Source organism: Schistocerca nitens, chromosome 11 (genome assembly GCF_023898315.1).
Source record: "Schistocerca nitens isolate TAMUIC-IGC-003100 chromosome 11, iqSchNite1.1, whole genome shotgun sequence".
NCBI classification, from domain to species: domain Eukaryota; kingdom Metazoa; phylum Arthropoda; class Insecta; order Orthoptera; family Acrididae; genus Schistocerca; species Schistocerca nitens.
The window spans coordinates 46,254,627-46,398,805 of NC_064624.1; the positions used below are offsets into that span (position 1 = coordinate 46,254,627).

The following is a 144,179-nucleotide window of genomic DNA, read 5'->3' on the forward strand; positions in this document are numbered from 1 at the left end:
TGTAAAAAACTACCATGAATTCCATTTAGTTTACCGCAGGGACGGACGTTACGGTGCAAGAGATCAAACTGCAAACTTAAATTTTAAGTGGGCCACGGTCTTCAATGAAGGACTAGTCACGTTTTAGGGTTCCAGTGGTGTTTAGGAAGCCTGTCTATATCAATTTGTTTATTCTGGAGCTCTGAAATTTTCACATGTACTGATTCCACTTGCTGATCCGTTTTATATAGATACAGAGTATGTCATCTACTGGGTAAAATGCTGTGATCCTACGAAATTATTAGGTACAATACTAAGAAGATCAACAGGTCTGCATATGCAGCTGATAATCCTTATGGAGTAATACCCCAGAAGAAGAAATTTATCAGGATGATGGAAGATGGAGAGAATGGTTCAAGACTATGTAATTTGTGTGGCTCGGAGGCAAAATGTATGCATACCAAATAAAAGCAGGGTCCACCTAAAGATGGGCTAACGGCGTGCATCATACAGCCTTGAGCTCTTATGATTTGAGACCACAAGGACCACGTTCATGGTGGTGATGCTTCTCTGCATATGGTCCACTAAGCAGTCTCAATTACGAGATCATGTGCTACATACTACAGGTGAAAGTCAGCATGTCCCGAAACGATGACAAATTCTTCAGCTATTCAGATAGTATCAGGACCCATCCATGCTCACACTATTCACTCACGTGTGAATTTGTGTGTACATTTGTTTGTGTGTGTGAAGTGTGTTTGTGTGTGTGTGTGTGTGTGTGAGAGAGAGAGAGAGAGAGAGAGAGAGAGAGAGAGAGAGAGAAACAGATAAATGAAGTGTTTGTCTTACTTGTGTTTATCCGTGTAAGTGTGTTAACTCATTGCACGCTATGTATGCAAGCAAATGGTACAAAAAATTTATTATGTTCGTTTATGTATATTATATATACACTGAAGCAACAAAGAAACTTGTATTCTAATACAGAGATATCTAGACAGGCATAATGTGGCGCTGCAGTCTGCAACACATATAATTATAAGACAAGTGTCTGACGCAGTTATTACATTGGTTACTGCTGCTACAATGGCAGGTTATCACGAATTAAGTGAATTTGAATGTGGTGTTATAGTCAGCGAACGAGCAATGTGACACCACGCCTCTGAGATAGTGATGATGTGGGGATTTTTCCATACGACCATAATCATCAAATCTCTGACATCACTGCAGCTGTAAATAGATCCTGCAAGAATAGAACCGATGGCTGAAAAGAATCGTTCAAGGTGACAGAAGTGCAAATCTTCCACAAATTGTTGCAGATTTCAATGCTGGGCCATCAACAAGCTTCAGTGTGTGAACAGTTCGATGAAACATCATCGATATGGGGAATTTGAGCTGAAGGCCCAATCTTGGCCCGTCAACACTCACATTGGACTGTTGATGACTGTAAACATGTTGCCTGGTCGGACGAGTCTCGTTTCAAATTGTATCGAGTGGATGCACATGTACGGGTATGGAGAAAACTTCATGAATCCATGGACCCTACATGTCAGCAGTGGACTGTTTAAGTTGGTAGAAGCTTTGTAATGGTGTGGGGCAGAAGGAGTGTTATGGGGCCCCTCATACGTTTTGATACGATGTTGAGAGGGGACACGTATGTAAGCATCCTGTCATCCAACGGACTTGGGCAATTCCAGCAGGACAATGCGATACGCCAAATGTCCAGAACTGCTATAAAATGACTCCAGGAACACTCCTCTGAGTTCAAACACTTATGCAGGCCACCAAACTCCCCAGATGTTAACATCATTGAGCATATCTGATATGCCTTGCAACGTGCTGTTAAGAAGAGATCTTCACCCACTCGTACCCTTACAAATTTATGGACAGCCCTGCAGGACTAATGGCGTCAGTTTCCTCCAGTACTGCTGCAGACATTAGTTGAGTCCACGACTTGTCGTGTTGTGGCACTGCTGCGTGCTCACGCGGGCCCTACACACTATTAGGCAGGTGTACCATTTTCTTTGGCTCTTCAGTGTAGGCTATATATGTGGTTCTTTCTTCACCTGCTGCTGCTAGTGCACCGATATTATTTGCACATACAAAAAGCTAATCAGAAAAGAAAAAAAATAGTTTCTAATTAGTACTTGGAATTAAATGCAAATATGGTAGATGATCGAATAGAAGAAAACAAATTATTTACTAGTTTAAACATATGTATGGAATTAAATTTGAAATATTATATGTGATTAAATTGTATGGAAGATGTACACATTAAAAATGTACATCGATCATTTTGTTTACAAAAAAAGATCGTTAACTAAAAAACCATTAGCTGTTGTATTGTTATATCATTGTTATTTAGAAGAAAGGAACCTTATCTTTACAGATGGTTAGCCAGATGTAAATGTTGAAAAAGAAGAATTTTCTTAAATCAATGCTGTAAGATGTGGCTAGCTATTTGCAGTGTGCTGCATTGAACACGTCTTTCCACCACGAATAGACACCTATCATATCAGCAAAAAGTGGGTTCAATAGCAAAGTTCAAAGTAAAAGAAATAAGAATTGATGATATTATATACAGTCATAGCAGCTTCATGACACATTACCACACAGTTACAGCAACTATATATATTTCATCGTAACATTAAGATGCTGACTGCTGCTGGCCACATGCTCTGACGTGACACCTCCCTGGCTGCTCTCCTGTGTGCACCACGAGCTGTGGCGCCAGCACTGCCGTGGAGGCACAGGCTGGGTGGGGAGCTGGCTGCGGCCCCCCTCTGCAGGTCTTCTCTTGAGGACATTGCTGGAGACTTTCGAGTAAGCACTCACTCTTGGGATGGTTATCAGCAATTGAATGATGAGGATTGGGATGCAGTGGGCCAGAAAGAGCAATTTATTTTATATTTTCTTTATTTACATACATACATTTTATACTCATTGTGTTGAGCAATGTTTTCTAAGAAGTTGCCTTATATGAGTCTTAAATTCAGCCTCTATAGTATTCAGTAGTATTCAGTCCAACAAGGCCTCAACATATTTATGAGTGGATATATCATCCTTTAATTCTGTTTCAGTGGACTTCATACTAATTGGTTCTCCTGGCACACGGAGAATACATGCCTTTATAAACTGCTACTCTTACATTCAGGTGCCAGAATGGGAGTCTACCTGTAGCAGTCGCTAACACACAGTATAAATCATCCAAATCCCCCAAACGAGAATGTTTTATTTAAATGCCCAGATCCCATGAAGTTAATCAAGCATAGCTTCCCTGTAGATATCCACTGCTGAAACCCTCTTCCCTTAAATTTTAATGTGAGTTGGTGAATGAAATGGAACACACTCTGTCGTCATTTACATTTTTTTATACTCCCTCACGCTACACAGTCCTCTCATGCCATAAACACATCGAAAGTTTTCTACATCTGTACCCATGATGGGCCTACATCCACGTGCTTAGATAGACTCAAATTATATGTGTTGGTGAAAAGCAGAGCACTTCTACAACGTAACTGAGACTTGGCGAGTTGAGGAACGGCAGAAATCTGTACAAGATAGTAGAAGGGCTGCAGAGTTTGATAAATCTGAAAGGTTGTCTGTGGCTTGCTGTTGCATTTCAACTGTTCCGTGTCTTCCTAAAGAAATAAATAGGTATAGTCGAATATATCTGATTTTTTGCCGATCCCTGGTGACAGCACTTTGTGATGCTCTTTTCACTACTGTATACGGACCTGAAACGATCCTTATTGGGCGACAGCAATTTGGGGGAGGGCAATGAAGGGGGAGGGAAGGGTCAGCGGACGGGAGGGTGGCATAAGCAGTTGTGTCTGCTGTAATATCACACCGGAAGAAAAGAGCTGACAGATACTGAGGCAGCGATTTCGCTCGCAACCCGCAGTGATCCTGTGCTACGAACCCTCACTGCAGTCTGTTAACGAATGAACGAGCGTACAGAATAGGTTTCTATATATGTGAGTAGTACGAAAATTTCTTAATAACAGAACCCCTTACATTGTAATCGCCAACGAGTGTTCATGAGAGACAAAGGTATCGCCGAGAGTGCCGCAGAACATAACCTGACAGGGAGGATGAGCTGATGGTGGTGTGGTGTACGGGGAGGTGTAAGTGTTGAGTGACTGTAGGAGGGTATAAGATGACTTAAACAAAATTTCTAGTTGGTAAGATGATTGGTAGTTAGATTTAAATGTAGAAATATTCGAATACAGCATTAGCGGTGTGCTGCTTGACAGATTCATATCGATGAAATATCAAGGTTTAACGTTGCAAAGCGATATGAAATGGAATGAGCATGTAACCATGCAGCATAGAAGGTGAATGATCGACTTCGATTGGGAGAGTTTTAGGAGAGTGCTGTTCATCTCTAGAAGACAGAATGTAGGACACTAGTACAACCCGTTCTTGGGCCCTGTTTGTGTGTTTTTGATCCGCACCAGGTCCTATGAAAGGAAGACTTCGAAGCAATTGAGAGGTGTGTAGCCAGATTTGTTACCTGTAGGTTCGAATAACATGCGAGTGTTATGGAGGTCGTTTGTGAACCTAATTAGGAACTCCTGTAGGGAAGACGATGTTCTTTTCGAGGAACACTGTTGAGGAAATTTAGATAACCGACCACACTCGAAACTCACTGCAAAACGATTTCACTGGCGTCAACGTCCTTTTGGCATAAGAAGCTCTAAGACAGAGAAATTAGAGTGTCTGTGGAGGCATATAGACAGTCGTTTTTTCCTCACAGTACTTACGAGGAAAGGAAATGAATAGTGCAGGTGAAAGGCAACTTCCAGCATGCACCATACTGTGACGTATGGCGTACGTATGGAGATGTAGATGTACATCTACAACTACACCAATACTCAGCGTGCCACCTGGCGGTGTGTGGCGGAGGGTGCTTCTAGAACCACTAAGTGTCAGCCACTTTACTGGATTTGTTGCATCTTCTGGGTGCCCTGCGAACAAACTCTCTTTGACTCGTCTTCCCTACAAGACTGGCCCTAATTGTAATCCCTTGGCAGTTAGTTGAATTGGCACCCTTTGGATTTGTTTGACTCCTCGAGTAGCAGGAATTTAATGGATTCCTTCTAGTTCTCATGTGAATGCCATAACACTTTTCATTATTTAGAATAAACTGTCACTTTTCGCACCAAAATCGACACATTCTCTAAATCATTTTGCAATTGGTTTTGATCTTCTGATGACTTTACTAGATGCTAAACGACAGCATCATCCGTAAACAATGGCCACTCAGATTGCCTCCTAAATCGTTTATATAGATTAGAAACAGCAGAACGCCTACAACAGTTCGTTGGGGACGGCCAGATATCAGTTTTGTTTTACTGGACGACTATTTTGAATTACTACTGCGCACACAGGAATATGGCTGCGATGCGAAGGAGAGACGTCACGTTTCCTGTGTTTAGCCGTCCTGTGGCAGACTTCCGCCTCTCTCGTCGTTATATCGAGGCTGCGCTCCCTGCGACGCGCACTGCCTCTGCCTGCTGCCCGGTGTCGACAGCAGACAATGCATCCGGCAGGAGTGGTTGCCGCGCTGGCGGCTCTGCTCGCAGGGAATGGGACCTCGGTGCTGGAGTGCGTCTGCACCCACCGTACCGCCTCTGTACGCTCGGGAAACAGTTACGCTGAATTCGAGATATGGAGGAACTACTGTGACTATCCCGGTAAGTGCTTTTTTCGTGCAGTACGGAGCCGCAAGACTTATGCGCAGTGCTGTTTTCAAACACTCACAACCGGCTTGGCTTTCACAAGCTGTTATCAAAGATTATTGTTTTCTCCCTGACAGTGAAGCACTATGTTTATCAGGGGTAAACTGCATTGCATTCTCAATATTTTCGCTCAATTTATTTTGTAACACCCTTTTGCGAGTGAGAAGATATCATAAAGTACAATTTGGAAAGATTGTAAATTAATCATCTATATTTCTTAATTGAGCCAAAAACGTTTTCCATATGTGTCAGAATAGATGGAAGTAAGATGTTGCCAGATACGATGAGCAGATTCTGCTCTACCAAAGTACTTTCGAGCAGAAGTTCTGACGCACCTCGCCATAATTGCGCCCTTTACGTATTTTCCACAGTTACTTATTCTACATAATTATGGAGACTCACATTATAATAATAAACAGTTCAGAATGAATATAGCGATGTCAAACGGCTGTTAACTATTTAACGTACAGCGATACATCGATAATAAAGAGAATGAAATACAAACCAAATACAAAATTTCCATCGTTGCGCAAGCACAGTGAAATTCACTACCTTTACTGCATTGTACAACCCACCTTTGCGAATAATTTAATTTTCTGAATTATTTAAAATATTTTTATAAATCTAAAATTACCTTACAATGAGTTTTACGACGTTCGTGGGATTGAATCGCCTGTAGATATATAAAGAAAGTCCATCTGCCTTGCCCGCAGCTCGTGGTTGTGCGATAGCGTTCTCGCTTCCCACGCCCGGGTTCCCGGGTTCGATTCACGGCGGGGTCAGGGATTTTCTCTGCCTCGTGATGGCTGGGTGTTGTGTGATGTCCTTAGGTTAGTTAGGTTTAAGTAGTTCTAAGTTCTAGGGGACTGATGACCATAGATGTTAAGTCCCATAGTGCTCAGAGCCATTTTTGAACCATTCCATCTGCCTTTCCTTTTTTGTGTTGGATCTATGACTCTGTCGTTATAATCTGTAGACCTGTGAATCGTTTCCTTCTCAGTAGAAATCACGGCAAGAGCAGACAACCTATCTTCATCTACGGTACTTCTACGAGACTGTTTGATCCACGACAGTGTGTGGAAACACCTCTCTGCTTCACACGGTCTCAAGGGATAGCAGCCGCTAATTTCGGCATATTCATGGAGTCGCCAAGATTGTTGTAGGCTATTTTTGATGAAAAATTTTACAAGGGCTACTGCGCTTTTCTTTTCTTAAAAATTATTTCGAGAATAAATGATTTGCAGTTCTGTTTTTAATTCAAAAACTGCGCAACAGTAAAAAGAATTTTTACTGGACACTTATTTGTCAGTGAAAAGTAGAACTGCTGGTGAAGTAAATTAGAGGCCAACAAGTGGTTTGCTCTGTGGTATTACGAACAATGTTTCTAATTTGCAAAATTTCGTTTACTTATCATAGTTCAGGACATATGACGTCACAAACAGTGGGATGCACGACAGACTGCCTCATCATACATGACGTTTGTATTCATTGCTTCTTCCCTACTACCCCTGTTCGCAACACATTCTGCACAGAGACCGACGTACGCTGCTGAATGTACCTACAAACTCATATCATTGTATGACACATGGATCAGGAGATATGGCGTCATGAACACTGAGATGCGTGAGGAAATGCCGCATCATGTATGAATTTTTAATACGTTTATTCTATATTATTAAGACACATACAGAGTTGAGCCCACTTACAGAAATCCCTGACACATGGCAGAGCTTTTGACAGTTTTCAGCTGCAAAGTGCAAACGGCTGTAGGCGAAAACATTAGCCGTCTACAGAGCTGTGAAGTGCCTACAGAGACGCTTGCAAAATCGGAGTCTAGACATGAGAATGAGCTGTGATTACACATCTGGAAATTATGCATATTTCTTTGTACGACTGTTTCGTAATTTCAAAAGTGTTTCCACGAATACATGCAAATGAAATTTTTTCTATTTACAGAGAAACATAATTCATTTTTGTTTTCATTTCTCATAGAAAATTGCCAAATGAATATCTGTACATTGCTGGGTTTGTCAGCTAATTATTTTAGAAAGTATCTGTGACCGAATGGAAAATTTTGAGTGTTGGAGTTTTAACCTTAGACCAAACGTTTGATTCACCATTTTCGTCTGCTTGCTGATACCTTCAATGTGTTTAACATTCCACAATGGCCTCTTTGCTCTTATGAATTATGAGAACTTTACACGATTTTAAGTTCCGTCTTATGGCTGATCCATGACGGATTCTTCATTTCACAATTGCATCTGCAGCAGCCACTTTTCGAGGTTGCTACCTCTGCAAATAGTTATGAAAAACAGTTTCAATTGTTTCGACTGGTAGCTTGGGACAGCATTAAGTTCAGTTGGTGTTCATAGCAAATCCACATAATATATGGCGTTAAGATGTTTTCTTACAGTGGTTTAGATTTCTCTATGATTTTCACGCATGACGCAGGCGCCATCATAAATTTGATATTTTATGTTTTCTTTCGGTGTTTGGACAACATCGGCGGGCACATTTTAAACTGAAACAGCTAAGGAGGAAACACTGTTACGTGATTGATTTAAAAATGTCCAAAATCTTTCAACCGGCTGTTCAGTAGATAACAGGCAATGAAATACTACAAACAATTGAAATTTTGAAGATACATGAGAAGTTTAATGTGCTATCACAGACACAAAGTCTGTCTTAGCTATTTCTGAATTGCGTTCCTCATGATACACATGTAACGTACAGCCCAGTAAATTCTTTTGTACAGCACTGGATGTACCTAAAAGACAGCAGCACTGTTCATGTGCTCTTTCACAAAATGGTACAAATGGCTCTGAGCACTATGGGACTTAACATCTGAGGCCATCAGTCCCCTAGAACTTAGAACTACTTAAACCTAACTAACCTAAGAACATCACACACATCCATGCCCGAGGCAGGATTCGAACCTGCGACCGTAGCGGTCGCACGGTTTCAGACTGAAGCGCCTAGAACCGCTTGGCCATACCGGCCGGCGCTCTTTCGCAACTGCAGCTAAAGCGGAAGTGAAATTTACCCGCTCTCTGAGTATTCTAGGATTGTTAGATTCTACAGTTTCATCATGTACACGCAACGCAAGTTCAGACTCACTGCAGAACTTAATACAGCCAGTTGTCTTGGAAAGAACATAGTGGTTTCACCTTACGTTGCCGTTCTGTCTTTCTGTATTTTACATGAAAGCTGAGATAAAGTGTTGCCTAATTTCTGTTTTTTCGAAGGGCTGAAAAATATAAATAAGCATTCTTATGTCCAATAGATTCCTCTCGTTTCTTAACCTTCTCTGTTAGATGACTTACAAGGAACAGACCAATCTTTAGCAAGGCTCATTGGAAAGTGAGAATTTCGACATGACAAATATTAACTTGTAATGACTCACCGTCTCCACAGAAGAGGAGAGTCCGGGAGGTACAGAGACAAACCTTCTATGGGATGCATTCACTTCACGAAATGGATATCGTCGACCTTTAGGAAATGTTCAGAGCAAGCCATTAACCTGCACCATGAAAACCGAATAAAAAAATGGCGCGCCTTAGTGATCATAAAGATTTACACCATCAAGATCAAAGGTGAACTCGTTGGGAGTTCCAAACCTCGCAAGACGTTCTGCTAGGTACCCCATCTTAAAGCCTGCATATACAATGACATTGGTGTAACGGGCTTGATGAGAACTAATGGAATGTTATAGCGTGCAGCTGACTGCAAAACAGCCTGTCGTGGTACTTATCGTGAAACTGGCTGTGCTTTAAGGCGTTGCTGCAGACAGTGCGGTAATATGTTTTATACGCACGGAAAGCACAAACATCTGGAGGTTGAATTCATCTGGTCGACCCAGGTGGTATAAACTGCAACGTCGCACACTTTCGAGGAGTATGATTTTTATACGCAGACTACGGATCAAACAAAAGCAACTTATTTTGACGAGGTATTAGCCAAAAATCAGTGTTCACACCAGAGTTGTACTTCTCTTAGCCCGTTCTCCCACTGTTGCTTGCTGTGACGTAAGTATTCCCTGTTGCCCTTGCCAGGATCACACACACAAGAAATAATCAATCATAGGCGCAGAGCGCCTCTTACTTCTCGCAGCGCAATAAATAGCGTCCAGCCAATTTACCACCTGGTTTAAAAGCCGGCATAATTGTATACGAATGCGTTAAGGAATTTGTATTAGATAAATTTGATACAACTCTCTCGGAACCTCTAATTTTCTGGTTCCCTTTCAAATGCTTTTCCTCTTCAAATGCCTATTGGTTGCAGTTGAAAACAAATTCCTTACTGAACAATGAGATAAGTTTGTTTACTTCCTCTACAAATTTTTGGGCCGATTGGTTCAAATGGCTCTGAGCACTATGGGACTTACCATCTGAGGTCATCAGTCCCCTAGAACTTAGAACTACTTAAACCTAACTAACCTAAGGACATCACACACATCCATGCCCGAGGCAGGATTCGAACCTGCGACCGTAGCGCTCACGCGGTTCCAGATTGAAGCGCCTAGAACCGCTTGGCCCCACCGGCCGGCTTTGCGCCGATTCCGTAGATTTCTATGCATCGCCAAGTTGAGGCTTTGTTTGAAATCTCGTCCCCTTACGTCTTCCAATTGTGTGGCATTGTCTGAAGTTATGCCACCATCCACTGCTTCTCTTGAAATTACTACAATGTATGTTGTGCTCAATTTGACGTGCCTAACGTAGTAGGTCTCTAGCATGTACTTCCCGTAAATTGTATGGAGCACACTTGAAACGCGCAAACATCATCAGTTTTTGTGGCAAGTGCGCCCTGTCCTCCGTTGAACATCCGTAGTTTTTCTTCTGTACTACCGGTCATATTTCTGCGGACTTAGTCAAAATCTGCTCATAATTGTTCTTTTGCTGTGCTGTGAATGATTTACCAAGTACGTAAGAATATTTAGTACCTTGTCCTTGGACAACGATTGTCCTTTACTATGTTTCACCGAAGACGGGAATTGGGGCTCTCTACCCGACAAAAGTGATGGCTCGACACCTGCCTCAGTGCCACTTTCTCTTGCTGAACACGTAATAGTCATCACTGCACTCCTCACGTACATTGTTCGCACTGTCGAGCATACACGGTACCACGCACTCCACTGACTCACCTTGCATAAACGCTAATCTTTCATGCGCCACTTCCCTCGCACTTGGTGAGATTTCTTGGCTTCCTTTCTCATGAAAGCTCAAATTCGGCTACTGTTATTGAAGATATAACGCAATGTTTGCTTTGTTCATCGTTGCCATTGCTCTGCTTTGTATCAAAACCACCAGCACTGTCCACAGTCCCATCAGAAGCCACTCTTTGTACGTTTACAGCCCGACGGTCCCACCGGCTGCGAGGGACATCATCAGAATTAGCAGTATCACGGAGGCCGTGCGAGACTTTTTGAGTGTTTACTGACGAGAGTAGCTCATCGTCGAGGTGACCTCATCTTGACTCCCCTCAGCGAAGCGGATCTGACGGGTGTAGCCGCGCGGGCTAACCCTCTGTTTCTTTACAGAGATATTATGCTTTCTTCTTTTTTTTCTTAATTTTGCATTCTAACTCACTGCGGGTTTTCTCATGCATTTGCTCAGAAAGACTTAATTCGCTCTCGTCCGTTGTTGTTGGATCCTTCGTGAGGGAATGAGCAGGCAGACTACCTTTTGTGTGTCCAGAGACTCTGCCGTAAACTTCCTGGCAGATGGGAACAGATTGCCACTTTTTAGTGCACAGCCACTGCCTGCCACTCAGTGCCTTCATTGCTGCTTCATTTGGGCGAGGAGCCGTTTCTCAACCGCACTACCATATCGGTGGACAATTTCAGTACGATTATTTCTAAAATGATCTGAACATTTGATGAGTACTTCGCTATTACATTTGTTTTCTCCCTGCTCCGTAAGCGTTGAACGTTCCCACACAAGTAACAAAGGAACAAAAAATGCAACTGCTACCTCAGACGTGTACAGAACAACGAATGATAGCGCATCCGCTACTTACCTGACGAGATAAACCGCGTAAGCAGGGCGACAACTAACGGCAAAATACAGCTCAGAGGCGCATGCCAGCGATTATAGCGAGAAAGGAGTGGTATGCTGATTATGTCAATGAGAATTCCAGCTGCGGTTGTTGTGACTGTGACGCAATCTTTGGCAGGCAGACTGCGATGAGACAGGCTAAGTGGGTGGCGCTCCAGGAGATGAGGCCACAGAATGCCTTAAGTCGTCGTTCACGGCACAGCCTGGACTGGAACCCTGGAGTCACCTGGAGCGGCTCCCATCGGCTACCGCTGCAGCGAGAGCGGCGTCTGGAGCGCCCTGGCGGCTGCAGTCCAGCTGCCTCTCGGCCAGCCTGGAGTCTCCTGTCCAGCCCCACACTGGCAGCTTCGACACCAACGTAAGACTGCCTCTCCGCTAGCGTTCTGCAAAGATTTATGAGCGCGGGTCTATATGTCTCATCAACCATCTCAAATTAACCATATCGCCAGTCAAATCACTTAACGATAAGTGTATTTTTGACTTGAATAATACTCTCTGCGTCTAGCGAGGTACATTCCACGTTACTGTGGTACCACTTGTTTCGGGCAGAGCTGACTCTATCAAGCTGGGGCAGAACTGCAAAGGTGACATAGAGCCTCGAATTGTTTTGTGGACAGGATGTCGAGAGATCGCAAGTGAACTGTCTCGAACACTCAGGAATGTAACAGTTGCAATCCGTGTAACCGATCACGTGTTGTAAAGCAAGTGGCTCCCCATGAAATGGGCGAGAATGAGAACAAAGAATACAACGTGGCACCCTCCACTCTGCTCGCGGCCTCGATGCACTGATCGTCCATCGTGGTGATCTGATCAGAAAGAGGGCTCGTACGGAATGACGGCACAGTGTCCAGTGTCCAGTGTTGTACGGTCGGCGTAGCTCTGCCCGCTTCCTCCTCAAGGGGAGCCGCAGCAGTGGCCGCCGTGCTGACAGTCAGCTGACTTGCTGACCATTGGCTAGTAAAAGTGTGCAGTACACCCCACGCCGTATCGACTATCACTGACTGCTGCTCTCTTAGTGTTTCACTTTCAGTGGCTGCTTGTACTGATGTGGATAGGAGAAGTCAAAGGAAGCTCATGTGAGTAGTCAGAGTGGAGACATGGAGGTGACTGAAGAGTGTTTCACAGATCTGTTGCCGGAGTTCATGCCGTGCGGCACCCCGGAGCACCTGTCCGCCGCCGTGGCAGCTGTGGAGCGCCTGGCAGCCATCGTCAGCGGCTACAGACTGCCGCCGCCGCCTGCAGGTGATGGGGGGGGGAGGGAGAGGGAGGGGGTTGCTCCGGCGCCCTGGCGCAGCTCCGCCGCCTCACGGACCGCCAGTCCTCGGAACTCGTCGGGGAGCTCGGCTGCCGGATCGCCGTCGACTGCATCGACTCCTGCTCTGTACCGAGGTACGTACCCCACTCGACGCCAAATCTACTAACTGTACAACTAATCCTCTTCTTCTGTCATTAAATTTGATCTCAATGCTGTCACATACTTTTCCTATTTCCCGAGACTAACCATCTGCCAATAAGCATACATTAGTTAGACCCAAGGAGGCAGTGCACTAATACCTTCTACCGCCGCCTCTTCTGTTGACACTTTCCACCGCGTAGTCCAAGAATGTGACTCGTGGCATACGTCTCTCTCCAGTTGCTATCTCCGCATATCGCTACAGGGAACAGTAAATGGTCTGATGACGATAGTCAAAGATGGAATGCGGTAACCATCAATAAAACATTTTGCGATTGAGACTCATTGCCTTACTAAAATTCAATTTGAATCCCTATTTCTTAACCATATTATCAAAAATCAGTAAGAGTACAGTGTCATTTGAGATGACAACAGCTGTAGTTTGATGTAGTTGTTAGTTGTAAATAAGTTCAAAAGTGAACAATAAACACCGCCAGTGGCTAAATTAATTACTTTATCGAAAGAAGCAGTTAGAGAGTCAACACCCTGCACCACCAGATAATAGCAGTGCTCCATATCATCTGCTATATATACGCCATTAAAGTCTCTAACACGGCAGCAGTTAGCAACAGTAAAATTATGGAGGCCATAGGAGTCATACTGCCAACCAGTGGGCACGTCATAAGTTTATTCAAACTTTTATCTAGGTTTCCTGTTCATTAAGCCATGTGGCTGTACCTTAGCATTTATATGGATCAGTTAATTGCTGACCGAGCCTTATGACCTGGTTTCTCTTTCCACACAATAAGTTCACACTTCTTCCAAGGAAGACGGGTTTATATCTGTTGAAACATAGGTAAACATTTGAATAAGCTTTTGATGTACAACTAGCTGGTTGCATGATTCCCATTCTTTCCATACATCATTAAGTTACAGTAAGACAGCCAGATTAAAGCCAACTTTTTCTTGAAGGAGCATGCAATAGCATCACGATGTTACCACCTGTAGCCTCGAAAATCCCTTCAGTTCGGCACGGATCATAGTATCGAAATTTTCTCCAGATACGCAGCATCCACTCAAGGCCTCCCACTGATGATCAGATCCCGTAGAGCTACCAGTCTATGGGGAAGTCGGCTGTCACCTCGCAGCTGCTGTTCCAAACAGTACTGTACAACGTCTGCGGCTGTGAGACCGGATTGTCTAGTGGTCATCTCGAGATGCTGTAGGGTGCCTGAGTGTTCGTGAAACCAGGAGTGTACGCACGCAGCCCTGACAACACGACTCTTCTACAACGCAAGTGTCCAGAGAGTATTGTTCAGGAAGGTATAGAAGATAGGGCAACACTTTGTCACGGAGAATGTTGAAATACACGTGCTGGTTCAGCTTCACATTAATCTTAATGACTGATCCAACTGAAGGTGACAGAAACACTTGCATAATACCATGAAACCACCACTGCCCTGAACTACATTCTCTACACACTGCAGCTTAAACGCCTCATTCGCCCGTCGGTCCAATCGACATCTCAGTATTTTCAGAACAGGCGAAATCGCGACTCGTATAACGCACGTCCAACCAACCACTGTGTTTTTGGCCCACTCAAGACGCGCATCTGTGTATGTCTCTGTGAACGACGGTCGCTGACTAGAAATGTCGAGTCTGTGCAGCTGCCTTCGCAACGATTTCTCCGCAGCTGGTTCAGAAGGAGCTGCTTCGACTGGCAGTGCCAATTTTCGTCTGGTTTGAAACTCATCGCCGGTGACCTGGAGTGACACTCGTCACCAGCCCTGTCGGCTAGAATCTTTTTACGCCTCTGCCTTACATCACTACGAGTGGTTCACCATTCGTCGCAGATACTTGGACAGTCCGCGTTGGCACAATAACAGGTTGTCCAGCTTTGCTGTCGGTGTGGTCGTGGACATCTGCAAACGCAAAAATTCCTTCCTGCCACTCCTCGACATCGCCACGTCGACCCAGGTGACCGCGCTGATTCCACGCGAGCGACTGACACGTACACACCGCGATCGCCACCTCACCGTCACCACTGACTTCAGCGGTGGGGCGTCACGTGACCGCCTGGTGCCTCCCCTGCAACCACAGCAGCCACCACTCCAAAGCGACCCCTGTACTCAGTTAAGTGGAGGCATAGCATTTCGCGTGGGGAGATTATTTCATGCTTCCTAGAAGCTCTGGGTTTTGTACACTTTTAGCCAACACTTAATTCGCGTATGATAAGCATCAGGTTGGAAATCATGCTCTTGTTGGCGACTTGAAGCTCACTTTGTTCATTCTTAGTTTCACTCACAAATGGTGTACCATCATCGGTGGATTAATTTCGTTCTACAAAAGACACGTCGCTTTACGATCACCACACAAGTGTTGGTATTGCTGTTAGAGGCATACGTGTACTGGTCACTGAATATGTACAAATCACAAATCTTAGTTCCTCATTTGGACATAATGGCATTTTAATACAGTAAAGGAAAACTTTCCTGACATTCTGCAACTATTATTTACATAATCTCAATCTAGGATTCAGGTTCTTATGCTATGATCAAGTGACAACATGATCGGTTGTGATTAAATTCGTAACAGCTGCACAACATCGGGTAAATGTTTCCGTTGTGATATTATTTTCATGCTGTGTTGAGCATCGAACGATAATGCATTTTAGTTAGTTTCATTTTCTGTGAAATGCGGTTATGTCTCCGTCATATTAAGAAGTGAATTACATCTCAACATATCCGTATCTTATTAAGTTAGCTAATAAGATCGCTGAAAAGTTGACCTGTCACATTCGAAAGCGTAATTAAATTAGCAAATAAGACACTAAAGCAGTACATCAGCTGTTATATTCGGGCAGCAATATAACTGTTGATAGCCGATGTAGACGGGCTGTCTACAGCTCGGAAAGCATCTCTCGAAAAGAGGAATTTTTTATTGTTTAATATAAATCTGACTGTTAGGAAGCCATTTCTGAAAGTATTTGTCTCGAGTGTAGTCTTGTATGAAAGTGAAACATGGACGATAAGCAGTTGACACAACAACAGAATAGAAGATATTGAAATGTAGTGGTAGATCAGACCGCTGAAGAGTAGGTGTATAGATGGTTTAATTAATGCGAAGATACTGAGTCGAATTAGAGACAGTAAAATATATGGCACAACTTGACTAAAAGAAGTGATAAGTGGACAGCTCCTCAATCGTCCGTTTGGTAATGGAGAAAAAGTGTGGGGAGTAAAAGTTGAAGACGAACACCAAGTAATGAGTACAGTAAACAGGTTCAAATGAATTTAGGTTGCAGTGCGTATTTGGAAGTGAAGGGGCTCACACAAGATAGTGCAGCATGGAGAGCTGCGTCAGACCAGTCTTCCAGCTAACGACGACAAAGACAAATAGCTACGACAATTGTAATGGTAATAGAAATAACGTTATTTCACATTAATATATATCAGCAATGGGACGGACGAAAATCTGAATCTCGCTGACAGATGGAAACTGCGTGTCAGGCTGGGACTCAAACCCAGTCCTCCTCCTTTTGCGGACATCGCCTTCACCAACTGAAGTATAAAGACATGAAGAACAATACGGGAATTGATGGTCCGCCTCGATACAAAACACTTTTGTTGTTTAGTTATTCATTCCCCAAACTAGTTTCAGCGACAAATACCACCATAATCAGTGGGTTGTTTAAATCTGAAACATACAGAAAATAGCATAATTATAAAACACTGTAAAACATTATTACATGTGTACTCTTTGTTTTTTAAATATTGTTTTCTGTCAGTACTTTCATAATACTTTATTTATTATACATTACAACGTGGTTTTAAGACTCTTGGCCCCGTTTGTGGCATATTTTCCGTTTTTTTCTGTTGCTATTTTTCTCGGCATACATTGTGTCATCTGCAATGTAGCTGTTAGTAATCAAATGTAAAAACGTGAACTTGCGTATGTCAGCATTATGCAATAGGGATTGCGGTAGTGTTGTGGATACAGTTTTGGTGTGTACTAAGTTGTTACTTAGTTTCTCGCGTAGCTACTCACGTTCGATGGACGGTTTGCCGCTACTTTGATAAACAGAAAAACATACGGAGGAATCGCAAGGGAAAATGCTAAATTTTCCAACGACATGCTCCTCTTCTTTTCTGGATTTATCTCATTCGCATGGAAAGTGGTTTGAGCTCTTATTCCCACTAAACCATGACAGCGTATGATACGATCAATGGCCACCTTCTTGTCACCTGTGCTATGGAATACTCACCTCCCAACTGATCGGCTGTGTAGGCTGCTCCTTCCTTTGTTACTCTCCTTTCTTGCCTTGAGCTTCTGTGGCCAAAACGGATGCAACGTAAAAGGAGCAGGAGTTTTCCGTAGTTCATCACAGCTCTCGTAATCTCCATACTTGTACCATCTGCTCTCCACAGTTCGATGACATTAGTGTGGTTTCCTTGCGTAATTCCAAAGCAATCCCAGTAATGCTATTATTTCACATCTTGTAGCCTTTTTTTGCATCCCTTTATATGTAATACTGTACAGTTTCTTTCTTAGATTGTGTACATAATTTTGTGTATTTTACTATTTTGTCAATCATTTCCAGGCTAAGTACTGTCCATTTCACTTGACACCTCTTCTAGCGGTTCTGGCGCTGCAGTCCGGAACCGCGGGACTGCTACGGTCGCAGGTTCGAATCCTGCCTCGGGCATGGGTGTGTGTGATGTCCTTAGGTTAGTTAGCTTTAAGTAGTTCTAAGTTCTAGGGGACTTATGACCTAAGATGTTGGGTCCCATAGTGCTCAGAGCCATCTGAACCATTTGAACTTGACACCTCTCTGGCAACACTTTCACCTTAGGAAATATTTTTAAAATGTTCTTTCATTAAGTTTTTCTGGCCTCATTAGCACATAGTTTATTCCATTTTCATGTCCCTCCCTCCCAGTAAAAATATAAATAGCGGAGAGTGACTATTCGCGGTCACCGTCTGAATTGTGTTCTTGTTCAGAATCCGAACCTCGGTCACTTCGTGCGATAAGTTCTTCCTCTTCATCCTCAGTGTCGTCACCGTTTCCGTTGCCTGGTTCGGTGTCGAACCCTGGATCCTCGCTGAGTGGCCACGCAGGCTCCTCGTTGTCGGTCAGCTTTTGCGTGGCCTGTAGAGGGTGACAGCGGCCCGCTTGCGGACAAAGGGTGACGAGATCTTGTATTCTAAGATGGCACATACGTTGTCTATTTTGCGTTACTACAGCTCACTTGGACGAATGACAACACAACTTACCACTGAGTTAGCTGAAGCAATAATGAAAATATACATAGATACCGCTCGCAATTTTAAAACAACAATGTAAATTTTGTATTTATTATGCAGAGAACTATAGAAGGCAGTGTAATTTGAAGTTGCCGCACTTTATACATAGACGCACCCACTCGCTAGTTACAGTTTTGTAAAGATTGGCAACATCTTTAATTGTTTGTAAATGTAAAATTGTTCACCTAGAAAAAAAAGCAGATAATAGTTATCCTACGATTACCACACCAGTGAGTCAGAATTGGAATCAGTTAATTCACAGAAACACGTCGGTGTAGGCAATACAGAAACCTATACTGGCAGTCGCTTCAAGGTCATCATCATCATCATCAGTTATCTGCTATATTAGCAGGTCCTTTGCCTCTCCATTTTCTGCGATCCATTGCTTCCTTCTTAAGGCTGCTGTATGTTGTACCGTCCATCATGTCATCCAGTATCAGGAAGAGATTCCTCGCTTCCTTTTCCCTTCTACATAACCTTCTAAAACTGTTTTTATCAGTCCGTCATTCTTTCTTAATATATGCCCAATCCAATTTCTTTTTCTTCTCTTTATTACATCTAGTAACTGTCTTTTCTCTCCCACTCTTCTCAGTACCTCTTCATTTTTTACTCTGTCTATCCAACTTATTATTTCCATCTTCCGCCACGTCCAGATCTCAAAAGCCTCCAGCCTTTCTCTGTCTTTTTTCCTCATAGTCCATGTTTCAGCGCCATATAGAAGGACACTCCATACAAGAACTCTTTCTGAGTTCTCTGTCCAGACCGATGCAGAAGATTCTCCTTTTCTTATAAAACGCCTCTTTTGCCATTGCTATCCTTGTTTTAATGTCTGTGGTGCACTTCCAGTCGGTGTCTATCCTGCTTCCAAGATACTTAAAATTTTGCACCTGTTCTAGTGTTTCTCCATTCAGCATAATTTTTATTTCCTTATTTCCTCCTAGTGCCAATACTTTTGTTTTATTTGTGTTAATTTTCATTCCATATTTTTTTCCGTTAGTTACAATGGTGTTCACCAAATCCTGTAATTCTTTTTCCCCTGTGGCTAGAAGGACCATGTCATCAGCAAATCTCAAACACCCTACTCTTCTTCCTCCAATTTCTACTCCTTTGTCATCTAATGAGTATTGGTCAATCATATTTTCCAAGTAGAGGTTGAAAATAGTAGGTGATAAACAGCATCCTTGCCTTACTCCTTTTCCTAGTCTGATCCAGTTTGTACTTTCTCCTCTCACTTTAACTGAAACTTTTTGATTAAGATATAATGAATTTATAAGTCTTCTGGTTTTCCAGTCCACTCTCTTTTCCCTCATTATTGTTGCCAGCTTGTCGCAAATCACAGTCAAATGCCTTTTCTAGATCGATGAAGCACATATATAGGTCTCTTCCTTTTTCAATAAACCTTTCTCCCAAAATTCGTAGGAGCCCTATTGCATCTCTGGTGCCCGTATTCCGTCTAAAGCCAAACTGCTCCTCGCCAAGATTCTCCTCCATTACTTTTTAAGTCTTTTATTAATTATTCTTAACATCACTTTGGCTGCATGTGAAATGAGGCTGATTGTCCTGTGCTCGCTGCATTTCTTGGTTCCTTGTTTTTTCGGTAATGGCATCATTACTCTTGTCAGAAAGTCCTCAGGCCATTCACCACTGTCATATATTTTATTACATAACCTCAATATTTCTCTTATTCCATCGTGGTTCAAGCATTTTAGTATTTCTCCCAGTATTGTATCTGTACCTACCGCTTTGCCATTTTTCATTGCAGCTATGGCAGACTTTACTTCTTCCATTATGATGGTCGGTCCTTCCTCGTCATCACTTAAACTGTTGTGTGATTCAAGTTCCAGAGTTTATGGTTTGCTATTTGTGTCATGTAACTCTTTTATATATTCTTCCCATCTCTGGAGGACATCGTCACAATCTTTGTACACTACCTCTTCGTCTTTACTCAAAATTTCCATAGTAGCACTTCCTGCTCTCTTTTGTTCCCATGTCATAGTCTTTACTCTGTTGTATAGTAAGTCGTATCTTCCCTTCCTGTCCAGTTCTTCAATTTCATCACATTCCTCTTTTAGCCATTTTTTCCTAGCCTGCTCTCTTTCTCTTCGCAGTTCATTATTTAACCTTCGGTACATCTTTCTTGCACCTTCAGTGTTCTTGTTTTTCAATTCTCTCCTCCATCTTGGAAATCATTTCTTGTGTGACCCATGGTTTTTTTTTTTTTGACCTTTTCCCTTTTACATATCCTATATTTTGCTGTCCTGCTTTAATGATTCCTTCTTTCAGCATATTCTAGTACTCGTTGGCATTATCAGGTGCTTCTTTGTCTCGTAATGTGTTTAGGAAGTCTCGAGACAGCATTTCTGTAATTTGTTCTTTGTTGGATCTTATCTTCTCTAAATCCCACTTCTTCACCATGATCGCCTTCTTCAGTTTTTTCATTCTTATTTCTATTTCTGCCATAAGTAAGTTGTGGTCACTATTAATATCTGCACCTTGTAATGTGTGCACCTTCTTGATTCCATTCCTGTATCTCTCTTCTACCAGTATAAAATCGATTTGGTTTCTATATTTATCCCTTGGTGATTTCCAAGTGTAGAGCCTCCTCTTGTGGTTCTTGAACCATGTGTTTGCCGCTATCAGCTGCCTTTCCCTGCAGAAGTCAATTAACCATTCACCTCTGTCATTTCTCTTTCCAAGACGATGACTGCCTACTATGTTTCCCTCTTTCCCTTCTCCCACAATGGCGTTCCAGTCTCCCATTACTATTTTGCAGCTTTTTTTTATTTTCGTCCATTATTCTCTCTATTACATTGTACGTTTCCTCTACAATTTGGTCATCATGTTCTGAAGCTGGCATATACACCTGGACAATCAGTTAATCTTTTTGTGCTCCTTTCAGCCTTACACCAATAACCCGATCATTTGCATAGTCTACATATTCCACACATTTATCCAATTCCTTTGTCATATCATTCCTACTCCATTAATTCCTTTTACTTCTCCTCCTGAGTAGTAGAATACATATTCATGTGACTGCAACTCTCCATGTCCATTCCATCTTACATCAGCAACTCCTACGAGGTCCATATGATTCTTTTCCATCTCTCTTTTAAGGTTTGCTAGTTTTCCTGCTTGTAGCAGAGTTCTGACATCCCAGGTACCAATTCTCGTTTTGATTTTTTGCCTCCTTTCAAGTTGTCCCCCCACGGAGATCCGAATGGGGGACTATTTTATCTCCGGACACTGATTTAACATGAGAGGAAGCCATTTTTTGTGCATAAAATGGAGACTACATTATGCAGGGAAGATAATCTGCGGTGGTATTCCATTGCCTTCCGCAGTTGCTTGAAGGTAGATGCCAAATATTCCGTGAATGCCTACCTGTAAATAAATATTATATGAAATCATTCTGCCTTCAGCAAAACACAATTTCTTCTTCTTCACGCGTACAAGTTTCGGCGAAGCTTTACCATCATGAGAGGTTCCCTTCATTTTTCTGTCGAACAAAGAGTATATTGTTATACCAATGCGATATTTTACTCTTTACTCTGCAGAAGAATAAAGGAAACCCACTGATGATATTGAAATATCAAAGAAATATATATCGGTAAAAAAAAAAAAGAAGAAACCGCGTTTGTTCAAGGTTGAATCTTTTCAAATTCCTGTTACTAAATCAAAGACGAGATAAAAAAACTGAGATTTAATGCAGACAAATCACCTCAAGATGAATACCCACTCCCAGCGTATCAAGAAGCTGTATTAAACGAAGAATCTGAGAGTACAGTACGTACGCCTGGCTGTCACTCTCGTAGGGACAGAAAACACAAGTGTTCAAGTGTGTGTGAAATCTTATGAGACTTAACTCCTAAGGTCATCAGTCCCTAAGCTTACACACTACTTAAACTAAATGATCCTAAGGACAAACACACACACCCATGCCGGAGGGAGGACTCGAACCTCCGCCGGGACCAGCCGCACTAATTACAGCGCACACAGAGGCGAACTGGGCAGTAAGACTGCCCAGCATGTGCTGCTGCAGGAAATACCTTCTGCCACACGCTTCCAAGGGGTTTGCAGAGTATCAAAGTGGAAGAAAATTTTGATGTTGCCAACTTGTTATTTTTACAGATTTACAAGACAATATTTACTCTTCTAAAGGAAAAAAATTGACATAACGAAGTACAGTGCCAGTACATGATGTATGAAAACACAGTGTCCCACATGGTATATGATCTCAACCACAAATGGTTCAAATGGCACTGAGCACTACGGGACTTAACATCTATGGTCATTAGTTCCCTAGAACTTAGAACTACTTAAACCTAACCAACCTAAGGACATCACACAACACCCAGTCATCACGAGGCAGAGAAAATCCCTGATCCCGCCGGGAATCGAACCCGGGCGCGGGAAGCGAGGACGCCACCGCACGACCACGAGCTGCGGACGATATCAGCCACATGTACCCTTTTTTATTGCGTAATTACTGCTTCGATTTCCTTACCATTTGGGTTCGTCAGCTTTACCTTCATCTGCGCACATTAAAAATGGTGTTACAAGCATTCTGAGTAGATGGGGCACAGGAGTTTGAGTTTCTCTTTGACGTACTTGAATTTATTATTTAAACTTTTCCATATCCTATTAATCATAACAGTGTCTTCACACTACCACATTCAGTGAAATGGTAATCGAAGATTTCCGCTGCTCACCTGGCACTGCCCTCATTATATACCAGCTTATTTTGATGTTGTTCTGAGGTTTGTACGTACTACTCGCATAACTGATGCTCTCAGCTCGTTTAATGATATTTCTCTAGATATTACAGTGTTTTCTGTAATTATCTTTAGCGAATTGCTCTTGATACTGCTATATTCCTTGATAATATTTCTGCTTTTAATGTGTGTTATTCTGATGCGTTGTGTTTTACACGCTGGCTGTTTGTCACTTGTAAAAATGGTCTTTTTACCTTAGTGGACATGTTTTTCCTGGAAAATATGAAACGGACACGTGTGAAGTATTACACCTTATATCCAATCTCTGTCCCCTGTTCACCTCTGGCCACTGATGACGCCTTAGGCGCTGACTGAATGACTTCGCCGCAGCTGGGTGGAGGCTCCAAACCACGGCCGGCCGCGGCTGCCAGACGCCACGCGTGCAGCGCGTGTTGCGTGGGCCGCAGCACAGGGCGGCACGGGCCCGGCCTAAGGCTAGGCGCAAATTGAAACGAGTATAGCACGTGTGACGTGACACGATTTTGCCGCGCGGCGCGCGCGTTCGACACGTGTCGCGTGGTCCTGCGCATATTGAGACGCGTATGTGACGAGTGTGCCCTAGTCGGTGTGACACGCGCGTGCCAGTCTCCGAATACCGGCCTACTGCTTGTCAGACTGACGATGTGTGTTTCGCGAGTAAGAGAGATGTTATTGTTAGACTTGAGTTCCGAATCAGATTCGGATACTAACGCTGAAGAGGAAGTGTTGCTTTATTCATTAATAAATAAAAAATTCAAATCCACAAATAAATATATTTTGTACGAAAGAAAAACATGTGGACAATTTCAAACTACGACCAAGATGAGTGACACTGATTTCACGAATTACTTCAGAATGACCAGAAAGCAGTTTTCTGAAGTACATGGAATAGTAAAGCACGCTATTGATTCAAATGGGTGTAATGCACAGGAGCCGATTGCTACTGAACAAAAACTGGCAGTATTTTTGAGGTAAGTGATGAACGCTGACATTAATTTTTTATCTAAGGAATTATAAAATGTTGCACCCTTGTGTCTAGGCATTTTATTTTCAGCTCCCTTACACAGAATCGATGGGTGTTATATAAGTTTGATTCCTACGTGTGTGTGTGTGTGTGTGTGTGTGTGTGTGTGTGTGTGTGTGTGTGTGTGTGTGAGCGGGGAGGAGGGAGGGCATCGTAGCGCCGAAACTAACGGATTGATTTTAATGGTGTTTTTTGTTTGAAATCTGGTTTGATCGGGAGTTACCTTTGCTATGCTTACGCTCAGCCGTCTTTTAACCGGCCACATAAACTAAAAATGTTTGCTATCAGTAGGCTCTCTAGTTATACTATGCCTAAAGCATATGATCTACATCAAGGTACATAGTACCAGAACTCAAACAGTCTAAATAAAAGTCGTCGAGAGCATACGTTTATCTTTCACGGTTGAAATACAATGGCCGTTTTTGTATTAGGAAGGTGCCTCGCACAATATTATATAACACAAAAATGTCGAGTGTGACTGTTGTAAAAGGTAAACATACGCTTTTGTATACTATTTAGTAGTCTTTTTGAGGTCTACAAATCAGTACTGAATCAAGTTCTGTTGCTCTTATGGTTTAGTCGGCGTACTGCAAAAGAGCGCATTGATGGGAGAATTTTTTCGGACTTGCACTTTCCTCGCAACTGCTTACTCACTGTGATATCTAAAGTAACAAACTATGTACTAGAACTTAGCCACAGAATATATCTACGGATCAGAATAAGAAAAATGTAAACCTAATAAGTGGTTCTTAAATATTGAAGCATTAAAAATCCTTTTGTTTTTCTTTGCAATTCTGCCAAAGCAGATTCGTCGAGGGCACCAGGAAATAACTTAATTTTGTCAACGACTTGCAACGCCCTGTACACTTTTCACGCAACTTAGTGCAATACAAGCTAGGTCTTAAGCGAATTTCACCTTGACAAAAAAACCGTTCTGCTAGCTGGAGTGGGTTTTTAAAAATTTTTTACCAAATTTCTCTTGTTAGTGTTTTATTGCAATAATACATGTTCATAAACAAAGAATGTTAATTTATAATTAATGAAAATCTGGATCGGTGCAGCGAAAACTACTCAGAAAAGAAAACGAAAAATACACAAAATGCTGATACAAAAAAGAATTAAAATCTTAAGCAAACATAATTGTGATGGTCCCTTCAGCTTTCTTGAAAACGGTGAACAAAATCCGGGATATTAGACAAACCGGATTCAGTTGTGTCGACCTTCAAATCTTCCATCTGCTGCTGTTCTGAATAGTGAGACGCTGTCTGTTGGTCTGAATCAGTCGATATATATGGCGATGAAGAGTGAGAAAAAGGTGCTGTACTGTATGGCGCTGAATTATTTAAAGAAGATGACATCGAAGGTGTCTGGCTCCTTACGTTCAGTATTTCTTCTTCTGCAAGTGACACAGCCTGGAAAAGTTGACCTCTGATTCTGTGTTGGTAACTTTGAGGCATGTTTTTAGTCAGCTGATACATAGAGATAAAAAAATTGTAAAGAGGGTCATCTTTGATGCAATGTGACTCCAACGCTCTTCTTTCTTCTGCTCTTTGTCTTGCTCTGTCCTCACGCTGTTGCATTGATTGTTTTAGCAGAATTACAACGTCTTCCTGTTTTCTTTTCCTTGATTGATTTCTTTGAATAACTGGAGTTGAAGTAGCGGTGTGATGTGCTATGCACTCCGTTCCTATGCTCCTACTAGATACTTCGTTGCTGTCGTAGTTGTTAATATCTTGACTTTGCTCATTCGCCTCATTGTCGAGTGAGTTGTTATCTTCTAATTCCTCGGTTTCCAGTGTATCACTTCTTGCTGATGTTTTAGTTGTAGCTTGTGAGCTGTGATCACTGTCATCACCTAGATTACTATCACGTGGACCAGCTGTCATAAATGGTTCAAGAAATGACATCTGGTTTTGATATCTCCACGGCTTGATATTCTCAGCAGCAGCTCCGCTTTTCATATATTTCACCTGTCGTCGTCGTGCATCTCGATAGCTGCCTCTCAGCTTCAGCCACGAATTTTTTGTCTCTTCCCCTGCAATAATTAACAACGTATAACTAATAAGGCATTAATGTTGTCCCATATAGATAGACAAACCGAAGATAAGCAATATTAACTTATAGTGTTTGGATAAAGACATATTTGCAATCTACTTTTATCGTTCCACTCTAACAATATACTTTCGTTTTGTTTCAGATATTTAGCCTCCGGTGACAGCTACAAAAGTATTGCGTATAACTATCTCTTGGGAGATCGAACTGTATCTAATATTGTAAAAGAAGTAGCTACCGCTGTATGGAAAGAAATGCACCCAAAGTATTTAGCAGAACCTACAACAGAGACATGGAAATCAGTCGCTTCACGGTTTGAACATAGATGGCAATTCCCACACTGCGTTGGTGCAGTCGATGGAAAACATGTTCTTATTAAAAAACCGGGCAAAAGCGGATCATTGTACTTTAATTATAAACATACATGCTCCATCGTTTTGATGGCGACGGTTGACGCAGATTACAAATTTATCACCGTTGATGTTGGCGCAATAGGACGATTCAGCGATGGACATGTATTTGCTAGCAGTGTGTTGGCCAAGAAAATGAGAAAAAACACGTTATTACTTCCCATTCCTGAACTAATACCTACAATTTCTGATCCAATGCCGTATGTGTTTGTGGGAGATGAAGCTTTCCCATTGTCGGAAAACATTATGAGACCATATCCTAAGAGACAGGTTACCGACAATTACGAACATCAGGTCTTCAATGCCAGACTTTCTCGAGCACGACAAACTGTGGAATGTGCTTTCGGTATACTATCATCACGTTTCCGTGTGTTCAGGAAACCATTTGAAACCAAAGTCTACATCTACATCTACATTCATACTCCGCAAGCCACCCAATGGTGTGTGGCGGAGGGCACTTTACGTCGACACAGTGAAAGATGTTGTGAAAGCAGCCTGCGTTCTGCACAACTATTTACGATCTTCAGTAGTAGTTGCAGATGACTTAAATGACATCGAACCGTTGCCAGCAACTCAGTTACTTCGTGTGCAAGGGAACAGGAGGAGGACTTCATCAACTGCCTTCAAAGTGAGGAAAAATTTCACTGAATATTTCAACACTTGCGGAGCAGTTCCATGGCAACATCAGTCAGTTCTGCTTGGTAATTATTGACAATATAGCAACTTCCAATTATTGTACCATTATTGTGCTCCACAGGTTATGTGCTCAAGCGAAGTACACTGTGATATGTATTAACTAAAAAATTGTGAAATAAATATTACAGTACTTACCGTCTTTCAAATTCAGATCCTTTGCTATATCACTCCAAATCCGGTTCTTGAGTTTGACCTTCATGTAGTCTGCGTGTTTTGTGTCATACAACTCTCTGTGTTCCCTCACTGCCTCTATTAATTTTTCTTCTGCCATGGTGAGAAGTAAACTATTCATCCACTGCACAACGTCCACTGCACAACGCCCGCTGCACAGCAGAATAGCCTGTGTACTGTCAGTAGCCGTGAATAATAAACGCGACAAGAATGCAGAAGCTAGCCAGGTGTGCCTTGTGGAAGAGTTCACGTCGTTCGAAAAACATTGTCATGATTGTTGCCTGTCGTTGTCTGAAATACTTTTCAATAAATTAAATATATCAAATCGCCGCACATTTTCAAAGATACTCATACTTTCGGAATAATACCGACAACTAATTCATTTGTGTATCCTGTTACATAATTAGCTTATTAATGCTGATACTGTGTACGCTATCACTGAGATGGTTTTCTCGTCATCACGAGCCAACTAAAACATTGTCATTTGTGAAGGTTTCTCGACTGTTTCTAGCTTGCAGCGGAAATGTGATGTTCACATGCAAGTAGTACAGTGTGTCGTTATTACATTATTACATCCATATCGAAGTAATGACTGTGGGCCTTCTATACTTCAGTTATTGGACGCTTTTTACCAGGAGCACAAAGGGGTCACACCTGTGGAGATTATCCCTTTCCGAATTTTTGTAACAGATCGTACGGATATGTCAGCATACTACGAAGCGAGAGGATAACGTTGATTTACTTTCCTGCCTTGCGTCTATATCACATGATTTTATAATATTCCTTGCTTCCTTATTCATTAACCTATGTCCGTTCTTGTGATCTGAAAACATCCTGGAGGCGTATGATACAATTCTAGCGGCCAATGGCTCACCAGTTACTGAACTATGCATTTTTCTTGAGAGAAGAAAATCAAAACAGAACAAAACTATACAGATATACATAACAGGAAAATATAATGCACTAACGACGAAAGCTGGAGCGTTTAAATGGCGAAAAACGAAACACTACCCAATGGCATTAAAATTCAGTACAGAGTATAAGGCAATATTTATCGTATGGGCAGTGTTTTCACTGCTCATATGCGCCGTGCCGAAGTGAGCATATGGTCGGGCTACTTTCTCGCTCCCCGCCTCAAATTTCCCACGGTGCTAGCGAGTCACGTGCGACGTGCGGCGCGAGAAACTGTGCCTCAACCACAACGCCGCGCGACCTGGCGCAGGCGCGCGTCACGTCCCAGTCGCGTCGCGTCGCAATTTGCGCGGTCTCATTTGAAACTGTGATGTTACAAAAACGCGCGCTGCGCTGCGTCGCGCCACACGCGCTATACTCGTCTCAATTTGCGCCTAGCCTGTCTGCCGCTCGGCTCCGCTCGGTCCTCCTCGGAGGCGCCCGGGAGAGCGCGGCGCTTCATTCGAGTCTTCCGGCCGGCACAAGTCTCTGGAGTTCGGCAGAGTCGTGCCGTCAGCGCTGTTTACCCTTCGCTGTTTGTCCGCAGTATGGTGGAGGTTCACTGGTCCGGTGGTTGTTTGCACGAAGGGGGCAGTCAAGCGATCTACCGTCGGAATTCTTTAAAATGAATGGCAGTGACAGAAGAGAGCGAAGAGGTTCCTCAATTGGCATACATTACAGGTAGTGCATATCTGCTATGAAACGACATTATGTACATGGATACTCGGCAGATTACACTCAAGTGCCTGGCGGAGGTTTCTCCGAACCACCTTCAAAACAATTCTCTGTTATTCCAATCCCGAACAGTGCGCTGAAAAACCGAGTACCTATACCTTTCCGTGGTAACTCCGATTTTCTGTATTTTATTATGATGATCGTTTCTCCTGAGTATGTCTGCCTAGCCGCGCGGAGTGGCCGCGCGGTTAGAAGCGCCATGTCACTGATTACACGGCCCCTCCCGCCGGAGGTTCAAATGGCTCTGAGCACTATGCGACTAAACTTCTGAGGTCATCAGTCGCCTAGAACTTACAACTAATTAAACCTAACTAGCCTAAGGACATCACACACATTCATGCCCAAGGCAGGATTCGAACCTGCGACCGTAGCGGTCGTTTGGCTCCAGACTGTAGCGCCTAGAACCGCACGGCCACTCCAGCCGGCCGCCGGAGATTCGAGACCTCCCTCAGGCATGGGGCTGCGTTTGTTGTTCTCAAGATAGTTCAGTTCAAGATAGTTTAACTAGTGTGTAAGTCTGGGGACCGAAGACCTCTGCAGTTTGGTCCCTTAAGAACTCACACACATTTGAACATTTGAACACGTCTGAGTCAACGAATTACTTTCATACGCGAAGGAGAAAGCTGGTGACTGAAATTTCATGAGATGATTCTGGACAAAGAACTCCGTTCTGATGTCCACTCGAAATTCTGTATCATGCCAGTGACACTCATTCCCCTATTTCACGGTAATACAGGACGTGCAGCCCGTCTTTGAACTTTCTAAATGTACTCCATTAACCCTATATTGTAAGGATCCCACACTGCACAGCAGTACTACAAAAGAGGGCAGACAAGCGTAGTGCATGCAGTCTGATTAGTAGATCTGTTACATTTTCCAAGTTTCTACCAATAAAACGCAATATTTTGGTTCTCTCCCCCACAACATTTTCTGTGTGTTCTTTCCAATTTAAGTTGTTCGTAATTATAACTCCTAGGCTTTTAGTTGAACTTGGGAGTTTTAGATTTGATTGATTTATCGTGCAGCGGAAGTTTAACGGATCTCTTCTCCCCATTATGTGAATGACGTCACACTTTCCGTTATTTAGGTTCATTTCCAGTTTTCGCAATATACAGATATATTTTCTAAATCGTTTTCCATTTTTTTGATCATTTGATGAGTTTACTAACTGAGTTTATGGCAGCATCATTTGCAAACAACCTAATGCAGCTGCTCCGATTGTCTTCTAAATCATTTATATAGATAAGCAACAGCAGTAGGACTATAACACTAAATTGGGGAACGCCAGTTCTCGCTTCTGTGTCACTCGATGACTTTCCGTCAATTACTACGAACTGTGACCTCTATGACAGCAAGTTAAGAATCCAGTGATATTGAAACGTCCCCTTTTAACAATTTTACACGACTGTGCTTAACCTGACACACAATATTTTTGTAGCGCAACGCAATCTGACTTTCAACACACAATATTTTGTTAGCGCAACGCAGTCTGACTTTCAAAATTCTCTACAAGAGAATGGCCCTGACTAACATTAACCTATACGTCTCACAAATCACTTACCTCACCAAAAATCGTCGCTGCTCAAGCTACTGCAATACAGCGAGCGCCACTACTGCCAGCTAAATAAAAGATTCAAACTATGGAAGGCACTAACTACTGATAGGGATAGTTAGCAAATGAAAGATATTAATAGAGAATAAACAATGTATTTACCTTGATATCATGACAAATTACAAAACTCCACCATCTCTCTCCCCACATCCACCACTGCTGGCGGCTCACCTCCAACTGCCCAGTGCTACGCGCTGTTCACAGCCAGCTGCCTAACACTACAATGGTTGAGTATTACAACAATGCAAAGCAGCCACAGACTGCACACGGCACAGCCGGTGATTTTCATACTGAGGTGGCGTTATCAATAAAAAAACCTAAACAGCCTACTTACATAGCCCCCATGCTCCCCACAAAAAATTTTACAAATTTTGTTGGGCACTGGCCAATACATATTTGTTAAAATTTTTTTTCACAATTACAATAACAAAGAAATCAAATGCACACACTTATTGATACAATGTTGGTCAAAAGCTAAAATTTTCTCACAGTCCATAAAGACAGTCCTGATCATTCATCACATTGCAGTGTTTTTCTCAAAGTCTGAGCAGTAAAAGAAAATGCACACGGAAGTAGTGGATTTCCATGCAGTCTTGAAGAAGTATCGTTGTCCTTCCAACGGAAAGACACTGCTGACTCTCGACATGCTGACAGGTAATGGGCCACAAGAGAGCAAACTCACAGCGGAGTCAGTCGAAGTTTTGAAGAGTATTGGTGGGTAGGTCATCACAGAGCAGACCCACTGTAGTCCTGGTAGAGATTACGGTATTGGTGGGCCACCAAAGATGCAGACCCACTGTAGTCCTTGTAGAGATGGCCAGCAGCCATCTGTTGTGACTATGCAGGTGCACAATCACCATTGAAGAGTCTTGCGGATAATAGAGCAAGTCCATAACCACCACTTGTGCACTCACAAAGTTTTTGAATTGTCCTGAGAACCAGCAATGCTGTTAACCAGTCCCTTGCTGAATTATTAACACACGTGCAAACACTAACAGTCCCTACTTCTCACATATTGTCCATCTACTATGACCAACAAAAACGTGTGCAGTGAAATGTAACTTACAAGTTGCTTAATTTGATGACCTGGTGTCAATTACAATTTTATAACATAAGAACACAATAACAAAGATACAAAACACATCATTCAAGAACATAACAATACAAATAACAGTTGCGGTAATAGGGGCTTTACAAAAGAATAGAAATAAACATATACATCAGTGTTACAAAAATAATGACATAAGTACATACATAAAGATCAGAATAACTTTTGGAACATCAACATCACACATGAGCATTAAAACAGAACAGATAAATGTCTAAACATCTTTACAAAGTAAATAACATAGTATTTGAAAAATTATACAACATAAATCTTATTAGCTAAACACATAAAGACAGGAAAAACACAAAGAGTACACAAACACATAGTGAGATAACACGAAAGGAAAGGACAGGGTTCGTTTTCAGTGTAACTTTTGGTACTGCAGTATTTTGCGAACAAAACCTTTTTTGTTCTTGGAGATCTCCCTTCGTTCATCATTATTCCCAAAAAGTCCTATCTGTACCTCTTTTCTGTGTTCCAACCATATTTCTTTCAAAATAGTTAGTTCTTAGTGCACAATACTCATTTTTGCCAAATCTGTTTCTTATATAGTGTACCCCTCTTACGCTAACTTAAATCTACTGAGCTCAGATGCTAAACTAAGGGACGAGGCAATGCAGCATCACATAAAACAATTAATATAAACAGCAATGAAAAAAAACGCAGATTTGCGAAGCAATCAGCATTAAGAAATTAGCAAAGCAATTGTAATATTACAACTAATCTAAGGCAATGTGCAACAAATAACAAGAAATCATTAGTAAAACTGGCTTAACAGAATAATACAAAGTCAAATTCAATAACACTATGCCTGGCAAACAGCAGCAACTTATACCTAAACATGACATAGCTCAAGCAGAAAAAATATTACAGTAAAAATGGCCATGTTTAAAACTTACGTCACATCTTAACACTAGAGTGATGCATCACAAAAACTTACTCTACGAAAAAAATTAACAAGTAGTTGAAAAGAAAATTATGTATGCAGTTCCTGTTATTAGTCCCTTCTTATTGGTCTTTCCATTCCAAGAGCTCCTTTTTCGAAGAATGTGGGTCATAAAATAATTATTTAATAGATCTGTTGACAGAAAGTGTCCACATTAGCAAATGAATTTTTTTTTTTTTTTATAAAACCTATGCTGCAACACAGCTGGAAACTAGATATCAAATGAAATAAGCAACTATGAAAGGCAAAGCATAAAAATATCATTCAATAGTCATGTGACATTTCATAAGTTAGTGGAAAAATCTCTCAACTAGAGAGACAGTAGTCATAATCAGGTGTATAGACATAAAAATATTTCTCGTCATTTCATTAGGCATCCAGTGTAATCATATGTTTTCAAGTTCGACGGTGTCGTTTTTGCGATGCTTTCCACAAAAGAATGTCAGAAGCGAGGTTAATGGCCTCCCTTTTTGTTTTTCTACCTGTGCCGCTGGAAGGCTAATGGCCTTTTTTTTTTTTTTTTTTTTTTTCGGGCGGCTGTCGCCCAGGTGGGTGCCCGCGACGCATTACGTGCAGGTGGTCACTTAACTTTCGTACGGAAATATTTACGACAGCAGTTTTCGCTACAATGGCAGTCTTATATAAAAATTTCATAGGTCAAGCATTTGTGTTACAAATCTGTAGAAACAAAATCCTATAAATATAAGTGTCCAAAAAAAAATATTCGTCAGCATTGTGATACATTCACGCATTTACACACATTTCATAATTCTAAAAGTACGATTCTCGGTTTCCAACATCCTTTTCCACAAAGCAGAGTTCCTATCCACTATTCATTACTCCTTACCTTATTATACATATACATATTCGTCGACACTTCAATATTTCATCGTAACATACGTATCATAATCAGATTCCTCATATAGCATCATCTCATTGATAATAAACATACCTCAACAACATAATACACATCGTCGCCGTAAAAATAACATCATAACACCTCAGTCAACTCTCAAAATCGTCGTAGCTTTCTAATTTCAAAACCTAAAAAAAATTCTCTGCTCATGTCAAAAGTGTCATCTGCCTCAAACGTACTTTAAAAATCATGATTCCATACCAAACACATCATTCAAAGCTCACATAGTATCACAATGGTTCCAAAAAAATATGAACAGTTTACAAAGTACAAACAAAATACAATTTCATAAGTGTGAAGTTATTCAACTGTGTAATTACGTAAGCATCTGTCACTGATGTAGTAAAAAAAATGTTTGTCTCTCTCAGTTAAATGATCTGATAGCTGTGTAATACTGTGTTGGAGAAATATGGTACCGATGTGTAAAGTTGTATAAGCAAATACCATATTAGCTAGGGTTCCTTGTGGTTGCCACACACATGGTACACAAAGTAAGCGTGTACCCCCCTGAGGATTAATGTAATTATACCCTCAGGTGTTACAGATTACAGCAATGGAATGAAATGTATCACGGAAAACTTTCTTTGTAAAAAAAAATCTTTAAAATAAATGTTTTAAGTATAAAATTAATCACTCAAATACGTGTCCTGTAGCGCTAAACTGTGCGTCATGTTGTAAGATAATTCTATGAAACTGTCGTAGTTATCGTCCTCTGTAAGCAAAGTTCTGCTAAAGTCAATGTACTTACCTAATGATACACAAAAGTGAAATGCTTTGTGTATAGATATCGTAGTTATTACGCTTATTGTTGTGATGAAGAAAGTACTGTACTGTAACGTATTGTTGTGCTACGAAAAAGGCTGTCTCATTGTAGCTATACCACAAAAGTTACTACTAAAACATGTTTTACTTTCCAGAAGAAGTCAGAAAAACTGTGCAGATATAAAACAGATACACCGCAAAAGCAACAAGGTAAATTGTGTCACACATTAGTAGCGTCGTGATATAGTCGTGTAGCTGTCAAATAAACTAACCACTGTGTCACCTGGTACCTCTCAGAAAGCACCTTGAATCCATAATGTATTTGCAAGTAAACCAAAATGTTGCATTAAAAAAAAAGCAGATTATCTTTCAATAAACGGTTTGACATGTGAAATGTGGTGCAGAATGCGGTATAAGTCGGTAAAGAATACTGGAATTTTTTTTTCAAGGTTAGCGCTATGTTATTTTTCCCTGAGCCAGCTGGCGCACGCGGCTGCCTGCTGTGCGGGTCAGTGCCTGCCTCTTTGTTGGCGCGCGTCGTTAATGGGATTCGGAGACCGAACTTCTACAAATTCGCCTTGCCGAGAGGGCCCTGCCGTGTTTAAATCCCGCCAGTTCTGATGCAATTCAGGTCTGTCGTTACGAATATATCGTCTGTCGTCATGTCGGTAGGTTCCGTAGTTTCTTCCTTGTCCGTCACGTGGTGGAGAATTTCTCCCTGAATCGTAACTGTGCGCCGAACTGTTGCGTCTGAAGTTATTCTGCCTCCCTTGATAATAATTGTTTTGGTTCCCATATTGTCTGTTTCTCTGATTGTCTCTGTGATAGTCATTACTTCGGAAATGCGATCTTTCTCTGTAACTATTACTACTCTGCCAACGGTTGTCATACGGGTGGTGTCTGTTTTGGTCACGATTTGTGTTGTGAGAATAGCCTTGTCGTGTCCAGTTCTTGTTTCTGTCGTCACGGAATTGTGACGTATGTGACCTGTAGTGATTGTTTTCCTGTTTTCGCATCCGGCGACTGTCAGTGTCAATTTCTAATTCTTGTAAAAGTCCCTGAAATGCTTCAATGTCGTCTTTGCAACGTCCTGCCAAAATAATGTGTCGTATATGTTCAGGTAATTTCATTAAGCAAATGCGGATGAGTTCTGAGGGGCTGTATGGGTTTGAAAGATGCTGATTCTTATGCAACATGTCTTCAAAATATTTCATAATACTGGAAAATTCAGATTGTTCGAAACATTTCATCATTATGATGCTATGTTTTACTCGGACTTGTGTGGCTTGAGACCAATATGCTGAGAGGAAGGCATGATAAAAATCTCCTTCACTGTGACAATCATGAATGACCGATCGCATTCTTACAGCTGGTTCATTCTCTAAGTAGCCACACATAAATTCTAATCTGTGCTCTAACGACCAGTTGGGAGGAAAACAATGAGAGAATTGATGGAGCCATGCTTGTGGATGAATGTCGTTGGCAGAATTTTTAAACGTTTTGAATTTACGTGTAGTAATGAACAGCTTATAGTCAAAGTCATCATGTCGGCGAGTCGCATATCGGTCATTGTTACGTCGTTTCGGCGGTTCCATTTCAAAATTCGGTGCACCTTGCCAATTTCTTTCATAATTTCCGAAATGCGCTGTGTTATTATTTTGTGGCTGTTCCGTATTTCTATGTCTCTCTTCCTGTATTGGGGCGCGAGTGTCCTCTGAAATACGTAATTCTTGTATTACCTCTGTCAGCTGATCTTGTACTTCCCGGATTTCTCTTTGGTGTTGATTCAGATTTTGTTTCAGTTTCCTAATTTGTTCGCTCTCTTCTGTGTCATTAAAGACTACCGGTTTTGTGTCATTCAGATTTTCATCTACCTTCGTAGATAAATTAGTGAACTGATCCGAAAGTTCGGCTACTTTCTCTGATAGTGTACTTATTTCCTCAGTGTATTTTTCTGAACCAAGTTTCAGAGTATCTACTGTGTCCTTTAAATTTTCTTGAGTTTTTGCAAGTTGCGTAACCGAATCGGTAAATGCAACTGAGTCAATTTTAGCCGACAAGGTCTCATGATTTTCATGAACAATGGTTTGCAGTTCTTTTATAGCTGCTTCGTGATTCTGTAATGCATTTTCATGCCGCGAAAAAATAGGTTGAAAATGCTCACAAATTTGTGTTTTTACGTCATTACAGACTTTTTGACATTTCGATTCAATGTGATGTAACTCAGTAGTTAAATCTTCACGTGTTTGTTCAACCGTGGAGTCTAACTTTTGAAGCTGTTGCTGTGTTTGACTCTGATTTTGTTCCATTTGTTTCTGATTTTGTTCGATTGTGTCTAATTTTTCAAGCTTTTGTTGTGTTTGTCTCTGATGTTGTTCCATTTGTTGCATTAGCTGTAATAACAATGCATTAGTGTCTGGAATCTGTTCCTCTACGCTTTTCGGCAGTGCATTTGCACCGGCAACATTCACATTTTGACAAGCAGAAAATGTGTCTTGACTTATTTGAGAAAACGGTGAGGATCCAAAACCTGAATCTACAGTATTTGTGAGATCGTCTCGTGTCATTTCGGATTCCTGAGCCGCGCTATTGCCGACCGATCGATCGATAATGCTTCCCTGTTCTCTAATTGTTTCGCTGTCTACACCATTGTTTGCAACCCGCTCCATTTCCCTATGCACAATTACCAAATTACTACTTTGAACGTCTGTTAATTCATTACACAGTGGTGCTGGCAAACTACGCTCGTCGTCACTATTATTTCTCAGTTTGCTTTGGAGCCTAGTGTTACGTTTTTCACACGCCATTATTGTCACAGTATTTCACACGACAACACAGAAAAACACAATTTCAAGAGCAAAAATAAGAGAACACATTAACATAACACTGAAAATAATATCTAGTTAATTGCAGCTGCGAAATACTTGGTGCAAATCTACATGCATACCACAACTGTTTTATTGTACAACAATGAAAAACTACAACTACAATGGAAATTCTCTCTAAAATTACACGCTAGCAATAAACAAAAGCTACACTAATTACACAAACTACAAGAAAAAATCAGAAGATTCCAGTGAGGTATCCTGGCAGGGTCACCATATGAAACGTCCCCTTTTAACAATTTTACACGACTGTGCTTAACCTGACACACAATATTTTTGTAGCGCAACGCAATCTGACTTTCAACACACAATATTTTGTTAGCGCAACGCAGTCTGACTTTCAAAATTCTCTACAAGAGAATGGCCCTGACTAACATTAACCTATACGTCTCACAAATCACTTACCTCACCAAAAATCTTCGCTGCTCAAGCTACTGCAATACAGCGAGCGCCACTACTGCCAGCTAAATAAAAGATTCAAACTATGGAAGGCACTAACTACTGATAGGGATAGTTAGCAAATGAAAGATATTAATAGAGAATAAACAATGTATTTACCTTGATATCATGACAAATTACAAAACTCCACCATCTCTCTCCCCACATCCACCACTGCTGGCGGCTCACCTCCAACTGCCCAGTGCTACGCGCTGTTCACAGCCAGCTGCCTAACACTACAATGGTTGAGTATTACAACAATGCAAAGCAGCCACAGACTGCACACGGCACAGCCGGTGATTTTCATACTGAGGTGGCGTTATCAATAAAAAAACCTAAACAGCCTACTTACAATATGACTGAGACGATATTCCGTGAGAACGCAATTTCATTACCAGCCACTTGTCTGATAGTGTCAAAGGCCTTTTGGAAATCTAGAAATACCGAATCAATTTGAAATCCCTTGTTGATAGCACTCACCACATCGTGCAAGTACACAGCTAGTTGTATTTTACAAGAACGATGTTTTCTAAATCCGTGTTTACTGTGTGTCAATAGACCGTTTTCATCGAGCTAATTCACAATGTTCGAACACAATATATGTTCCAATATCCTGCTGCATATCGACGCTAATGATATGGTCCTGCAATTTAGTGGATTACTCCTGCTACCTTTCTTGAATACTGGTGTGGCTTGTGCAGCTTTCCAGTCTTTGGGTATGGATCTCTTCTCCAGTGAAGGGATGTATATGGTTGTTAAGTATGGAGTATTGCATTAGCATTCTCTGAAAGAAACGTAATTGGTATACAGTCTGGACCGGAAGACTTGCTGTTATTAGATGATGTAAGTTGCTTTACTACTCCGAAAATATCTGCCTCTAAATTAGTCATGTTGGGAACTGTTTTTGATTCGAATTCTGGAATATTTACTTCGTCGTACCACACAGAAAGATTTTAAATATTTAGTTGACAATGAAAGACGAAAAAAAGTCCAAATGTCGACAGACGGGATTCATTGTTTTGTACATTAAAAATTACTTTGTGCTAAATTTGCAGACCTGGAGCACGTCAAGAAATTGGTCGAACGTTTTATTTTTTGAAGGAAAAAGGAGTGCACGAACGAAACTTAGAACATCTGAAATCGAGCGCAGATTTCACATTTTAAGTGAACATGACTGCATATTACTCATAGTAAGGCATTGCAAGGTAACTTTTTTCTGATTTGATGGGTATGCATGTAAAAAGAAAATCGCGTTTCTGAAAGAGACACATTCTGACAAAGACAGTCCAGTTCCTAAGATAACTGGCGTTAAAAAAAATGCGAGGTTCGAAGAATACGTTGTGACCTAGAAAGAATTGCAAGTGTAGTTTTATAAAGATTTTGAGTTGTTTAAAAGTTTGTCTACATTAGCGTTCAGTTGCGTATAAATACAGGTTATGAAATATCAGTGCTCTTGTGCCAAGTTATTCTCTGCTTTTGTGTAAATTTTTCTATCAAAACATGTCAGACAAATGTGGTGGTTGCCGCAGAAATCTGAAGCAGGGAGTGTGAAGACTATCGGTTGTGGTTTCATTGGGGCGAATGTAGCGGCGAGGAAACGGGGTAGATAAAGAGACTCCTCCACGGCAACGTAGGTTATGTAGAAAGGACAGAAAAATCGCTGAACAGGAGGCAAATATTTGTGCCCTTAAGGCGAATTTGGAATTATGTACGCTAGGGGAAGAGAAAGAGATGGGGTGCTGGGAAAAGGTAGAAGCATAGGGTGAAAAAGGGTAACTGTTGAAAAAAGTTTGTAAATCGGATGTAGTGGAGGAAGGGCCTAACCCAGATGTAGTTGAATGTAGGTTGATGGAGAATATTAGCTTAAAGGAAAAAGACAGGTCGGGATCAAATCAGAATAGGAAAAGAAGAATGCTGCTTCTAGGCAGCACTCATGGGAGGGGTATAGGCCAGGAGCTTCAGAAGGAATTAGTTGCAGCGTATCAAGTCACAAGTTTTGTGAAACCAAATGCTAGCCTTAGCCAGGTGCTCATCGCTGTCGGCTTTAATAATGATGCTCGACAGGTCTTAACTCGCCTTTCTACCGGTATTCGCCGCCTCGCGATGCAATTACGTGCCTGAACTACATTGCGGGAACCTTTATCGGTCCATGCATACGCCGATGACGTCACGGTTTTAGTACGACATGCCGAGGACATACCGAGGCTTGAGGATACGTTGGATTCATTTTGTCGTCTTGCCGGTGCTCACATAAATGATAGTAAATGCACGTTCCTACCGTTGAGAGGCTTAGATCATGTCGTTATTCCTTGGACGATGGTCGTCAATCGCCGTAAAACCTTAGGGATCTTAGTGGATCGCAATCCGATCAAAATGGCGACACTAAATTGGCGTGAGGTTACGAGTCGTGTTCATGGGGCGATCCCTGAACATGAACGCCATTCTCTTAGCCTTCTTCAGAAGGTACTGGTTTTAGAGACCTACGTCATCACTGGCCGCGATGGTCTAGCGGTTCTAGGCGCTCAGTCCGGAACCGCGCGACTGCTACGGTCGCTGGTTCGAATCCTGCCTCAGGCATGGATGTCTGCGCTGTCCTTTGGTTAGTTAGGTTTAAGTAGTTCTAAGTTCTAGGGGACTGATGACCACAGATGTTAAGTCCCATAGGGCTCAGAACCATTTGAACCATTTTTTTTTGAACCTACATCATCAGAAAGTATACGTCGCGCAGGTCTTCCAACTTCCCGTGATGATGGCCCGCAGACTGAAACGGCTGTCTGGTCGATTCCTTTGGCGCCGTCACACCTTTCGTGTCCTGTATGAAGTCGTGGCCAGGACTCGTAAGCTTGGAGGATTGGGTCTTTCCGATATCAAAGTGAAGACATCCATCTTATTTGTCCACTGCAATGTTTTAACCTGTATGCGGGCTCCGCATTCAGTTACTTCTCGTTTACTTTCCCGTCTCCGGCTGGTCAGTCTGACCCCTCCTGTTGATCGTGAACGGATTAATCCTAAATTGCGGCACATTCGTGAATACTTTCTAATTATCGGTATCTTAGGTCTGATATACTTTCTATGACGCATATTACTACCAACATATTATCACCCCGTGGGGGTGCACCATGTCCCCTTTCTTCTGTTGAACTTGCTTCCCCATCAACGTCTTAGAAAACGGTCTGGTCTCATCTTAGTCTTCCTACATTGCCGATGGAGATTACTTCAACGTGGTGTAAGGTCACTCACCGTCTGATACCAACCGGTGATCGTCTTTTTCGTATTGGCCCTCGTCCAACTGTTCAGTGTGAGGACTGTCATCAGCCTGACACCTTGCTTCACAGGCTTGTTGCTTGCGGACGGGATGACTAGCTCTGACTCCGTCGTCAGTTAGCTTTCCTTACTCGAGGGCCTGAAAGCGCTTTCCCAGACGACACTGTCCTACATCCGGACGTATCCTTTTTTCCTCAGAGGAAAACGAACACAGTTCCCCTGTGATCCCTGTTTCTTCCCTGAGCTTGAGCCCCCTCCCTTCCAGCTTAGTTCTGTCACTTTCCACATGCACATAAAAAAATTGAGCAAAATGGTGGGATAATGGGTTAGTCTTCCCATTCAGAATTTAATAATTGTTTGTGCTTGAACTAATTAGTTGATTTTCTTTTTGCAGCTGATATTAAATGATGGTTTGACTATGGTTGATTTTCATCAAAATACCATGATTTTCATCAAAATACCAAGTCAATCTGATAATAATAAAAAAAATTGGTAGAGCACATTCCCGCGAAAGGTCAAGGTCCTGAGTTCGAGTCTCAGGCTGGCACACAGTTTTAATCTGCCAGGAAGTTTCATATGAGCGCACACTCTGCTGCAGAGTGACGATCTTATTCTGCATTTACCAATCATTTCTTAAGTGTAGGTGAAAGAATTGGTGAGAATAGTTGCAAAGAAAAAGCCAAACAGTACATGGAAGAGTCAGTTGTGAGAAATTTCAGTCAGATTAATTTTCACCTAGAAACCTGAAAAAAGAAAAATCATTAAATCTTTGATAAATAAATGTCTGTTGGAGCAGATGACACCTCTAACAAGATATAAACACAATGTGGGGCAGTTACAGCTGATGTTCTGAGTCACATATATAATGCATCAGTAATGCAAGCTGTTTTCCCAGCCAGGTTAAAATATCTGTACAAAAAATGGGGCAGCACAGATGTCAATAATTTCTGGCCAGTATCCATGCTTACAACATTTTCAAAAATCGTCAAGTGTGGTTAGCCATCACAACCGTGAAGGGATTCTTAGTAAATCGCAACTCGGATTTCAAAATGCTGTTCCAGTGAGACAGCAGCATACAGTTTCACTGCTCACGTAATAGGACCTTTAAGTAGTGAAACACCACCACTAGGAATTTTCTATGACTTATCAGAAGCATTTGATTGTGTTATCCATGATATTATGTTAGAGAAATTACAATTCTATGGTTCAAATGGTTCAAATGGCTCTGAGCACTATGGGACTCAACTGCTGAGGTCATTAGTCCCCTAGAACTTAGAACTAGTTAAACCTAACTAACCTAAGGACATCACAAACATCCATGCCCGAGGCAGGATTCGAACCTGCGACCGTAGCGGTCTTGCGGTTCCAGACTGCAGCGCCTTTAACCGCACGGCCACTTCGGCCGGCTTACAATTCTATGGTATAAATAACAGCATATGAGTGATTTAAGTCATAACTACAGAACAGGAAGCAAAAGTTTATTTATATGGTTTAATTGATTTACAGAAGTTTTCCATTTCATGTAACTGGGGTGAAATTACACTAGGTGTTCCACAAGGTTCAATCATGGTTCTCCTGTTCTCAATGTACATGAACGACGCCCTTTCTTATCTGAAACAATAAGCTTAACTGACACTGCTGATGATGCAGCCATTATTATTAAACCTGTAAAAGAGACACCAGTGGAAAATTATACAAATAATATCTTTGGAAAAGTTATTAATTGGTGGGCTGAATTTTGGAAAAAGTATATCCAGTATTCTACTGCAAGGAATACAGTTCCTTCAACAAATATAACACATCAGCAGAAGTCAGTAGTCAGGGTAGACAATACCAAGTTTTTGGGTGTACATATACATGAGAATCTTAATTGGAAAATTCATATTTTGGGTCTCATAAAGCGACTAGTTTCCACAACTTTTGTAATCAGAATAACTGCCAATTTTGAGTGACCTAGGGTAGCAAGCTAACATATTTTGCACATTTTCACTCTCTGCTGTAATGGGGAACAATATTTTGGGGTGACTCAACGCCTAGGCAAAAAGTATTCACGGCTCAGAAAACAAAAAACAAAAAATAGGCGAGAATAATGTGTGGGGCTCACTGTCGCACATCTTGAAGGCATCAGTTTAAAAGGTTGGGAATTATTACAACAGCATAACGGTACATTTATTCAGTAATGGAATTTGTTCGGAGCAACCCATTTAATTATGGCACGTTTGCAGTTCTCCACTCTTCCCCTTCTTCATGCTCAGACAGCGTGCCGTGGTGGTGGGGGAAATATGAAGCGAGTCTGAGTACTTTGGCACTTGTGCCCGGACATGGTCGGTGAGCCGATGTCTTGGCCGCCCTTTCTCTAAAGATTTCTCGAATTTCTACACTCTTCGTTTCTTTCGTGATTCCTACAAACACTAACAACCATACTCGTACTGGTAACTAATTTGAATACAATCTGCTAGTGAATTTTGCTTAATGGGTATGAGGCCACCGTCCAAGGCATATTTCTGTGCCTAAGATTTCATCTCCTAAATCTGGAGGCACCACCAAAGACACTTTCAGAGGACGTAAGCACTGAGACAACAGTAACTTAAAAATATGAAAAGGAACCTCTCCGAGATTTGAATTTTGATATATTCTAGAGCTTCCAGCAGATAAGGGTAACGCTACAATGCTAATCAAATAATGAAACTACTCCAGTAAAACTGGGGTTGTATTACAGTCAGGAAGGTACAGGGAGATTAAAAGAAATCCCACAACAGAAATACTTAGGGTAACGCATCAGTCAGTAAAAGCCTGTTTGATTTCTCCCACCAACAATAAATGTCTTATCAAATCAGAACTGGTCCCACCAAGATTGTTTGGTGTACCAAAAATTTACAAACCCATCATTCCATTAAAGAACAGTTGCTAGTGCAATGGACTGTCTGACAAACGTGACTGCCAAATACTTGACCATTCTTCTGCAGCCTTCTGTAACAAAAAGGCATTTATGGGAAAAAATAAAATCCTTGATGTTGAGTCCTCCCGATATTAGCCTGTGTAGACGTTCTATCACTGCTTACTATGGGTGCTTTTAATGAAACGATGTCAGATATGGAAATTACACTCTTAGACAAGTAAAAAAGCAACGCTCCATGAAGGAACTACCCAAAAAGTAAAGAAACTAGTAAATGTGCTGTACATGAACAAACAAGACAAAAGCTTCACAAATTAAGCAAGAATAATGCATTAGTCCACTTCTGGTCCTTATGTAAGCAATTATTCAGATTGGATTGATTGACAGAGTTGTTGGATGTCTCACAGAGTAACATCCTGCCATATTTTGTCCAATTGGTGCCGTAGCTCTTCAAAATCCCGACCTGGTTGGTACCTGCCTATATTGCTCCAGTTATTGTCAATTAGGAAGAGGTCTGGTCACCCTGCTGGCCAAGGTAGGATTTGGCAAGTCCAAAGACAAAAACGTTAGCCATGGATGGCTTACCATGAAGGGCAGCAAAATGGGCTGCACACGAACTGGTGCGCTGTGAGGGTGCCACAGATGACAACCAAAGAAGTCCCGTTGCGAAAACAAATGACACCCCTGAGCATCACTCCAGGCTGTCACACCACATGGCGGACGACAGTAAGATTGGTATCCCAAGGCTATCTGGGGCGTCTCCAGGCCAGGAATCTCATTGGCTGGAACAGTCTTATGTGATGAGCCCCACTTCTAACTGAGCCCCAGTGCCCAGGAAGGGCGTGTCTGGAGTCGCCTTGGAGACTGGGGGATACCAACGTGACTGTCGCCTGCCATAAGGCACAGGAACCAGGAGCGCTGGTCTGGCGTGCCATTCGCTTTCACAGCAGGACCGCTTTAGTAGTCACCCGTACAGCAGAGCGATACGCCGACGATATTCCACGTCCAGTTTTGTTGTCTTTCATTTTAGCAAAATAATTTCCCGCCCATACTCGGCGAGAGGTTCTACTGCTTGTCTTCGTGCTCGCGAAACATACCTCGACTAGAAAGGTCGGCAAATCTCTCCCCAACTGAGAACGTTTGGGGCATACTGGGCAGGGTTCTCCAACCATCTCCGGATTTTCATGATCTAACCTGCGAGTTGGACATAATTTCGAACGATATCCTTCAGGTGGACATTCAACAACTTTGCCAATAAATGGGAAGATGAATAACTGCTTCCAGAAGGACTAGATGTGGACCAAAGCGTTATTGACTTTGCTCAGTTTGTGAGGCTCTTTCTCTAGAATAAATCATTCAGTTTTTCTGAAACTGTATTCATTTGACTGTCTGCTTGTGTACATCACGTCTACCGATTTCCGTCCCTTTAAGATGATTCCTTTGTGGTGCGTCATTTTCATTTCTTTTTTTCTCGTCGTAGAACGAATTTTGGCAAAGGACAGGTATGATCGCCTTAAATATTCTTTCACAATGATATATTTTCGATAGGACCACAAACTATTTGGAAAACTGGTAGTGTGACTACGAGAAACACACTCAGCACAGTTACAGCGGAGTTCTATATGTAAAACTGGAAGGAACAGCTCACTAGTCCACCAAGAAATACCACTGTCGTTAGACTTGTTACTTCATTATACAGCCTCATGGAGAAAAAGAACACAGAATTTCTAAATTTTCCAAATTATTTTAGTTATAAGATAAAATCCTGAACAGAAAGAAATTGAAATATTTTACACTGTACAGATGCTTAGAGAATCCACATATGGTAGGCACAGAATGTCTGCAGAAACCTCACTCACACATGTCGACACATTCACAAAAACTCCAATCATTGTCCCAAACTGGAAAGAGTAGTTGTGGGCTGGGCTTAAATAATCTGTCACCACAGTAGTTGGAGGAGCACCCTGACCATTTAAACACTACTTTCAGAAGAAATGATTAATCTGAGAGAGAGTTAAATATTGCAATATCTGCTTGCAGATATGGAGCTACTCAAGAAAAGGACCAAAGATCTATTCCCATTAGTAAAAGCAGTCACCGTCCACATCATCAGACTGCAGTGTTTATGCCAATAACAAAGGAGCGTGAGGGTTTTGAACACTGTAAACAATGTACGGCCAGCACTTGCAATAGGAGGATTACATAAATTGTCTTGCACACACGGTCAAACACACATAAGTGCGAGAAGCAACTTTAACGAAAAGAAGAATGACTGAAATTAGACGAGTTGCTGGCCTTAGTGTTGAATACAGAGACCAGGCAAACCAGCAGAGGCTCGACAACAGACGCACTCGCGACCCTGCGCTCTGAAGCACCCGTGTGATGACATCACTGTCCGACTGTGGCGTGGGTGCGTACAAACAGTTCGGCTTGCTGAGTTTATAGACATTTCAAACTGCTGCCTGAGCCTTTATACCCTCTGAAGATGTCTCCAACATTTGGATACGAAAGGTTAGAGACCTTTTCCACTTTTTTTTTTTTTTTTGAGTTTTCAGTCTTCTGATTGCTTTGTTGCTGTCCGCCACGAATTCCTCTCCTATGCCAACCTCTTCATCTCAGAGTAGCACTTGCAACCTACGTCCTCAATTATTTACTCTATGTATTCTCCAATCTCTGGCTTCCTCTACAGTTTTCACCCTCTACAGCTCCCTCTAGTACCATGGAAGTCATTTCCTGATGTCTTAACAGATGTCCTATCATCGTTTCTCTTCTCCTTGTCAGTGTTTTCCACACATTCCTTTCCTCTTCGATTCTGCATAGAACCTCCTCATACCCTACCTTTAAGTCTACCTAATTTTCAACATTCGTCTGTAGAACCTCATCTCAAATGCTTCGATTCTCTTCTGTTACGGTTTTCCCACAGTCCATGTTTCACTACCATTCAATGCTCTGCTCCAAACATACATCCTCAGAAAATTCTTCAACAAATTAAGGCCTATACTTGATACCAGTAGACTTCTCTTGGCCGTCCATCCGTCATTGGTTATTTTACTGCCTAGGTAGTAGAATTCCTTAGTTTCATCTACTTCGTGACCATTAATCCTGATGTTAAGTTTCTCTCTGTTGTCATTTCTGCTACTTGTCATTAGTTTCGTCTTTCTTCGATTTACTCTCAATTTATATTCTGTACTAATTAGACTGTCCATTCCACTCAGCCCATCATGTAATTCCTCTTCACTTTTACTCAGGATAGCAATGTCATCAGCGAATTGTATCATTGATACCGTTTAATCTTGAATTTTAATACCACTCCTGAATCTTTCTTGTATTTCCACCATTGCTTCTTCGATGCACAGATTGAAAGAGGGGGCGAAAGACTACACCCCTGTCTTACACCCTTTTTAATCCGAGTGCTTCATTATTGGTCGTCCATTCTTATTATCCCCACTTCGCTCTTGTACATTTTGTGTGTTACACGTCTTTCTCTATAGCTTATCCATGTTTGTCTCAGAATTTCGAATATCTTACACCATTTTACATTGCTCAGCGCCTTTTCCAGGTCGACAAATCCTATGAATGTGCCTTCATTGTTCTTTAGTCATTCTTGCCTCTCTGGTGCATTTACCTTTCCTAAAACCAAACTGATAGTCATCTAACGCATCCTCAATTTTCTTTCCCATTCTTCTGTACATTATTCTTGTCAGCAATTTGGATGGATGAGCTGTTAAGCAGAGTTTTCGATAATTCTCGGACTCGTCTGCTCTTGCAGTCTTAGGAATTATGTGGATGATATTTTTCAGAAAGTCAGGTGGTATGTCGACAGACATATATTCTTCACACTAACGTGAATAATCGTTTTGTTGCAGTTCCCCGAATGATTTTGGAAATCCTGATGGAATCATATCCTTGCCTTCTGAATTATTTGGTCTTACGTCCCTCCAAAGCTCTTTTAAATTCTGATTCTATTACTGGATATCCTATCTCTTCTAAATCGACTTTTGTTTCTTCTTCTATCACATCCGACAAATCTTCTCCCTCATAGAGGCTTTCAATGTACTCTTTCCACCCTACTGTACCCTCATCTGCATTTAACAGTGAAATTCTCACTGTACTCATAATGTTATCACCCATATTTTGATTTCACTCAAGGTTGCTTTGACTTTCCTGTATGCTTACTCATTCCTTCCCACAATCATTTCTTTTTCGATTTCTTCACACTTTCTAGGCAGCCATTTCGTCTTAGTTTCCCTACACTTTCTGTTTATTTCATCCCTCAGTGACTTGTATTTCTGTATTCCTTAATTTCCCTGTACATTTTTGAACTTCCTTCTTTCATCATGTATAATACAATAAATACTTGAGTTATTTCTTTTATTACCCATGGTTTCTTCGCAGTTACTTTCTCTGTACCTATGTTTTCCTTTCCAACTTTCGTGATAGTCCTTTTCAGAGATGTCCATTCCTCTTCAAATGTACTGCCTACTGGGCTATCCCTTATTGCTGTATCCATAGCGTTACAGATCTTCAAGCGTACCTCGACATTCCTTAGTGCTTCTGTCACTGACATCTTTGCATGTTGATTCTTCTTGACTGATCTCTGATACTTCAAAATACTCCATCATTACTACATTGGATATGAGTATATATCTGCTTCTGTGTACGCCTTACAATCCAGTATCTGATTTCGAAATCTCTGTCTGACCATGATGTAATCTAACTGTAGACTCCCCATATCATCCAGTCTTTATCAATTATATATCCTCCTCTTGTGATTAAGAGTAATCGCTATTACTAGCTGAAATTTATTACAGAACTGAGGTAGCTTTTCTTCTGTATCACTCCTTGTCCCAAGCCCATATTCTCTGGTAACCATTTCTTCCAGGTCTTCCCCTACAATTGCATTCGTCCCCTATGACTATTAGAGTTTCATCTCCATTTACGTACTGTATTACCCTTTTCAGTATCTTTATATACTTTCTCTATCTCTTTATCTTCAGTTTCCGACGTCGGCATGCATATCTGAACTATCATTGTCGGTGTTGGTTTGCGGTCGATTGTGATAAGCACAGCTCTATCATTGAACTGTTCACTGTAACACACACTTTGCTCTACATTCCTATTCCTAATAATCCTACTCCCGTTATACAAGCATAAAAAAAAAATGTTGGATCACCCGGTTCCCAGAACTGCTGAAGAGAGACGTGGGCTGTGGACATTGTGTCATAGAGACAGTCCGTTTCACTGTTCAGAGATTTCACTAAACCCGCCCAAACATGTAAACAACCATGCATGAGCAGCACCTATCAGATAGCGGGGGTCCGAGAGCCGGTCAGTTGCAGTCATTCCACCAAGAAGGAGGTACACAGCTCATGTTGTCTATAGTTCAACATTGCCTAGACCGTCAATACCGCGGTTCGATCTCGTCCGCATTGTTACTTTGTGTCACAAATGGCTCGCAACAAGAGAAGTGTGCAGGCGTCTCGGAGGACATACAGAGAGACAGGAACTATCAATGACATGCCTCGCTCCGGCCGCCCAAGGACTACTACTGAGGGGATGACCGCTGCCTACGATTTATGGCTCGGAGGAACCCTGACAGCAACGCGTCAAATTTGAATAATGCTTTTCTTGCAGCCACTGGATGTCGTGTTACGACTCAAACTGTGTGCAATAGGCTGCATGATGTGCAACTTCACTCCTGACGTCCATGGCGATGTCCATCTTTGCAACCACTACACCATTCAGTGTGGTACAGATGGGCCCAACAACATGCCGAATGGATCACTTAGGACTGGCATCTCGTTCTCTTCACCAATGAGTGTCACATATGCCTTCACCAGACAATCGTCAGAGACGTGTTTGGAGGCAAGCCAGTCAGGCTGAACGCCTTAGACACACTGTCCAGCGAGTGGAGCAAGGTGGAGATTACCTGCTGTCTTGGGGTGGCATTATGTGGGGCCGACGTATGCCGTTGGTCGTCATGGAAGGGGCCGTAACGCCTGTACGATACGTAAATGCCATCCTCTGACAGATAGTGCAACGACATCGGCAGCATATTGGCGAGACATTCGTCTTCATGGACGACAATTTGCGCCCCCATCGTGCACATCTTGTGAATGGCTTCCTTCAGGATAACGAAATCGTTCGACTAGAGTGGCCAGCATGTTCTCGAGACATGAACCCTGTTGAAGATGTCTGGGACAGATTGAAAAGGGCTGTTTATGGACGACGTGACCCAGCAAGCTCTCTGAGGGATCTTCGCCGAATCGCCGATGAGGAGTGGGACAATTTGGAACAACAGTGCCTTCATGAACTTGTGGATAGTATGCCACGACGAATACAGGCATGCATTAATGCAAGATTACCTGCTACTGGACCAGTGGAGTGGGCTTCTATTCACCGGCAAGCACAGGTTCGAATGCATTGGTGTGTACAGCAATCTGGACCACAACCTCTGAAGGTCCGCTGTTTGGTGTTACAACATGCAGTGTGTGATCTTCGTGAGCAGTAAAAAGTGTGGAAATGATGTTTATGCTGAGCTATATTACAATTTTCTGTCTAGGTTCCGGAACTCTCGGAACCGAGGTGATGCAAAACTTTTTTTGATGTTTGTAATATTTTCTGCTACGGTTGATATTACCGTATACTCATCTAACCAGAAATCCTTGTCTTCCTTCCATTTCACTTCACTGACCCCTACTATTTCTAGATTGAGCCTTTGCATTTCCCTTTTCAGGTTTGCTAGCTTCCCTATCACATTCAATCTTCTGACATTCCACGCCCCGACATTAGAACGTTATCCTTTCATTCATTATTCAACCTTTTCTTCGTTTTCATCTCCCCCTTGGCAGTCCCTTCCCAGAGATCCGAATGGGGGCTATTCCATAACTTTTGCCGATGGATAGATGATCATGACACTTTTTCAGTTACAGGCCACATCCCCTGTGGATATACGTTATATGACTTTAATGAATTGTTTTCCATTGTCTTCTGCATCCTCATGCAGCTGATCATTGTTCCGCCTTTAGGAGCACTTTCTCACCTCAAGGGCAAGAGAGGGTGACTTATGCTGGAAGTCTTCGGCCACCAATGTTGATTATTAATGAAAATTTAAGCACTGACGGGTATCGAATCCAGGAACGAGGACTTTTGGATTGCTAATCAAAGACGCTAACTATAGAGCAGCTACACCAGTGTAGGGTACCCATCCACAATAGCAGCCCAAAATATGACCGACTTGTCTCCCAGTTGAACCCATGGACAGAGACCTGCACCGATTGCTGGTAACCTACACAGTCTTGTATGACGAGCCCCAGGCGTCATTCGAACCTGTGCTTACAGGTGAATAGAAGCCCACTCCACTGGTCCAGGTTCCGTTTCACGTGACCCCTTAGCCAATTTCTTTGCACTCGAAGGTCCTAGGTAGTTTTTTTTATTGTTGTTCATAATGGACGCCTAGGAACCAAATTCATTGAATGCAGCTGGCTATTTACTGATTTAAATTAGTATTATATTAATACCTTGAGCTTCTGATGAGCATTGATATATATCATCGGGGGCAGGTGAAAACGTGTGCCCCGACCAGGACTCGAACGTGGGATCTCCTGCTTACATGGCAGACGCTCTATCCATCTGAGCCACCGAGTGCACAGAGGATAGTGCGACTGCAGGGACTATCTCGCACACGCCTCCCACGAGACCCACATTCTCACCTTTCATGTCCACACACTACATTCATAGTGTCCCACCCCAACGAACTCATTACTTGTGGAAGACATTCTTACCAAGTCCCGTAAGAGTTCGGGGAATATGTGTGCATCTGCACAGAAGAAAAAGTTCGTGGCTGGTATTGCCAGAACTATATACTTATATGGATGTGGTGTCTGTTCTTACGGACATGTCCTGCAACTACTTCCATAATTACCGAGGTGTCTCACTGTGCCTGTCACTGTCACCTATGCAGCTCTGCGTGAACCTATGAAAGTCGTTTAAAGTCCTATTCTAAATCAGCTGAACCACATTTCTAGAAACTGCTGGGGTGAAAATGCAGACAAACAAAAGAACGCTGTAATTTCTCTTGCATATTGAGCTGCTGCATATTGTGTTAAAGCAAGGGAGAACAGCGCTCATACAATTAACACGAAAGGGGCCATGTTGGCTATTAATGGCACTGCTACAACAGCTCCCACTTAGTGGTTACATGTTCTGTCCAGTTATGTCTATGCTAATCTCACAATCAAAGATGCCAAGATGCTAATTCTCGAGACAGAGTACAGTAAGAGTTCAGTCCTAAATAGTGGAGACCACCAATTGAGTAAGGTTGCACAGTATGGTCTTTCTTGTCACGAAAGCTCAAGATTCAACCTCGTCCAAATGGCACACAGGAGACCTGGCTACGTCTTGAAAAAGTGGGTTCATAGTGGAAGCGCTGCCTGTGACTGTGGTGCCGAGGAGCAGACGGTGAGGTATGTTGTGGGGGAGCGCCCACTCCGTGTGTTTAAAGGTGGTCTGCCGTGCTTGTCCTGTCGTTGTCCTGGCTGCATGTTTGTTTCACTTAATTTTTAAGATACGCATGAATGTGCGTTGCATTACCTTTCGCGAATGGCTCTTCCGATACACAATATTCCAAAAGGTTCCAAACTGACAACACAGTGTCGATAAAATGACGTTTGCCTCCTACAGAGAACGAGTCAAGAGTGACCAAGAAGCTGTCGCTCCGCCTTTTATACCCTACGCCAGATGAGGTTGCGCAATTGGCTGGAACGTGTCCAAGCCGGTCGGGCACGTCGAAACCTGCGCGTGACCTTGGGGAGCAGACTTGCATACCAGTCATAATTTACGCCAGAATACTTGTCTGACACCTTGATTCGACACTAATGAGCTGGTGACCTCTATCAATGAGAAACGTAAAAGCTGGAGAAAGGACACGTTGAGTTTAGTATTCGCTGTTCTATTCTACAAAATACAGTCAAGTTTCAGAATATCATCTGTTACATCTGCTGGCTCCGTTTTATTTTGAAAGGTTGAACAACATGGAATGGAACATGACAACGCTGCAGAGGGATGATCTGAGGCATCACGTAGTGTCCCAGTCACTGCGTGCTGTTCGGAGCATCACAAGAGCCGTGGTCGCCAGGGAAAGATCTGAGAGCCACCGTCTACGTAATTACAAGTGGACGGACTTGAACAAAACAGGTGAGTATCTTATTTGTGAGTACGTTATTAATAAATAAAGCGTGAAGTGCTCCTTAAGGTTTTCTATAAAAAATCCCATATAAGTTAATGGACACATGATGATGGAGTTGCGACGGACTGAAAACTCTGTCCAAATTATACATAGAAATAAAAACATTAGATCTAAATAATAACAGCACTGGAGAAAATAAACAGTCATCTACTGACAACCGATCGCATCCAACAAGGGAAGATCACCAACTTGGTCTCATATAAAAAAAAGCAGACTTGCAAAATATTAGCTCCAACTATTGATCTCGCGCGAAGATTTGTGCCATAATTCTGAGAGTACGCAGTTATGACCTTGTGAACACATAGCTTTTCAACGCTCGTGTACCACTTGTTTCTGACACTCTCCAACCCACTGCGGTCGACCATTGTCAGAGCACGAACTACTGTACGGTACAATGAGGGAGAGGTTTGCGTTTATAACGTCGGTGAACCAACAAGCGAAAGTGTGGCACCTCCAGGATCAGTATACAGTGACGATCAAATTGCAATGATTAAACCTCAAAGCTCGTGAAAGTTGTAACTCGTAATCTAATGAAAGTGCGCAAGTGTTTCTTTCTGATATTATTTGTACCTTATCATAGAGAACATCTGGTAAATGTAGACAACAAAAGCTGAGTGACGGTAGAGTTTTCTTTATGAGAGGATGACGGTGACAATGATGATGATACGCTTTCACAAAAACCACTTTCGTCAAACAATTTCGTTGATACAGTGGAACAGAGACGTAAAATCAGGAATTGACTGATTAAGAAGCTTGCTTTGAAGATGTAATATTGTCAGATTTGACCTTGCCTCTGTCCATAACAGAGATCTATGTATCAGTGTGTGTGTTTTATATAAAACTGCTTGAGAATATCAGTACTAGAATATCGCTAAACATTGTTGACCATATATGTGCATGACATTGACATACTATCTACTCACATTGCTTACCTGTTTTTCATGTTAAATAACATGTGTTCCACTTGTAGAAAAAAGTTTGGAAACACATGCGGCAGACGTGACTGGTTCCACTCACCTCCTCCCACGCTTTCAACATGAAGCGAGTATGAGTGCTCTAGATGTCACCCCCTCCCCCCCACTTCCCCTGTACAGTACTCTGCACTCGTGCGTTAGGCAGTTGCAGTGGGGCAGAGCCACTGACAGGCAACCTGCACGTGCAAACGGTTAAAAGCAATGCATTCAAGTAGTCTTCATTTAATGTTATCATAATTATGCACATTTATTTTAAGACGGAGCGTGTGTTCGGTTGCTACGGTTGAGATCTTGCAAGTGTACCTTTTTCTCCTTAAAACACAAGGTCAAGTTGGTCGTGTTTACTTGGAAGGTTACAAATAATAAACATGAAGGTTGAGGACAGATTTCAGTCGATGTCAGATAAGGAGAGATCATGCTAACACAGCAGTAGAGCACACCGCCTCTAGCCTTGACAAGGGCCTGAGTTCACCGACAGAGAGACTCCACAAGTCTCTCCAGCTGTGTCGTGCTCAGCTGACGTCACTCAGCAGATCCCGTAGAGCCGCCAGATCGCAGGGACTTTGAGACCTTCACTTTCCACACGCTGGTCGCAGGCATTTCCTGTGAATCGAATCGTTTAGCGGGCATATGGGGACGTGACAGGACGCCTGAGTGGTCGTAAAGCCAGGAGCGCGTCCACGCAGATCTGTGAACATGGGTGCTGTCTCGGGAGAGTCCACAGGATACTCAGCACGAAGCCAGGGCACCGGTCTGGAATTAAAAGATCACTATGTGATGTGATGCGATCTAGACTGCGCGCACACGTAATTTGAGCATAAATCTCTGACACGTGATCGTCTAAGACCCCTGTCCGTTGTCATTCTGATAAAAGCGAGAATGGAGAAAGGTGGCGCCATTTTATTCCGAAATTTTCAGATCTTTGAGGCCATCTGGTGTCGCGTGTGGCCCGCTGACACACATACGCTCCAGAGTTACGGGGATCCAATACACGATGCCAACCCCAGCAGGACAGACACTATGAGTCGCAAGAAAGGGTAGAACCGGTGGCCTTAGATATAGTTTAAAGTGGATAACAAGCACTAGCGGATTTTGGCACTTTATTTACTTCTTTACACGTTTATTTCACGTGATAAAATTAAGGCGAGCGTGTACTCTCTTACACATAACCTGACACCTTAGTGAGTCAACATCACAACAAGCGTAGTACACGAGCAGCACGTAATAGTGATAATTATACTACTACAACTAATAACAACAACAACAACAATAACAATGCAGACAGATATGAACACACGTTTCTGTTGATTGGACATGCACCAGTGATAAAATTAAATACAGTTGGAAAACTTTGTAACAGTAGCTTGTTTTATCATTGATGACAGAAATTAATGTGAATACCGTATGTTATGCTTTATATCAGAATACACATACTACAAAAATTGTAGCTCTGCATTTCTGACATAGATGTAAAACAGCGTAAAATATCGATTCTTGGAGCAACTGTTTCAAACTGTGTATGCATTAATTTTACATGTTTCTTCGCCTTTCTGTTAACAAACCACATAATGACAAAAAATATCAAAGTTTTACGTCAATTTCGTAACATTATGGCTGCAGTACAAACAATCACGATCGCATACCAGATTTAGCCCTGCAGCGGAGTGGAAGAGAGCGGAGTCCCCTTCTCTCTCTCTCTCTCTCTGTCCCATTTGTTTTAACTCGCAACAGTCGCTAGCTATCGCAAACTCTTGCTTCCCCATAGCAGGAATGCTTAGAAAAGGATCGAGGCACAGGAAAGTACCAGCCTTAGGTTACGTCCCGGTCACACAGAAATTCGACTGTGAGCCACACCCAGGGGTAGATATAACCTGAGATGTCCGTTGAATAGCGATGAATTATGGACTGAAGATGAAGGGAATGGTGTGAAAGAATTAATACGGAAAGGAATGGCACATTGAAGATCAAGACAATCATGAAATGCATCTGAATTTCTCTTACGCTATAGAACAACGTTTATGAATGCCACACAGGCAGGAATAGACATTATGAACAGCGCATCCTAGAAGTTGGAGAAAAAAAGATAAATACAAGGCGTTAACGGAAAAGAAACGTTGCGAAACAGAAAAAAAAAACACTTCAGTTGAAGTGTGAAGAAGAAACAACAATGGCAATGGAAGACACTGGAGATCCCATATAAGAGTCATAGCTTAACACAGATTTGGAACGCAGAAGCAATAGGTAACATACCTTCGTATTTTCCGAAATCATCGGCGGAAGCGGCAACGAAGAACTACAGAAGTTGGCGTGTAGACTATGCGAGAGGGGCGGTATGTCGTTAGACTCAATCCTGTAGACAAGAGCAGGTACTTGCGAGGCCTATCGCACAATTAGCATAACACCTCATCTATCGAATTTGTTGACAGGAATAATACACTACGCGATCAAAACTATCTGGACACCTGGCTGCAAATGACACAAGTTCGCGGCGTCCTCCATTGGTAATGCTGGAATTCAGTAAGGTGTTGGCCCACCCTTAACCTTGATTACAGCTCCCATTCTCGCGGGCATCCGCTCAATCAGGTGCCGGAAGGATTCCTGGGGAATTGCAGCCCATTCTTCACCGAGTGTTGCACTAAGGAGAGGTATCGATGTCGGTCGGTGAGGTCTCGCACGAAGTCGGCGTTCCAAAACGTCCCAAAGGTGTTCTGCAGGATTCAGGTCAGGACTCTGTGCAGGCCAGTCCATTACAGGGATGTTATTGTCGCGAAACGACACCGCCACATGCCGTGCATTACGAACAGGTGTTCGATCGTGTTGAAAGATGCAATCGCCATCACTGAATTCCTCTTCAGCAGTGGGACGCAAGAAAGTGCTTGAAACATCAATATAGGCCTAAGCTGTGATAGTACCACGCAAAACAATAGGGAGTGCAAGCCCTCTCCATGAAAAACACGACCACACCATAACAAAACCGCCTTCGAATTTTACTGTTGGCACTACACACGCTGGCAGATGACGTTCACTGGGCATTCGCCATACCCACACCCTGCTATCGGATCGCCACATTGTGTACGCTGATTCGTCCCTCCACACAACGTTTTTCCACTGTTGAATCATCCAATGTTTACGCTCCTTTCACCAAGCTAGGCGTCGTTTGACATACACCGGCGTGATGTGTGGCTTCTAAGCAGCTGCTCGACCGTGAAATCCAAGCTTTCTCTCCTCCCGCCTAACTGTCACAGTACTTGCAGTGGATCCTGATGCAATCTGGAATTGCTGTGTGATGGTCTGGATAGATGTCTGCCTGTTACACATTACGACCCTCGTCAACTGTCGGCGCTCTCTGTCAGTCAACAGACGGAGTCGGCCAGTACGCTTTTGTGCTGTACGTGTCTCTTCACGTTTCCACTCCACTATCACATCAGAAACAGCAGACCTAGGGATGTTTAGCAGTACGGAAATCTCGCGTACAGGTGTATGACACAAGTGATACTCAATCACCTGACCACGTTCTAAGTGCGTGAGTTCCGCGGGGCGCCCCATTCTGCTCTCTCACGATGTCTAATGACTATTGAGGCCGCTTACACGGAGTACCTGGCAGTAGGTGGCAGCAAAATGCACCTAATATGAAAAAACGTGTTTTTGGTGATGTCCGCATACTTTTGATCACATCGTGTCTATGCAGAGGAATGTAAAAGAAAATAGGGGATATAACAGATGACGATCATTTTGGTTGTCAAAAGTGTAATAGCACAAGAGAGCAGCACGTCTGACGTTGTAATTTATGAGGTAAGCAAAACTTGAAAATAAAATGGACACATTCATAGGACCTGTAGACCTAGAAAAGCCATCTGGAAACTAAAATTGTGAAAAATGTTCAAAATACTGAGAAAAGTAAGAGTATAATTCAGCGAAAGGCGGGTAATACACAATACATGCAATAACCAAGACGGAACAATAAGAATGCAAGCCCAAGAATAAAATGCTCTCCCATTTCCTACCAACGCCTTCGGTAGTTCCATTCTTCATGGTTCTGCTGAAAACCTTATCATTTCTTCTCTTATCAATCCACTTAATTTTCAACATTCTTCTGTAGCATCACATCTCGAACACATTGATTTTCTTCTGTTCCGGTTTTCCCAATGTCCTAGATTGAGGGCATGTACAGAATGGCACTATCATGCCGTCCATACGGCAGTTACATTACAAAAAATGCTAAAAACAACGCGTCACTTACATTGTGCCTCAGTAGATGTCAAATTTACGAACGTTCTGACGTGTATATACCTCACCGTTGTATCTGTGTGTTGAGTATTCTAACTCTGAGAGTACATCACCATTAAATGAGCGTAAGGATCACAGAAATGGCATAAGGTACATTTATTGTTACCAATGTCAACATAATTAACATGAATCTCATCAAATCACTGTTCATGTGCACTGTTTACATGGCAACTGAGGCACTTGGTGGGGGAACATATTCACAAGTCGTTTTTCATTAGCTCTCATCAGTGATCGTACATCCAACAGTAACTCCTTAATATCAGAGTATCTTTATACCACGTTTACATTCGTTAACAGAATTTACCATCCTGTATTACGATACAGTCAAATGACATAAAGGAATAAGGTGAGAAATTTGTTTATTATCATAGAGCGTAGTAGCACATATGGTATCTACCTCCAAGACTTACAGTAGCTTGGATACTCATAAAAACATAGCATTAATAATCATATACATTTCATTTTACATGCAAATTCATTGTACCAAATTAACAACACAAAAATCGCAATTATCATAGACGAATTGATCCACACGACAAATAAAAAAAAAAGAAGTACAATAAACTGAGATAAAAATGTGTGATGGGATACTTTCCACAAATTACAGAACATTATGTGTACCACTACCTAATTGTAAAATGCACTAACAGTATGTAAGGTACCATACCAGTACAAATGTAGTCAGAGATTTCCATGGTCTCTAGAACGTTTAGGGGGAGAAGGGCTTTTTCAGTTGCACTAGCAAAACACCTCATACAATTTTTTCCTGAATTACTAAAATATATTACTTATCTTAAAATAAAGACATCCCAAATATAAAAACGTGTATGAGTGGACATGATTCTTCCTCGTTTTCATACAAATCATACAACTCATAGGAAAGGTCATAAGGACTACTCACATTATGAAACCAGTATAGACACGATTCCGTGCAAATCGTTACTTCCTATGTTTGTCAGTAAGTCAATGCCAAATAGGCAAACTACACATCCTCATTTAACTTACCTTTTATTATTAGGACACAAAAATGATTGGAAATTACCTCAAGATCTCTAATTGCTTAAGTCTGTCTCATTGCTGAGCAAGTCGTGTGGGTGATTTTTTAAGTAATTTCATGTTACCATTTCTTCAGGTTAGTTGATACTTGTACCCCTAGGCAATGTATCAAGAATCCTTATCATCGAATCTACGTTAGGTGATGGTACTCTCCTCGCTCTGCCCGATGTGCTCTTTAAACTTGTGATTGGAATATGAGCTTTGTAACATCTGGTCGAGGTGTCCATGTTGTAAATCTTACGATTACTGACAATGTATATTCATCTAGTTTCAAAAGGTAAATGCTACTTGTATACACTCTGTGAAGGCAGAAAGTGAAAGCTGTGCTTCCACAGAGACTTGGGCCACTGGCTTGTTCACCAGTACGTCGTCTCCCGTCTTGTGCAGAACTGCAGGCCCAGGCGGCGGTTTTCCGGGAGCGCCTCTCCAGCTACTGGCGAGACGTGGCGCAGCTGGTCTCACTCGGCGCGACGCACTTCTCACAGCTGTTGGTTCCCCTCGCGTTCGAACACGTGGTAAGTGGTGATTTTTCCTCCTCTTACAAACTTTGTTATATGTACCATAGGTGATAAAATGACACACACGGCCTGGTCAGTTCAAGAAGTCTGTTTCCAGGTTTATCTGGTTCCCACTGGAGCTATATTTGGTTCTCCAGTTCTATTACTAACCCTCTGCCAGAATTCTGAACGACCTCTACTTCTGTGGGGCTAGGACACAGGGAAGTTAAGCTCAGATTGGTTAAGGATAAGAAAATCGTCTGTATCTTCCTTTTCTGGTATTTGCTCGCTACTTCTTTAACAGATTTAGGAAACTTTGCATCAGATCCTGGTTTACAATCCCAAGCCTGTTAGCTACATATTTAGTGGGGACTGGTCTAGTGTCTATTGTCTCCGTTTTTATGTGACCATATGCATCTTTGCTTCTGTGGAACATGTACTCCTAATGGAAGGAGGAAGGTAGGAGTCGGAGATTACATAGCCAGGAAATTGCAGCGTCTAATAAGGTAGCAGATAAATTAATTTTTACGCACTGATATGGGTGTTGTCATTGGAAAATGTCGTAAGGATACTTTGGCAAGGGTCAACAGCAGGTGACACGAAAATCATAGCATAAGCAGACGATGTGATTTTACAGGAAGACCATGAGCAGAAATTGAAGATCATTAGTTTATGAGTCTACAAACGCTGGAACATAACTATATCTTTCTCATGCTCACTGATACAAGTCATAATTCAAATTTATTTCAGAGAAGTCAAGGCTCTTTCATCCTGGTTCAGTACTAATCTGTAAGTATTCTAGGGTAGGTTATAATTTACGCTATAGTAACAATTGACATTCATAAGAACTGCGTAAGTTGACATCTGGCCTTATAAAATTACTTCTCCTATTTAGCCTGTATACATATCTGATAATGTATACACTTCGATACACAACTGCTCCAAGTCCTCCCACCTAAACTTTCACGTGTCCATTCCCCGCGACTCCGTGACCAGATGTTAAGTAGCTGATGCTTGTGACTCGACAATGCTCCAGCCATCACAGCCACAAAGGAAGACGGACAATAACCACAACCTGAAGATGAGGTCCATCAGTTGGCGCATTTTGCGTCAGTGGGTGTCGGTCTGTTGTCAAAACAACTCGAAGTTTTTACTTTCCATGTACCCAACAATTTTGCTATTCCGTAATTGATTCATGTTTGTTGCAATTCACACATTCTTTTATGAATAAGGTAATGTTTTCAGTTTATAATATGTGAAAAACATTTATTACTAATAGAGACAGAAGCTTTCAGTGTATACCTACTTATGACAGCAACAGCAATGGCAGCACAAAAACAAAACACACACACACACACACACACACACACACACACACACACACACACATGCACACACTACAAATATATAAAATATTTTCCTTACAGGGATTGAAATTGTACGTGTTCTACACAAACTATATCCTCACTCACTCATATATTATTGGTGTTTTGCCCTTAAAGAGCGCATTTGGACTAAACTACATGGCCAGTTCCTTTTGCTGCCTTCCTTGCTGCCCAAACTTCCCTCATTCGCTCGCTGTGTTTCTGTTTCCGGTCCTCTGTCCATATTTCTTGTCGGCTTCGTGTCTTCGGCTTCATCTTGATTGCCTTTTTGGTTGCCCATATTTCTTTCATCTTCCAGCTGTGATCTTGCTTGTGTTCTTCGGTCCATTTTACGCCTGTTCGTTTGTCACATTGTATCTCATGTAGTTTACTTTTCTTAATGATGTTTCTGAATTTTATTCTGTCGTTTATTGTGTCTGCTGTTATGTTGAGTTGGTTCAGGTCGTTTTTTACCTCTGCCACCCATTTGTTTTTTCTAGCTGTTACCCAGTCAAAGATCTGTTTGGTCAGTTTGTGTGATGGTATTCTGTATAGGTGTCTATAGAATTGTAGTCTGCGTTTTCTAATCTTTTCTGTGATTGTCTCCGTATGTTTGTATAGTTCCTCTGTAGGTTCCATAATCCATATTCCATTGTTGTTGGTTGCGCCAAGTATTTTCCTAAGTATCTTCCGTTCTACTTTCTCTAGTTGTCTGATACGTGTATGCCCTAGGGTTAGTGTGGTCTCTGCTGCATACAGTGCCTCGGGGAGCACCACCGTGTCGTAGTGGCTTAATTTGGCTTTTTGTGAGATAGACTTCTTGTTGTAATGATTCCACACTACTTTGTATGCCTTGTCCAGTTTAGTTTTTCTTTTTTCGTTTGAGTCTCTGTTATGTCCACTCATTTGTAATGTTTCACCGAAGTATTTGAAGTTTACTGTTTTCTAAATCCTGTCGTACTTTGTGTTCAGGGATGAGAGTTTCTTTGTGCTCATAAACTGAGTCTTTTCGTAAGAGATCTGTAGTCCAGTTTTGGAAGCGATTTCGTGTAGTATTTCAATAGCGTCTTTTGTTTCTTTTATACCTTTCGTGACAATCGCCAAATCGTCTGCAAAAGCCAGGCATTTAATCTGTAGGTTTCCTAAGGCTATCCCCTGTTGTGATGTTTCCCATCGTTTTATTACCTTATCTAACACCAGATTGAAAAGGAGAGGTGAGAGGCCATAGCCTTCTCGGACACCTGTAAGAATTTCAAAGTGCTCTGATAGTTCCCCACAGAACTTTACTTTAGAGGTCGTGTTGGTTAAAGTTTGCTCTATGATAGCCCTTGTTTTGTTGTCTACTTTGTATTCTGCTAGAATTTTGAAGAGAGTTTTCCGGTCGATAGAGTCGTACGCCTTTTTGAAGTCGACAAAGGTAATGATCAGGTTCTGTTTGTGTTGTAAAATCATTTTCAGGTTTCGAATTTGTTCCTGACAAGACCGCCCTTTACGGAAGCCTGCTTGGTATTCCCCAATCAAGTGTTCAGTCTGGCATTCTAGTCTGTTTAGTAAAGCTTTAGAGAGGATCTTGTATGTGACCGGTAGTAGGGATATTCCTCTGTAGTTGTTCGGGGTCAGTCTTGTCACCTTTTTTGTGTAGTGGGTGTATCAGGGCAGTTTTCCAGTCCTCAGGAATTTTCATGGTCTTCCAGATATCTTCCAAGATCCTGTGGACGTCTTTGGTGAGTTCTGTGTCTTGTATCTTCCAGATTTCCGTGATGATGCCATCGTCTCCTGGTGCTCTACGATTCTTGAGTGACTTGATTATTTCTTTAAGTTCTTCTAGAGTTGGAGGTTCACTATCTGGATTGTACGTGCTCGTTTCTGTCATCATTTCTTCCATAGGGGGGTCCGTGTTGAGCAGTTCTTCAAAGTACTTTGCAAGAATGTCACAATTGTTTTTGGTATTGGTTTCTAGGGTTCCATCCGGTCTTCTGAATTACAAGTTGGGTGGTTGATATCCAGTCATATTTTCTCTGAACGTTCTGTAGAAGTTTCTTGTATTGTTCTTCACGAAGTCCGATTCGATCTCCGTCAGTCGCTGTTTATCATACTGTCGTTTTTCACGGCGAATGATTTTGCTTGATTGCTTCTGTGTTTCCAGGAAGTTCATTCAATTCTCTTGGGATTTATAGCTACTAAATTTTTTCCATGCACTGATTCGTTGGTCAATAGCTTGGTCACATGTGTGGTTCCACCAACGGTGTTTCCGTGTGCGTGGTGCTTGTGCTAGTTTCATGGCCTCTCGGATTCTTCCTGAAAGTTGTGTCCAGTCTGTCGTTTTCTCCATTTTAATTTTGTCTAATATTTGTGCCTGATTTAAAGTAAGGTATTCTCGATATGTTCTAACAATTTTGTTCTTCTGGAGCTTTTTCTTGGGCAAAAGACGAATCCTGATCTGTAGTAGGTGGTGGTCGAAGTAGCCTTTATGTGTGTCTATGTTCAAAATTTCTTTTTGTGAGTCTTTCTGGACTATTACGTGGTCGATTTGTAGTTCTTGCTTTCAGCTGGGGAATTTCCATGTGGTAAGTTTCCGTGTTGGTTTCTTGAATTTTGTTGACATTATCGCCAGGTCGTGGCTTTTGCAAAAGTCTATCACGTGTTTTCCGTTTTTGTTTGTGTCCTTGTGTGGAGTATGTTTTCCTGTGGTATGTCTGTATATCTTCTCTTTTCCGAGTTAAGCGTTGAAGTCTCCCAGTATTATTTTGACTCTATGTGCAGGAATTTTTCTGATAGTTTCTTCCATTGTCGTCCAGAAGTCATCAATTTCGTCCGGGTTTTTCCTGTTGTAGTCATTAGTTGGTGTATGTGCGTTGATTATTGTGTAGGATTTGTTGGCTGATTTCACTGTGATGGTGCTGATTCTTTCGTTTGGTGACGAAAAGTCGATTATGCTGGCCGTGATGGACCTGTGTGCTGCAAATCCTGTGCCAAAAAGCCTTAGGTTTTTCAGTTGTCTCGATGGTTTTCCTTTGTATATTCTGAAATTCTCCATGTTGAAATGGTCTTCGTCTGTGAATCGTGTTCCTTGCAGTGCAGAGACACACACACACACACACACACACACACACATATATATATATATATATATATATATATATATATATATATATATATATATATATATATATATATGTTGTGCAATAAGCATTCATGACCTCACACATGCAGAGAGAACTGTGACAAACGGTTCACCAAACTGTACCACAAACACTGAGTCACACACTAGAACTGTTTACTAATTAATAAAAACACTCAGTCCCTTCAGTGAATAGTCTGGATGCAGAAGGGTCCCAAACCATCGCGACAGATGGATCACTTGTGATCGTGAAAGGACAGCCTTGCTTCCAGCTACAATTACAGTCCATACCTCAGTATATACCTCGATAGAAAGATTACCTAATCAGCATTTGTGGTGCAGCGCCAATGCCCCAATGCCATCGAGGAAGCACCTGTTGTAGTCCCCGATTAGGAGAGCCTTTGAGGCTTTGCAAATGGCTGTGCTTGTCATGTAAACTGGTGGAATGGTCCAGCTGGTCCCTCAAAAGCATCAGCAGCCACATATTTCATCTTTTTCCTCATTCTGGCGACTTCCCCTGGACATCCGTCAGAACCCTCCAAATGATAGACGTTGTTGTCAGGTTTGCCTGTAGATGCTGTTTACATCCACGTAAAGGATGTAACTGAAATCGTCAGACAACATCTACTCCTTCTGGCTCATTTGCAAGTTATTCGCCTTGGTATACCTATGCACAGGTTGGCCAAGTCACCCCTGTATCTCATGTTCCAAGGAGACAAGCAATTCAACGTTGGTCAAGAATTCAATGCTGGCACATGTCTTTCTTAACATGGCATCCCACGAAAGGTCAGGTATTCACTATAGAATTTCTCGAAGATGTCGGCAGGCAGATGTACATGGTGTTCATTATTTTACATGTTCTTATAGATCAGAGATGCCGAACTCCTACATTCACCAAGTGTCTCTTAGTTTACTGGAGAGTCCAGATTTTCATATAGACAGACCTCTTCTTCGTCATAAGCTGAAACTTTGAATCATTGAGATATGTGTCTCCCTTTGCTATGCATATCTTCAGGACGCGTTGGTTCAGCATGTTTCTAAAAAGATGTGAGCATGGAACGTTGTGAATCTAGGAAGTGGAACATTATTCTTTGTGCGATCATCACTGAAACGACATGTATATCCGAATGGTGCCAGAAATGACACTGGTCTTCTCATCCTACATCCCAGACTCACCAAAGTGCTGAACTAGAAAGTGGGCATCATACTCACTTAAATTGTGGAAAAGACCGCTATGTGGTGTGGCAGTTAGTACTTAAAGGCTTGTGAGCTTCACTGTGGGACTTCCCCGTTACATGAGAACAGGCTCTACAGGGAGCTTCCTCATCTCTGTCCAGTCGCGGTCCCCAGATATAACGATCAGCTACCTGCCTTGTACAATGCATCATTCTCCTTCTAGTTGGCCGTGAGGACGTTCTCACTATAAATGTTATAAATATCCCGTGCAAGATTTTCCAGCTCAGGGAGCAACCATCTCACAGTATTCCCTCGACATCAGATTTTAATTTCTTGTGATCAGAGTTGTACGCGTAGACAACTTGATAGGTAGCCACATGTCGTACGCGTCATTCTGTGACAGTGGTATGGGACCCCGAGGCATCACCTCACACTGTCCCACGAGAGCTAGGAGGCACTCTGAATCGATGTAAACAACGAAGGGACAGAGCTGCTAGTGAGAGGCATTCTTAAACTTCGAGAACCATTTACCCCTGATAAGCATTTCCACCCATATTGGTTCTTGGCTCCAGAAGTCAATGAGGTGTCTTTCAAGATACCAGCTCTTGTCAAATGATTTGAGACATCTACAGCAAAAATATCTTGCAACTTTATTGTTCTCATTTCAGAACGAAGTAGGTGGGATACACATTTGATCCAAATATTGTGTTGCTTATCGCCTTTAGAGATTAGCAGCAGGTCTACACTTTTGGGACGTTTACCGGCTAATTTGGACAAGATGAGGGGACCAACTACTTTATGCTTTACTTCTTTGTTGTTGTGCGACACAGTGTGTTGATGTTCTTCTTCTTCTTCCGGCTTACCAACATTCAGCCCATAAACGCGAATCGAATACTCGCAGCTCTTACTGTCTTTGAAATGACCTGGAGTACTATGGGGAATTCTGTGCTCTGGAAATTAAAATGTCACTGGACATCTGATGTTTGGTACGTATCTGTGTGCCCTTCATTTTTAGGATTATTTCTATCGCTACCGAGAAGCAACCATGAAAAGCAATTTAAATTTCTCTCATCAAGATTTTGGACATTATTTGATGATTTTTAGCAATATATTCTTTGGAAGAGGGATGTAACTGGACCCCACAATAAGTGGATCAAAATCTTACGATTATAAATCAGGGTGGAGTATATAGCTCACTGTCTTACTGGATCCCATTTCCTGCATCGCAGAAAAGTGACTCAGTATAGCCACTCTGGTATCGACTCGCCCCATGATCTCGCAACAGTTCTAACCCAAATTTGGACAATGCTCTTCTCCTCAGCATCACGTCCTCTTTTATGGATGTGTAAATCCACAGCCGAGAGCTGCTTTCCACATAATGATTGGATACTATGCATCGATGACGTATCCAGGCAGCCACAGAGAGGGGTGGGCTGCGGTGTAAGACCAACTGCTAATAACTCTGCGCATAAGAAGAAGAAAGAGAAGCAGTTGATATGAACCTAGTGAATGAGAAATGAAAAACTGTATTCGATCATTGATAATAATAACAATAAATTAACTGTTGTTGAGTTCATTACTGGAATACACTTCAAGCAACTCATCATCAACTGGCGTGTTTGTCAATAAGGTCATCTTCAGCATGGGCATTAGTGGAGGTGTATGACGTCGGCAGGGGCATGTTCCTGAGAGAATATGGGCAAACCCAAACGAGAACACAGGTTCAAATGCACCAGCAGCTAGCGGTTGTGTCAGAATACCGATATTCTCACTGCGCACATCCGCACGCAAGAGCATCTCAAAAATAAGCACAAAAAATTTTATAGTGTAGAATAATGAAGATAGAACTCACATATCTACTCCTGAACAATCGAAGTCATTCCCCAGGGATCATCTTCATCATTATCAGCTGCTGGGTTCAGATGCCACAGTGTGTCATGCCTGATCGCATCTAGCGAATGAGAAGTAGACCCCGTAAGAATCACTAAAAACAGTATAGAAAATATGTATATTTACTTTAATCCTCTGCCAAGTTGATCATGGTGAATGACATCACACCCCCGTCGGTAAATAGTGACAGCAGTGCGGCGTCATCATTGTCATCCAATGTGCGTGGGCGCCCACTGCAGTCACCATCGTCACCACGGTTGCCACACGAGCGCTTCACTCCGACGTCAGTGCTGGATGGCAGTCGCAGGCAGCCCTCCACAGGGCAGTTCACAGACCCCTTCAGCGTGCGCTGATGAGGAATTCAAGTCGCAGTTCATCACGCTCCTTCTCTCACCACTAACATTATTTACACATGGTTCATTGGGACAGGTCCCACCATATTGGTACACGTTTGAACGTGCCTCTCCCAACTTGCTACTACTCTCATTACTTACCAGGCGAGGGTGCAAGGCAGCACGAACGGGTTTATTTCTCGACAGAAGAAGAACTTCACATATTAAACGAGTGGGATTATGGTGCGACAGAAATGCACGAAATGGAATTTGATGGCTGCAAGCAGTTGCTCATCGGCTACGTTTTGAGCGACACTTTGCAGGAACTTGGAAAATCATCTCGTCAGTTCTCGAAAAACAGTGTAGATGTTACATGGTAAATAAAAGTAGCTGACAAAATAACTGTACAGAATGCTGTAGGGAGTATCTAAATAAGGGCAACAGTTTTATTAAAAAAGCATTTATTTATAGCACTGCCTTTTTAATAGTATTTGTACCTATCTGCAACACAAGTAAACCCTATTTTCTTTCCACCACCATACATTTGCTCGAGATGTCGGATTGATGGACAGTGGTATGATTCCAAATTCAGGATGGCAGCGTTCTTGAAAATTTCCTGCATTCATACCACCTTCTCACAACCTTTGACGCGCAGGACGCTGTCTCTATGATTAAACTTTCGGAGTAATGCCAGCATATCCTCATAGATCATTCCTGTATCGTACCAGCTTCTGGGCTGATGGAGTCGTGTCAGCCGCGCTACTGTCTTCCAAATCTTGTCACATTTCATTGTTCTGAATAGCTGGGGCGAAGTGACAACTGTGTAGGAACTTGTCAAAACACCGACTGAGCCGGCGCATGTGACAAAAGCTTGCACAACAGCAACATGTTGCACAGGCAGACAGGCAGTTTGGACTCTGGAAAGCAGGTGTTCAGCTATATCTACAGGTGTTTCATACACCACCAACATCTTGTCATAACCCCAGAGAAAGAGGTTCAGGGTTGTAAGATCCAGCTATCGCGCTGGCTGTCGCACAGGATCTCCCCTTTCCAATCCAACAATGAGGGTGGGTGTTGTTTAGGTGTTTGCAAACATTAACATCAAAGTGGGCTGCTGCACCAACGTGTTGAAACGACACGATTCTGTGGACAACAAAAGGTACATTCTCCAAGAAATGTGGTAACATATCTCGCAGAAACGCCGAGTTATGTGGACAAATCAGATGGGGAGGCAGCAAATAAGGTCGTACGAGTGATATTGGCTAACAACCAGAAATACATTGACAGAGAATGTTTGCTGATGGCCACCGATATGAGCAGTCTGGGGATTGTCCTCTTTCCAGATCTGGCTGTTCGGCTGTCCACCGTCATAGGTAAATGAGGCCTCATCAGCAAACAATACAAACTGTATGAAGTTTGATCGTACAGCACTGTGGAGGATAATGGATTGATAGAAGCGGAGGCGGTGTTCAAAATCCTTTTGTCCCAGTGCTTGCACACGTTCCTTATGACAGGAATGTAATACCTACTCCACCAGTACTCTACACACTCTGCCCTTTGAGGCGTGCATTTCTCTGCTAAATTGACAGCTGCTTAATGCTTAGTAATCGGCTACATGATCTAACAGCATCTCTTCAAAGTCTATTTCTCAGATAAGTCTTTGGCGGGTACTTTGGCTGGCTCTCCGTGGCGTGAATGAACCTCTCTCTCTCAAGTTGGTACCCGCAGAGGTAAACTTCTGCAAATTAGGATAATGTCTGTTGAAAAATCATTCTCTGTGCACTCATGTTGCTTTACAGCCACTACATCCTACTGGACCGCACATTAAATACACGTCTGCAAACTCTTGCGACAAGTAAGGTTCCATCTATAACTACTCATTGTGCACTGTACACAGCAACACACCTCACCATGACACGTCACAAGCTGTCTGACGCAATTGGCAGATGACAGCAGGGACAGTGGTGTGCCTGCAGCGCAGATTATTGCTCCAGTGCGATGCTTGCAGTCGTCACATGACACACGTGCTACGAGCCAAGTTGTGTACAGTATGTATGTTTGTAGGTCAGGAGTGTACACTGTTTATCAGCTGCTACTGTTCGACTGCACAACGGACACACGAGATCTTTGCAAGAGTATGAATAACTGCAGGCATTATTACAATACATGCATTGAGACTGACAGTCGTTGGTTGCAACAGTTACTATGAGCTACATTGTTGTTAAGTGGTGCATGCTGTGTATGTCCTTAACACAATAAATATGCATTTTCGAGCATTGGTTCCCTATCTCATGACTACAACAACATTTTATGTTTGGATGCACTAATGTTCGTATGTTATGCTTTTAACAGATCATCAATGCAATGCATGTCCAAATGGCAAAAAAAAAAAAAAAAATTCATGTGATATAATTACAACTTAACAAATTTCAGATTTTTTCCTATACTTGTACTGGAAAACTCAGTTGCTGCCAAATCTCATGATTCTAAGTCAACCCTATAGGTTTCGATGAGTGAGTTTTCGATTATCAAAATATGTGACATAAATGGCCGTATCTGTTGACTGGAGTGATTTATAAGCTTACAATTTTTACGCCGCCAAAGGTCCATAGACCTATATATCTGACATAAATTTGAATTGATACCCAGAACTGATCCAGAGAAAAAGAGTCCTAGCAGACGGACAGACAAATAACAGACTGATAAAAAATAATACGAAAAGTATTTTCTAGAGTTATATAGTTACAAATTAAGGACTTTCAGATTTAGGCCATATCTTTTGATTGCATTGACTTAGAAACTTACAATTTGTCCAACGCCAAGGGAGCATAGACCTTAACATGTGACATAAGTTTGAACTTCGTACCCGAAACTGGTCCAGGAAAAAGGATCTTAACATTCGGATAGGCAGACAGACAGATTGATAAAAACAAGACAAGGAAGTATTTTTTATTGTTATATAACTAATATAATTACAGATTAATAATTTTCGGATTCTTTTCCTTTACATGTACTGTGAAACCTCGCTTGCCAAATTTCACGATTTCAGATCAATGGAAAGCACCTTTCAGGGTTTGACGAGTGAGTTTTCGAGTGTGGATATATGTGCCATAAATGGCCGTATCTCTTGATTGGAGTGACTTGTAAGCGTAAACTTTTGATACCTCTCTGGGAGCACAGACATTAGTACGTGACATGAATTTGAACTTGATACGTAGCGACAAGGGTTCTTAGCAGTCGGACCGACAAACGGACAGCAAAGCGATTCTATGAGGCTTCCGTTTTACAGATTGAAACATCGAACCCTAATGATTCCACAGTATTGTGTCTTCAACCACTGGAGTTATTTTGAGACACTTTCTCTGTTTTGGTTTCTGTGTTAACATCAATTAGAATAACTGGGACAGGCTCATTATGTCCCCTCTGAAACTCCAACGTCAGTAAGCCGTGCTACATCCCTTTAAATCTGCAATATTCGAGACGTGTTCAGATGTAGACTACATCGTTTTAGATGAAGAGCAATAAACGGAAATTTTCGGAAAAAGCGAGCAGCCAGGCAATGGAGCAACGCTACAGAATACTGAGTCAAACTGACATTTCACATGTCACAATTAATTCAGATAATTTTTCTGATATGGAACGGCTGAAGTATATCATTGTGTTTGTAAACGGTAGCAACGTGTGTTCAGGTTTCTCATAGCATTGGTAGCGAGTAAGATTTTGACGGAATGGTCAGCGATCTCACCATTCTATTTTCGAAAATCGCTCAAAAGTTTGGATAGAATCTCCTCAGAGCCACAGCCTCGCCATGTGGCTCTACACGTAGGAACTTAACGCTGCTGGTGGCCCCAGAACATTCCAGTCGGACACGTCGTTACGAGAGTATGCATTCATACATCCAGACGTTTGTAATGTCACCTACCAAGAAATACCTGCGCCTCTCTTACCTGATGTCATAGTTTGAGAAATGTGTGTATTTAATAAAACCCCACTAGGCATCTGCTGTGCGTAAATGTTTCAATGCGTGTACAAAACTGAATGTACTACACTCACGCGCTGGCAGTAATTTCAGTGTTATTTACTAGTGGTACACGTAACTGTAAATTAAGACAGGCTGCTGCTTGTGAATATTATGAGAGGAATTTGAACTGTTTTCTGTGTGTCTCAGGGTAACCACACCAGTGATCAGCAACTCCACGGTTGGATGAAGGACGTGGAACGTGTGAAAGACATGCTGCACACGAAAGTAACCGGATTGGTACACGACGCGCAATGCGTCAGCAAACAGGTAGAGCACTACGAGTTGGAAGAAGACAAGGACAGGCCGGGACGCTTGATAGTCAGGTATGAACCAGTGTGCACTCAAATCTTTGCCGTACTCGCTATGATTCATTAGTGTTTATTTCACTTTTTTTCGTGGAAGTATTCATTACTGCAATAGAATATGCTGGGATCATTTAATTCAGGGTGGAATGAGGAACTAGGAGTGAGAGACCGTAGTGAAAGAGATGGTTACAGAAACTAGTCATTTGCGAAGTATTTTGATTCCACGTGTTACGTAACGGATAGCGCGAAAAGAGACACAACTAGCGATGTTACTGCTTTGACTAGAGAAGATGGTTGCAGATACGTCCAAAGTTTTCATAATTTGTGGAAACAATGACGTGGAACCTGACACAAAAACTGAGCGAGTCCTCATCTTGTGCGGAACAAAAAGAAAGTTACTTGCGGGATAAATTAGGCCAATACCGTGTAGTAGGCATCTAGTCGTTGAGGAAAAGAGGCTACGTGTCATGTTCATCTGAATAGACGAAGAAAAAATCTAAGCACCCATGAGGGAAGATGTCAGCAAAGTGAAGGAAGCGGGTTGGTGTGCTTAAATCAGTCTGTAGCATATAGCGTGAATACCGGAAGTTGCAAGCGAGAGGCAAGCGGAATAGTCTCTCGAGTGCTTTACATACGAGGCCGTGGAAGGGAGTAGTGTAGGAGATATGGCGGCAGTTTGGAGTGTGACCAGGTGGCTTCCTATGTGGGAATGGGTAAGCTCCCAGTAGGCTTCCCACGTCTTATGGCGGTGTTCTTGGATTATATTAGGTGGCTTCTTGTGGGATAGCTATGGAGGTGGGAAACATGGATTAGGATCGACAAATAGACTCAGTCGTGATGGCTTCCAATTGGATGAAAGACTTCTGCAGTTACGTCTGAAGAGCTTGGTATGGGAGTCACTCTGGGATGAGTGTGTCTCGGAAATGGGTTAGGTCTTCTGAAACGAAGGTGATCAACTGAGGTCCACAGTTAAGTTCATCATGGGAACTGATGTGGAAGTAAAGCTGTGGGGAGGCAATGGTCAGTGTGAGCACTGAAATTATGTGGTATGGGATGGCTCGGACAGAGACAGGCAGTAGGGTGGTAAAATTCACACTGAGGATAAAGTATTATGGAGAGTGAACATGATTTGTGGTAATTGGTGCTGTTTTTGAGGAACAGTATTGTTACTCCACATTGGTTATTGTGTGGGGATTTTTGGTTCGCTACTCTACATCTGTCATCGATGCTGTGACTGGGTTACTGGTTCACTGTATACAGAAACCTATACATGGTACGATGGGATAAAATTATGGATAATCCGTCAGGCAGTGATCACGAATGTACCAGTGGTTGGGGAGGTGACTTGAAAAGTGTATATGAGTATATTATTAGACAGGGACAAAGGAAGCTGCAACTCGGGTAGCAGAGTACTCGCAAAGTCCACATGGGGGGGGGGGGGGGGGTTATAGTCTAGGCGATAGTTGGAGGTACTCTCATGAACACTCGCCAGTTGGTACACCTTTAGAGAAATCAGGCCGCTTTCAAAGTAAAGACAGATGGACTGTAACAATATTATCAATAAGGTGTCGAAGTATTGGTAACAAAGTTCACGAATTTACCGAACACCAAACAAGTTCTCAGACTCAAATTATTCTAGGAACTGAGAGCTGTCTAAGAAAATGGTTCAGTTGGCTCTGTGCACTATGGGACTTAACATCGGAAGTCATCAGTCCCCTAGAACTTAGAACTACTTAAACCTAACTAACCTAAGGACATCACACGCATCCATGCCCGAGGCAGGATTCGAACCTGCGACAGTGGCGGTCGCGCGGTTCCAGACTAAAGCCCCTAGAACCGCTCGGACATACCGCCCGGCAGCTATCTAAAACCCGAAGTAAAAAACTCTGACATATTTAGCGAGTCTTGGCATGTTTATCGTAAAGACAGATTAGACGCCATAGGAGTTGAAATGTTCATTGCAGTCGACAAAAAATATTCTCTCTACTGGCGTTGAAAATTGTGTGTGATTGTGACGTTATCTGGCCGCGCAAACAGGTCTAGGTGAAACCATGTTAATTGTCGGGTGTCTTTGCCGCCCAACCGACTCGCTGAGACAGATGTAGAGTCATTCAAAGAAGGTTTATGGTAATACCCAGATCATGCAACACTAATTGCTAGTGACTTTAACTTAGCAAGCATAGACTGGGACGATATGGATTCATTGCAGGTGGTACAGATAGTCTTGTGAAGTATATTTGAACACATTTTCCGAAAACTGTGGTGAGCACATACTTCTGCAGCCAGCATGAAGCGGAAGTATCTTAGGCCTTGTAGCTACAAGCAGGCAGGACCTTATCGAAGGCGTCAGTATAGAGATGGGGATTAGTGGTCGTGATATTATCATAGCGACACTGGGTACGAAAGTCAATATATCAATCAAGAAGGCTAGGGGAGTGTTCCTGCTAGAAAGAGCAGATAAATAGTTGTTAGCATCTCACTTAGACAATAAACTTAAGTCATTTAGTTCCAGAATTATGGCAACAGAGGAATTATGGGCAAAGTTTAAACATACTGTAAATCGGGCTCCTGAAAAATATGTGCCTAATAGGTGGACTAATGGTGGAAAAGACTCACCGTGGTTTAATAACGAAATTCGGAAAATGCCGAGGAAAAAGGCTGTTGCATTCTCGGATCAAAATAGGACGCGCAAATGACGACAGACAAAGATTAGTAGAGAGACGTGCGTCTGTGAAAAGATCCATGCGCGAAGTATACAGCGGCTACCATCGTTGTACCTTGACTAAAGATCTGGCGGAGAATCCGAAAAGTTCTTGTTGTCCTTTACAAAATCGCTAAGCGGGTCTAAGGCTTCCATTCAGTCACACGTTGACCAGTCTGCTTTGGCGCTAGGATATACCAAAAGGAAGGCCGAAGTTAAGAATTCCTCGTTTAAGAAATCTTTCACGCAGGAGAATTGCACAAACGCACCGTCGTTTTATCATCTGACACAGCGCCGTATTGACGACATAGTAATAAGCACCCCTGCCGTAGAGAAACAACTGAAAGAGTTGAAGATAAATAAGTGGTCATGTCTGGATAGAATCCCAATTTGGTTTTACAAAGAGTACTCTACGTCATTGGCCTCTTACTTAGCTTGCATTTACCGCGAATCTTTCGATCAGCGCTAAGAACCAAGTGACTGTCAAAAAATGCAGGTGACTCCAAAGAAAGGTAAAAAAACGGATCCAACAAATTACGGACCAATATCCCTAACTTCTGTTTAATGCAGAATCTTCGAACATATTCTCAGTTCCAATATAATCAACTTTCTCGAGACTGAGGAGCACATGTGCACGAATCAGCACGGTGTTAGCATCGCTCGTGCGACACTCAGCTTGTCCTTTTCTAAGATGATGTTGTTGTTGTTGTGGTCTACAGTCCAGAGACTGGTTTGATGCAGCCCTCCATGCTACTCTATCCTGTGCAAGCTTCTTCATCTCCCAGCACCTACTGCAACTTCCATCCTTCTGAATCTGCATAGTGTATTCTTCTGTTGGTCTCCCTCTACGATTTTTACCCTCCTCGCTGTCCTCTAAGACTAAATTGGTGATCCCTAGATGCCTCAGAACATGTCCTACCAACCGAACCCTTCTTCTAATCAAGCTGTGCCACAAATTCCTCCTCTCCCCAATTCTATTCATTACCTCCTAATTAGTTATGTGATCTACCCATCTAATCTTCAGCATTCTTCTGTAGCACCACATTTCAAAGGCTTCTATTCTCTTCTTGTCTAAACTATTTATCACCCATGTTTCACTTCCATACATGGCTACACTCCATACAAATACTTTCAGAAGCGACTTCCTGACACTTAAATCTATACTCGATGTTAACAAATTTCTCTTCTTCAGAAACGCATTCCTTGCCATTGCAAGTCTACATTTTCTATCCTCTCTACTTCGACCATCATCAGTTAGTTTGCTTCCCAAATAACAAACCTCATTTACTACTTCAAGTGTCTCATTTCCTAATCTAAATATAATCCGATTTAATTCGACTACATTCCATTATCCTAATTTTCCTTTTGTTGATGTTCATCTTGTATCCTCCTTTCAAGACACTGTCCATTCCGTTCAACTGCTCTTCCAGGTCCTTTGCTATCTCTGACTGAATTACAATGTCATCGGTAAATCTCGAAGTTTTTATTTCTTCTCCTTGGATTTTAATCCCTACTCCGAATTTTTCTTTTGATTCTTTTAGTGCTTGCACAATATAGAAATTGAATAACATCGGCGATAGTCTACATCCGTGTCACATTCCCTTCCCAAACGCTGCTTCCCTTTCATGCCCCTCGACTCTTATAACTGCCATATTGTAAATAGCTTTTCACTCCCTGTATTTTACCCCTGCCACTTTCAGAATTTGAAGCACACTATTCCAGTCAACATTGTCAAAAGCTTTCTCTAAGTCTAGAAATGCTAGAAACATTGGTTTGCCTTTCCTTAATCTAGCTTCTAAGATAAGTCGTAGGATCAGTATGGCCTCACGTGTTCCATCATTTTTACGGAATCCTAACTGGTCTTCCCCGACGTCAGTTTCTACTAGTTTTTCCATTCATCTGGAAAGAATTCATGTTAGTATTTTGCAGCCGTGACTTATTAAAATGATAGTTCAGTAATTTTCACATCTGTCAAGGCCTGCTTTCTTTGGGATTGGAATTATTATATTCTTCTTGAAGCCTGAGGGTATTTCGCCTGTCTCAGACATCTTGCTCTCCAGATGGTAGAGTTTTGTCTGGACTGGCTCTCCCAAGGCTATCAGTAGTTCTAATGGAATGTTGTCTACTCCTGGGGCCTTGAAGTCTTTCAGTGCTCTGTCTAGCTCTTCACATCTCCCATTTTATCGTCATCTACATCCTCTTCCATTTCTATAATGTTGTCCTCAAGTACACACCCCTGTATAGACCCTCTATATACTCCTTCCACCTTTCTGCTTTCCCTTCTTTGCTTAGGACTGGGTTACCATCTGAGCTCTTGATATTCATACAAGTGGTTCTCTTTTCTCCAAAAGTCTCTTTATTTTTTTTGTAGGCAGTATCTATCTTACCCTAGTGATACATGCCTCTACATCCGTACATTTGTCCCTGCTTAGCCATTTTGCACTACCTGAGGATCTCATTTTTGAGACGTTTGTATTCCTTTTCACCTGCTTCATTTACTGCATTTTTATATTTTCTCCTTTCTTCTATTAAATTCAATATCTGTACTGTTCCCCCAGGGATTTCTACTAGCCCTCGTCTTTTTACCTATGTGATCCTTTGCTGCCTTCACTATTTCATCTCTCAAAGCTACCCATTCTTCTACTGTATTTCTTTCCCCAGTTCTTGTCAATCGTTCCCTAATGCTCTCCCTGACAACCTCTGGTTATGTCAGTTTATCCAGATGATGTACTTAGTGCTATGGATCAAGTGCAACAGGCAGATTCCATATTCCTAGATTTCTGGAAAGTATTTGACACGGTGCCCCATTGTGGACAGTTAACGAAGGTACGAGCATATGGAAAAAGTTCCCAGACAAGCGAGTGAATCGAAGACTTCTTAAGTAATAGAACCCAGTACGTTGTCCTCAATGGCGAGTGTTCTTCAGAGGCAAGGGTATGGCGAGGAGTGTCCCAGGGATTTGTGACAGCACCGCTGTTGTTCTCTGTATACATAAATGATTTGGTTGACAGGGTGGGCAGCAGTTTGTAGTTTTGCTGATGATGTCCTCGTGTATGTTAATGTGTCGAAGTTCAGTGAGTGTATGGTGATACAAGACGGGTTAGAGAAAATTTCTAGTTGGTGTGATGAATGGCAGATGACCCTTACTGTAGTAAGACGTAATTTAAAGCGGGTGAATAGCAAAAACAAACCCGTAACGTTTGAGTACAGCATTCGTAGTGTCTAGCTTGCCACAGACACGTCTTTTAAATATCTGGCATAACATTGCGAAGTGAGGTGAAATGAAATAAGCATGTGAGGATTCTGGTAGGGAAGGCGAATGGTCGACTTCGGTCTGTTGGGAGAATATTGGGAAAGTGTGGTTCATCTGTAAAGGAGACCCTGTGTAGGACAGTAGTGCGACTTGTTCTTAAGTATTGCGCGAGTGTTTGGGATCCGCGCCCTGTCGCATTTAAAGGAGACATCGAAGCAGTTCAGAGGCGAAGAGGTAGATTCGTTAGCAGTAGGTCTGATCAGCATCTAAGTGTTACAGATATGCTTTGGGAGCTCAGGAGGGGCTTCCTGGAGGGAAGAAGACATTCATTTCGAAGAATACTACTGAGAAAGTTTATAAAACCGGCGTTTGAAATTGACTGCAGAACGATCCTGCTGATACCAACATACATTACTGGCAGGCTCCACGAAGATGAGATACGAGAAATTAGAGCTCATTCTCCGTCGTTCTATCAGCAAGTGGAACAGGAAAGGAAACGACAGGTTGTGGAACGGGGTACCCTCCGCCACGCACCGCACGGTGGCTTGCGGATTATGTATGTAGATGTAGATGCAGAAGACGATAGTTGAGAGGAAAAATTGGTTTCTTGTCCATAAATTTAGTGAAATCATTTTTGGTTTGGTTTTATTTGGAATGGTGAGGGTTCATCTGCTCTATTTAATTTGTTTGGTCTTATGACTGCATGCATGAGGCTTGTGGAGTAATAGGTGGCCCCAGTTGGGTGAAGATAAGGGCCGCTAACAGGAGTTTATGACGGTGCTGATGACGCTACAATGGTGGCGGATGTGGTTGGATCTCCTGCCACTGGCAATGGTGCGGGCGGTGGGACGGGCCGCGGTTTTGGGGCTGCGACGTTGCTGGCGAGAGAGTCGACGATGGCGTAGGTGACAGTGATGGTGATGGAGCATCTGACGGTGGCAATGGCGAAGACGCTTCTTCGTGAGTGGTAAAACAATGAAGAGGAGGAGGAAGGGTCGGAGATTATCGGCGAAGAACCACTAAGACGGTGGAGGTAAGACAGCTGAGGTGGTGTCGTAGTATTGTGGGTCTTAGCAGTAGAATGGAGAGTTTACTTCATGCTCGCAATGTTGGGAGGACATTTTCAGGTTGGTATGAGTAAAGCGAGTCAGAGAATATACTCGACCCGAGAATGTGCTCAATTGTCAGTGAAAGGGCGAGGGATGTTGCTCAGAACAAAGAACGCTCTCCGATTTGCTATGGCTAAAACTACAGGAGCTTCTCACAACCGAAAACGTTGTAGCAGTCCTCGATATTGGTAAGTTCTGTTGAGGTTGCGTTTTACCGACTTTTTGGCAGTAACTGCAGAATTCATGTTTCTTAGAAGGCAAAAAAAGATATATGTATCCCAACGAAATGCTGAAGAGAGGAACTGTAGAGGTTTATATCGGTCTGACAATAAGAACATTACGAGTAACTGCCAGGTAAACTTCCCTCTAGAAAATCACAGAAGAAGAGAGGGCGACCTTCCAGACGAAGTGAAAATTAAAACATTTTAATTGCTATTTAGTTACCCAAGTTTTCAGACTGATGTACGAGAACATTTAGGTTGTGGTGTCACCGCCAGACACCACACTTGCTAGGTGGTAGCTTTTAAATCGGCCGCTGTCCGTTAGTATACGTCGGACCCGCGTGTCGCCACTATCAGTGATTGCAGACCGAGCGCCGCCACACGGCAGGTCTAGAGACACTTCCTAGCACTCGCCCCAGTTGTACAGCCGACTTTGCTAGCGATGGTTCACTGACAAATTACGCTCTCATTTGCCGAGACGATAGTTAGCATAGCCTTCAGCTACGTCATTTGCTACGACCTAGCAACGCGCCATTACCAGTTACTATTGATGCTGTAAAACATGTACCGTCAAGAGCGATGTTCGCCAATTATGGATTAAAGTTAAGTATTCCAGCAGCTACGTACGTTTTTTGGTAGTATATTTTCCTTGACCTGTTCCAGACCTCACGCCAGCCTGCGTGAGCTAAAACGCGTGCCTTTCGGCTTTCTCATAGTGGGTTGGCTGTCTTGCCAATCCACAACATAGGTGTAGGCCTACACCAAACAACCGTGTCAGACATTTCCAGATGTTCACCATCACGTCTTCTCACAGAATAAGTCCTATATTGTGTGATGTTAGAAATAACTAGGCGTGTCAGAAAAATTAATAACTAGTTTATTACAAATCTAGCGATCTGTTCCTCGTAACGAACCACATGGGCGGCCGCTTACGTGCTTCAACACCCGAGCAGACCGTTGTGCGCCGTATTTAACCAAAATTATCTTATCGATCTCATTTTTGAGACCTTTGTATTCCTTTATGCCTGCTTCATTTATTGCATTGTTATATTTTCACTTTTCATCTATTAAATTCAATATCTCTTCTGTTACCCAAGGATTTCTACTAGCCCTCGTCTTTTTACCTACTTGATCCTCTGCTGCCTTCACTATTTCAACTCTCAAAGCTACCCATTCATCTTCTACTGTATTTCTCTCTCCGACAGAGTTTCAGTTTGGGGTGGATAAAAAGTCATGTAATCTTAAGGTTTCGTTTGCATAATGTGTTCACCTGACTACTATAATAGAAAAGATTAGCTCATGTTGGATTATCGGTAACATCGCTAGAAGACGCATTTTCGTAAACTGTAGGTAATCGTTTTAATAATTTGTTGCCGCACATAAAATGAGTAAATTGAAACGTAGTGAAACTCGGGGAGAACACACTGATGTCGGTCCCATACACGTCGCCTGTTTGAGCGAGCTGAATGAAATGTAACATGGCGCGTGCTTTCTGTGCCGGACACGGCAGACCACACACACCGAGAACTCAGCAGGGAACAGAGGTAGTGGGAAGGAACACTCTCGTCAGAGAATATGGCTTCGAATGTTTTACTCATAAGAGCTTTCTCAGAAAATGTTCTTTTGCTCTGAGAATCCTCTTCAGAGAATGTCCTCTTGTTTATTAATACGCTCCGGTGTGTTTATTGTCTGTTGGATGTCAGCACGAAGTCGAGTACCGGAGATGCATGAGGGGGCTCAGAGTTCCAACGGCAGTGGTGGAGCTTTGGTACCGCCCTTCTAGTTCAGGCAGGGTACCATTTCGTGTATCTTCTATAGTACACGTATCACCATTTATAGTAGGTCAGCTCTAAATTCCTCCACTCCACTTCATTACTGGACTCGCATGATACCTTTAGTAATGGCTCCAGCACTACTAGCCAAAACCGTGGACCGCACACTGACCCCTACCTCTGTACGCAAATTGACGATTGTCTTCCGTGGTGGTGGTCTGCCTCGCTCGTCGACACTCCAGGTCCCTGTGGCGAGTATTTATTGCGTCTTCTGTTGATCTGCCACTTTGTGTACCAATGCACGTGCTCCCGAACTGAATATGGCAGTCAGTATTGTATCACTACCGCTGTGTAGTACATTGCAAATTGTCCAGAAGATTCGAGATTTTCTTTACACTTTGTTTTAATGGAGACTGTATGTTCACCACCTTCATGTACTTCAATCGATTTTCTGGTTGCCTTATGGAATGAACGGTTCCATTACGTTAAAAACAGCCCTTTCCCGAAATTCTTCCCCAACCAAATCTCCGTATACTGATTATTCAGATCATTGTCAATATGCAAGTACTTCCTCCCTCTGGGGCGTGCAAATGATGAATTTAATCACGGCACGGATTCTGAGACCTAGCGTGCCACGTGGAGTAGGTGTGGTGCTGCACATCCAGGCAGAACACCGTGCGGGGATATGTCGCATGGAAACGATTTGAGAGTCTTAGCACTATGGCACCGACGACATCTCTTGGGAGGGATTGCTTTCCGGTGAAACTGCGGATCCAGACATCACACGGAACTCATTACTATGCAGCTTCATGCTTTAATTGACAACGTTGTTCTCAAGTAACAGTGATAACCAAGGACCATGCTACAAGGAGTACAGGTTGTTGCGCATTGTCTCAGGCAGTTTGTAAGCTTTCCATCGTTGATGGGCTATAGTGAATGCAGTCGTAGATTAATTTTAAAAAAATTGCCTCATATCCTATTCTGTGGGTTCCATTCTCGTCATAAGATGTACCTGATACATATGCATCGAATCGGTCTACAGAACACTGACCTTAGGACCAAGTTTTACGGCCAACAAATGCCGTAGGATAACTTGCACTGTTAAACGAGAGACCCACACCAACAATTCACGAAGCGACACCCAGCGAATGGTTCAGAACCAGGTAAACAAACATTTGTATGCAATAGTGGTGCGTTATTTTGTCAAGTCTTACGTCAGCAGAGATGTGCTTTTGGACGTCAAGCTCCAAATATATCATACATAGCAGTGTCAGACGCTGGGATGCGCAATTCCGGACGTAAGCGGAAACATTATAAAAAAGCCACAACTGATAATGGTTTAAATGAGTAAAACAAAACACATATTGTGGAATAAACACGTACTTTTGGTAGTTGCAAAGATGGATTGTTGCAAATACCTTGAGTCATCATAATGCGCTGTCCTTAAGCATTGGATTAGCTGAAAGGGACTGGAGAAGTGGAATGCATGTGAAATTCTTCTTTAAAGAAAAGACGCATTCTGCAGCAAGCGCTTCAGTTCTGCAGTTTAATGTGTCTAATTTACATCTAAAATCAGTTCAAACGATGTAGCAGCAGAGAACGCAGTGGATGTTTTGCAAGAAATAGTCAAAATCAGTATCTCTCTTGAGTGCTCTGAAATAAGAAATCTCGAGGTGCAAGAATACTAAAAAAAGAATAGATTTGCGATTGTTTGCTGTGTTTCTATGTTTCTTTTAAAGAATGCGAAAGTTCCAGGTTTGAGTCCCAGTCTGCCACACAGTTTAATCTGCCAGGAAGGTTATCATCCACCGCTGAGTGAAAACCCATTCTGGATACATTTACATCCTTGCATACACTGTACACGGTTGGTTTTTAACTTTTAACCCCTTCGGCTTGTGTGTTGCAGGCGGCCGCTGTTGAGTGAACGCCTACTGCCCTACCAGCCGTGGAACCTTTCCTGTCACGACGACTTCAGTGCGCTGTGCGAAGAGCGGCAGCCAGAGGCGTCGCAGATGTTCAACCTCGCTGACACACTGTACGCCTACTATCGTTTCAACTGGTACACTGTAGCTGTGTACATCGATATGTTCTACGAAGATGATTTCAAGACTGTAGGTAAGTTTAATAGTGGGACCCGTCCACTTTATCGTTACGCGCTGACGACTGAGGAATGAGGTTCAAGTACCTTCTGATTATCTACTTTTGGATCTTACGTGATTTTGTACGCACGCAAGATAATCACTGGTGCTCTCAACAAAGTCAGTTTTTCGACTGCTTGGCAACTCTCCATCTGGACCTGTTACAATCTAACTGCTTCATTTCGATGTACTATTGTCTCCTTCATTGTACAGGCAGTAAAAAAGACTACGTTCAGAAAATTTTGCTGTGTTTAGATAATACTGAAAAAGAACAACTTTATGTGACACAGAGGTGGACCCTGCTCGTGGTCCATGAAGGTTTAGGCGCTAGTGATGTTCAGCGACTGTGTGATGTTTTAGTGATGTTACACTAGTGGCGGCTGGGTGCTAATGATTGTATAACACATTCGAAACAAGTGGGTGTTTCACAAATAATGGTTGCAGCCTCAGCCTGACAGGCAACCAGCCCACCTGGAGTGTCTGCCAGTTCTCGTACACCGAGCAACTCGTCTCCCTCCCGTAGGAGGCCCGCAACGTGTCTAAAAGGGTATTCATCGCACAGCAGGTTGAACACCGTCTCTGAACGTCAGTGGAGGTGCGACATTTGCGTCACATAAAAAAGTGTTCCTTTTATATTCTCTAAACGCTCTAAAACTCTGTATATGTAGTTGTTTTCAGACCCAGTATGAGGCTTGTTTTAAAAACGGCTGTTGGTTTCCGTAACATAACGGCTACAGACAAACAAACTTTTTGTTAATACTGTAACGTGTAGTGTTCTAAATTTCTCTCTGGTATGATATTGTTCGATTTAAAAATTTTCTTTACGTATAATATTTTGATTTGTACCTGAACAGTTAATTGGACAAGCTAAACTGTTAATATTATTCTTACAAATGTTAATACTATGGACTGTATTGGGACTGAAGAAAAACTGTATTTTCAGCAACGGCACCTGCTAAACAATTCTGTTTCATCGAGATCACTATATTTTTTTTATTTATTTATTATTTTATTCTCGATGCTGGACTTATCTCTTACTCGATCATTCGATCTGTCTATCGTGCACCGGATATGAAAGGAGTTGTAATCGTTCATTTCTCTCCTTGTAACTACCAGACAGCTTCTTGCTCGGTAGGGAGTAACTCCATTTAAATGAGAGGAGGGGAGGACAGCGAGCTCCATGGGAAAATTGATTATGCCTGCCGGTGTCGCTCTTGACAGCTTCAGGCAACCGAACTTGCAGGGTTTTAATTGGTAGTAAAGTGACTAATTAACAAACTAAGATGGTCGACAAGGGTTACAACAGATAAAGAAGTAAGTTGTCATAAGAATATACCTATATTAGAACCGGGAACTCTAATGCTGCAAAGACCTACCTTTAAAAAATTTCGGCTACGCCAATAAATTACTGCAGACACTCATAAGAATAATATTGGCGCATAAACGGAAATACGCATTGTTAGCAAAGTACTAAAAAAGTAGACGTGTTGGGGAATGAGAGACCCTTACGCCAACTGTATGTAGACTGTGCTGCTCCCTGCACCGTGTCTATAATTATGACAGAAACTGTAATGGACCCTGAGAATAAATGTGTGAGCTGAAGTGGATGTTTCAATTTCTTAAAATGAGAGCGAGTGCTGAGGAGATTTTACAGATCGTGCAGCGGCAAGAGCTGACACATTTGTGGACAACTAGCCGTTTGCCTGGATGCTAACTTTAAGCCCGACATCGAACATACTGTCAGGAGAAAGCTGTAATGAGAATCCAGAGAAATCGTGGTAGTTCGGTCGTGATAACAAATTAGTGGGAAGGAGGAACGGTTGCGAATCTCCTGTGAGCACGTGGCGATGTTCCAGATGGCTTACGACATCCAGCAGGCTACCCTCGCCACTTTAAAACCGTGGCTCTTTACTGCCTGCTTTTTACGCATCACTACCCAGCAGAACTGTAGCGAGAGGAGGCGGTCACTCCCTGAGGCGAATGCGGAAGCCTCTAATCACACCCGAATGACCGTCCCCACTGACCATCTGACGTCAAAAATTAGGACTCACTTCAACCGCTGACAATGGGAGTGGCCACGATCTACCTGCTGGTACAAGGAGAGCTGATAACGCCTTCATTCCTCAGACGTTTTCCGTCCTGCCTAGGTGGCAAGTGGCGCCGGCAATGACGCTTTCTACATCGGGCCGCCTCTTTGAGAATTATCAATCTTTCACATTTTCAGCGAATTGTACATTACTCAAGGGCAGAAAATGTATTATGCGAATACTATAGTTGACTGGACAAACATTTGTGAAAGTATAAGTATATTCAGTTTCATCACACATCACTTTAGTGTACTAATTGTTAGTTTAGTTCATGCACAGACAGAAAGATTTTTTTGAATATTGTGGAATCATTAAGAGAGTATATATTGTACATGTTGGTTACTGACAAAAAGGCTTACTTCTAGCAACAAACCTGGTAATCACTCTCTCCCCCAAATTATCCTACGAACTACCTCACATGACAACCTGGCCACAAAAACTAACAAAAGCCTCAGCCTCCATAAACCTCCCTACCTACAAAAAAGGGAGATATACCTCGTAATTTCTAGTATACATATTCCACACCCACTTCTTCTCGACATCTCTCTCTCCAACGACTTACTCTTTTGTTTAGTCCTACCCATCCACTAAATTCCTTAGGCCTAAATCCTTGGGGCCCAGTCTGAAAACGTACTAGCAAGTCTAAACTAATCTAATAGCTAATTGCCGGCCAGAGTGGCCGAGCGGTTAAAGGCGCTACAGTCTGGAACCGCACGACCGCTACGGTCGCAGGTTCGAATCCTGCCTCGGGCATGGATGTGTGTGATGTCCTTAGGTTAGTTAGGTTTAAGTAGTTCTAAGTTCTAGGGGACTTATGACCACAGCAGTTGAGTCCCATAGTGCTCAGAGCCATTTGAACCATTTTTTTGAATAGCTAATTCTTAGGAATGAATCCATCTTTACAATTCGTACAAATCCTGATTTCCTTCTATAAAACATCCCAGTCAGTCTCTTTGGAAGCAACACTTCTCTTAGTACCACTCAATCCTACTCAACCGCAGTCTCTTTGACTCCACTCATTTTCACCGCTGTCAACCAGGTTGGTGAACATGACACACAGTGGAAGATGTTGGGCAGGAATTAAATTCCCATTCCAGCACCCAGATAACCAAAACCTTCTGTATCAACAAGAATTCTCACATTATTACAGATTTATCATCCACAACAGACCATCACATCAAGAACAGAGCCTTGATTTGCTGTCGCTGCCATTGTGTAGAATCAACTAAATCGCAAACGCAAGCCTACAGATGTCAAAAATACTTCCTGTGTGACGACTATCTGGCACAGAATCTCAGAACCATCTCACCTATCCCAGTTACAAACAAAACCACCCATCAGCAGAACGAGAAACCAGTCCAAGTTGCAAATTTTTACTTTCTATTCATTCGATGACTAGTTTCGGACCGAGAGCGATTTTCAGATCGTCATAATATAGTCGAAAATGGCAAACCCGAATATGTCAAAAATGTGCAATGAACATTTGCAGCGCATTCAGAATGAACAAAAAGCAAATATTGGGACTTGAACTGGTTTTTCCTTTTACTGAATAACAGAAGTTGCCGAACCAAGCTGCTTCAGCATGTTGGAAGTTCGTAAAACCATCCATGTTAACTGAGCCCAGATGTACAATCTTTGCACACATGCGTCGTTTACACAGCTTCAGCGTTGAGCTACATGGGACTTAATTATTCTTCATAAAGAGTTACTGGAGTGGTAAGATCCAAAATTTGTCATGGCCATTTACAAGGATTGTTGAGGTGGTAATGCTGGGATTTCGTCGTCATGTAAGGGTACAGTACCCTCACGTAGTATCGATTATGCACTATGCAGAGATCATACATGGTTTAAGCAAAGACTGCAGTGCAGTCAACAATGTGCGAGTGGGTAAGCAATAGTCGAGTGTTGGAGTCCGTGGGTGGAAGTCGGGTGTGAGAGGCTAGAGAGAGAGGTTGCTTGATAGCGAGGCCGGAGATGAGTGGCAGAATGGCACACAGTGTTTGATGTTCATAAATGTTTATAAGCTGAGTGATTTAATTAATAAATTCCAGCATTTAAGAAAGGAGGTGTTATCATTTAGTAGTTTTCACAATAACGGAAGTGGACAACAATGAGTCTCATGGCAAGGAGGAAAGATATATATATATATATATATATATATATATATATATATATATATATATATATATATATTGCTAAAATAATTAAAATATAACTTCACCTACAGCATATGCGAATAATATAGTTCGGTGCGAAACTGGGGGCAGGTTACATATGGCGACGCGTGTGTCGGACTTCGATTCCACAGCAATCTTTGGAAACGACGGAGAAGACAACACAGTATTTCAGCACAGCAGCGCTTCGAAATTCAGTGACCTCAACGTTGTGTAGGAATGAACAGGAATAGGAATAATTAATAGTGTTACTGACTTTTAAGTTGCGAGTGAACTTTTCAATTTAGAGCAACCATAAGTTGTAACGAACAGTGATTGTTGTGAACAGTGTTAATATGGTTCAAATGGCTCTGAGCACTATGGGACTCAACTACTGTGGTCATCAGTCCCCTAGAACTTACAACTACTTAAACCTAACTAACCTAAGGACATCACACACATCCATGCCCGAGGCAGGATTCGAACCTGCGACCGTAGCAGTCGCGCGCTTCCGGACTGCGCGCCTAGAACCGCTCGACCACCGCGGCCGGCAGTGTTAATATGGCTAATTCAGAACAAAACGGTAGTGTTACTAAAGACGAGGGAGGACAATTTAATGACGTGGTTGATGGAGAACAAATTAATGTGAGGGAAAACACTACAGTTAATTCGACCGAGGACAGTGATATTCTTAGTTTTGATTTGCCTAAAAGAAGTTCAACACCGATGGTTATCCAGCAAACAGAAACTGCTATTGTCAGTAAAGATTGTATATCTCAATTGTTAGAAGCAATCAAAAATGTTCATGAGGAAAATAGACAGGCGCGTGTAGAAATAAAAACTTTTCATGAAGAAAATAGACAGGCGCGTGTAGAAACAAGAGCGTTTCATGAGGAAAATAAAAACGTGTGTGAGGAAATAACAAAATTTTATGAGGAAACAAGAAAGTTCCATCAGGAAATCAAAAATGATTATCAGACACTAACTAATGCGATTAGCAATTTGCGAACGGAACTCGCCAGCTCATTTGAACAAAAACGTGATGAACTCCGAAAACAATGTCAAGACAAACATGAGGCCATTTGCAGCGAAATTACAGATCTTAAAATTCAAGTTAATGGCCGATGTAGGTAAACGGAAGATTTTATTTGAAAAGTTAATGACAAAGTTAAGGCTCAAGATCACGAAATCGTCAAAATTCAAAGTTCTTGTAAAGCCAACAAAGAGTCGATAAGTAAGATGGTTAACGGCGTACAAACGCGATGTGATGAACTAAGTGATGAGGTACATGAGATACGACAAAAGGTAACGAACAACGACACAATGTCAAATGGAATTAATAAAGAAATTTTGCGCGATGAAATTAATGTAGTATTACGTGAACCAGATAACAATATTGTTGACAATGGACTGAGCGGTCGAAAATTTCATGAATATGAACCGAAACAAGGCATCCACGCAGTTGCTTTCATTACACAAGTCAAAGATGCGTTTCCGAGGCAATATACGGAACGTGCTAAAATTGACACTTGCGTCAGTCACATGAAGGGTGAGGCACATATTTGGGATATAAGTGTATCCGACAATTACACCAAGTATGAAGAATCTGAAACAGCATTTAAAAAAAAAAAATTGGTCGAAAGAACAACAGTGGGACGCAAAATCAAAAATTCTCACACCACCAAATTATGCAAGACATAACGGTACAATGCGTGAGTTTATGCAAAGGTACTGGAACGACAATGCATACTTGGACGATCCGGTTAAAGAAGAAGAGCTAATGCTTATATTAATGCAGAAATTACCATTTTTGGTGCGTGAGAAGTTAGCACTAACACCACAGTTAACAATGGAGCAAGTGTGTTTGCTAATTGACCGATTGGAATTGCTCAATGCCGAACGCGATCAGCGTGAGCGACACAATAATAACAATTACCCGAATCGTCAAAACGGCCCAGCGCGGGAAGGAAGCCCACGTTACGAACGACCGAAAGTATTTGATCGCCGAGACGATGCTAGACACAGGAGAAACGAATACAATGTACAAGACAGATTCAGGTCAAATCATCCGCCGAACCTGCCACACAATGACAGAGACAGGTATCGATCGCCAGAACGTGCAAGAAGCCAGGATCGCAATCAGCGAAATTCTGAACCGTTAAACAAAGCAAAGTTTCGGAGACGACCCGCTCCAGAACTCTGTCACAGGGACAAGGGTCGGATATTATGATAAATGCCATAAAGTGTGAACATGTAAATGATGTCAACAAAGATTTGTGACGAGAAATTGAAGAAACTAATAAAGAAATTCTGATGCCGTTTGTGGAAGTCGAAGTATGTGGTATTGTTACGGATGCATTAATTGATTCAACTAGTGAGGCAAGTGCTATTTCTGAAAATCTATTTTCGCAATTAAACAATCTTGTCGCTATTCCCACATTTCCTGTTAACAGCGTACATTTTGTCAGTGCAGTTGGAAACCGGAGCAAACCAATCAAACGACAAACATTACTAAGATTACGTATTCAAGGGGACGAATATGAGCAGAGTGTTTTAATCGTTGGTTCTCTCAATGTTGGGATAGTTCTCCGAGTTGATTGGTTGTCAGAGATGAGATGCTGTATTAATTTTGAGGAGAATTATCTGCGGACGTGGAGAGATAACAAAGAAAGCAGAATTGTATTCAACGGGTTTATTATAGATAATAAGGGCGCTGCGGGCGTGAAAATAAGGATGATGCGTTGTAGAGGAGAATATGAAGCTGTCACTTTAAACAATTCAGAGAATTGCGCTAAGCTGCAAGAGAGGAACGAGGAGGGTACTCTAAATTGTATTCAAACCAAGATTCGAGCGTTAGTGGACTTGACTGAAGCAGAACGAGAAGAACTGAGGGAACTACTGAGGTGCTACGTCGATATATTTTCAAAGATACCAGGATTAATTAAAGGATATGTTTGTAAAATTAAAGTAAAGGACCATGAACCATTTCGCAGTTTGTCATACACAATAGCATTGGCAAAAAAGGTAGCTGTTAACAAGGAAATACAGAGGATGTTGAATAATCAAATAATTGAGCGCTCAAATAGCGAATATTCAAACCCAATACATGCTGTAGCAGAAGAACGGAAGCTGGCACATGACAAGATAGTGAAGCCCATTACGTTAAAGTTGGTGATTTAGTACTTATTCGAACTCATACGAAATCATCAAGTGCAAATGAAGAGATAAAAAAGTTTCATCAATACTACAGAGGACTATTCAAAATCAGAAAACTTGTTCATCCTAATTCGGTTGAAATTGAAATGGTGCAGTCCGGTCAGTATCATAGCCTACAACATGTAGAAAACATTAAACCGTTTCATCTATAAGAAGTGTTGCAAGCCAGAGATGCTCTGTAAAAAAAATGAACATTGTGTTATTTGTGTACAATCATTTTGCTTGTGTGAAAATAAATGGACAATAGCCGGTAGCTATTGTGAGTTGGTTATAGTGGACAGTAGTAGGTAGCTACTGTGAGCTAGATGCAATCAGTTTTAAGCATTGTATGCCGTCACGTAAACATTGTGCAGTGCTTAAGTCCGAGACATGTCCATAAGCAATAATAGGAACGCGTGGCGAGAGTGTTGTGGTTACTACAGACTGATTGACATGCGTGCGCAGTGTATTTTGTTTCGCCACTGCCGTAATCCCGTTTAGTGCTTGTATGTTGGCGAGCCGATGTGGAGCCACCGACTTGAAGCGATGCGCGTGCAGCGCGGTCGTCACATGTTACAACTGCAGTAGAGGATGTACCAACCCCTACGAGGACCTAGCACGCAGCACGACTGTCGCCTGTTCCAGCCCTGCGCCAGCCTGTCAGGTTGGCGAGCTGTGTGGAATGCGGAACGATGGGATGCTGACGTCAGCGGCCAGCTGCTCATCAACAACAACAACAACAAGCTTCACTGCGCGGGAGTCGCTGTTATGGCGCTGTTATGGCGCTGTTACTACAATTCCAACAATTTGCAGAGACAACGAGTCTACAGTCCCCGACGGCTTCGGTGCCACAGCCCTATAATTCATCGAAATCTACGAATACGTGCGTTTTGCATCGCATCATTTAGGGAAGTGAAAAATCAGAGTAAACAGTGAAAGTGTTATTGTTATTGTGGTGGTATATCCCCAGTGGCATCGATGCCACAGCCTAGTGCGTTGTGAACCAGCGTGTTTGCGTGTGATTTATGACTCAACATATAGGCAGGGACCTAAAGCAGAGTAATTAGATATGAAGTGCTACATAAAAAAACTGTTTTCCAAGGTGATTATTTGTTTATGGATTACTTTCCAAGGTATGTGCCTTTTGTCAAATTTCTTGTATTACTAACACTGTAAACTGTGTGCCATAAATATAACAGTATCGCATTTTCAAAATATGCTGCCACTTAGAGTGTTAATTTATGTGGGGTAAGAATATAATATTTTCCTGTGAATATTGGGTAGTAGTTAAGAGTGGTCTGTTTACTAATTTGTTTATTTTTTGATCACATTCATTCGTTAGGCCTATGTTTCTATTCATTCAATACAGTGACTATCTGATCATTAGTATTTAATTCATTACAACAACAAAAATTCATGAACAAGCTAATAGACACTTGTTACTTGTGTATCACAGTTAGCCATACTATTTATTTGGGACGTTGCAGCATTGTGTTTCATGTTGCTATGTTAATTCAATGACATTATGCAGTGTGCACAAGCATCTGCAATTAACCTGACTTATCGTGTTGCTAATTAGAGAGTGATTTAAAGATATAATTTGATTAATGTACTGTGATTAAATGCTACTTGAATTTCTTAAACACCATTTTCCTTACACAAAGAGAATTATTTTTAATGACTTGAGGTTCTCCATTATTATTATTGTTATTTATTTTATGGCCTTCATTGGACCACTCTAGTCAAAAATACAAAGTTGTAAACAAGTTCTTTCTCAGGGATACAATTTAGCTCAACAATAACTTATTATGATATTTAGCTAATATAATTATTAGAGTCTATTGTTATATGAAAGGTGTTTTCTGTCTGCCCAATATTTCTTCATTCTTTCAGATAATTTCTTTCTTTCTTCATCTGAGACCACTCTTCCTGTGCTCCTTTTATTGATTTTCATTTGTAGTCTGGTTTGCGGGTCTTCCAGTATTTTGCTTTTTTAGGTCATGTACTGTAATTTGGAGTTCTTTTATATCTTCCTTAATTTCTGTGATCCATTTAATGTCGCTCTTGCTATTCCACAATTTTTGTATTATTTTTTTTACTAATTCTGTTTTCTGGAGTTCTCATCAGATGTCCAAAGAATGAGATTCGTTTCTTCCTGATCGTGCTCATGACTGGTTCTATTTTCTTATATACTGTTTCATTTCATGCTATTCTCCAATGTCCATTTATTTTATACTGTTTATTTATACATGTCCTAATTATTCTTCTTTCTATTTTTAGTATTCTGTCAATTTCTACTGTATTAATTGTTTTGAAGATAGTTTCCACTGCATACGTTATTTCAGGTTGTGTAACTGTTTTATAGTGTTTTAATTTTGCATCTATAGATAGGCTTTTATTTGTTGTATGTAGTTTTGGAAATGTCATTTGCGTAGTTCAGTTTTTTTTATTCTATTCTGCCATGATGGCTTCTCATTTAGATTGTATGTTATTATTTCGCCCAAATATTTAAATTTATCAACAATTTTCATTTCCTGTTCTCCTATTGAAATTTTGTTTGCAAGTGGTGGATTAGATAGCATAATCTCCATTTTTTCAAATGATATTCTAAGGTCTACTTTCTCTGCTATTTCTTGTAGTGATTTCACTTGTTGCCTGGCTTCTTGAACGGTGTTGGCTAGGAGAGCAAAATCATCAGCGAATCCCAAGCAGTTTAAGCTAATATCATCTTCTGCACTTCCAATTCTTACCATCTTTGGATTGTCCTTGTACCAATCTCTCATTATGTATTCCAGTGCACAGTAATAGTGATAGGCAGTCACCTTGTCTTAAGACTGTTTTTATGAGGAGTGGTTCCGAAATTTCTCCTCTAAGTTTCACTTAGAATGAGTTGTATTATTTTAATTAGTTTTGGATGGAGTCCTACATTTCTTAAAATTTTTAGTACTGAAGGTCTGTGGAGACATTCATATGCCTTCTTAAAATCTACAAATGTTATTGCCAGAGGTTTATTCTGTTTCTTGTAGTATGCCATAATCAATTTTAAAATAATTATCTGCACTGCACAGCTTCTCCATGGTCTGAAACCTCCCTGATATTCCCCTAACTCCTGTTCTAATTGTTCTTTGATTCTTTCATATAGGATCTTGGATAGAATTTTGTATGTGCAATCTAGGTGAGAGATTCCTCTGTAGTTGCCTGGGTTGCTCTTATCTCCCTTTTTGTGTAGTGAGTGGATGATAGCTGTGGTCCAAATGTTCAGGGAATCGTTCTGTTACCCAAATTTTTGTTAGAGCCATGTGTAAAGAGATCCTGACTGTGTCACTTGCCTATTTCCACATTTCAACAAAAACCTGATCATCTCCACAGGCCTTATAAGTTTTTTGTTCTTTAAAATTTTTTCTACTTCTTGGAAAGCTGGAGGGTCTAGTTTGTTAGGTTTGGTTTTTATTGGGGTATTTATGTTGATTTGTAAGGGTTCTTTGGGTTCCTCGCAATTCAGAAGTTTATTAAATGCTTTTGCCATGATTTCTGCATTTTCCTTGTTACTGTGTGTCATTCTTCCATCTTCATCTTTCAGTATTAGTGTAGGGGCCTCATATTGTTGTAATTGTTTCCCAAAGATTTTATAGTAGTTCCTGGAGTTGGTTTTATGATAATTACCTTCTATAAAGTTTATAATATCTTTATGGAATTCTCTCTTGATTCTTCTAATATTATGTGTAAATTTTTGTCTTTTATTTTTTAGGTTGATGGCATTTTCTTCAGTTTTACGTGTTTGAAACTTTAACCATGCTTGGTGTCTATCTTCATGGAATTTGTTAGATTCTGATGTCCACAATACATGTTTCCTTCTTGGGTTCAAGGGAGCTAGATTCTCTGCTTCTTTTTTAAGATTAGGCACTAGTTGTCCTAGATCATCAGTTAATTTGATGGTTTGTGTTATTTGTTGGTATTTATTATTTTTAATTAACTGATGGGGGTCAAACCTCCTTTTTATTTTATTAGTTTTTCTGGTGCTCTTCTTTAATGGAGTGAATTTGATTTTAATTTTAACTATATAATGGTCTGAGTCTGTGTCTACTCCTCTCAGTACTTTAGCATTGTGGACCTCCTTATGAAAATTTTTGTCCATACAGACATGGTCTAGCTGCCACTACCCCTTCCTCCAGTCTGGATGTTTCCACGTTTTATGTTTACCTGGCTTCCTCTTAAAGTATGTTGATTTAGATATAAGGTTGTATTCTCTGCAGAGTTCTACAAGTCTTTGTCCGTTTTTTTTTTTTTTTGTTTTTTTGTAAATTTATGTCTGACTCCATTTTCCAATTATATCTTTACATTTCCTTACTTTTCCCAACTCAGCATTGAAATATCCCAAAAAGATTTTTACATTCTTTTTATTTACTCTGTTCACAGTTAGTTCTAGAAGGTCACAAAATTTATTTACCTCTTCCTTTTTTTTTGTTAGACAATTTTTTTTCAATTGTTGGGGCATGAACATCTGTTATTGTATAGGTTTATTCATTGTTTTTAAGTTTTGAGTCGCAATTCTTGGCCATACTGCTTGGAAATCCGTTACTGAATCTATTATTTTTATGTTTACTAAAAACCCTGTTCCAAACTGGGGACGTGGTTTCATTGCCCTCAGTCCTGGTTTCCCATTATAAATTCTGTATCCTTGTGATTCGAATGAGTCCTCTGTGGTGTTTCTCATTTCTTGGATCCCTGTTATTAAAATTTTTTGTTTATTTAGTTCATCAGTGAGCTCCTTGAGTTTTCCAGTCTGAAGTAGTGAGTTTATGTTGCTATATAATTTATCTGCTTATGTTTAATCTTCTTTTTGTGTTTTAGTGTACATTTTGATGGTTGCAAACGCTCTGATTCGTTGCTGTCTTCTAGGTGACTACCCACCGAATCCGATGTAGCCTTTTCCTGACTTTTTAAGCAGGACGGTGGAATTTTTTCCTAAAAGACCTTGCCTTTTTTGACTTTCGAAGATTGTCAACCTTAGTTGGAGCAAGCTCCGATTTACAACTATGGTTGTTAACCGCAAAGGGTGTGTTTGGTACGAGAGTTATTTTATTTCGCTCAAGTCCGCCGGTAAACTGGTGAGGACTTCCCTATCAGCCATCTGGGACATGCCACGTAGGAGTATCACCTCTCCTCCTACTATCACAGCATTAATAAGCAAATAGTTTTGACTAAATAATGTAATTTCACATTTTTTAATTTTTGTCTTTCTATATATTTTTCTACTTTAATATTCAAATCTAATATCACTATTACATTTTTCATATTAAAGTATTATTTTGGTGGGGATATCTGAGGGTACAGTACCCTTACGTAATATCGATTATGCACTATGCAGAGATCATACATGGTTTAAGCAAAGACTGCAGTGCAATCAACAATGTGCGAGTGGGTAAGCAATAGTCAAGTGTTGGAGTCCGTGGGTGGAAGTCGGGTGTGAGAGGCTAGAGAGAGAGGTTGCTTGGTAGTGAGGCAGGAGATGAGTGGCAGAATGGCACACAGTGTTTGATGTTCATAAATGTTTATAAATTGAGTGATTTAATTAATAAATTCCAGCATTTAAGAAAGTAGATGTTATGATTTAGTAATTTTCACAATAACGGAAGTGGACAACAATGAGTCTCACAACAAGAAGGAAAGATATAGATACTGCTATAATAATTAAAATATAACTTCACCTACAGTGTATGTGAATAATATAGTTCGGTGCGAAACTGGGGGGAGGCTACAGTCACCATTTTAATGTGGCTTCAGATATTGCAGAACATAATCCGAGGCAAAATTGTTCATTAAGGAACCCACACACCTGAACAACAAAACGTGACTCAAGCTCCGTCCTACCATAAACGCACATGATCCATGACTGCCTTCTCACCGACCAGAGGTACTGCAAACTTCTGTTGTACAGTTAAATAAAAGTTCCCATTTATGTAAGCTTCAAAAGAATGTGGTCCAAACATGTATTGTGATCACACCAAGGCCCATGTGACATGAAGTGGGTTTCTTTCTAACTCTTGCTGATAATTGGTATTTTCCTCAGACAAGAAACAATATTTCTCCTGTGCAAACTGAGGTATATGGCTCATTTATCAGTAAACAGTCTTGAGCCCAACAAAGTACGGTAGGCTACAAATCGTAGCTCCATATCATTGTCAGTTAATTCAATAACAAACATCAGCCTACATTCTTTCGTATTCAAATTTCTTTCAATGTGGTCTTGCATTGTTGAGCAAGACGCTTGAAGTCCAACTGCTCTTTTGCAAATGGATTTCATTGGAGACGGCTCATCTGGTCTCATCATGCCCTTCATAGTTTTTTCTATCTATGGATGTTCATGTTCACTCAAATCTGCCACTAATCTCTCCTTTGAAATATAGCTGTTGCACCATGGGTTCGGAACTCAGAGACTACAGTGCTGAAACAGAAATACAATACCTTTAGCATTGCTTTTTCGCCAGCTTCAAAGCAGTAATATCAATAAAACCTATTGCTTTCCTCATTTTTATTGAGCAAAGAGCGACACAGGGACTTCTTGGACACCCTGTACATGAAATAGACTCTCATGGAAACAATGATATCTGTCTATCTGAATAGTCTTAATTTGTTATGACATGTCGCCTTACTTAATTCTGAGTAACTGAACCTGGATAATATAGGTAAACAACGACCAATCTTATCATCTAGAGGAGACTTTGGATCCAGCTACTTGCAGTATATGGGCGCCACATACTTGCTGTCATATTTTTGCAGATGAGGAGTGGCAGCTGGAGGACAGAAGCAGCGCTACACTCTCCGTGGACACTGAGTGCGTGCAGCTGTTGGCGAACGCCCTGGACCACCCCACGTGTCCGCTGGAAGACCTGCCGCTGGAAGCCCTTGAGCAGCGCGAGCAGTGCCGTGTGCAGCTGTGGGACGACGTGGTGCAGAGGTCGCCCCACATACCCGTGACCAGCTACCTGGCCTACACACAGAGGGTGAACGTCAACCTCTGTCTGCTCGCCTGGATGGCTGTTAACTCGTACAGCATTTGTCAGGACGTCCCGTTTAGTGTGATACAATCCGTGAGTGATGCTCGCTGCTACTTCGATAGTCCTGACGATCAATCGTGCCTGGAATCGAACGCTACAGACACCATCTGCTCTGTTTCCAGAGCTATTCTCCTGCTAAAGTGTCGTGACTTTTCCTCCACTAAGGCTTCCGATAATTGCATCATTTATTACCCATTTGTAAAGCAATATAGTTCTAGCAGCATACTGTATCAAAAGCTAACAGAAGAAACACTGAACTGCAAAAACCGTTTAAAGAACGATAACTTGAAATACAAGGATTTCAAAATCGATAGCTTAAAGCCTTTAGAAATCTCATTTATACTGGTAAACATTATTTTCCGTTTTTCGACTGCCGGAGTATACGTGTACCTTCCCCAGTTACGTAACTTGCCTGGAAAGATACTCTTGTCCTTTCAGATTACGTGCATAATCCAGATCCTGTGTTCTGAGGTCGTGTATCGTTTGGCAGGCGTCCCTGACTTACCTACAGCAGTGCTGGTAGACAGCGCCCTCACACTTCTCAGCTGTATCTGGCTAAACTCATTCTGCTACCACATGTATGCTTGTGTTCGTCATCTCAGGCTTCCTAACGACCTGCTACCTGCTGAAGTAAGCATGTTATTCCGTCGTCAGGTGTTGTACGTGTTAATACCGTGGAGTATAGTGTGTGTGGCAGCTGTTGCTTTGGAAAAGACGAGTAAATATTACTTGATCCACAGTCGTGTGCTAGTCCTTGTGGGCATTTGTCTGTCAGTGGCTTCCAATTTGGTTTGTCTCGGATTGGTTGGATACATGTACCTACGTAATTGGTATTCCATGCAGCAACTCAAAATTGTTGATAACAATAAATTTGCCTCAAAGAAGCAATGTATTTTTATGTCAGTTAAGGCTGTTATCGTAACTGGAATAGGTATTACAATTAGAATTGGGTTCCACCAGGCTCAAGGAATTGCGCAGTTTGTCTATTACGTACATCTAGTTACAATGGTGCAAGGACCAGTGCTCTTCGTCTGTTTCGTTTGTAATGGAACGACGCTCCCCATACTGAAGAACAGGATACTAGCGTGGTTTAACCCAACTAACATCCCTGCAGGGGGGCACCTCTGCTCAGCATCTGAGAGGAATCTGGCCAGGAGAAACAATGAACTGTCTCTGGTTACAGAATCCTCTCTGTAGCCTCCTTCAGTATTTTTCTCCAGTAACTGTCTTGACAGTAGATTGCGTTAAAGCCTGCAATAAAAGTGAAATCTATCAGATATGACAACATTAAATGTAATTAAATGTGATATCGTACAGCCATTACTTCTCCTTCCCAATGTCTTCTTTATTTTTAACTGTCTACTTACTTGGAAGTGGTAGCATCTGTCTACATATGAGTGAAATCTATCTGATATGACAATATTAAATCTAATTAAATGTGATATCGTACAGCCATTACTTCTCCTTCCCAATGTCTTCTTTATTTTTAACTGTCTACTTACTTGGAAGTGGTAGCCTCTGTCTACGTATCCTATGCATTGAGATTACTTACTACAAACGTTGCGTATCCAAACACACACACATACACACACACACATATGCTGTATTTGTTGGATTTATTAGTGTTCAACCAGTGTATATATATATTGGCTGAACACTAATAAATCCAACAAACGCAGCGAAGTTCAGGGAATTACCCTCGACTGACTGTATGAAATATACAGGTCAAAGTCAATAGGGTAAGGATGACTCAAAAAACGACACTTCCAGATTTGGAAGATAACAAATTCAGATTATTACTATGAAGTTACTGCATCCAAGTCAGTCAATTTTAACCTAAGCGATACTGCCACTTAGCTAACATCACCAAGTTTTCCATGAGCTACAGCTTGCCGACAACGCCCACGCTGATTACTCTGCAACATTCGCAGAGAACGACAGGAATGGTCCTGCAGTAAAATCTAAACATTCACCAAGCGATCTTGTGAAAAATTTGAGGACGGTATAAGAGACACAACGATATATGTACCTCTCGCCGAGGATCTCCCAATTGATATCATCATTTTTCGTACCTTCACTCGGCCCAGCTAAAGTCACAGGAGACTCAGTGCTAGATCCACGATATTTCCTGTAAAACTCAAACAACAAAAATGGTGAACTTGTGGCCTGTTTTAATCTCGCCAGACTTAGAAATAACGCCCACTTTTAACAATCACTATGACAGTTTTATCTTCGATCACAGATACTGAAGCGAGATTGAACTAGGCGACAGCATAGCTAATGAGTACCTGCCATTTACTGTATGATCTACAGCTATTAACCACAAAAGCAGGAAAAAATTAAACCAACATAGATTCACGGATTCGAATCGCCGAAAAATTCAGATTGAGACGTTTAAGCACAAAACCTAGCGTATCAGCTACTGAAACCACTTATTATAACATATTACAACCAATAAACAGTGCAAGCAATACAACCTGCTGTACCTGAAAACGCCCCTAAGAAGAAACCAACATAACACAGAGAAACACTAGTTACATACATAATAAACAAAATTAAACAGAAATAAAATTCTGGAGACATTACAGCACTAACCAAACGGACGTTTTGATTTGAATAGTCTCAATGCCCTAATAAAAAGAGAAGCCCACCAAGTGATGGGCGAGGGAATCACAAGAATTAGGTCCCACAGTGCCAGTCGTTTTTGGAAAAGAATTCAAACGAGCCATAGCATACCATCTGAGAACAGCCAGCCTTAATAGCAGATGAAAATGTCATCCATTACTGATGACCTCAACTAAGTTCCGCAAAGTGCTAGAAAAAAAGTGTCACGATCATCCATGGTATCCAAAATTCGTCAAAACTCACGAAGAAACGACACTCCAAAACCAAATGCAACCGCTTAACATCCACTACTTCGTAAGATTAAGGAATGTGAAACAGAAGAAAAGCAGCCGAGGGACTAGAGTACAGAAAGACAACAACGTAAATTTCTCCTTTCACAAAACACCTGCCACAAACAAATTAAAACATTTCTTCATACTGGCCATGAAACTGAAAACAGTCTCTCTAAAATAGAAGCAAAGTAAAATGAATGTCTTTTCCAAACCTGATGGACCAAAAACCACCCCTACTCATAGATTACCGTCCTCTTAGTGATAGCGAAAACTTTCGAGACAAATTAAAAAAAATTTCGAGGAATAAAGCAACATATTCCGACAAGAATAGGCCGGATTCAATGGCAACCATAGCACAGGTAATCTGGTCCTAGGACTGAGCAGCAATGCGACACAGGCTCAACACAACGCGGCAGACACAACGACGTCACGCTACCTGGCGGACACCGAGCGCGCGTTCCATAGCTTGTGGCATGCTGGGCTACTCTTTGAAACGTTACGTTGCAGTTTTCCACGCCAAGCTGTGCAATTAATTACAAACGTTATTGGGAACAGGTAAGTACAGGACCTTATCGGTGATCACCATTCGACGAGATTTACGTCAGTCGCAAAGACGGCACGTGGAACAGCCACGTCTCCACTACTACACACGAGCAGCACACCTGACATCGCTAAATCTTGGTCGAGGAATGAAAGAACAGCTCCGTAGATTAAAATACCCTGGATTCACGAAATCTGTCCTTTAGCACCTATCTGGGACCTTCAATTACTCATCGTTTAAATATATATTTATTCCCCACACATCATCCTTGAAGTTACGTCAGACACATTCTGCAAGTCAGTTATAAACAATGAGGAAATACACCAACTGGAAAATAAGATGTTATAACGCAGAAAGATGTTGTCGTGGCCTTCAGTCTGAAGACTGGTTTCAAACACAGCTCTCCATTCTGAAAGCCTCTTCATCTTCAAATAACTACAGCACTCTACATCCTTCTGAATCTGTTTACTGTGTTCACCACTTGGTCTTCGTCTACGATTTTTACCTCCCACACTTCCCTTCAAGACTGAATTGGTTATCTCTTGACATTTCAGAATGTGTCCAACCATACAATCCCTCCATTAGGTCAAGTTGTGCCACACATTTCTTGTCCCTCGAATTCTACTCAATACATCCTCACTAGCTATGTGATCCACCCATCTAATCTTCAACATTCTTCTGTAGCACCACATTTCGAAAACTGCTATTCTCTTTTTGTCTAAACTGTTTATCATCCATGTTTCACTTCCACATATGCCTACACCCCATAAAAATAGCTTCAACAAAAGATTTCCCAAGACTTAAGGATATATTTGAAGTTAACAAAATTTGCTTCCTCAGAAATACTTTTCCTGCCATTGCCAGTGTATATTATACGTATATCCTCTCTACTTTGGCCACTATCAGCTACTTCGCTGCACAAACAGCTAAAGTCATCTACTACTTTCAGTGTTTCATTCCCTAAGCTAGTTCCCGTAAGATCATCTGATTTACTTCGATTACGCTCCATCTTCCTCGTTTTGCTTTTGTTGATTTTCATCTTATATCCTCCTTTCAAGACACTGTCCATTCCCTTCAACTGTTCTTCCAAGTCCTTTACTGTATCTCACAGAATTACAATTCATCAGCAAACCTCAAAGCTTTCATTTCTTCTCCCTGAAATTTAACCACTACTCCAAATTCTCTTTAATGCGCCTCGACGCTTATAACTGCCCTCTGGTTTCTGTACAAGTTGTAAATAGCCTTTCGTTCTCTTTATTTTACCGCTACTACCATCAGAATTTCACACAGGATATTCCATTCATCATTGTCAAAAGCTTTATTTAAGTATACAAACGCTATAAACGTAAGTTTACCCCATCTTCTAAGATAACTGTATGGTTAGTTCTGCCTCATGTGTTCCCACAGTTCTTTGGAATTCATACTAAACTTCCATGAGGTTATCAGTTTTCTCATTCTTCTGCAAAGAATTCCTGTTAGTGTCTTGCAGCCATGATTTATTAAACTGATAGTTCACTAATTTTCACACAAATCAACAACTGCTTTCTTTGGAATTGATATTATTACATTCTTCTTAACGTCCAAAGGTATTTCGCCTTTTTCATGCATATAGCACAACAGATCGAAAAGTTTTGTCATGGCTGGCTCACCCAAGGTTATCCATAGTGCTGACAGAATATTGTTTACTCCTAGGGCGTTGTTTCGACGTAGATATTTCAGCACAATGTCCAATTCTTCTCGCTGTATTACATCTCCTATCTCATCTACAACTGTGTCCACTTCCCTTTCTGTAATTTGTGATATAACTGACATACCTACATTAGCTATAAACGAAAACTGTATGACTTCATGACAGCAGAAATTGTAGTTATGATGTAACTATGCTACTGCGCACACAAAAACATACATCACTATACCATTCAGAAGATTGTAGTTCCTGATAAATAACATAGCACTTAGCTCATTTTCGTCAAAAACTGACTTAAACAATTATTTCATAAACTCCTTCGTATTATACTAGAGATTAGTTTTTAAAAATTAGTCGAAAAGACAACCAGAACACTGGAACAGGACACAAAATGCTTTGACGTTCGACAAACAATCCCAGGTGATGTTTTTTTACCCAGAAGTTTTAACCCAGCCCTAAGGTGAATGCAATGACTCAGGAATAAGAATCACATCGTCCTCCAATCCACCAGGATTACGCACTATGTCCAAACCAAATAAGAGCCTGAGATTAAAGGCAAACACTGTGACAACACCATTAAGTGCATACCAGTCCGAAGAGTTACACGTTTGGCAAGGCATACTAATACTTGTACTAAACTTAAGTACTTTCAATTTTATCTCTAGCCTGTAAACAGTGACTGTAATTGGGATCAGCAACTTAGAAGCTGACTTTTTTAACTAGGTCAATTTGAAATAGTCAACAAATCATCTTAATCATAATCACATGTTATTAAAACCTGACTTTGGTGATGGAAATTGTAATCTTACGTATTTCTAAAACATCAAAACTAAATTACAAAACCTATTAGTTTTCTTGAACTCAAAAACAAAATCATCTACTATTCATTACACGTTCTGGCTACGAAACAACCATCATCGGGCCTGTAAAAGAAACAGGAAACAGAAAATTGCCTTGGTTTAACTGACTTTAAAAATCTTCAGTTACATTCGTTAATTCTATGTAATGAAAGTTATGTAGTGTGAAGTGATAATTTGCCACTCATAGTAAATACTATGTGGCAATGAATTCTGTAGGCTTGAACGACATCATCTAATAGCATATCTTGGAACTATGTAAGTAAATGGAAAGTACCTGTCTGGTCAACATCAACAGTACACTATTTTAAGATATCATAGAAATTAGCAAAAAGAAATAATGAAAACATACCATGTAGACTAATGAGCCATATTTGCAATAGAATGTTGGTTGCACCAACAAAGTTAGACAGTGCAACTCTGAACGTTTAGGGACAATCAAAACACACTGTTTCGTTAAAAAGAAAGGCACTATACCAGCTAAAAATCGAAATTAATTTAATGAAAAGAAACTCTCTCTCGTTAATTATATCGAAAATGGGTATGAGCAGAAATTAGTAAGGGTAGCTGTCTTTTTGGGCCTATCAGCTGCTCACGACACTGCTTGGTGAGAAGGACTTCTTTAGGAATTTACGATTGTTATCTCATGTCGCAAATTTAATGACTTAATTTATAACATGCTAAGCAATAGATGATTTCATATCTACTCTAATAAAGACAGATACAGGGTACTTAAACTGAATAATGGTTTACTACAAGTATCTGTTCTAGGATCACGTCTTCAGGATTATAGTTTATGCTGATGACATTTGCTTGATGGCCCAGAGCCAAAACGTTTCTGATGCTGAAACCTCTTTAACCACTGATAGGGAAGTCTTCAAGAAATGGTGCCTCTACCTAAATCCTCAGAAAACAGTTCTATCTTCATAACATCTATGCACAACACAGATTACATACCAGACGTCAGATCCAGAGGCCAAGTCTTGCTGTATCGCATTACACCATAATACCTAGCGCTATACAGAATTCTTAACTTGCAAGTAGCATCTTTCCATTTCAGCAGCTAAAGTCAAAACGAGAAACAACAGTCTTCAAAAATTTGTTGGTACCTTACAGGGAGCTAATGCCCCTGTTTTAAGAGCAATGGCTTTAATCCTATCGACTAGGATCAATGATGCCCATACGAAGAAGATAGATGTGCAACTCAACCAGGCATTACGAGATGTATTCAGAGTACAAACACTATAAGACTTCTCAGCATCATCCCACCTCCAGCTGTAAGAAGATCAACTGTCCTAAAGGTCTCGAAGAATTTTCGGAAGAATTCTCAACTGCCCATTCATCGAGATATTGCACAGCCAGAATACCAACGCTTGATATCAAGGACAGCCTCATGGTGCACAGCAAAAAACCTTGTTGTGCCCCCTTTCATTGTCAATTATTAATGGAAAATTCAGTAAGCGCAGTAATCAGTAGTGAACAAACATCTAGTCAAGGACGCTTTCATGCAGATAGAAGGATTCGATCTCCTCAGACGTCAGTAGATGATCATGAACTGGATTAGCACTGGACAAGGCATATGTGCTTGTCTAAAGTAGGCGGTGAGTGTTCTTTTACAGACAATTCAATGTCACTTTCTAAATATTCCATTTGCCTAGCCTCAATATAACAACAACAAGGTCACATGATGAAACACCCTCTGAGGCGTGTGCATGCCCTGTCCCCCGTCATGACGTCACATGATGATCCAATTGTGCTAATTCAGAGATCTCTATATCGTCAAACTTGTTGATTCGATTATCTCCATGTTTAATCATCAGGATATGTAATTACCCTGGGGCTGTCTCCTGGATCCTGAGATGTATGTCATAATTTCAACAAATAATTACACATGATTTTACCAATTATGCTGTTCCCATGGTCTTGGTCCCTGGATCTTGAAGCACACTCGGCCGTGGATGTTGAAATAGTACTTCCTGATGAGAATCCCTGTAAAGTGTCATTTTTATCATGTCTTCAAGGGTCAAAATGTGTGTAATTGCCCTTCAGTTCTGCTGCACAATTTTTACATGTTACTACATTAAGTATTAGGATTAAGAGGTCATTTATACTGCAGAGAGATATATAAACTATACAGCTATTTCATATTGTCAGTTCATTTCCGAATGCTACTCCTTACCAGTACATACATGTTAACAGCATGCGGTTCCAAACATGTGAATGTAAGATTAGTGTATCTGTATGAATGTGAAGTTATAGTAGAAACTATAAATATATGCCGTAATGCTAAAACACAATTTACAGAGATAAAGTAGGGAGAGCAATGTAGGCCGATGAAGCACACTGTGAGGTTGATGACAACACACTCTGATCCATCTCAACTTGCTCCTGACATGAACATCTGTAGCAATAAGGCAACCATCATCGATCTGTATGAAACTCCTACATTAAAGTAATCATCATCATCACAGGACTCTTCACGGTGTGTTTATTTAAAACTTAGATGAGTTATGAAGTTCTATTGGCTATAAAGTTCAATATGGATCGCAACAAAGTCGGTGGCAACCATATGTGAAATCGTTGTTTAACGATGTTGTAAGTTATGTACATGAAATGTACCATAGAAAACGGTTCAGAACAACGTATAAATGTATGCATGCTTGCAGTACCGAAGTCTGCTACTATAGCTCCTATGGATATTAAATCTGTAGAATTGGTTTACAGATGGAGAACCGAAATATATTGTGCGTGCTGTTGATTTGAACACAATGATAATAGAATTTAGAGGGTATAAAAAAAGCTATTTAAACAATACTGTCAGAATGTAAGGCAGAATGAATAATAAGAAATGTGTCAACAACGTATTTTTTTTATTTTCTGTACGTAAAAAAGTTAATAAACAAAATTATATACAATGTATATTCGTCTTTTACTGCAACAACAGCAGTGGGAAACAAACATTATGCAAGATATTTGCAGATATGATAAACAGGTCACACTATTCTGCAAACACTTAAACATACATACATAAATAACTCACTCACTGAGTGAATAGTGTAAATATGGCAGAGTGTCAATAAGTTTCAACGATATAAACACACATTTATAACAGCATCAGATGGGTTCAAGTTACTTGCAAATACCAAGACACTTAAAGCAGAGACATGAGCAACTGAAGGGGGTATTGACTTTGCAAATGAAGCTTCAGTAGTACTAGTTTTAGGCTTTCTGAGAGAAGAACGTCTAGCATTGGATGCTAAAAAGGTTTACAAGTCTGACCTAGCTGTAGATATATTCCTGAAAATTCATGCTTAATGCAGTTTTGGAACAGATATGTATCTAAAGGATAAGCTGCTACACACAATTCCTGTTTTTTCCCCCTGCAGTAGGTGCTGGATACAAAACATTAGAGGCTCCATCTAATGTTATATATCTCCCTGTAACCGTTCAAACGTTGGATTCGCTTGAGGTGAATGTTGTTGACCAAGACAGTCAACTTGCAAATTCTGTGGAGAAGAAATAATCGTGCAACTACATTTGAAAAAAGGTAATGGGAATATGCTATAAATGCAATATATGCACACTGCAGAGCAACACTTCTTTGTGTAAACTCGTTACATCAACATAACCGAGGAGGTGGCCATGGTGGGGGCAGCAGCATGATGTCAGTGAGAGGTCCGCTGCTATTCTCGCCCCAACACCTACGACACACAGCAGTGGCAAAAGCAGTGTGACGTCACCTCAACTTGGATGTTCACACTGGGAGACACCCCCAACTCTCATCCATGCTGGAGGCGCACAATCACTGAAAACATTGTCACTGCAGTAGAGCTCTATCAGTAGAGGGTACAGCTGTCTTAGCACAAGAGAGCGAGTGCGGTGACGGGCGGCCGGGTATGTTCGACGCACCACGCGGCTTCCTCCGCCCTGATTGGTCAGGACCGATCAAACCGTGCGGGCGGCATGGAACTTTCCAGAGGGTTGCCTGCTAAGCGACGCCTGGTGCGGCGTTACCTCGTCAGCAAAGGAGAGAGGCGCGTGTCCAAGGTGCCCTTTCCCGGTGCTGACTTCCTGTTACTAGACCGTGGGATGAAAGAATTTACAGGCAGCTAACACTGCCGGCCGCGGCTTGGCCGCAGTGGAAAAATGTAGTTACCGTTTGGAGGCTCATATAATAAAGTAAAATCCCTTATTGTCTGGCTCATCCTTTACAATGAATTCTGTTTTGTACAGTGTGGCCCAGGAGAATAATGTTAACTCCCATCCAGAGTGTTCTGGTAAATATGTAAAGTACGATGTTCCCAGTAATTATAAACATGAAGGCACTGGTTATCCCATGAAAATTCAGGATATCGATAAATATGAAGAGTAGAGTGGAGGGTCTGAATCAGAGGCTCAGACGGTTCTGCGACCGTGTACGCTGCAGATTCCGTGATTTGCGCCTTATGGTGGTGGGGTTTCGGGTTCCGCTAAATAGGTCAGGTGTCCACTACACACAGGAGGCGGCTACACGGGTGGCAGGGGCTGTATGGCGTGGACTGGGCGGTTTCTTAGGTTAGACAGACTCGGTAAAGATCAACAAGGGTTCCAGTCTCAAAGGGTACAGGACAAAGAAACGACCAGAATCAGCAAAGCACCAATCGCTATTGTAGTTGTAAATTGTCGTAGCTGCGTTGGAAAAGTACCAGAGCATCAAGCGCTGATAGAAAGCACTGAAGCTGAAACCGTTATAGGAACAGAAAGTTCGCTAAAGCCGAAGATAAATGATCCCGAAATATTTACAGAAGCGCAAACCGTGTTCAGAAAGGACAGATTAAATAAAGTAGGTGGTGGGGTGTTTGTGTCCGTTGGTAGTAGTTTATCTTGTAGTGAAGTTGAAATAGGTAGTTCCTGCGAATTACTGTGGGTAGAGGTTATACTCAACAGCCTTGCCAAAATAATAATTGGCTCCTTCTACCGACCTCCTGACTCAGATGATATAATATTTGAACGGTTCAAGGAAAACTTGAATCTCATTACAAATAAGTACCCCACTAATACAGTTATAATTGGTGGATACTTCAATCTACCCTCGATTTGTTGGCGAAAATACATGTTCAAAGCCGGTGGAAGACAGAAAACATCTTCCGAAACTGTAATAAATGCTTTCTCTGAGAATTACTTTGAGCATGAACCCACACGAATTGTAAATGGCTGCGAAAACACACTTGGTCTCTTAGCCACAAATATTCCTGATCTAATAGAGAGCGTCATGACAGATACAGGGATTAATGAACACAAGGTCATTGTAGTGAGGCTCAAAACCATATCAACCAAAACCACTAAAAATAAACGTAAAATATGTCTATTTAAAAGAGCACATAAAATTCGCTTGATGCCTTCATAAGAGAGAGTCTCCATTCCTTCCAAGCTAATTATGTAAGCATAGACCAGTTATGGCTCAAATTCAAAGATACACCATCGATAGCAATAGATAGATTCATACCGCATAAGTTAAGAAGAGACGGGACTGATCCACCATGGTACACAAAACACGTCAGAACACTGTTGCAGAAGCAACGAAAAAAGCATGCCTAATTCAGAAGAACGCTAAATCCCCAAGACTTGCTAAGTTTCACGGAAGCTTGAAATTTAGAGCGGAAGTCAATGCGACATGCTTTTAATAGTTTCCACAATGAAACATTGACTCAAAATATTGTAGAAAACCCAAAGACATTCTGATCGTATGTAAAGTACACCAGTGCAAAAAACAGTCAATACCGTCACTGCGCGATAGTGATGGAAATGTTAACAATGATGGTGCCACTAAAGCGGAGTTACTAAAGACAGATTTCTGTAATTTCTTCATGAAAGAAGACGAAGTAAATATTCCAGAATTCGATACCAGAACAGCTGTTAGCATGAGTGGCATAAAAGTAGATATCTTAGGTGTTGCGAAACAACTCAAATCACTTAAAAAAGGCAAGTCTTCCAGTCCAGATGGTATACCACTCAGGTTCCTTTCAGAGTATGCAGACACAATAGCGCGTTTCTTAGCAATCATATATAACCGCTCACTTGACGAAAGGTCTGTTCCTAAAGACTGGAAAGTAGCACAGGTCACACCAATATCCAAGAAAGGAAATAGGAGTAACCCATTGAATTACAGACCCATATCACTGATCTCAATTTGCAGTAGGATTTTGGAGCATATACTGTACTCGAACATTATGAATCACCTTGAAGAAAATGACTTATTGATACATAACCAAGACGGATTCAGAAAATATCGTTCTTGTGCAGCACGGCTAGCTCTTTATTCCAATGAAGTAATGAGTAACGTCGACAAGGGATCTCAGATCGATTCCATATTCCTAGATTTCCAGAAGGCTTTTGATACCGTTCCTCACAAGCGACTAATAATCAAGTTGCTTGCATATGGAGTATCGTCTCAGCTGTGTGAGTGGATTTGTGGTTTCCTCTCAGAGAGTTCACAGTTCGTAGTGATAGACGGTAAATCATCGAGTAGAGCAGAAGTGATATCTGGCGTTCCGCAAGATAGTGTCATAGGGCTTCTACTGTTCCCGATTTACATAAATGATCTAGATGATAATCTGAGCAGCCCACTTAGATTGTCTGCAGATGACGCTGTAATTTACCGTCTAGAAAAATCATCAGTCGATCAATTCTAATTACAGAATGATCTAGAGAGAATTTCTGTATGGTGCGAGATGTGGCAATTGGCACTAAACAAAGAAAAGTGCGACGTCATCCACATGGGTACTAAAAGAAATTCGATAAATTTTGGGTATAAATTAATACACAAATCTAAGGGCTGTCCATTCGACTAAATACCTAGGAATTACAATTATGAGCAACTTAAATTGGAAAGACCACATAGATAATATTGTGGGAAAGGCGAAACAAAGACTGCCCTTTGTTGGCAGAACACTTAGAAGATGGGACAAACCCACTAAACAGACAGCCTACTTTACACTTGTCCGTCCTCTGCTGGAATATTGCTCCGCGGTATGGAATCCTTACCAGGTAGGATTGACGGAGGACATTGAAAACGTGCAAAGAAGGGCAGCTCGTTTCGTGTGATACGCGAGTTGGGGTGCCAGTCATTGAAACAAAGGCGGTTTTCTTTGCGGCGAGATCTATTTACGAAATTTCAATCACCAACTTTCTCTTCCGAATAAGAAAATATTTTGTTGACACTCACCTACGTAGGGAGAAAGGATCGTCATAATAAAATAAGAGAAATCAGAGCTCGAACGGAAAGATTTTGGGTTTCTTTTTTCCCGCGCGCCATTCGAGAGTGGAATGGTAGAGAAGTAGTATGAAAATGATTCGAAGAACCCTCTGCCAGGAACTTAAGTGTGAATTGCTGAGTAACCATGTAGATGCAGATGTAGATGTAGAATATACCTATCTCCCACACGCCTTTCATGCGTGCAACGATAGTGATGGTAAGATTGCTCATAAAGTTGTTTCAGAATTTGCCAGGCAACGGGAAAACTATGCAGATTTGATGATCATCTCTGATGAAAACAATACAAAGCAGCATCATTATTTGTCATCACATCTTATTTCATCACAGCTGAATACACATCATGGTGTACAGTACATCTATAGTAGATGTTTGAGTACATTCGGCATGAGTGAAATTTTTCCTGAGCAGCGGCATGACTGTTTCACAAAAGCTTCCGACTGTGTAAACAGGTCATGATAAATTCACAGAATTTAAAAATTTTCACCACAAAGAGCGACTACCATTTGCTGTCGACGCAGGCTTGTAATTTCTACTCACACCTGTACATTGGTACAGGTCCTGCAAAATGGTTGCTATCTGAGCTGGAAAAACTTGCAGTGGGAACTGATGATCTTTGTCATACCATTGTTCATATAATCGAAACACCTGAAAGTCATTCACTATATGAAAATGCATTTGAAGTCAACTGTTGGATAAAACAACTAAAAAAGTTGTTAGGGATCATTGTCATTTAACTATTAAATTCTGTAGTGCAGCACACAACTCGTGTAATTTGAGTTATAAACTTCCCTGGCACATACAATTTGAGCAGATAACATGTGCATTTCCTCACTGAACACTTGAACAAATTAGGCATGCCTGACGATTTAATTAATGTTATAGTCAGGTACTCTGATATATACATTTCATTTTTAAAGAGTATAACGAAAAATATCACGTTACAGGCAGTGTAATTATTGGACAAACTTGTGACATACATCTCTGAATGCAAGGACCAGGACCCAAGGAACAACATAATCGTCTCATGAAATGATGACATATATCTCAGGATCCAGGCACAGCAGGAGAATAACAACATAACTTAATTATAATAAACATGCAGGTAATCGAAGCAAAACATCTGGGGATGCAGAGGTCTCACCACTCATCACAGTTGGGTCCTCGTGTCACCTTGCATCAGGGAGTAAGGGAAACAACGACCTCAGGGGGTGTTGCCACGTGTGACCTTGTTGTTGTTATGACAGTACTGAGACTAGGGTAACTGGCGAAATTAGAAAGGGACCTTGAACTATCCATAAAAGAACAATCCTCCTCTACCATTTAATTCACAAATGGGGGTGAGCAAGTTATGCAAATCACGACTGTGGTACGGCCTTACAGTCAATCCACCGTCTTGCTGCTGACCATTGTCTTCGAGCCAACAAGGAAACCTTAATGGGCATTCATCACGCATCAGATGATGCAATCTAATATATCAGACAACTAGATCTGTAGATGTAAGAATGTGCTAGCTAGTGACTGTGCGCATTTGTTTACAGATGTTGTATATACATGTTTGTTTCCATTATACAATAAATAAGTACATAAGTGAGTGCAGAAGATAATGATACATGTTATGTTTGTTAAGAAGCGACGCTAGGTCTTTACATTCTCATTAGAAATGTAACTTGTCATATTAAGAATGTAAAATAGAAGAATATGAAAAGATGGTCAAACTTGCCTGTCACCATTTGAAGACACCAGAACATTAATTATCTGGGAGTATGCATTAGGAGTGATTTAAAATGGAATGATCATATAAAGTTGATCGTCGGTAAAGCAGATGCCAGATTCATTGGAAGAATCCTAAGGAAGTGCAATCCGAAAACAAAGGAAGTAGGTTACAGTACGCTTGTTCGCCCACTGCTTGAATACTGCTCAGCAGTGTGGGATCCGTACCAGATAGGGTTGATAGAAGAGATAGAGAAGACCCAACGGAGAGCAGCGCGCTTCGTTACAGGATCATTTAGTAATCGCGAAAGCGTTACGGAGATGATAGATAAACTCCAGTGGAAGACTGTGCAGGAGAGACGCTCAGTAGCTCGGTACAGGCTTTTGTTAAAGTTTCGAGAACATACCTTCACTGAAGAGTCAAGCAGTATATTGCTCCCTCCTACGTATATCTCGCGAAGAGACCATGAGGATAAAATCAGAGAGATTAGAGCCCATACAGATGCATACCGACAATCCTTCTTTCCACGAACAATACGAGACTGGAATAGAAGGGAGAACCGATAGAGGTACTCAGGGTACCCTCCGCCACACACCGTCAGGTGGCTTGCGGAGAATGGATGTAGATGTAGAGTAAATGCTGTGTGTGCTTGTTGGTGCCGATCAAATATTGCTAGAATAATAGCTATTTGGTCCATAAATATATATAGTTACAATTCAAATAATAAAATAGAACTATCGTTATCATTATAAGAAATACAAATTATGTAATAAGTGCATATCGTGTATGACAAATGCAAATCACAATGCCTATGTCAGTTTCGCAGTAACTTTACCAGGAATACATCAGAGCACATAGCAGCTCTTAGAGGGGAACTATTTCAATAAAGGCAAAATCAGGAACCCAATATGCATTTTTAAAACAAGTGAGTACAAACTGAAAAATTATAATCCAATGAATGAGAAATCCCCGAGGGGGAACCTGTTCCCCTACCGGGCGCGTCCCCAGGTGGCGGATAGGGGAAAGCTCTACAGATATGTAGGGTAGGTGGGAAATAAAATACCACCCGTGGACCAACACAGGACCAGAAATCCAAAGGCGACTGTCTCACATTGGGCGGTCTTTGGTCAGCGTCTGTTCCCCAGGTCAGGGGCGGCTGGGAAAAACCTCCAGGGCTAACAACCGTGGTTGTAAATTTGTGGCTCGAAGAGTCACCCCTTACATAATACTATCAATCATGGAAGAGTGTAATGTGAAACAAATTACCCCAGGTGGACAATCCACTGCACCAAGGTGCGCAAGCAGACTATCGGATTCTGGGGAGTCTGCAGCATTGCACAGAGATGAATCGGGACATGATAAGACATCAAGCAAATTGAAACGTAAAAAAACAAGTTACATAGCTACTTTCAATGTAAACTCTCTTTTAAAAACTGGAAAATTAAAACATCTTACAGATACCCTCAAACATCATAGAATACTCATAACATCACTACAAGAAACTCGATACATAGATGAAAACAATTTTGATTCCGGAGGTTTCAGAATATACAAAGGAAAGGTAGGCAAAAGAATAATGAAAAACACACCCCACCTCGGAACGGGCTTTATAATAGATAAAAGTATTTTAGACTCCATTATCAGCTTTCAATCACAATCGGAAAGACTCTCCACACTCTCTTTTAAATCTGCTAATAGAGTATACACAATTGTGAATGCACATGCCCCCATAAATGAAGACAATAGGAAAAATAAGGAAAAGGTGGAACGTTTTTGGGAACAACTAGATGACGCGGTGCAAAAGATCCCAGACAAACACAATATCATACTTACGGGGGACTTCAATGCTCAAGTAGGAAAAGAGAAGAAATACAAAAATATTGTTGGAAACTACCCAGCGCACAATAGAACTAACCAAAATGGAGTCAGATTAGTAGAACTCTGCCAAGCGCATGGCTTGATCCTGAAATCCACAGCCTTTAAGAGACTACCCAGAAAACAGAAGACATGGACCTCACCAAACCCACACTTGGGTGAATTTCAACTTGATCATGTGGCGATAAAATGGAAACACCATACAGAAATACAAAATGTCAAAGTACTCAGAGGAGCAAACTTGGATTCTGATCACTATCTTTCTAAAATAAAACTCAAAATTATCCCCAAAAGGAAAGATAGAAACAGTAAACCCAAAAGCAGAAGATACGATCCAGAAAAGATAATGAATTCGAAGGAGTTTCCCCTCGCAACTCAAGATATAAGGAACCAAAATTGGGATCAAATGAAGGAAAGCCTACTAACCAAAGCTGAACAAGTAGCACCTATAACCAAAATCAAAAAACACGCATGGTGGACAGAGGAATGTGACAAACTTATTGAGCAAAGAAAGAAAGCATGGCAACAGATGCAATCTCAGAAAAATGAATATAATAGGCAAAATTTCCTGAGTGTAAGAAAACTAGTGAGTAAAAACCTCAAAAGAATTAAAAAAGCACAAGAAGATCAACTCCTTTTGCAGATCAACGAAGACTTCAACAAAAACAAGACTAGGAGCTTTTACAGAACTTTTAAACAAAAAATAACCAAGTACAGCCCACCGACACTCCAATTACAAGATAAAAATGGTAATATTGAACACAACAACAGGGATAATTGCAAAATTTTGAGGGAATATTTCAGAAACCTTCTCAACTGTAAAGAACCAATTGAAAAAATGGATTTCAGCAACTCAACTTCAACAAGTCCTAACTCAGAACCACCCACCGTCGAGGAACTACAATCAATCATTTTGAATCTCAAAAACTATAAGGCTTCGGGAGAGAACCAAATTACAGCTGAACTGTGGAAAAATGTCAACAGAAATGCCATAGAATCTCTCCAAAACATATTTGAAGAAATATGGAAAACAGAAAGAATTCCGGATGAATGGAAGATGGCCCTCATTCACCCAATTCATAAGAGGGGATCCAGAACAGACCCCAACAATTACAGAGGGATTTCGCTCCTTGACGTAACATACAAAATACTGTCTAAAGTCCTTTTGAACAGAGCAGAACCCCAGCTAGATTGTCAACTTGGAGAATACCAGGCAGGCTTCAGAAAGGGAAGATCCTGCCCAGAACAAATTCTAAACCTCAAAAATCTTATGGCCTACCAAAAATCGAGAGCAAAAGCGTATGTCATCACATTCATTGACTTTCAAAAGGCGTACGACTCCATAGACAGGGAATCTCTAATCTCCATATTAAAAGAATTGAACCTAGACAATAAAACTACAAACCTAATTAGAGAAACCATCACCAACACATACTCCAAAATTAAATTTATGGGAGAACTCTCAGACCTATTTGAGATAAAAACTGGAGTACGACAAGGTGATGGACTCTCTCCATTGTTATTTAACTGTGCCCTAGAAAAAATAGTAAGAGAATGGAACAAGAAAATCAATAGTGGAATCCGACTAGGAACAAAAAAGAAAGGCATCAAGGTTAATTGCCTAGCATTTGCAGATGATATGGCCCTACTAGCTGAAACATGGGAAGAAGCCAAAGAACAGATCCTCGAATTACAGAAACAAGCAGAGAAAATAGGCCTTAAAATTTCTTTTGAAAAAACCAAAATAATCACAAATATAAAAAAGCCAATGAAATATCTTAAAGTAAGAGACCAAAAGATCGAAATTGTTAAAGAATTCAAATATCTTGGTGAATGGATTAGCTGGAACGCCCTTGAGAAAAAAGCAATAGAATTAAGAAGAAACAAAGTTGAACTAGCCTTTCAGCTTACTAAAAATACTTATAATAAAAAGTCCCTCTCATGGAATTCAAAAATAAAACATTACAACACTGTCATTAAACCAGAAGCACTATATGCAGCTGAGACATTATCTATCACTAACCATGGCCCAATTGAAAGGCTAGAGATCAAAGAAAGAAAAATATTGAGAAAAATTTTAGGCCCCAAATTTCATAACAACAAACTAATTCATACCAAAAATGAAACACTCTACAAAACCACAGAAAAACTTTCGGATACAATGAGGAAAAGAAGAATTGAGTTTTATGGGCACATTCTCAGAATGAACCCAAATAGACTTACAAAAAGAATGTTTGACTACTTCAGGAATAAAAAATCCAAACCAAATTGGTTTATCCAAACAGAGAAAGACTTAAGAGAACTACACATCACAGAAAAAATGCTCACAGACAGGACCGCAAAAATGATAAGCAAAGACAGAAAAGAGGGATTCCAGCTCCAAAATAGGAAGAAAAGAACGATTGTCATCTCTGATGAGGAAAGAAAAGCAAGATCAGAAAGAATGAAGCAGTACTGGGCGAATAGAAAGGCACAGAACACACAGAAGTGATTGATTCAACGTACCCCAAAGTTGGGTGAAACGAAGAAGAAGAAGAAGAAGAATGAGAAATCTCCCAGTGTGTATGTGTGTGGGGGGGGGGGGGGGGTGAGTGGGTGTGCAGTGGAGCCGATGTCAACGTTTTTGTGCAGACGACATGAGAGGGGCAGAAACCCGTGTCACAGTGTCCTGTGGAGAATACTTTCAAACTGGTCCATCACACCAGCGCCTTCAGTATCCTAACTTGCAACATGTTTATTAACATGCGTCACAGAAAATACTGAAAAAGTAGTTTTGATCGAATTCACCTTACTGATTTAGTATTTGTTCAATATCCCTTTTCTTATTGCCCTAAATTTCTATTTCCGCCATCAAATCAGGCATTCTTCCCTTGGTCACAATGTACAGCACCTCAACGCTATGTCAAATTTCCTGCACCATAAATCCCTTGCCACCGAAGGCAGTGCAACTCTGGCAGTATGTGTGCTCCTTAAAGTGAATTGATAATTCCAGTTTGTTATTTTAATTGTAACTGCACGAACATGCATTGATACCAGACGCGAACGTCATCCATTACTGACGATCTCAAGAAAGTTCCGCAGAGTGCTGGTAAAAATCACTCCTTTCACAAGACACCTGCCTCAAACACTTTAAAACATTTCTTCATCCTGGGCACGAAACTGAAACAGTCTCTCTAAAAAAGAAGCAAGCTAGAACGAAAGTGACTCCAAAGCTGATAGACGAAAAAACCACCCCAAGTCATGGAATACCGTGCTCGCAGTGATAGGGAAAAATTTCGAGACAGACTAAAAAAAATTCAAGGAAGAAAGCAACATAATGTTAACCTGGTCCTAGAACTGAGCAGCAAAGCGACACAGGCTCAACGCAACACGGCAGACGCACAGGCAGCACGCTTCCTGGTGGACGGCGAACGCGCGTTTCGTTAAGTTGTGGCATACTGGGTTGCTCTTTGAAGCGTTACGTTTGAACTTCCCCATGCCAAACTGTGCAGTTTATTGAAAACGTTATCGGAATCAGGTAAATACATTGAACGCGTCTGTCATGGCTCTCCTTACACTCGTTTTCGCTTTGCTCAGCATTTGTTTGTCAGCTAGGTTTTTACTTCTGTTGAATATAAGATGTTGTGCTCTTTGATTACACAGAGCTTTTTCAGACACGGCTATTAAACCGATGAGGATCTCCCCATCCCTTAAAACTTTACTCGGAACATACCTGTCTAGGGCATATTGAACGATGCCTTTGAATTTTTTCCATTTGTTCTCCACATCTTCTTCCTCATCACCGAGTATTTGAGATATTCTGAAATTTGTGTCCTGTCACCTTTGCTGAGTAAATATATCCTGCTACCTTTCTTAACATTCCTTGTAGAGCCCGTCGTCATAGATGCTGTCACAGCTCTGTGATCACTGATACCTTCCTCTACGTTAACTGATTCGATAAGTTCAGGTCTGTTAGTTGCCATGAGGTCTAACACGTTACCTTCACTAGTTGGCTCCCTAACTACCTGCTCAATGTAATTTTCGGACAAGACATCTCGAACAACGCCACACGAAACCCTGTCTCTGACACCAGTTTTGATGGCATAACACTCCCAATCTATACCTGGCCAGTTGAAGTCACTCCCTATTGCAACGGCATGATCAGGAAAATTACTAATGACATCCTGCAAGTTCTGTCTCAAGCGCTGTATAACTACGGATCCTGACCCAGGTGGTCTATAAAAGCATCCCATCACCATTTTCACTGTTGTTTGATACTCAGCTCCACCCAGGTTAATTCAGATTGGGAATCTGTGATTTCATCGAATTTGTTACTGCATTAAACACCACGCCACCATTGACGGCTAACCTATCCTTACGAGAAACATTCCCATCATAACTTAAAATTTCGTTGACATTGATGTCTGGTTTCAACCACAGTTGTTAAAGTCTGTTATAAAGTTTCTCACCTTCATGTGTATGTCATTTACTTGTAGTCAGCAGCGTGTCTACGCTGCAGTTAGCAAAGACTGCCAACATTGAGGAGTGTCTCGGTGTAGATTGAACTCTTCTGACATTTACCCTACAGAGTGAGGGTGGCTGGGCTCACCTAAATATTTTACAGACTTTATAGTTGCTCCGCACTCTTCTTAAAAAATATGTAGATTTTTTTGGATGGTTATCATCACACAAATATTTAAAACATAAATTCGTCTCGCACTATGAGAAAATGTAAATGATACGTTACTGCAATCACATTCTTTTAAATACAAGTTCATGCCATTTAATTCGTGCAAAATAATAAAACTAATACAATAACTGGAGTGAGGCTTTCAAGGACCAGAAATTAAATTTAAGAAAAGAACGATGTTTAAAACAAAATCAAATGCAAAATAAAGACCACATCCATTTGATAAAGATTCTTCTAAAATTAGCGTTGTGTAGGTACTGAGTATGCGACCTTTATCTCACGAGCCTAGAGCCTCAGTCACTACGCTGGGGAGCTGCTGGGTAAACTTGTGTTATCTTTAGTGGTGTAGTGCCTCACGAGGCATTAGCTTCGTCAGGTTTTCACAAACTGGGGTCCACCAGGGTGGATGGCTGCACGGTGTGAAACCTGGCACCCAGTACTACACCCCTGTATGGTAGGTTTCAAAAAGTCAGTCCCACACCTGGTGTCTCACAAATAAATCTTTACTGCGCCATAACCTTAACTTTTATTATCAGATCAAACATCGATGACTGATATCTACACTTTTGTAACCTTTGCACATACGAAACAAATGCATTTTTTTTATTTTTACTAATTGGATGGCTTGTATTAACAAAACAAAGGAGGCTGCTTGATTCTTCAGTGTTTGTTGTTTTTCTGTCGGCGAGCTTCTCAGCCACTAGATAAAATCATATTTCACTCACTTAATATCTTCTACCGTTGTTACAAAATAGTATTGTGTCCTATTACTGCATAGCGACCAGCAAAGAAACAACATATAAGAAACACAGAAACCGCCAAACCATAGCTCCTTTTCAGAAGGATTCCACCAGCAAGAATGCAACGTTCGCTGTACACGGCTCCTATCGAAATTACTGTAAGAAAAGTACATACACTGTGGAAGCAATGAAAGGCTGTTGTAGAAGACTTACAAAAATGAGTATGCTAAACTCGTGCATTACCTACTTTTTTATTGGTAATCAGTACAACTCTATTATAATTCATTCGGTTATTATGACTAGCTCGAAAAACATTAGGGACCTACCCAGTAAGTTTTGCGCTGTTGACAACTTACAACACACAATGTTCGGTGTACCCAGCGCTCCGTTTTACAAGCGAGCTAAAATCGATAGTGCCCTCTGTAGATTTGGACGTCATCGTCTTTCCAGTGGACAGCAGGTGGAATGCCTTTTCGTGTCTAACTGGACAGATTATTTTACGCACATTCCCTGGCCGCCTAATAAGCGGGGCCTGTTGCGTCTGCTGACCATCGCTAGGGGGCTAACCTGACAGCGTCGGCAAGTGCTGTCAGCCTCTGACACTGGATGAGTAAAGTCCGGGTATTTGCACGCCATCAGCTGCGCTGCGTCAAGCAAACACACAGATTCTAAGTCCATTATCTGTCTCTCTGTGTTAAACGTTTAACGAAACGCTACAAGTTTCAACCAGTAGATTTTGATAGAATTTTAATTTCTTAGAGTCGGTCATTAATTACGCGCAATACTGAAATTCCAATTTCAGTTGGCCCTGGAAGCCGTTAGAGAGACAAACCTGCAACTGTTATTGGTTTTGTAGGATAGCGGTTTATGAATATAGATGGGTTGATCATTCGCCTAAAGCCTTGGTAATATCCTAGTCTGATTTGTACGACTATGAACATTCATTAGGAAAACTTGTAGAGATATGTTTTCGGTACAGAAGCGTTCTTAATACTGAAATGAACTGACCTTTTTTCTATGGGAGTTTAGCTGTACACACTCTTGACCATATCTTTCATTGGCGGTTCTCAAAATCGCCTTTTCTCGGAGTTGCCTCATGCAGTTGGAATCTCCGTGCTGCACTTGCTGTGACATAAAGGCCTCTGCTAGCAAACTTCAACTGTTGCCCGTCGCCCAAGGATTAGCTCAAAAAATAATAATAATATAGAACTAACAAATAATTGTACTAGCACATAATATCCTTTCCAATAATACGCTATCCACGAAGCGTGAATCGTTAAAAAGGAAACATCATGTTAAGCGACTACATGTTTTCTCTTCTATAGGAGACCAGGGTACAGGAAACTTTGCACCTCTAATTTTTATTGAAAATAATCCAGAATTAAACTACAAAAAATTCTGTACCCCCACAAGACTCACAGAGGTGGGAAAGAGCTGGCCATATTGGACGGGTACCTAATTAGCTTCGTTGCTGTAAAATTAACACTTCTTGTTCTGTTCGACATTTAGTGCGATCAACGTCTCATATGGGCCTTTTGGAGCCATATCGTCGGGAGTGAGTTCTGTGTATTCAGGAACAGATCGCATGCCGACAGCATTGATTTTGTTGCATTGATTTTGTCCACTTTTGTGGATGTGACGAATGGAATTACTGTCGTAAGATAAGTGGCAGTATAATATTTGATGAATGTGTGAATACAGACGAAGCAGTCTTAAGAAAATGTCAGTGTTGAGTATAATATAGCGCTCTAAATTTCCGAAATTGTACCGGTGAAAATTAAGAAACGTTCTAATATTGTGATTTGTAAAAATGGCGTTTAATGACATTAGTGGAACAGGATATTTAGAAATGGTGTAGTGAACGTTCAATGTTTTTACTTTTTTATCTGAAGTTATTAATTAAATAATTATTCAGTATTACAGCATGGCAACAGATGAATTGCCTTTAGCTGTAACAGTACATGCAAGCATGCAAAGCGCACCTAAGTCAACAATTATTAAGATCTCCTGGCTGACATAATAACGTCATCAAAGTGTGTCAAGGTCCACTGCCGAGCCCAAGGCCGTGTCAGAGGGCGGGGGTCTTGTGTGCCGCGCTGTGAAATCTTTACATTTCTTTCTTGACAAGGCACTACGAGCTCAGGGTAGGTGCGTTGCTTACAGCGACTACGAGGCAATACAGCGTCTGCTGTCAGGTACATAGGTGGTTCTTATGTGTGTGTGTCATTCTCGGGAATCAAGGACACATGTTTAGTTAGTTATATAGCACGAAAAAATGGCTTTTCTCTCACTTTTTATCCGTTATTGGGTTTGTATTTCCGGCTTTGCGACCGTTTTTCCCTGGAACAGTTTGTTGGAGCCAGTTCACATTTATATAACTAATAGATGTTGATGATCTGTTGGCAGTGTAAAAGTTTCATGCTTCTAGTGTAGGCAGTCAGACGTTATTGCCATTTTGCATTTTTGTCACATGATTTGAAACACGAAGCGACGCGCCGTAGACCCCAATAGCGTAATTTTCGTTGACCTAGAGCCATGAGACGTGGACAGAAAGAAGTGTTCACAGTAAGGGAAACAACGGAAAGTTGTTAGCTTGTAATTATATAAGACGAATAAACAGTGTGTGGACGTGTCGCATACTTTGACGTTAAAAGTTGTGGTGGATGCTCGCTAAGGAACATAGCGTAGGGTAAAGAGTGTGTCGTGAAGTGCAGTGATCGCGAGGTGTTTTGAGACATGAGTTTCTCTCGCAGTCACTTGTTTTGCGTGGTCGCATTGATAAGGGGCCGGTATCAAACAGAGCGCACGTTGTTGGTCGTACAACGCCATCTAGCAGGACTGGTACGTGACAAGCATTGATGGATTCTCAACGCCATTAGGAACATCTAGCGCGGCTGGTCCGTCTCTCGCTCACGTCCCACATTAGAGTGGATTGCTTACCTTCAATTCTTTTCTGAAAACTTGTCCACCGGCGTCACACAGCAGTGTTTGTCTTTCAGTTATTGTAATGCTCCAATCGACAGTCCAATCGATGGTGATTTTGGTGCGTGTGTTTGAACTGTAAATTTATGTTGCTGTCGTGACAGACAGCACAACTAATGTTCAACACCACAACAACGAGCGTATTTTATTTCAGTTGCTATATGGCTCAGCTCCTGTTCTACAACTTGGTTTCTCCACTTTATTAATCGATGTCTCTCAACTTCATCGAAGATTATACTTTTCGTATCACCATAGAATTAGTGACTGTTTTCTCCTCATCAGTCTCCACTTCACTGCCTGTTCAACATGTTTGTGTGATCTCAATATAGTACACATATTTTTTATCTCCCTCCATTCTGTCCCCCTCTGTTTCTTTCCCTCCCTCCTTCCCTCCACCCCTCTCTCCCTATCTTCCTCTTTGCCCTTTGCCCCAGTCTTCCTCCGTGTTCTCCCCATACCACCGTCCTCCTCCCCTCCTCCTCCCCTTATTTCTGTCGTCATTTTTCCTCTCCCAAACCTTCCACCTCCTCTACACCTCTCCCTTCCCCCCTACCTCCTTCCCAGCCTCCCTTTCTCCCACCCTCCATCCCTTCCTCCTCTGTCCTTCCATTCCTTCTGCCTCCTACTCTTCTTTCTCTCCATCTGTTTCTTCCTGCATTACAGCATGCAAAGCTGTTAATGCAAGCTCCACAGTTACTGCACACACATTAGCAGAAAACACATGAGTTACTGCACATGCAAGAGTTACTGTGCATGCAGGAGCTACTGTTTATCCAGGAGCTACTGCACATGCAAGACTTACTCTGCACTAGAGATACTGTGCATACAAGAGCTCCTGCACACGCTATGGTTGCTACATGAGCTAGAATTGCTGAATGTTCCTGCACATTCCAGTGTAGCTCTACATGCGAGTGTTACTGTGTACACAAAAGTCACTGCAAAAAAACAGTTTTTGCACACACAACAGTTACTGAATGCACAAGAGTTGCAGCATGCAAAATGGTAACTGTATGTATGAGAGTTACTGCATGCATAACAGTTGTTGCACACTCAATACTTACTGCATGTACAAGAGCTATTGCTTGTACAAGAGTTACTGCAGATGCTAGACTTTTTGCACCCATGAGAGTAACTGCACACACGAAAGTTGCTGCACGCACTGGAGATACTGTACACACAAGAGTAGATTTATTGTACATACGAGAGTTACCACCTCCACAACCGTTACTGCATGTCCAAGAGTTACTGTGCACAAGGAGTACCATGCATTCAAGGCTTACTCCATAGGATACTGTATCGCAAGTATATATCCTGAAGAGGAGTTGATATCACACTATGCAACAGTCTCTGAGTGATCGCTTCCACATCACAGAAGCTATAAAATTACTCCGTTTTTTTTTTTCAGGATGATAGCAGCAAAGTGGCCAACGCAAATTGTGTTTCATTTTCAATGCTTTGGGAATTGACCAATAGTGCATAGTCTTTCGCATGTTGCCCACAGTAAAATACAGACACTTTTGTTACGTCATTTAAACATTCACTGTTTCAGTTGATAACTTTTTGTAATCAAGAAACGTATTTTACATCTTAGATTGTAACACCTTTGTTAAACATGTCGCATTTTCTGTCTCGTAGTTAGCGTCTACCAATTTCAAAGTTATCAATCGCCACGAACGCATTCCGTCATTTTGATATTTCCAGCGCTTTCTATGGACTCCTGACAATTTGACCATCATTCTGTAACGTCTTGACGGCATATGCTGTGTTCGGAAAAACAGTCTGACCAGAATTGTGGGGCAGAAAGACAGCATAAAAAAATAATCTGGGTATAGTAACTATAGGTCGTAGTTGAATATTTACAGCGCTATGCCAGCATGAAAGCGGTAATCTGTTTCAATCTTTGTTACAACATACTTATGTTAGTTTGTGGTCACTATTTATTACTTACTTTGACCATTTTTAGACATCTAGAAGCATAAAACATCGACATGTAGTTGTCTTTGTTTCTAAAGAAGTGTTGTCTGGAACGTCGGCTGAGTATTATGCACATGTTTGTGATGTTTCAAGATTTTCTTGATTTCATCCTGGAGACTGGTTAGACTGTGTTTGCGCATACATTTTGAGTAAAGACGACTAGTATGTCAGATTTTAATTGCGTTCCTGTAGCGCCGTAAATACGCATTTGCGACCGCGAATTCCCGTACTCAGATTCCTATGTTTCATACTGTTTTTTCGCCCTACACTTTCGGGCAGATTGTTATTTCGCAGTCTGTATAATGTTGCGGGATGGTAAACCTTGCTCAACCATCACTACTTAAATTATGTACTATTTACGTACGCTACGCATATGTCATTGAATGACTTCCAGCCCGGTCGTCCGCCTATTCGTCACTGCAAAGGCAGCACACGACACACAAATTCACGAAAGCACAGCATCTGATCCGCATAATTACACTGTACTGACTGTGAGCACATTTGGACGTTAATCGCAAATGCGGATAGTAGTAATGTAGAACCTGAATTTATTTTTCCGTTAATCAACCGTCTCCTGCAACCGACAGAGAATTGTTGCTGCCTCAGCGATTAATTGTTGCTACTAACACCGCGGAATGGCACTTCTTAACTTTCTCGTGAGTAATGGCAGTTTTCTGAAGTAAATGAAAACGGAAAAGTAAGTCACATGCAAGTGTTCATAATCGAAATCCCTACATGATGCAGCGACTTAATTTTTAATGTCTACCCACATGAGAACCTCGTGTATCCCTAAAGTTGCGAGATGAGTATCCATTCCCACATGTAAATCATATTCCCAGCCGCTGGCCAGTTGCACAATTTTAATTTAGGATCCGGAGAGTGCTGTTTCGCACTCCGCACATTCATGGATGGCCTTATGTCACAGCTGCTTCCAGCTGATGTTACCCTACAGTCCTGAGAAGGAGGCGATTGTGTGGGAAAATCTTAAGGAAAGCGCGTAAAGCAATCGTCATCTTCAAAATGTTTTTATCCAAGCCAGTTAACTCACGTAATACTGTGTTATTATGCTGACCTGGATGACATGCGTTGTGAAGATTATGTGCAGTGGTAAAAGGGAGAACATATTCACACTCCATGGCTTTGAAGTTTGGAGTGGCTAGAAATATTCCTCTCGATTCAAAAAAAAGGTCTTAATCGTGTATGTACAATTAGCGGACATGTTGTCACCAGCTATCGCTATTGTAGACGTAACAAAAAAGATGACAGCATCATCTGTTTTGTATCCTTGTGAAATTTATACTCAGTGTGAGAACCGTTTTACTTCGTGGCAATGAGTCCTCTGTTCTCCCTTTGTTTCTACAAACTGCGTTCGTTAAACGGTAACAGATAAATAAACGATCCGTGCAGGGCCTTTACACACTGCACGTGAGAGGAGGTAGACTGCATCCAAGTCAACAATTAATTCCCTGAAAAAGCGATGGAAATAAAAAGAAACTTTTGTCAGCGATATCATTCTGACGTGCCGCTGGGGAGCACCGATCGCGAGAACGATGGCCACCAAAGCTTTGTTTTACGGTTCTTGACTGGGTTATACGCTCCTCGTTGTCGTATGTGGGCAAACGCTAACCTTGGACCATGGACCATAGAGATGTTGTAATAGATGGCGCATGCCTCTATCCCTGCCGTGATGGTATTTGAAACCAAACAGATCAGACAGTAGCGGTATCTGTAGCTGGATTCAAGCAATGATTTCAACAACTGATCTCTTTGTTCAATTAACCAAATTTCCCCAAGAGTCGCAGTGTTAGACCGATAACTATCCTTGTTACGTTTGGCCAGGTTGAACGACAGCAAACGTTTCAAGCACTGTCCTGACAATTCTTAATTTCCACAAACGAAGGAATTACAGTAATTCGACGATTTCCTGTTCTTGTTGGACTGTGGCTCATTTAGCTGACCGTTTTTACAGGAGATGTAATATCGGTTTGGCGGGAAGCATATTTACTCAGGAGTACGTGTGATGTGTTTTATTATGATTTACAAAGTACCATTCGTTATGTCCGATTTTTACATGGAATAAAAGGCTATGAATTTTGCTTAATCGAATATGGCTATCGATATAATATCGAGATAAGAAACGTGATGTGCCAGAAAACGTTACTTGTCGAGGAAATTCATAATACTGGGTCAGAGATTAGAGTTCTGTTGTGTCCAAAATTTTCAACATTCGTAGAGTCTTATATCTGACGACCGACGTAGCCTACATCCCAACTTACATCGAAAGAAGGATTTTGGAATATGTCTGCTGCGCAGCTTGTGAAGTCATTTGGCTTGAAATTCTCCCTTTGAAAGAGTGCGTCCAAACATTTCTCAGTCCTCCGTTACAGAGGAAACAGTAACCACTTTTGTTTCACGTGTGTTTGTGATGGTCGGCAAGCCCTTGCATCTTAAGCAGTACCGACAACTCACTACCGTTAACCCAGCCCTGGAACGCATACGCAGATGTAGACACCTACTGTAGAAAACTTACGTACGTTCTATACACATCGCATTCATGATAAACAACCGTGACGTTATGAAATTTTCACTCGCGTCCTGTTTATTACGACCTACTCTCAAACGCCATTCTTATATTCAGCTCCTACAATCGACAGAGCTTGGTCTTATACTCTTCTCACTAAATAATAGTAATGTCGTAAGACGATACGTTTGGTATTCCAAAAGATTCCTCCTGTTATTAAGTTCAATCGTCTAAAAGCGGTATTTTTTGTTCGGCTACAATTGTAATATACTATTTTAACATATAAATGGCGTATAATTAAACGACAGTTAGGAACGCTGTGGGCTGCAAGTGCAAAACGCACAAACTGCCATCGCTCTGTTTCCACTCTCGACAATGGAACCTCCCAAATTCTGTTGCCCAATTGTTAACGGTGTAGTTGCGTTTTCCTCCTTGAAGTAGTGTTGCCGCATCTTGACACATTCTGGCGTCGTATCACATCAGTATCAAACTTGCCTTGATGTCGACACACAAGAAATTTATCATTAATATCTGCTTCTACCAAATGTGTTGTCTACTCTCTGGTGTTTTTAAATAGTCCATACTAGAAGACTGTATTAGAAATTGGAGCGAATGGTACATGTACATATTTTTTTTAAAAACAATGACCAAATTATAGAAAACCGAATTGCTGTATTAGAATTACTGTGCACTACTATAATTTTCCATTTGTCATTAATGCACCGACTTTTACGTAGCGAAGCGTCTCTTGTACTGATAACATTTCTATGAATGATGCGTTCTACGACTCTGTTGTTTCGTTGAGACCGATGCTTCGATGTAAACGTCGAAATTTCCAGCTACTATTAAGGTTTTGGAGCGAATGCAAATATCGTTCTGGAGACAGTATTAAGGGGCTCTCAGTTTAGTCAGTATTGGTAACATAGGAAGCTACATTGTCTTCTTGTCGGAACAATCTTGTAGCGTCTCTTTATTCTTAACCGTTGCTGCACGCACAATCACCACGTCACACAGAGTATGTTGCTATTATGCCTTAGGTTCGCAATGAGACCAGATAAGGAAAAAAGACGCTTCATATCTGAGTATTTTAACGTCGTCCTACATTTCTGTGAATGTTATTCACCTCTGACTGTGTGAACTGCTTCGTTTGGGAACTGAGGTAACGCCTCTAGTTAGTAATGGTAGAGAACTTTTGCCAACGGCTGACTCTCCGTTTCCAAACCAGAGACACTATCAAATCTGGTCGTCCTTACTAGCCAGGCGATGAAGCGATTTGCCAACTCGGGTAAATCTTCTGTTTCTTTCATTGGTTAGGGGAACAGACTGAAAGAGCACAGTTATGTCTGTCTTAATCCACAGGAAACACACGTGCTTCCGGTTACACTGCAGCTAAGAAAACGCTTCACCTCATCAACGTAATCGCAATGATTCGACGAACAGCCTCTGTAAAAGTTGAAATTATTTCTGCAAGATCTGATCTGTGTGGCCTCTCTGATGACAGAAAATGGAAATCCCCTTTATTATATAAAAGATTGTCTGCATTCCTCGATTTTTTCGTTGATAACAGTAGTCTAAATATTTTTGCTTAAAACGTTAGGCGAAGTATTATACTTAGTTGAGGCAAGTAGAAAACGACGGATAATGTTACAAATATGGATCGCTTCCCAGAATTAACTGTTCCCTTCGCTTCAGTTGTGTTACATATATTCAAGTCTCGGGATGGCGTCTATTGCTGTTACATTATGGTGACGTCGTAACATCAACACTCGCGACTCATTTATTATGAACGATACTGCACTGCCAAACACGTTACCCCTATATTCGAATTCCTCTTATTAAAATCTGAAGAAACATTTTTTTCCATGTTAATGTGTCCCACTTTTGCTGTAGTATACGCCTAATACACCATGAAAACGCAAAGGGCGGGCATCTTTCCCATAGGCTTTAACTCTCCCGGTTACAGCTGCCAAATATATAATTGTTAATCTCTTGAACTTCTGATTCAGCAAAAGGATCGCGCGAGCTGTGTAGACGACATGTTTACATCGCTGTGACACCTTCTTTCCCGAAACAGTGCTCTGTTCTCCTCCACATTCCGGTCGTACATGAAAACAGGAACATAGTTGTCTTGTTGGCAATGTGGAAACACGTAAAGTTATCATTTTTGTAACCTCTCGACAAGTATGCCGCCCATTCTCCGACGTGTCTGAATAGTCGATACCACAAAAGCCATAAAAGAAATAGGTGTGCAACCTATATCTAGACTTAACTGAAAACCGTGCCCCAGTAAGCGTAACTTTGGTCGCTGAATAAAGCACCTCCGCACGCTTTAACGGACATGGATAACACTTTGGAACATACCTTTTGTGAGCAATCTCCGATTTCTCCTCCTCATTCTCATGATTTCACTGGCGTCAGTAGGAAATCCATATTTTCCACCATTCGTTAATGTCTCCTCTCGGTGTTAGGAAAACACCGGTAACTTCGCTGTAACAAGGGCATTGCAGAGACCATGTGAGTAAAAATTATGAAGCTCGCAACATGAACGCCTCTTCGGACTAGCAAAACCTATTAAGCATTAATATGTAAACGTGACTACAGAAAAACGGTTCCCGAAAATTTCGTCAGCTGGATCTTGCGTCCCGTGTAAACATCGTGTCTGTCGCACCGTCCACCTCGCGTGCTCAGTAAATACGAGGAAACTCACAGGATGTATTGCAAGCTAGTAGCCCACCTTGTAGGAGATCTTGAGGCAAAATTTACCACCTTTCAGTACAGTCAAAACAGATTTTAAAGCGAATAGTGTTTGCCTCTGTGCGGGAGAAAAACGACGGCTACATGGGTCCATAGAACATTGTCCATGTGTTGTAGGTATATATTGAGATACAAATGTGAGTTAATATCATCGTATTCAACAGTCATCACTTCCGAATAACTGAAGACAAGAAAAGTATTTTATTATTGCTCACGATGATAGGAACAATGTAACTAAAGCTGTTAAACATTTGGTTTGTTTTCAATGCTTTGGCAAGTCTGTTCTTTCCTTAACACAGATTCTGTGAGGTCTCATATGTTGGCCCATAATAGCGTGACTGCAATCCTGTCACGACATTTATACATTTACTTCATTACTCGAGGACTTTTTGTAATCAAGAAAGGTATTGTACACCTATTTTCTGAGCTCCTTTGCTAAACGTATGACATTTTCTTTGGCGTAGTTATTTTCTACTGAATTTTAAAGTTACATATCGCTAGCAACGCATTCCGTTATTCTGCCGTTTTTAGCACTTGCTGCGAAGGACTAAGTGTACTGGACTCCTAAGAATTCGATCAACATTCTGTCACGCCTCCGTCTAGCATATATAGAATGCGGAAACACAATTTGACCAAAAGTGTAGGTCACAAAGACAGCATCAAATGAAAGAATTTGAATACGAAACTAGAGGTCGCATTTGATTATTTATGGTGCTATAGCAGCACGGAACACACTTAAAATTTTCATTCATGTTGGCCCTTTAAAGACATGAAACATGGAGATGTTATTGTCTTAATCTCTGAAAAAGTACTGTCTCGTACGTCAGCTAAATCCGATGCCCGTGTAAGTGCTACATTAAGTTTATCTTGATCTCAGCGTGACGATTGGTTCATCCAAACATCCTGTTTACGAATACATTTTTTGCAAATTACTCATCATTTTGAGTAAAGACATCTGTATGTCAGATTTCAATCACTTTCCTATAGCGCTGAAAATATGTAGTTACAACCCTTAGTTGCCATACACAAATTTCTGTTTTTCATGCTGTCTTTTCCACCCCGGCACTTTTGGTCAAATTGTTTTCGCACGCCCTGTATAACGGTGCTGGATGGCAAACCTAGCTCAACCAGCCCTGTTCAAATTATTCACTTTTTACATACGCTACGCATGCCTCATTGAATGGCTCCCAGCCCAGTCGTCCGCCTATATTCCGCCACGTCACTGGAAAGCCAGCACGCGATCCACAAAATAGCGAAACCAGCGTCAGATTCGCATAGCGATGCTGTACTGATTGTGAGCACATTCAGACATTAATCGCAAATGTAGAAGCTGCGTTTATCTTTCCGTCAATTCTCCGTATCCTGCAGACCACAGAGCTCAATGGCTGCATCATCGGTCGATTGTTGCTGTTGAGCCACGGAATGACGACAGTTAAACTCAGGCTTTCTCCGGAGTGACTGGGATTCTATTACATGAATAAAAACAGTAAGAAGTAACGAAAGCAGCAGCTAGCAGTGAAACCGCACGTTTCTGGTGGTTTAATGCGATGGAAATTTTAAACGGTAAAATACGTAGTAGGACTGAGTAAACAGCTGTTACACAAACCCAGGTATAAAGTTACGCCCTCGACAGACAAATTAACTAACGTTATCGTCCTTGCCACATATCATTTTACACACAACTTTCAACTACTTCTTATGAATTAGAGTTAACTATGGCTCTAACTCATGACGAAGTTGACTATTACTATTACTACTCTCTTATTTTTCTTAGGTAAAGAATAAGCAAAATGCTCACAGGACACAGCAGTCATGCGTCTAACATGCAGTCATCCACGAAACAATTCTTCCTGCCAGAGCATTACCTGTTGCGGCGCAGAAATGATTTTGTACTTACCTCTACATGCAATTCATATGTAACCTCATAAATTGAATATTTAGTAAAAGGACTAACCGAGTTATGTACTGCGTAGTATGAATGAATGCTGCAATTTTGGCGGCAACAACGATAAACTAGCGCAAAATAGAAAGACTTAGCTATAGATGTCTGCCATCATAGGGCTGTCGTGACAGCCAAGTCGTTCATGAAATCTTAATGGTGACAATCAGTCGGGAAGGCAGTGACAAAGCTCTTTCGGCTGCAGGAAACGGAGAATTGACGGAGAAATAAACTCGGTTTCTGCATTTCAGGGATCTGCATTTGTGATTGAATGCGCTCAAAATGAGTTCGATGTCCTCTGATGCTGGTTTGGTGGCTTTCTGAGTCACGTGATGGCGTTCCAGTGACGTGGCGGAGCGGAGGCGGACGACACGACTGGAAGTCGTTCGGTGATGTATGTGTGGCGCACGTGAGAAGAAACGTCATGACGCAAGCAGTGCTGGTTGAGCGAGGTTTGCCCTGCAGCACCGTTATATTCGCCTGTAGTGAAGTGACAGCCTGATGTGCTAAAAACGGCACAATGAGATACGTATGACCAAGGCGCTACAAAATAAGATGAAAAATATATTTATTGATTACAAAAAGCCCTCTAGTAAGCTACTAAATAAATAAATCTAGTGACAAAAATGTGTGTCACACTATTATAGGGCACCATACGTGACCCTACAGAATCGGTGTTAATGAAAAGAAGGACTATGCATCGTTGGTCAATTGCCAAAGTATTGAAAATGAAACAAAACTGTTACCTGTGTTGGTCACATTGTTCCCATCATAGTGAGTAATGACGAAATACTTTTATAGCGTCTGTGATTTCGAAATCAAGACAAAGAGACTGTTAAATACGGGGATATTAACTCCTGTTTGTATCTCGATATGTACCTAAAATACATGGATAAAAATCTATGTAACCAAGTAGCTCTCGTTTTATATCCCAACCACAGGCAAACACTATTCTACTTACTAACGGTTTTGACTATACTGAAAGTTTGTAAATTTCGCCTCAAGGCCTTAATCAAGTTGGGCTGCTAGACTTTAATACCTGCTGCGACTTCCCGTGTATTTACTGAGAGACGTGAGGTGACGGTACGACAGATACGACGTTTACATGGGACACAACAGTCGCATGACGAAAATTCCGGAAACCGTTTTTCTCCAGTCATATTAACATGTTAAACTGTAATCGGTTTTGTTAGTCCCAACTAGCGTCCATGTTGCGAGATTCATGATTTTCAGACGCATGGTCTCTACAGTGCCACTGTCCTCGGTGCTGCGAATTTTCATCAGTGTTTTCCTAATATACAGATAATGGAGAGTATGGATTTCCAACGGACACCAGTGAAATAATAAGAATGATGATGATGATGATGATGATAATGGTGATGATTATGATGATAATGAGATTGCACATAAAGGGATGTTCAAAACTATTATCCACATTCGTTAAAGCGTTCGAAACAGCTTTACTGAGCGACCGGAATTACGCTAGTTGTGGAACGACAAGCGAGGCATCGCTGGTGCAAGAGTATTCCATCCAAAAGTTGAGGCGTGTAGGGATGCTCAGAAAACTTCTGAGCGAGTAAAGACACATTCATACAGCTGTGCACAGAGTTTGAGGATATTTTGTCATTGGACACTGGAAGTGTGGGGGAGCCTTTGCCAATGAGTGAGTGGGTGACTGTGGTTACAGCTTTCAGTTTTCAGAACTGTTTCTCACACGCCGACGAACGAGTCCCGTAGGAACTTACCACAAATTTCCATGAAGTTTGTAAACCGAGAAAAACAAGACTCTGCAATACCGCTCAATGGGTAGAGTGATTTTGTACCCAGTTCAGTCCTTGAACTTCTCTTATGTACATATTGCCTTTGTCTTTCCCTAGTATAGAATATATTACATATTTACTTCATATTCTTACAGTGAGCGTACCACGCTCGTGTTTACTTGTCCTTTCTCTGTTTATGTAATATATTTCATTAACTATATAATTTCATAAACTGACTGCTAAGGTGTTTTATTATTTTGTTCTGGTGCCAGCGTGTCACAGGATATGATGAGCTCTCTAGCGGTTCAGTTCCTCTAACCTCTTGTCGCCTAAGGGCATTTTAGTGGCCATGCCAAGAAAGTGCGCAGATTACTTACTGAAGACTGTATTTTCATGCATTTGACTTTTTTCCATATTTACTTTATCATTTTTATATAATTATGTTAGCTTCATGTTCTCATGTACGTCATTATTGTTTTGTACATAAAATCGCTACAACATGATACAGAGTTACATATTGTACCTTAACCACTTCGTTTTAACGGTTTAAATTTAACTTTAGGCATATTTTCATTTGTTGCATTCTACCATCTTATACAACCGTTAAGCCAATTGTAAACTTTACTTACTGCATTCTTCCTTCATTGGATATTGTGCTATTATGTAACTGATGAATATGGGTAGGCCTTGGCTACTGTTCAACTGCGTGTTATGAACAATAGCGCTGTTAACAAGATTACTGTGTCTACACTATGGCCTAGTTTACACCATATTTTAAATACACTGATGGAAAAAATAACAATACGAAGAAAATTTATGTAGAGTAATGACATTTCGGGAATGTATTTGTTTGCCGAACACATTTAAGTGATTAACATTTCAAGATCATAGATTACTGCAAGCGTGAGATAAGACATAGCAAATATGAAATGGTGGTACATTAATAAACGGTGTAACAGCCAGGATCTTGATTCCAAGAATGCAAACGTGCATGGATTGTCTTGTACAGGTGGCGGATGTCAGTTTGTGGAATGGAATTAATGCTGGTTGCAGATGATGCTGGACTTGTCATCTGATGATGTCAAATATGTGTTCGACGATACAGATCTAGTCGTTGAGCAGGCCAAGGGAGCCTGTTGACACTGTATAGAGCATGTTGGGTTACAATGTAGGCGAGCATTATGCTGTTGCATAACGTACCCTAGAATGTTGTTCATGAATGGCAGTACAGCAGCTCGTATCACCAGACTGACGTAAAATTTCGCAGTCAGGGTGCTTGGGATAACCACGAAAGTGCTCCTGCTGTCATAGCAAATCGCACCCCAGACCATAGCTCCAGATGTGGGTCCAGTGTGTCCAGCACACAGACAGGTTGGTTGGAGGCCCTCTTCTAACCACCACAGGGTCGTCACTGAGGCACAACCAACCTTCATCAGGAAATACGGCCGACCTCAGCCCCACCCTCCATTGTGCTCTCTCTTGACACCACTGAACTTGCCAGTGGCAGTAGTTTGATTTCAGTCGACTGCACGCTACAGGTTGTCCGACTCGCAGCTGTCCTTAAAGTAATTGATTTGTAACAGTTTATTATGTCACTGTGAGCCCAGTTGCTACTCAGATTACTGCTGCAGATGCAGTACAGTCCATCACAGCCGTATGCAGAACAGAATGATCTCTCCTCTCTGTCGTTCTGAGCCCGGTTTTCTTCCGACTGTACATTCTCATGACGACTGGTGCCTGTAATAATGCACAGTGCCTTTATTCCTGCCAAATATTTCATAAGTATCGCAGCTTGTCATAGACCTATTACATGACCTCATTCAAATTCAGTGAGGTGTTGATAAGGGAGTCTTTATAGCTTTAAAGGCATTCTTGACTAACATCATCTCGCTACGTCCAATCTCAAGGATAAAAAACACTGACAACCGTTAAAGCGTGTATTTAAAGCGAACCTAGTCTGCATCTTCATAGTGGCACACAGATGCGACTCACGCGAAATTTGAATAGACATCATATCTTAGATGTAGAAACACGCCTCTCAACTTCCATTTATGTCGCACAACTCCTTCTTGTTTTATTGATTTTCCCCCGTCAGTGTGTATGCAACGATGCTAAGCTGATATTGTATTTATCTTGTGATCATGCAACTAAGGCTTCATTATGCTAAGACATGTTTTAAAACACTCATGCCTTCTCATATTTAAGCCCATGTTTTCCAAAAGGGTGCCAGTAATAATTTTCAATGTCGTCTATTTTATTTTTCAAAATGTAGATAGACTATAACACTACTTGTTTTCGGTTCATTTAAATTTTTACAATTTTTGCTTTAAAATGTAATGTGTCTCTATAGTGGAGGTTGAAGTTCTTGCCATTGTATGTAAGTAATGTACATGAAATACTATGTAAACTGTCTATCGTGATAAATAATTATCTGATGATATTTTGTATTTAATTGTGAGTAATTTAATTGTAATAAATGGTCACACTTAGGAAAAATGTAAGAAATAGGTGTTATGTAAAAGCCAGGGTGCTTTTGAATGAAACGAAAGTGGCTCTGGAAATGGAAGAGGTGGCAAAGGCGAATTGGCGCGCTACCTAGAGCAAGTGCGGAAAGTAAGTCACACAGTCTGTGGCAGCGGTGATTGAGGCAACACCCTTGTGGAGCAGGAGAAGCTTTGAATGCCAATTTACAATTGGTACAGTATTTTACTTTTGCACACCGTGAACCATTAATTTAAACTGTGTTTTGTTAATGAATAATAATTCGTGAACTTTAAAAACTGGTTTACCCTGTTGTTTCACCCTAATTTTATAACTATGTAGGGTACTTCCAAGTGTTTGATTAATCTTTCCTGTTTTATAGACTTATGAAGTGCCAAACTAATATAAAGAGGCTCCATTTACATTGTTTTTGTGTAAAAAGTTGTCTTAGTTGTTTCGCTGAAAGGCACAATGAGAATTTTAGTTAAGAGTACTAATACGTCCTCTTGGGTAAAATATTCTTCATTTAATATAGCCCCCATTCGGATCTCCAGGCGTGGACTACTCAGGAGGGCGTCGTTATCAGGAGAACGAAAACTGGCGTTCTACGGATTGGAGCGTGGAATGTCAGATACCTTAATCGGGCAGGTAGGTTGAAAAATTTAAAAAGGAAAATGGATAGGTCAAAGTCAGATATATTGGGAATTCGTGAAGTTCGGTTGCAGGAGGAACAAGACTTCTGGTCAGGTGAATACAGGGTTATAAATACAAAATCAAATAGGGGTAAAGCAGGAGTAGGTTTAATAATGAATAAAAAAATAGGAGCACAGGTAAGCTACTACGAACAGCATAGTTTACGCACTATTGTAGCCAAGATAGACACAAAGCCCAAACCTACCACAGTAGTACAAGTTTATATGCCAACTAGCTTTGCCGATAATGCAGGGATTGAAGAAATGTACGAACAGATAAAAATAATTATTCAGAAAGTGAAGGGAGACGAAAATTTAATAGTCATGGGGAACTGGATTCCATAGTAGGAAAAGGAAGAGAAGGAAAACTATTTTGTGAATATGGAATGGGGGTAAGGTATCAAAGAGGAAGCCCCTGGTAAAATTCTGCACAGAGCATAACTTGATCGTAACTAACACTTGTTTCAAGACTCATGAAAGAACGTTGTAGATGTGGAAGAGGCCTGGAGACACTGGAAGGTTTCAGATATATAATGGTAAGACAGAGATTTAGTAACCAGGTTTTACATTGTAAGATATTTCCAAGGTCAGATGTGCACTCTGACCACAAGCTATTGGTTATGAACTGTAGACTAAAACTGAAGAAACTGCGAAGAGGTGGGAATTTAAGGAGGTGGGACCTGGATAAGCTGAAAGAAGCAGAGGTTGTAGAGAATTTTAAGGAGAACATTAGTGAACGATTGACAAGAACGGGGGAGGGAAACACAGTAGAAGAAGAATGGGTAGCTTTGAGAGATGAAATAGTGAATGCAGCAGAGGATCGAGCAGGTAAAATGATGAGGGCTAGTAGAAATCCTTGGGTAAGTGAAGAAATATTGAATTTAATTGACGAAAGTAGAAAATATAACAATGCAGTAAATGAAGCAGGCGAAAATGAATAAAACGTCTCAAAAATGAGATCGAAAGGATGTGCAAAATAGCTAAGCAGGGATGGCTAGAAGACAAATGTAAGGATGAAGAGGCATATATCACTTGGGGTAAGATAGATACTGAATACAGGAAAATTACAGAGACTTTTGGAGAAAAGAGAACCACTTGCATGAATGTCAAGAGCTCAAATGGAATCCCAGTTCTAAGCAAAGAAGGGAAAGCAGAAAGGTGGAAGGTGTATATAGAGGGTCTATACAAGGGCGATGAACTTGAGGACAATATTGTGGAAATGGAAGAGGATGTAGATGAAGATGAAATGGGAGATCTGATACTGTGTGAAGAGTGACAGAGCAATGAAAGACTTAAGTCAAAACAAGGCCCCAAGTGTAGAAAACATTCTGTTAGAACTACTGATAGCCTTGGGAGACAAAATTATACCATCTGGTGAGCAAGTTGTATGAGACAGGCGAATACCCTAAGACTTCAAGAAGAATATAATAATTCCAATCCCAAATAAAGCAGGTGTTGACACCCGGGCTATGGGTGTGTGCTGTGTGGCACCAATGTCTGTCAAGATTGAAGTGTACTTGAAGTACCCACGTGGCCATGTTGGCTGCATTCTGTCTCCCACACCACACATTGAACACCAACTCATTACTCAAGCACAATGTCATTAGGTGTGCAATGCATCATAACTGAGGATTGGCCTGTTATGACATGATGACAAGCAGGTCATTTTTGGTGACAGAACTGGTTTGCTAGCATACACGCATTCTTCACTTGAGCAGTAGAATGTATGAATATATATTACATATATATGGTGAAAATTGGTTGTGTGTGTGTGTGTGTGTGTGTGTTTGCAGATGGTACAGTATGACCATTTATCATAGTATATATATATATATATATATATATATATATATATATATATATATATATATATATGCTGTGTGGTCCGCTGATTGTGACTGGGCCAAATATCTTACAAAATAAGCAACTCGTCTAGCTTGAAGGGGGAAATCAGATGCCACTATGGTTGGCCCACTAGATGGCGCTGCCATAGGTCAAATGGACGTCAACTGCGTTTTTCTAAATAGGAACCCCCATTTTTATTACATATTCGTGTACCCGTAAGGAAATATGAATGTTTGAGTTGGATCACTTTTTTCGCTTTGTGATAGACAGCGCTGTAATAGTCACAAACATATGGCTCACAATTTTAGACATACAGTTGGTAACAGGTAGGTTTTTTTAAATTGAAATACAGAACATACCTACATTTGAACATTTTATTTCGGTTGTTCCAATATGTGAACTTATCATTTCTGAGAACGCATGCTGATACAGCGTGATTACCTGTGAATACCACATTAACGCAATAAATGTCCAAATTGATGTCCGTCAATACGTGTAACAACATTCCTCCGAACAGCGAGTAGTTAGCCTTCTGTAATGTTCGCACATGCATTGACAATGCGCTGATGCATGTTGTCAGACATTGTCGGTGCATCACGATAGCAAATATCCTTCAACTTTCCCCACAGAAAGAAATCCGGGGACGTCAGATCCAGTGAACGTGTGGGCCATGATATGGTGCTTCGACGACCAATCCAATTCAATACCACTGCAACCGCACGCGAGCTATGTGCGGGACATCATGTTGGAAGTACATCGCCATTCTGTCATGCAGTGAAGCATCTTGTAGCAACATCGGTAGAACATTACGTAGGAAACCAGCATACATTGCACCATTAGATTGCCATCGACAAAATGGTGGCCAATTATCCTTCCTCCCATAATGCCGCGCTATACATTAACACTGATGTTCCACTTGTCGCAGCCATCGTGGATTTTCCGTTGCCTAATAATGCATATTATGCCGCTTTACGTTACCACTGTTGGTGAATGACGCTTTGTCGCTAAATAGAATGCGTGCAAAAAATCTGTCATCATCCCGTAATTTCTGTTGTGCCCAGTGGCAGAAATGTACACGACGTTCAAAGTCGTCGCCATGCAATTCCTGCTGCATAGAAATTTGGTACGGGTGCAATCGATGTTGATGTAGCACTCTCAACACCGACGTATTTCAGATTCCCGATTCTCGCGCAATTTGTCTGCTACTGATGTACGGATTAGCCACAACAGCAGCTAAAACACCTACTTGGGCATCATCATTTGTTTCAGGTGGTGGTTGACGTTTCACATGTGGCTGAACACTTTCTGTTTCCTTAAATAATGTAAACGAACTATCCAGCGAACGGTCCGGACACTTGGATGATGTCGTCCAGGATACCGAGCAGCATACATAGCACACGCCTGTTGGGCATTTTAATCACAATAGCCATGCCTCAACATAATATCGACCTTTTCCGCAATTGGTAAATGGTACATTTTAACATGGGTAATGTATCACGAAGCAAATACCGTCTGCACTGACGGAATGTTACGTGATTCTACGTACTTATAGTTTGTGACTATTATAGCGCCATCTATCACAAAGCGAAAAAAGTGGTCCAACTAAAACAGTCACATTTCTTTAGGTACTGCACGAATATGTAATAAAAAATGGGGGTTCCTATTTAAAAAAGCGCAGTTGATATCCGTTTGACCTATGGCAGCGCCATCTAGCTGGCCAACCATAGCGCCATCTGGCTTCCTCCTTCAAGCTAGACGAGTTTCGTTCTTTGTAGTTTTTTCATGTGAAGCTTATATGCATACATACTGTGAGTTTGTTTTTTGAACACTATATGAATGAGTCATACTTTTTTGCACATCATGTGTGTATGTCTGTATGCTGTGTTAAGTTCTGCTGCTGCTGGCCATACCAGAAGGGAGTTATTTTAAATCAATGTTGTATCTCCCAGGAAATTTGTGAATAAAAATTCCCTGCCCACTGCAGTTAAAGTTCATAAGTGTATAAGCCCATCAACTGTATTACAGCTTCTTAAATTGTGTTATGCCTACTCCTAGCTATTGGAAGGGAAATGCGTGAGTGCATCAACTGCAGACAAAAAAGTATTAACCTAGGAGACGTATTGTGTATATATTTCTGTACATTGTTAAATGATTTTTTGTAAATATTGAATGCACAGTTTTTGTACATTGCTTTTCTGTGTTGAAACAAATATATTATATTATGTTAAATCCTATTGTCTTTTCTGTGCTGAAATATGTATATTATTTGAAAGTGAACTGGTACAACATATGGGAGATATGATTTTGTAAAAGCATGTTGGTGGGAATCAACGTTGATGAATAAATAGGTATAGTTTGTTAAAATCTAGTTACTTGTTTTCTTTCTACTTGAAGTATGACACACACACACACACACACACACACATATATATATATATATATATATATATATATATATATATATATATATATAGTTACATGCACTGAATTGCACAAATCTTAAATCTTTTTCTATAACAATAATGAATGCAATTACACTTCATTCTTTTTTTTGCTATAGTCAGACACAAATGTCTGCATAAAGTGCCATATTTTTCTTACAGTAGGGATGTACATCTGCATTGTAGATTTCTTTCTCTAAGATGGCATTATTTACACATCATTAAAAGCATTGTAATTTGATTACAGTTAATGCTAGGCAGATGAGTGGAATAGCGCTAGCTCTGTGGGTTGAGTGACAGTGCAACATAGGTAAATTAGCCATCTGACTGCCCAGCCTAGCTGATGGTGATGCGCATTGGCTGCTACCTAGCACGGCATGGTCAGAGGTGGAAGCTGTGGCACATCTGGCCCTTTGTACACACTTGCTCAGTGTTGTGGCATGGGGTGGTGCAGGAACACAGGATGCTGGTGTAGAATTGGGAGGTCCCTTCCCCCTCACGTAGTGTTAAAAACTTAGCACAAGTGGACAGATCCAAATGTAATGAAAATTGGACCTAGGACAAGCAATATGTGTGTGATATCCAGGGAATAGAGACATGAATTCTATAAGTGACCAGACTGTTATAAATAACCATGCAGTTCTCAGTGACTACTGGCTTAAAACAACCATCTTATGTGGCTTACCATGTCGTTGAAATGCTTACTATGCCCAGGGTGAATAACATGTTTGCACATCTATAAAGTCTGAGTGGCGTCCTTCATCTAACAGATAGCCTTGGACCTGCAGGTGAAGAAAACATTGTTTGTCTCAGGTGATAGACACAATGGAAACATGCGAAATCTTATAACAATGCAGGTTGTGCCCATATCCTACATTATTCATTACAAATGCCAGCACGAATATGCACCATCATGGACTTCCAGCGAATTTATGCTTAGGACTACAGCCATACACCCAATGCTCTCTCATAGGAGTGTGGAAAGCCACCTATCACACTTGGGAATCTTTAAATTTCTCACTAAATTTTGAATTCACCGGCAATTTTTGAATTCCTGCCACTTTATACATATGACAATTGACTGGAAGATTAGATACCCAGGAAGCAAATAGAAAAAGGTTAACCAATCTGTAAATCTGTTTGTGTGTTCTTTAGGAATATGAAATCAGAATTAACTTTATTATATCCATGTGTAGAATGAACAACTTTATGGAGAAATATTCTAAATTAAATAAAGACAATTACAATATGTTATGTGAATCTGGAGGAGGCAAAAATTCTACTCTTGCAGTGAAGAGAACAGTATATAACATTCTGGAGGAGGTATTTTTGAGTAGATAGGAAATCACTATTAGTGGTATTACTAACTACATATTAAAAAAAATTCTGACAACATTTCTTGATTTCATTTTTCTAAATAGGTAAAGAAGATATATATTAGGTAAGAGTATGTTATAATAATGACACAATGAAGAAGGATGATATTTATAGTAATGGAGGATGGTCTTTAATGGGATCCAAAGAAAGGGAGGCTCTGTGATAGGCCAAAATGGAGTGATTACTATGCCAGAGATGACAATAAACACCAAAAATGATTTTTTACTACCATCTCCCATAGTCATCAATAGTAAATGAGGCAATTTTTTCAGGTGATATTGTTGTTGTATGGATGTGTTTGGTGTTACAAAGAAAAAGGAACAGATTCTGATGGTGACACAAGAGAGACAGAGTAAACGGGGAATCCCTGGGAGAAGCTGACCACAATGAGGAGCAGCGATAATAATCAGGAAAAGTCAAAACTATTGTTGAAAAGGGGAAAAACTGCACAACCTTCTTTGTTTATAAATGGTTCCGTAATTCTCTCTGAATTGTAGCAGTTGGTACAGATGTGAATTATTAATACTGAATGGAAATATATTTGTATTTTTGATAGTGAATTAGTGAATCTGATCTGAAAGAAGGTTCTGATACCTAAAAGATTTAGAGTCTTGAAGTTTCTTTGATCACATAAAGTCCGTGATAAAATACTTGTACGTGACATCTAGTTTTCCAGTTCACATAGTACTAACATAGGAAAATTCAAAGCATAATTCAACTAGATTAAAGTAACCACTCGTTTAACTAGATGATGTGATGGAAATTCATCCTCTAGAAGTATCTAGCTTCTTAAGGACACAGAACCATTAAACACATGAGAGTAGCGATTTTTATTCTTTTTGTATTCAAACTAAAACTGGGTTTCCAAAATATTTGCATCTGAACGCTCATGGGAGATGTTTTAGTGATAGGAGTCAATGCCTGAAGAGGCAGAGTTTGGATAAATATTTTTAATGGCCAGTGACACAGCGTTGGTAGCAAGGACTTTTTTAAAATTTTCTCAGTAATATAGATCTGGTGAAAATCGTCTTCATTGGTATAAAATCAAAAGTAGAATAACAATCTGCATTGATTAGTTATGACATAAGAGGTGTACATGTCTGTTTTTTCACTTTTCGCAGTTTAAATTTGAATAAA

The 144,179-nt window shown here is 41.2% G+C and overlaps 2 protein-coding genes across 2 annotated transcripts; one reads left to right on the forward strand and one right to left on the reverse strand.

Annotated features, from left to right (window-relative positions):
- Positions 1-18,129: 18,129 nt before the first annotated feature.
- Positions 18,130-27,674, reverse strand: LOC126212594 (uncharacterized). Its single transcript, XM_049940023.1, has 3 exons — positions 27,539-27,674; positions 25,952-26,280; positions 18,130-18,315 (listed from the first exon to the last, which is right to left on the reverse strand). Exons 1-3 carry the CDS (start codon positions 27,672-27,674, stop codon positions 18,130-18,132), a joined length of 651 nt encoding a protein of 216 aa, XP_049795980.1.
- Positions 27,675-53,131: 25,457 nt separating this feature from the next.
- Positions 53,132-119,410, forward strand: LOC126212595 (uncharacterized). Its single transcript, XM_049940024.1, has 6 exons — positions 53,132-53,282; positions 60,039-60,166; positions 72,200-72,375; positions 83,320-83,528; positions 97,767-98,189; positions 119,343-119,410. Exons 1-6 carry the CDS (start codon positions 53,132-53,134, stop codon positions 119,408-119,410), a joined length of 1,155 nt encoding a protein of 384 aa, XP_049795981.1.
- Positions 119,411-144,179: the final 24,769 nt, after the last annotated feature.

Excerpts from the sequence above, each read along its gene's own strand:
- LOC126212594 (XM_049940023.1), bottom strand. The coding sequence starts at position 27,674 with ATGGCAGAAGAAAAATTAATAGAGGCAGTGAGGGAACACAGAGAGTTG. Across the intron at positions 26,281-27,538 it reads GGATCTGAATTTGAAAGACG|GGGAAGAGACAAAAAATTCG; the intron begins GTAAGTACTGTA and ends TAATTATTGCAG. Across the intron at positions 18,316-25,951 it reads ACAACTACGACAGCAACGAA|GCCACGCAAAAGCTGACCGA; the intron begins GTATCTAGTAGG and ends CACCCTCTACAG.
- LOC126212595 (XM_049940024.1), top strand. The coding sequence starts at position 53,132 with ATGACAACGCTGCAGAGGGATGATCTGAGGCATCACGTAGTGTCCCAG. Across the intron at positions 53,283-60,038 it reads GACGGACTTGAACAAAACAG|AACTGCAGGCCCAGGCGGCG; the intron begins GTGAGTATCTTA and ends CGTCTTGTGCAG. Across the intron at positions 60,167-72,199 it reads CCCTCGCGTTCGAACACGTG|GGTAACCACACCAGTGATCA; the intron begins GTAAGTGGTGAT and ends TGTGTGTCTCAG.